Consider the following 116,145-nt stretch of genomic DNA (forward strand, 5'->3'; position numbering starts at 1 on the left):
TGTCCGACTCAAGAAGGTAACAACAACCTGGGATGGCCCGCTGATCCGCACCGCAGGTGGCAACCTGATTACGCCGTCAGGACGCTGCACCACGAGAGTTACTGTAAATGGGAGAACCTACGCGACAACCTTCCTGATCCTACAGCAATGCTCGCGAGACGTGATTTTGGGAATGGACTTCCTGAACGAACATCGGGCGATCATCGACCTTCGATCTAAGTCAATCAAGCTTTCCACGGACAAAGCCATACATGTTGCGACGAGCGCGACTCATCATGTTGCCTTAAACGTCCTCGACGAAGCATAGAGCGTTGCAACCCGGTCAAGTGTTCTCGCCTGCTTAGGTACTGGAGACATCGAAAATGCCGTAGGCGTCATCGAGGGGAACACCCAGTTACTCCTGGATCGAGGATTGGGTGTCGCAAGGGGAGTCGCCGAAATCCGGAATGGCCAAGCCCAGGTGCTGCTAACCAACTTCACCGAAGAATACCGGCAACTAAACAAAGGTACGACGATTGCCTTTCTCGACGAGCTGCCAGACAACAGAGACATATTTGCCCTCCCCGACCAACCCGCAGAACCACCTGACCAAGGCCATCAACCCACGTTCAGCATCAACCTGGCATTACCCCAGAGCAGACAAGACCGAATACGCAGTCTTCTAAAAGGTACAGCGATTTCTTCTCATCATCATCGAATGTGCGACGAACCCAGCTTGCCAAGCACCGCATTGTCACAGACGAACACGCCCGACCACTGCGGCAGAGCCCTTACCGCGTATCGCCGATAGAACGCCAAGCTATCCGCAAGCACGTAGAGGAAATGCTACGTGACGACGTCATCCAGCCATCAAGGAGCCCCTGGATAGCACCAGTTGTCCTAGCTAAAAAGAAAGACGGCACCCTTCGCTTCTGCGTCGATTACCGCCGCCTGAACAGCATTACGAAGAAGGATGTCTACCCCCTCCCCCGCATCGACGACACATTGGATCGGCTATGCAACGCTAAGTACTTCTCATCGATGGACCTGAAGAGCGGCGACTGTCGTGACGCGAGTTCTCAGTTGCCGTCGGGACGCGGGTCCGCTGTCGCCGACCGGCCGGAGCAATGAAGAGATGGGGGGTTGATAAGGAGCAGCGTGAAAAAAATGGTAAATATATTTACATATTTACAAGCAGAGAGAAGCACGATACATGGCACGACGTATCCCAACAGGAAAAGACACAGACAAAGGAGACGGGAGCCCTTAAATAGACTCCGCACAGACTCCAGCCCCTTTTCGTCCAATCAGGAGTGTCCTGGTGGCTGATTGGCCTGCAAGGCTTGAACGCCAACCCCGGTAGCGTTCCGGTAGCTGTCCGGCCCGAACGCACAACGCGCTCCACGACGACGACGACGTGCGGGCTCGGAGAGACGCAGGCTTGGGCGCCGTCCTTGGGGAGCGTCTCTGTAGCTCACCGGCCGAACGCGCACCACTCTCCACAAAGACGACGCGCAGGCTCGGTGAGACGCAGGCCTGGACGCCATCCTTGGGAGCGTTCCGGTGTTAGAAATTCACGTTCACAACACTACTGGCAAATTGAAGTCGACGAAAGAGATCGCGAGAAGACTGCGTTCATCACGCCAGACGGACTCTTCGAGTTCAAGGTGATGCCATTCGGCCTCTGCTCTGCCCCAGCGACGTTCCAGCGAGTAATGGATACGGTGCTCGCAGGCTTGAAGTGGCAGATTTGCCTAGTCTACTTAGATAATGTTGTTGTCTTCTCCTCAAGCACCTGAAACCTGAAGGTGGCTCTTTACTCTCGTTCAAAGACATAACATCTTATTATAAGGATAGGCACCGCGTGTACCCAGCCCCTGCAAAGGGACTGGGGAAAGCAAACGAACGCGTTCTACTTAGACTATTCACTAATACAATGCTGTGCCCGGCAGTATTAAAACATTTCGATCCCGCGTTCACTGGCAGGTGCAAACACTGTGGCGAGGTGGCTGACACCTACCACATGGTTTGGGCTTGCCAGCGCAACTCAGCTCTCTCCCCCCACCCCAACCCTACCAGAGAGGAATGGGAGGCGGCCCTGCTTGGCTGCTCGGACCTTCAGGCCCAAAAGGCTTTGGTCAAGAGGGCTAAGCTGGCGGCTTCGACCAATGGGGTCCCGGAATAGGGACTCCACCCATTGCGGGGCTCTTTAAGAAAGCCTCACCTCTTTTATTAAATAAAGGCTTTTCATCATCATCATCATCCTCAAGCTTTGAAGACCACCTCAGAAGGCTTCGGATAGTACTGGAAACGATCAAGTCTTCAGGCCTGACACTGAAATCAGAGAAGTGCCACTTCGCCTACGAGGAGCTGCTGTTCCTTGGTCACGTCGTAAGCGAGGATGGAGTTCGCCCAGACCCCCAGAAGACGGCTGCGATCGCAGAGTTTCCACAGCCTAATGACAAGAAAGCTATACGCAGATTCCTTTGTGCGCTTATTACCGGCGATTCGTCAAGAACTTTTCGCGCATCGCCGAACCTTTGACCCAACTTACCAAGGCCGACGTGCCTTTTAAATGGGAAAGGCCGCAAGAGGAAGCTTTCAACGAGCTGAAGCGCCGCTTACAGTCCCCTCCTGTGCTCGGGCACTTTGATCAAAACGCCGAAACCGAAGTCCATACCGATGCAAGCAGTGTGGGCTTAGGAGCGGTTCTCGTTCAGAAAAATGGCAGACAGCAGAAAGTTATCGTGTACGCTAGCCGTTCACTGTCGAAAGCCGAAGCCAACTATTCGACGACCGAGACATTATTTGGGCCACGTCCAAATTTCGACCCTACCTGTACGGACGACCATTCAAGGTTGTGAGCGACCACCATGCTCTGTGCTGGCTTGCAAATTTGAAGGATCCCTCTGGCCGCCTTGCTCGTTGGAGCTTGCGTCTTCAAGAATTTGACATAGCTGTAGTCTACAAATCTGGCCGCAAGCATTCCGACGCAGACTGCTTGTCCCGAGCCCCCCGTCGACGCAGCACCGGAAGAGGAAGACGACGACGCTTTCTTAGGACCGGTAAGCGCCAGAGGTCTTAAGAAGAAGAAGATAGGCGCGCGGCAGCCAGCAGTTCGAGGCAATGTGAGGTGTCCATGACCCTTTTACGCTGCAGGATACCGCGGCTAAATCTTTATTTATGCCGATCGGGGCTTTCGATATCCAACCTTTGTGAGTCTTGTGGCGAAATTGAGTTTATAGAACATTTTTTCCTCTCCTGCCGGCGGCTCGCTGCTCTCCGTAGAATTTGCTTGGAGATCCCCCTCGCTCGGCTTGGGCTTCCTCTATCTATTCCGATTCTCTTATCCTTCGGGGCAAGCGCCAAGGGATATGCCCTGAAACCAGTGTTCGAGTCTATTCACGATTATATAATTTCATCTGGTAGATTCCTCTGCTAGAATGTGAATTCACAACTTTTCTTTCTCCGTATTTTTGTATTGTACAAATTCTAGCTCTGCGTCCCAAATTTTAGATTTAATTATACTCCATTCCCTGTACATGAGTGCGTTTGTATCCGCTATGCACCCTGGCAATCCCCCGCCGTGGGTATGTGCCATTCAGCCCGAGGACATCATCATCATCATCTTCTACGTACCTCACTGAACCTTGGCCAATCCCCCGTCGTGGGTATGTGCCATGCCACCAAGGCAACAACAACAACAACAACAACGTACCTCAGCGCTGCCCTCCCAGCCTCGTTGTAAGCAGCAGTTGTCGACAGAGAATGTCACGCTTTTCAGTTGGTCGAAACGGTCGTGACGTCACAGTGCGCCAATTTCAAACGGGGCCAAATGTACTTTGGCTAGTAACCATGCAACCAATTGAAGGGACCATATAGTGATGCTCCAAGTAAGTGGGACTGAGCTTAGTTAACTGCTTAATTACCCAATTAGCCTAATTAACTTCTCTAGTCAGGCCATATAAATAAATAAAACCTAGTAAGAAATTGGTCGAGCTCGGGAATCGAACCCCGGTCTTCGGAGTGCGAGACGAGCATGCTATCCACTCCGCCATGCCAGCTCGATGGTTTGGAATGAACAAAGGCACGTCTAGTGAATACGGTGTCTTCGCTCACTGCCATCCTCCTCCCTTCCCTTCCGGCGAGGTTTAGGTGTCCACCGAGATATGAGAGAGAAATACATTTACTTTCCTCAAAAACCAATTTACCGACGAGCGAGGCGCAGAACCGAATGGGCGATGGCGTTCTATGGACTCCCTGGCAGCGTTGCAAGACGCTCTCGCGTTCCACACTCAGAGGCGAAGCTTAACATCTTAACCACACATCAGTAACCACACTTTAGGTAAAAAAGTGCACCCCCCCCCCCCTGAATTTTGACGGGTGTCCACCGAGATATGTGAGACAGTTACTGCGTAATTTTCTTCCTCAAATACAATTTTCATTTTCTTCATTACGGGCCATCTTCGTCATTCTTCTTTCACTCCCACTTCCTCCGTTCCTCTACGGTGCGGTTCAGGTGTCCACCGAGATGACAGAGATTTACTGCGCCATTTCCTTTCCTCAAAAACCGTTGCGTTGAAACGGCAAGGCATCGCGCCGAACGGGTGGTGGCGTTCCGTGGACTCCCTGGCAGCGCTACAACACGCTGTCGCGTTCCACTCCTAAAGGCGAAGCTTAAGCTTAATTAGCAGTTAATTAGTATTCAGGCATTAATCAGTAAGTAACCATTAATTAGTGATTTGTCATCACTTAGTAATTAGTACTCAATTACATGTGACGCCACCAGTGCCACAGAAGCACTGAAAGCGGTGCAGAAAACGCTTTCGCCTCTACGCACTTTAGACAGTCAAAGTGCCCCCTGAATTTTTTGTTTTTCTCTCTGAGCCTTTGCCCTTATCGTTTTGTGGGCATCAAGCACACGGTGAGGCCGTAAGCCCGGGGTATGTCTACCCAGTCTCCCGGCCAGGGGAGCTCCTCCTGGTCGGCATCCCTTTCCCCTGAAGTCTTGCCCTTGGAGGCTTTTTTGCGCAGTGGCGTCGGCTGCATACCGGTTGCGCTGGTGCCTAAGGATGGTGGCGCCATCAAGATGACCAATCCTGGAATTGTTCGGGCTGCGCTCCAGTCAGCCACTTCTCATTATGAAGCCATCAGTGAGGTCCGCCAGTTTGGACGCGGCGGTATTCTCTGCACGTCCTCAGACCTCGCCTGCGTCAGAGATCTCCTAGCTACCTCGTCTTTCGCATCTCTCCGGGTAAGCTCTTTTATTCCGCCACATCTGGCTTGCACGAAGGGCATTGTCCGAGTCGTCGACTCTTCGCTGTCTCCAGTTGAGACCCTTGATCTGCTGTCCGCCGCAGGTGTTGTTGCTGTGCACCGCTGTAACCGAGATGTTGGCAACATGCGGGGGGGCGCTGCAAGCGTTCGTCACGAGCGGACGTGCGATTTATGGGCTCCGTTGACAATCTTCGATTGCGGCGGATTAGAATATTGGATCACCGTATATTTACCATCCACGGGTTGCCTTCAACGCCTGACATCGCCTGGTACGACCAGTGAGCCTGTGAGTGCCACATTTTCGGTGCTAAAGCCTGTCTGACTTCTCGTCACCCCGAGAAGAGCGCTAACCCTAACGGCCAAGGGGTTGGGGTGCCTTACCGCCGCGGAGACGCCGGTGCGCCCGTGGATGCGCGGCATAGCGTTCGCGCAACGCGGGTCTAACGACGCTCGCCAGTGAGTGCTCCCGCTTCATTCATCACTACCACGACCACGATGAATTCTCTAAGAGGCTACGACCCGACGGAGATGGACTTCAGTCATGTACCAACATCCCAGCAGCAGCTGATGCCCCCGCAGGATCTCCCGAAGGAAGACAACAGCCATGGCTGGAACATATGGTCCCGGCGCAACAACGACAGAGCGGCGCAAGCTAAATCCACGCCTCCCAAGGAAGAGCCGGAGAAGAAAGAACGCCGAGAGCCTCCTGCACCAAGACCTCCGCGTCTACCGAGTCTCAGGAATTTTCCATACAAAGTCATCATTCGACCTAAAACCACGGTGGATCTGCAATCTGTGGCTCCACGCTCCTACGATCTCGAATTAGGGATCCAAGCTGCCCTCAACACCCCTCTACAGGAAAAGCCAACGCTGCGCGTTGTTAGCCAGCAGAACATTATAATGGTGTGTACTCACTGTGAGGAAGACGCGTTCCGCCTCGCCAAGCTTAATTGTCTCCACCTCGACGGCAAGAGTATAACGGTCACCGCCTATGTTGCCTTGCCAGAGGATGTTTGCAGGGGTGTCATACATAATATCAAGCCTGAAGTGAGTGATGACTCTATCTTCCAAGACGTCTCCTCACCCAGCCATACTATCCTGGGAGCGCGCCGACTGGGCAAGACTACGTCGGCAGTCATCGTCTTCGCCGGCCAGAAGGTTCCCTTCACGGTCAACTACGGGTGGTCAGAGCGCCGCTGCTACATCTACCGTAAAACGAGGGCTGCTTGTATCAACTGTGGAACGCCAGGTCACCGAGCAGACGTCTGCCCGAAACCCAAGGGGGCTGCTTGCCAAACCTGTGGAACGCCGAGTCCAGATGAGACGCACGAGTGCACACCCGTTTGCGCGCTGTGCAAGGGCCCGCACAAGACTTATGCAAGAGACTGCAAGGAGAAATTCCAGAGACCGCTGAACAAGAACGCTAGTACCGCGTCATCAGACGCGGCATCAACAACGCAACTTGAAGATGACGAAGGTAGGAGCAGGTCAAGGCAGAAGAGGCAGCCTGCACAGCGACACAGAGGAGCGTCGTCATCAGTCTCCCGCTCTCGTTCCGCCTCCCGCGGCCGTTCCAGCTCAAGACGCCAGGCAACAGGCTCCACCCAGAACGCCAGTCACGTGGAGGCGGGTAAAGAACAAGGGAAGGAGAACCTCATCAAGACCACCGGGGCGCTGAAGAAGACGTCCTCGGGCCAGCCTTCAGATTCGAAGGTGAGCTTTGCAGAGTGGCCTCCCCTCCCCTCGTCCTCCCCTCAAAATAACACGGAGTTGGCAGCACTCAAAAAAGAGATAGAAAGTCTGAAAAAACAAGTCAGTGCTTTAACCATCCAAAACCAAGAGCTTAAGCGAGCAACTACTAACGCAATAACGCCGGTAACTCAGCCGACTCCTCAAAACCAAAAACAGCAGGTAATACCTAGCTCCCAGCCCGCCTTAGGCGAGGTCTATCAACAAATTATCCAAGAACTGAGGTCCTTCAAGGAGGAGTTCCAAGCTTTTCCAATTTACGTGAACGCCCAATTCCAAGAAATTCGGGAGCAGCTTGCAAACAACCGACGATACACGGAGACTGCAATTTCTGCACTTCGGAAGGAACATGCGTATAAAAGACATAAGTCGAAATTCGCTCGTACAATGCAAGTGGACGAGCCATCCGATACGGATTCAACATGCCAGCCAAACCTAGAGTAAAGATCTGGCAGTGGAACTGCCGGGGATACAGGAGAAAGCAGGCTGCTCTAAATCTCCTTATATCTCAGGAATCTGACCCACCGGCAGCTATCCTAATTCAAGAACCCCACCTAATACCTATTAAACTCCAAGACTATGTGACTTACCAGCACGACCAGTTAACTGCCACGTTAGTGCACAAATTATACACTGCCATATTGCACGACCCTTTCGAGCCGGATATTGCGCACTGCTATATAACTATTCTTCCTCTCCAAAGAGGAGCGGCAAGCACGCACGTATTGAACGTATACAGCCCTCCTAAAGACAGGCACGCAAAATTGGGTTCCCTCATAAAGAAATTTCTGACCTTAGCGGGCCATTCCCCCTGCGTGATTGGGGGCGACTTCAACGCACCACACCCTTCATGGGGCTACCCGGCAGCGACACCAAAAGGCAGAAAACTGGAAGAAGTAGTGACGCAAGAAGGGTTATCGACCCTCACCGATCCCACTTACCCTACGAGGCTGGGAAACAGTGTCAGTAGAGATACGTGTCCTGACCTGACGTTCACCAAGAACATACAAAGCGCCATTTGGAAGAATACCGAACAGCACCTGGGAAGCGATCACTTCATACTCTCTCTGGAGATAAGCACAAATGCGTGCAAGCGCAAAATAGGCATCGCAAGAGTTACGAACTGGGACAGGTGGAGAAAGGCCCACACATCTACTGCAAACCCTATTACCGACCTAGAGGAATGGGTTAAAGATGAGGTGCACACTTTGAAAGCCTTTACAAAAGAGGTCTGCACGACAGAGGACTGCCCAGCGGTCGATCCGCACCTTCTACATTTATGGGAAGCGAGGCACTCATTGACAAAGAGATGGCGCAGACAACGGCTTAACCGCAAACTCAAGAAAAAAATAGAGGAGATAAACAAAAAGGCAGAAGCCTATGCCATATCCTTAACCAGACAGAACTGGAATTCGCTCTGTGATGGTATTCAGGGGAAGTTAGGGGTGTCAAAGACTTGGAAGCTCCTACGTGTCCTAATCGACCCCAGCAGCAGCAAGTCGGCCACTAAAGACAGGCTCACGAAGATCGTACACGCCACCCCTGGTACGGACACAGAGTTGATGGAAAAGCTCAAGACCAGGTATCTGTGCACGGACCAAGTCGTGGAACAGCCGGAGTATTCTGGGCTGCCGAATCCCGAGCTGGACATCCCACTCACGAAAGAAGAAATCAAAGCAGAAATCGCGGCCATGAGAAAAAATGCAGCTCCAGGTCCAGATCAGATAACAGCGAAGCTCTTATTTAACCTCAGCGATGACACCATCACCTCGCTGGTGGAATGCTTCAACGAGCAGCATTGGGCTACTGGAACGTTACCAATATCCTGGAAGACAGCCGAGGTTCGGTTCATTCCGAAGCCGAACAAACCCCTTAAACTGGATAATCTAAGGCCGATATCGCTGACCTCGTGTTTGGGGAAACTCATAGAGAGGGTCATCAACACGAGACTGAGTAGATACTTAGAAGATAACAACCTCCTACCTAACACTCAATTCGGCTTTCGCCCTCACCTATCAACACAGGACGCCCTATTGTATTTGTACAAAGACCTCCTTGAGACACCTCCCAAGTCACAGACAAGGGCCATCCTGGCACTAGATTTGAAAGGAGCGTTCGATAACGTTCTACATAAAAATATCCTGCAAAGCCTCGCCGATACCAACTGTGGCGCAAGAACCTACAACTATATCAAAAACTTCTTATCAGCCAGGCAAGCCACTATAAACTTCGGTGGAATAAAATCAGATCCCATCACTCTAGGCCCGAGGGGAACTCCGCAAGGGGCGGTACTGTCACCCCTCTTGTTCAACTTGGCTATGAAAGATCTACCAGGCCTTCTTTCCGAAATTCCCGGCATCAAACACACATTGTATGCGGATGATATCACTGTCTGGTGCAACTCGGGGAGTGACGCCGAGATCGAGGAGCGTCTTCAAGCAGCAGCGGACACGGTGGCCCGGTACGCCAGAGCGAGAGGCCTCCAGTGTGCGCCGGAAAAGTCCGAGTTGCTAATTCTGAAGAACCCGAGGACACCCCTAGCGCAGAACATCTCGGTGTATATAGAGGGCCACCCAGTACAGAAACCCACGGAGATCAAGATCCTAGGGCAGTATATCCCGCAGGGGCGACATAACACCACCACAATGAAGAAGCTTACAACATCCACCGAGCAAATCCTCCGGATGATACATCGTATCAGAAATAAACACCATGGCATGAAGGAAAGGGACACCATCCGCTTAGTGCAAGCTTTCGTGATCTCGCGGATAATGTACGGGACGGCATTCCTTAACCTCTCCAGGTCGGAAATTGAAAAGTTGGAGACACTCATCAGGAAAGCCTACAAGACGGCACTGGGGCTACCGAACTCCACGCCAACGGCCAAGCTCATGGCTCTAGTAATACATAATACCCTCAAAGAGATGTGGGAAGCACAATGGCTCTCACAACTCAATAGGCTCGCACTCACAACACCCGGCAGAGAACTGCTCGAGAAGATCCATGTTAATCAGCCGTATACAATTGACCAAAGGGAAGAGGTCCCACGCGATGTAAGAACACGCATCAACGTGCACCCCATTCCGCGGAATATGCATCCCGCATATAACATCGAGAGGAGGAAGGCAAGAGGGGAAGCCCTGCAGAAGAAATGGGACAAGCAGACTAACACCCTTTACGTGGACGCAGCAGGACCACAGAATGGAGTCATGACTATTGTAGTCTCAACGCCTTCAGGGTCGATGGTGAACTGCGCCTCGGTGAAAACATCTAACCCCACTCACGCAGAGGAGGCAGCTATTGCATTAGCTGTAGCATATAACCCCAACGCCGTTGTGCTCACTGATTCCCAGAACGCCTGTCGCAACTACAATTCCGGATTAATTCATAAGTCAGGGTTGTCATTGCTGACTAAGCATCCACCCAACCAAGCCTCATCTGGTTTCCCGGTCACCTGGAACTACCAGGAGGAAACGAAGCCGCTCACAGGCATGCCCGAGCTCTTCTATACCGGGCGTCTCCCCCTGATGACCATGAAGGGTGCCGTGACCTGATAGGTTTAGCAGTGTATACTGACAATCTCGCGCCGTACAGAACAGCCAGAAAGGAGTACCCAACACCACACAAATCCCTCAATAAGTTAGAAGAGAACACCCTTAGGAGACTACAAACCAACACATACCCAACACCAGCTAAATTACACCTGTGGTACCCTACACTATACTCTCCGCAGTGCCCACACTGTGGAGAGGTAGCTAACCTCTACCATATGGTGTGGGCATGCCAATTTAATCCCTTACTTGACCCCATTCCCAACCCCTCGGAGGAGCAGTGGGAGGCTATTCTGCTCAGCGATGATCCTGACCGTCAGCACTGGCTGGTGGGGAGGGCCACCGCAGCAGCAGCAGCCAATGGACTACCGGACTAGGCGGCCCACCCACATGTTCTGAAAATACTGAATAAATAAAGATGTTTTCAATCAATCAATCAATGGCAACATGCGGGTGCCCACTGAGTCGGTAATTGCCACCTTTGCCGGCACGTCTTGCCTCAGTGAAATAAAGGCCTGGCCTCTAATTTTTCGGGTTGACCAGTTGTCGTCTAGGCCTCTGCAGTGCACTAACTGCTGGCGCTATGGCCATAGCGCCGGCGGTTGCAAATCCACCTTGCGCTGTTGTAGCTGTGGAGAAGATCATGCTACGGGCACTTGCTCTGAGCAGAACGAGAAGCGCTGCCTTTGCGGTGGCGCCCACGCTGCTAATTCTTCCAACTGCCCCTCTCGTGCGCAGGAGATTCAGATCTTGGAGGTTATAGACCGGAAACGATGTTCGCGCCGAGAAGCTATACTGGAAATTAAGGAACGGGCTGATGTGATCGGGGTGGTCGGGACCAGGGTCTTCACCGCATTAGGGCGAAGCAGACAGACTACGGAGGTAAGCCTTCGGGAGGAATAGCAAGCTTGAAGGTTTATTTTACATTTTGTACAGTAGCAAGGAGACCAAAGTCAGAAAATGGGGGAGGATCTTCTGGCACCCCACTGATTGCTCCTTAAATGCAGTTCACATTCCCCAGGCACCCAGCTAGGGAATATGATCTCTGGTTGAGCGTCCAATGGGCTGCCAGCGTCTTCTTAGGCTCCGCCCTCCCCACGTGGCCGCGCACACCGCACAGACACACACACACACACGGGCAAGGAGGAACTTGGCGTCTCTCAGTCGCGAACTGTTTGACCAGGCCCAAAAGGTCGTTCGCTGCTGAGTGACGATCCTGATCGATGGGGACGCGAGCGCTGACCGCTCACACCGGTGACCTCTTCAGTTCGGTGGAAGGGATAAATCAGCCGTGTCGCCCATCCGCGGCGCCGTGCCCCGCCGTCGTCGCCACTGGGTCTCGTCGGTCAGTCCACGGGCAGTCCGGGAGAAACACCGCGCTCAGCCTTCCCGGCGAAGGGGATTAGACGCCTTTGTGTACGCCGTCGCCAGTAGCTGCCCCACGCAGTCTCTCTTTTGTCTCCCCCGAACAGCAGCGCAGTAGCCTGATGACGCCGGACTGGCTCGCCTGTTTCCGCTGCCAGTCACCAGAGCCGCATTCAGCATCGCCGGCGAAGGGGATTAGAGCTTTTGTCCACGCCAACGCCGCCGCCAGAAGCCGCCCCCAGGCCAGCGTTTCCTTGCGTCTTCTCCGAGAAACAGCAGCGCTTTTGGCCGCATACCTGATGGCGCCTGACGGTCTCGCCGTTCTCCGCTGTCTGAGCCTCCGATCATTACAGGGCCTACGGGTATGCAGGGGTGACCGCTCGTCAGGGAATGATATTAGATTCATCGCTGACTCAGGCAATTGCGTCTGCTGTGGAAGCGTCCATGACAAAAATGGTAGAGAAAATTGCTGCAAGTGTTTCGGAATGCCTCACCAATGTCCTCGCTTCCCAGCTCACTAATGCTGTGCAGGCCAGTTTGGCTTCTCTATCGAATGTAATTACCCCTGCTCTTGTCCGTTCTTCTCTATCTGCAACATCTCAGCCCCAGGAACAAACTTCTGCACCCGACACTGTTCTTACTTCGGGTACTTCCAGTGACGCTGGAGTTATCTCCAATTCCGAGATGATGGAGCCTGATGTGCGGGTCCTAAAGCGTAGCGGGTCCCCGATATCTCCTTCATCTACTTCTCCTCGTTCACAATCCAAATCAACGAAGAAGCAGCTTGGCAATATGCCGAAGGATACCATTTTAGAGCAGGCAGTTTGCTGCTGCTCTGCTTTCGAAACCATAGCGTCGTTGCGAGTTTTGCAGTGGAACTGTCGCTCTATTCTTACAGCTTCAACAGATTTACACTGTATTTCTTCCCAGCTTAATCCGGATGTCATTATTCTTCAAGAAACGTGGCTTTCAGCCGACAAACATTTTCACTTTAAAAATTATCGTTGATTTCGTCTAGATCGCCAGTCACGAGGAGGGGGTTTGCTAACGTTAGTTTCTTCAAAACTTTGCCACAAGGCTAAGGTATCTTTTCAGCTAATGTCCCCTGACTGTGAGATTTTGGCATTAGACTCTTCTTCCTGGGTGCTCCCCATTTTCCTTAGTAAATTTTTATTTCCCCTATGGAGTCCAGGATACTAGACCGCCAGATTCGCTTCTCGCTAGCTGTGGAAACGCAGTTCTCATGGCTGACGATTTCAATTCACACCTTGGGGCTACCGCACAAATCTATGTGGGAAGCGCCTTTGGGACTGGGTTTCTGATAACAGCCTTACGTGTTCAAATTCTTTATCAGCCACTTACCTTTGCGCTCAGTCTAAATCTGTTTTAGATCTTACATTCACCAGTCCTGGAATTGGCATAATGAATTGGTCGACTGTTGATTGCGGCTCCTCAAGTGACCATATACCTGCTCGTTTCGATATCATATGTCGTGTAACACCTGCGGCTCGTCCGTTGCGGACGCATGTAAATTATGACAAATTTGAGACGATGTTGCGCTCTGCCCTCGCGTCAGTTTCTAACATCGCCGAAGATCACCAGTCAACAAGCATATGCCTGGCTTTAGAGGATTGCCGGAAAAAGTCGGAGTTCCTGGTGCGGCCCTCAAATGGGAATTCCTCTAATCATTGGTGGAACGCGGACTGTACGAGGGATTACAGGCGGAGGAAGGCAGCATGGAAAAAGCTTCTTTATAACCAATGCCCAAATAACTGGAAAGATTATAAATTCATAGCAGCCACCTTTAAACGCACAGTTTCTCGTGCGAAAGAGAGGTAACAACCGAGGTAGCAAGCCCCTTCTTCCCTATGGTTCTTGCCATTACAAGCTCATTGAGAGGGGTACGTATCATAGGGTCCTGTTTGAACAGCTCATTAACAAAATCCTGCCACCACAGGCTGCACTCCAGCGTTTCACACCAGGTAAAAAGGTTGCTCTCGGCAGGGTACCCCCTAGAACTTATCACGTCAGTAGCTGAGTCGGCCCTAAAGAAGAGCAAGTCAGAACCAGCTACACGAGACGGCCAGGAATAGGACAACAACCGCAAACGTGTCGCTGTGATTCCATATCTACATGGAATTTCACACTCCCTGAAAAAAGTGGGGAAAAAAGCAGGTGTCGACGTTGTGTTTTCCGCGCCTGATCGTCTGGCTGGTTTGTGCCGATCTGTTAATGAGATCAAAGGAAAAGTGGCGAAGTGCACAACTAAGCACCAGTCACGCTTCGTCCCTTGTGATAAGGGGGTTGTTTACAACATCCCTCTGCCCTGTGGAGGGCAGTACGTTGGACAGACGGGACGATGTATCAATAAAAGGCTGAGCGAACACAGCTACAAAGTCTCAAAAGTAGTTTCCGGTCACCTCGGCATTCATTGCCGGGATTGTGAATGGGCAAAGACAGAGAAAAAACAGTGCGTACCGCTATATCATGAAACCAAGGTCATTGCCAAAAATCGGGAAAAAACTGCGAGGGAAATTATCGAGGCCTACAACATATTCAAGCAGGGAAATGCATGTATAAGCACTCCTTCGCTAACACTACTGCAAAAAGAGCTGTCACTCCTGGGGGCTGATAATCTCCGCTGATTTCTAGCGAGCTTCTGTTGCTGTTGTCACATGTATGTTTTGTCTTTTTTTGTTTTTTTGCACTTGTAAACCTTTCCCTCTCTGCCGACATCTATGTATTTATACTTGTGTGATCAGCAATAAACCCTCAGTTGTTAGTCAGCGCAGTGTCGTCCGTTTTCTTGTCTTTTGTGCTCGTCTTCGTTCGCGCTGTTTATTCAAGACGAAAGAGAAATATGACTCTAAACATTTTGATTTTCTTTCAAAGTCAGGCAACCGACGGGCATTATTTGGCTTTTTACGGTCCAGAAAACAGGTCCTACCTTCTCGTGATTTACAGTCATTAGTTATGTCACCAAAGGAAGCTATCGAGGTGGTTGAATCAATTGCCGCGGGCTTGCATAAGCGGTTCTCGTCTCTATTTTCTATACGTCTCATGTTGTTTGCGCAAAGGACGGCAGATAATTATTTCACTAAAGTCACTCTTTCGGAGCTTTCTCAAGTTGTTCAAAGATTACCAGCTTCTGCTCCCGGTCCTGATGGTGTTACTTCAAAGATGCTCAAGATTCTATTTGAGGCGTCTCCGGACTCTTTGTTACACCTGGTCAACTATTCTATCAAACACGCTTGGATCCCTTCTGAGTGGCAGCTGGCCAAGGTGATCCCTTCACTTAAAAACCAGGGTGGAGGCTATGAATTAGAAAATATTAGGCCTATTTCTCTAACGTCAAACGTGGTAAAATTAATAGAAAGGGTGTTACTTATGCGGGTTTCTGCCTTTGTGGACCGCAGAACTATTCTCAGCCCGTGTCAACTCGGCTTCCGGCCGCGATGTTCGATATGGAATGCACATGTAGATCTTGAGAGTCGTATTCTTCTAGCTCGTCGTCAACGCCTGTATGCTGCTTTGGTTACGCTCGACGTCTCTGAAGCTTATGACAGTGTAGAGCATTCCATCCTATTACACAGGTTACAGTCCCTCCAGTTTCCAGAATATTTAGTTGCTTGGATATCTGCGTTTCTCTATAACAGGGAATTCTTCTGCGTCCATAATGGGGTAAAATCCGAGAGGTACAAACAGACGAGAGGTGTCCCGCAGGGAGCTGTCCTTTCGCCTGTGCTTTCAATATTCTTCTGAACTCCATTCCTGTCTCCACCACCATGTTCGCACTTACGTCTATGCGGACGACGGCATTTTTTGCGGCTGCGATTGATATACATTCCCTCGATGATCAGTTGCAATCATATTTGAGTTCTCTTGAGCACTGGTTGAGCAGTGTGCACCTCACATTAAATGTTAACAAGTGTGCCGTCCTTGTTTTTCCTGTACAGGATCCTGTCGTGCTCTCTCTTTCATGCAAATTTCAACCAATACCTCGAACTCAATCCCTAAAATACCTGGGCGTCATTTATGACGACAAACTCATCTGGCGGCCTCACATTGACCATGTTGCTGTAAAAGGGACTCGTGCCGCAGGCATGTTACGGAGGTTATGCAGTCACAGGTACGGCATGCGCAGGGATACGCTCCTAATGATTTACGTATTGTATGAGAGACGCCAACAGCCACAGAAACCAAGGGGCAGAGGGGATTTTTTTTTAATTTATTTATTTATTTATTTATTTATTTATTTTGTGGTGTTGATCAAGTAAGAATATTGCTGAATATGTTGTCGCTTAAAGTTAATTGATTAGAAAAGCTGAAGAAACAACCACATGCCGCCGGTGGGATCCGAACCTACGACCTCCGAATTACGCGTCCGGTGCTCTACCTCTGAGCTACGGCGACGGCTGTCAAATCTTCTGCTTTCGGGGGTATTTATGTTTTACAAATAACCTAACCTTGAGAGTGTTCATCAGCGCCACCCACGTTCGTAAGCGGCGGACGTGGAACGTCCTTAGTTACCGCTGGTGTGACGTAGAACGCCATCGAACGGCGAGGGTGGAAACTGTGTGAGAACCCTCTTATGCTTCCTATGGCTTCAAGGCTGCCAGAACCGAGGCCCTCACTAAGTAATTAAGCAAACAAGGGAAGGGGAATGAGGGGCTCGTTATAATATGAGAGACGCCAACAGCCACAGAAACCAAGGGGCAGAGGGGATTTTTCTTTAATTTATTTATTTTGTGGTGTTGATCAAGTAAGAATGTTGCTGAATATGTTGTCGCTTAAAGTTAATTGATTAGAAAAGCAGAAGAAAAACCACGTGCCGCAGGAGGGATCCGAATTACGCGTCCGGTGCTCTACCTCTGAGCTACGGCGACGGCTGTCAAATCTTCTGCTTTCGGGGGTATTTATGCTTTACAAATAACCTAACCTTGAGCAAATAACCTAACCTTGAGTGAGCAAAGGGCGTGCGACTCGCAGTCGCTTGCGACCAAGTAGCAGCTCGACAACACCGTTGTTTACATTTGCAAGCGCGACCAGCGGGTCGCCTTCTCGTTAGATTCTCGTTTGAAGCGAAAACTCTCGGGAATGACGTTGTTCGCGCGGTTTCGAGAGTTTCGTCTGTTTTGGCCGCGCCTCCTGTACTCGCGCTCGATAGTCTACACTGCTATTCGCAATGTAATACAACTACCCGAGCGAAGATTAGGTTGTCGTGACGGTTTTGATGTGCACCGAGGTCGTACAAGCGTCACGAAGGCAGAGGCGCGCTTCTCTGTAGGGCCGGCCTACCAGCTTGCAGGCACGAGACTAAAATCCGCCGGCAATAGGAATGTGAGGTTGTCCCTAGGTTTCCCTGTTGCATTGAACTGCATGTGTTTTGAAAGTACCTAAAAGAAGACACAGATGTCCCTAGTTGGGCCTAACCTGTCCCCAGGATTTTTCGTTTGCCCTTTTTCCGCTTTTGCCTTTGTCGTCAGCGCAGCGGGACGCTCAACATGACGGGCAGCGTGCGCGGAGTTGTCGTTGGCGACAGCCAGGTGAAGTTTCTCGAAAGAGTCCGGATCCCGCTGCAAAATACGGTGAACGTCGTCAGCTTTAGCTTTGGTGGAGCCACGACGGAGACGCTGCCGGATCTGGTTCGGGGACTTCACCTTCGGCCTAAATTAGATTTTATTTCTGTGTACGTGGGCGGAAACGATTTGTTCGGTCGAAATAGCGATGCAGTGTCAACGATCGTTGCACGCCTCGAGGTAAGCCACTTTTACTGATGTTCGTCATGGTGCGCCGCGTTTTGTAGTCTGGAAGTGAAGCACTGGGTAGTGTGTGGGATCTCTTTTGTGGTTAGGGGCATGCTGCCTTGCTGTTCGAAATCGACGACAGGGGATACAATTCCTAAAGCCAAGTACACATTTTGTCCGCGATTGTACTTGGTTTACTAGTTGCTACAGTGTGCAGATGGGGCTAACCTTTCTCCTTCTGGAGCAGCTCATTTTTCACGTATGCTTGTGTTGTTTGGTGACCCGCAATTCGGGAGCTTGTTTTCGCAATGCCGTGGAAATGCAGCTTAGTGTCATACATGTCTTTGAAACTGTAGGCCCCGCTCTATATAGAACTTTCAAATAAAGCTGGGTGCTGTTAGTCTGTGCATGTCATTGATGATGGAAAGTGCTGAAGAGGCAGATGTGGGAAACTCGTGCTTGCACTTTGCATTCTTCTGCATTCCCGATGTAAAAATAGTCTTGCAAAAACAAAGCATTGTTGTTCACTGCTCATGATCCAATATTTTCTATGCAGGAGATTGTGGCTGAAGTAAAACAGTATGCTAGCCACATTTTCATCTTCAAAATAGTGCCCCGAGGAGACGAACTGGGGCGTCAGAAGGAAGCTGACCGCCTTCACCTCAACAAGCTTCTGGTGCGGCGCCTTTCCAGGCTAGGTGCCACAATTCTGAATGTTGACGTAAGCGTGTTTTACATTCCAGAATTGTCCTGTACTACTTATGCATAGCTTGCACTGACGTCAGTGAAAAGAATTCTAGGATATGCTTCCACCATGTTTAGGAACCACTAGCTCCTGCAGTATGCATTCCGCATCATTTCAGCACAGCAGCACGCAATATTTCGGCAGTCGAAGCGCAGCAGTAGCTGCGGTAGGAAACACCCGACGAACAGAAATTTTCTCGCTGTGTGACCAAGCGAAGGCGCACTGAACAGGGCGACAGAGCTTGCGTGTGGCGCGCATTTAACGTGCCAACTTTGACCACGAGAACCACTACCATCAAGTATGGGGTGCATTCTTCATAACAGGTAAATTCGCAATTAAGACTGTCGAGTATGTGACAGTGGTGAAGCAAGGAAAGTGCCAGTGGTTAACCGGATGTTTTCTGTTGATATGTTGACCACCTAAGTAGCTTGAGGAGACAAAGCTTGACTGGACCCCATTGCTTCATGCTTGGTGCCAAGCATGAAGATTTCGCACAACGCGAGCACACAGTGAGACAATACACAGTGAGAAGAGGCAAGCTGAGGCCCATGCAGAAACAGCATGCGAAGGCCAATGTAGCAGGGACGCCGATTAAGCCATGCGTAAGGTGCCTTGATGCATTGTTCTATATTGAAGCAGGCAGACAATGACAATGAGCGATGGAATGAGTGGGAGGAGGCGAAGACGACAACGAAGTTCTGGCTGTGTTCTCTGTGCTCCTCGCAGCTGTTCCCTTTGCTTGTGCAAGTAACTGTAAATATATCCTTTCCCGCAACAATATCAAGGCACCCTAGCCATGCGCTGATATTTTTTCATCCCGCCCACAGCTGACGGCAAAAATACATGTTTGTGTGAACTGTCTGTTTTTTTTTGCGCCAAAAAAAGGAACTGACATTTACTGGCAGTGCAACATTGACACCTCGAGATGAGCTAACCCAGCTGAAAGAGCCTAAAAGTAAAGAAAGTTTTCCACTGACCTCTAAAGTAGAACTTCGCCTTCCTTACGCTTGCATTACTGACAAGCTCTCACCTACGTACTAACATAGGAATTGTGCGATTACGGTGATTTGTGTACTTTCAATCGACAGTCGCAAAGTAGCTGACAATGTGTGTATTTAATGTCTGCAAACAGGCTAGCGCCTGCGCACTTCTTTGCTTCCAGTCCTGAGGGACCGATTTTCTTGCACTGTCGAACCTTTTCCTCGCATTGAACGTGCACTGACACGATCAGTCGCAATTTTTAGCCCTTGTGAAAGGGCTGTGCATTCAGAAAAGAAGGAATTTCCACGCACAGAGAGCAAAGGAGCTGGTTGCAGCACAAAATGCATCTGTTTATCCATGTCTTGAAGCATGCGTAGCAGCCAAGTAATTCGTAAACACGGCCGCCGTAGCAGTGATCTCAATGACTTGACGTCATGTCCAAGCTATGTATAGCCTAGGATAGTTCACGTTAATCTTGAGGCAGTGTTGCAGATCTACCAATGCAGTGTACTGCCAGCAGACAGCAATGAAGCTGAACAGCTTGCATGACTTTTTCAGAGTTGTTCTTGTCGTTTTTGTTTTATGTTGCTTGTCCTAGAAATCATCTGATAGCCACTCGATTCTAGTCGCCATACATGTCATTATTTTTACATACCTCTGCTTCTTCGCGGCAGTATTGCGCACCTAACCTTCATTTCCAGGAGCACTTCTGACACTTTCGCTTCCTTTCTGCACGCAGATATGGGGTGCATTCAGTGGTAATCTGGAGCTGGATGTTTAAATTTCTTTTACAGAAGGTTTAATCAAGGTACTAAAATAATTACAATGCTGTGGGGAATATTGTGGGGAAAAATGATTATTTCAAATCAGTTAGCAGCCGTTCATGCACTCCTTAGTGAACTTTGTTGTTGTGGGACCTCATTACGCTTTACATATTTTGAAGCAGGACAAACACAAGCAAATTCGGTGTTGTGAGGCTGATCAAAAACAAAGGATGTGGGATGCCCCAAAACTGCACTTCCTCAATAGTTGACACAGTCTGCGAAGCAGTTTGTGGCATAGAATAGTCGCGGCGGAGACTGTTGTTGGCAGCCAGTGCCATTTCTAGCGAACAGCAGGCTTGAGCTGACCCTGAGCTGAGTGTGAATAGTCGCGCTGCCTCCTCTAGGCACGTGTTGTTCTGATATCAGGCCCTTGTGTACCGAGAATAAAGTCAACATCAGTTTGCCTGCAGATCACTCCATGTGCAACCTGTTTGGTTTTGTGAATGTGCTGTGGCACCACTCCATGCTTGCTTGCTTTCACATATACTAGAAGTAAACGTAGCTCTGATTATGTAAACAAATCGATGCATTTAAAGCATGTTATAGCATTTATGCTTGCAAAACCAGCAAACGAAAATTGCCACCCGCCAGAAAAGCCGCAGGGCTACTGTAACCAGAGGCATCCATTAAGAAAATAAATGAATCCGGCATTTGTTTCGTATACATGTCGAGGTATCTCTCTACTCAAATGACTTTAGCGCATTTAATTACATCCTCCATGTTTGTGGAAATTTTTGCTTGTATAGGCGAGATTTGATAGTGTTGCGGTCACGTTTGCATATGTGCACACAGTGCCTGAAGAAGATATAAAATGCAAGGATTGATATCATTGTAGTTGGCAGGTGGAAATGGCCTGTGGCAGTGACAGCTGTATTTAGTTTCTTGGCCATTTCCACCTTATGAAAGGTCTATTCAGTCAAAGTTGCTGTTTTGCTATTACTAGAACACAGTAATCAGTCGATATAGGCATACTTCACTTTGACCTTGGTGTTCATTTCAACTCTGTTCACATTCTTATGTCTGCAGCTGCATGCATGAGCAGTCTTTATAAGCCATTGTACGGGTGAAAGATTGCGCCCTCTAGTTTTGCACCCACACAGTTACTATTTGGAATAATTCTTTCAATGAACTTCCTCTTTTCATTTGCACGTGATGAAACTGCACCTGCTTTGTCTCTGGCTACTGATGCATGACAGGTGTGTGCCAGTGGCCTGAAAAACCTTGCCATTTTTCTGTATGCCTCTTGCCTTAAAAAATTGCACAGCTCGTACAAAATATATGTACAGGTGAATAGTGTTGAATGGTAATGGCCTGTACACCCCACGTGATCAAAGTTATGCCTGTTTTTCTAGCACCTCTTCCTGACTGCTCAACGAGAGCCAAACCTGGAAATGCTTGCCGTGGACCGGTACCATGTGTGCCGTGTTCGCGGCATACAAGCTCTGGCTTTTGTTTTGAGCCGAGGAGTGGCCGCCCTCTTTGGCTCTGAGCATCGTGGCAGGACTGAGGAAGCTGCAGCCCGGTTCCAAGCACCGTTTTGTGTTTCATGTCGGGCCAAGGGACACCACCGTGGAGAATGTGAAGGATTCAGGTTTGGGTTCTAACAGTTCTTTGAACTGTTTCAGTGAACTGTTAGAACAGCTCTTTGAACTGCTAACAGTTCATTGAACTGTTCTATCAGTTCATTGAATCCTAACCTGAATCCTAACCTAAACCTTGTAAGTGAATTTGGCCTCCCTGATGACATTGTCTGGCATGCAGTAGTCATTGTCGCGTCTCCTTCGTCTTTTGAGATGGAGAACTCACCATCTCATCGTCATTTCAGAAAGTACGAGCTGTAACTCGTCTGTTGTGCAGTGGCTTTTCAGTGACACTGAAGAATTGTTTCCTGTTGCAGTGCTCTTGGCTATACTCTCCAGTAATCCAGCACCTTCTGATGAATGTTAGGATTGCATGGACATCTGAGAGTGCAACAGAGAGTACAACGACGAGAAACAGTTCTTAGATAGAACAAGAAGCCACTGCATAAGAAGCGAGCAGCATCTCACCTCACTGGCCGTGTGCACAGCAGTTTTACAGTAGACGATGGCGCTGTCAGTTTATGACATCACTCAGGCTGCTTAAATATGGCTGTTTTATCTGAAATGCGTACGCAGGGCCCTACTTCTTTTTTAAGTATGCATAATAACGTCATGGCTAGTAGCTGCAATGTAAAAGCACGACTTGTTAGTAGACCATATTGCCGCGTCTCTACAGGCAGCCGCTGGGCGGCTGCTCTTCGCAAGTCTCGTGCCCCAGCGAGCGAAAGAAGCAGAAGCTCGGTCCCGGCCTCCTCTGGGTGCTGTGCTCCTGGCTTGCTCTCCGGTGCCGTCCAGGTCAACCCCCATTAAAGCCTTTCGGTTATGAGCCCCAACGGCAATGTAACAATATCATGACTGCTTTAAGAGTCTTGAGTTGATGCCTTCTGCACGACTGGTCTCAGTAATGGTGAAAAGTCAAGTTCTGTCAAGTTTATTGGTCAAGAGTTCTGTCAAGTTAATTTATGCAGGGAAGAAATATGAAAGCAGTAGATGCCATGCTGCTAAAGGCACTTGTTCATGGGAGTTGCAAGGGTGTTGACCTTGATTCTGTGTGGTTATTGCTTCTCAAGTTAAAGAGGATTGCCAGTTGGCTACAGGCCCGTTGACACGTAACCGGCAGTCTCTGATATGTCAGCCCATTCTGTTGGTATGGAAGGCATGGACATGGAAGGCAGTAAACTCCTGGCTGTCAGAACTTAGCTTTATCTGGTAGAAACCAAAGTTGGCATCAAGCTTGGAGAGATAGTTCGCTACTTGGCAACTTGAATGAAGGACGTGTAATTCTCTTTGAATTAACTGGTTTAGTTCGGTCAGGTTTATGCAGAGCCATATGTCTTCTGGTGGTTTTTGCATGGGAACAATTGGTGCGCACCAGTATGTATGACTGTCTGCTTTTATAATAAGCCCCGAGCTCTGAGGCAGCGGAGCTCCTTATCATTTGCAACAAAACTCTGCATGAGGTCACCTTCTTTTCAGACCAACCTGTATACTTTCCACACATAGTTCCTAAGCAGTCCTGGGAACATTTTTGCATTGTTGTGTTTGTGTCTGATGACCAAAAAGTGCGTGATGGCCAGCTCTTTAACTACCAGAACTCCTGTCCCAATAGGAGAGTCCTTGGAGCTTTCATGACATGATCATCTGGAACAACCAATTTTCTTTGCACGTAATAGTGGCATAGAATTTGCTCTACGCATGTAGAGCGAATTTCCTCTGTTCCCTCTGTTCACCCCTTGAGTCCTTCGGCTGTCTTGAGGCCTTCCGGTTTCAAAACAACATCCCCCTACGACATCAGTGATGTCGGCACCCGAGTCAGAATTGGCATACAGTTAGTACGCATTTACAGTGCCATTGGCAGGTATGCCTTTTGAAAGTAGCTGAATCGACGACATCGAGAAACTGGTCACTTTTTCAGGGTCTCGACCTCTGCCACATAGGGATTACACCCATGCACATCTTGCATACATATGCTTCCATGTCTGTAACTGCACTACTAGTGCTGAATTTCCATAGTTATGATTCTTTTATTGTACTGCAGCAGTGGCCTAGTGGTTCAGCATCTGCCTTCCATGCGGGAGGTGCAGGGTTCGATGCGCTGTGCTGCCGGGTACCCACCGATAATACAATGGGTTCAAGCTTCCCCTGGCCTGGTGCTTGGCTTAATCAGGGTGAAATTCTTGGGGAATGACTCTGACGCCACCTTGAGCAAACGGAAAATACCTTGTGCCATGGCACTCTTTGGCCGCAGATGCCCTTGCTTTATAAAGAGTAGAAAACTGAGCGAGTTGATACGTCTACGTCCTGTGTGTTCCTTTCTGTGTCCGCGTTTTGTTATTTCTGCTGTTCCCACCAAGATGCCCTTGCGCCATGAAAATTTACTATCATCATCATCTGTTATTGTGTGTGATAATTCAGCATCAGATGGCAGGTTCATTGTGCCCAAAGGCCCTAGATTTTTATGCTTTAATGAATTTGAAAGGTACAGATGTGGAAAATGTCAGTGGTGTGTAGTGGTCAAGAAATCATGACTATGTTTTGTGTTGTGAAGCCGTGGTCCTTGCTGCCTTTTCCATCACTACACATCTCCCAGTACTTTTTCCAGGTACCTTTCATTTTAGTTTACTGCTAGTTACATGTTTTGTTGCAAGGGAAGGGGAATGAGGGGCTCGTTATAAATATGAGAGAAGCCAACAGCCACAGAAACCAAGGGACACAGAGGAATTTTTAAATTTATTTATTTTTTTGTGGTGTTGATCAAGTAAGAATATTACTGAATATGTTGTCGCTTAAAGCTAATTGATTAGAAAAGCAGAAGAAAAAACAACCACATGCCGCCGGTGGGATCCAAACCCACGACCTCCGAATTACGCGTCCGGTGCTCTACCTCTCAGCTACGGCGGCGGCTGTCAAACCTTCTGCTTTCGGGGGTATTTATGTTTACAAATAACCTAACCTTGAGATAGTATTGTTCATCAGCGTTCTACGTCACACCAGTGGTAACTCAGGACGTTCCACGTCCTCCGCTTACGAACGTGGGTGGCGCTGATGAACAATCTCAAGGTTAGGTTATTTGTAAACATAAATACCCCTGAAAGCAGAAGGTTTGACAGCCGCCGCCGTAGCTGAGAGGTAGAGCTCCGGACGCGTAATTCGGAGGTCGTGGGTTTGGATCCCACCGGCGGCATGTGGTTGTTTTTTCTTCTGCTTTTCTAATCAATTAGCTTTAAGCGACAACATATTCAGTAATATTCTTACTTGATCAACACCACAAATAAATAAATAAATTTAAAAAATCCCCTGTGCTCCTTGGTTTCTGTGGCTGTTGGCTTCTCTCATGTTTTGTTGCAGTTTGTTTTACTTTTCTGCTCTGTGCTCTGGTCTTACCATTTGTAATGATATTCATTCACCACATGTGCAAGGTCCTGGCAGTGTTTTGTGCTGATTTTCATGCAATCCTCCTAGTGCCCCTGAACTACTGACTGCTGTCAGCTGCTGGGGAACCGGGCTACATGGAGTTGGAAAATAAACAGTTGTGATTTTGAGATACTTTGTAGACTCCACAGTGATCAGCCACTGCAGAGGTGTGCTAGCTGTGAGCAACTACAGACAAAGTCTGCTTTGTGCTTCTGAAAGGTCTTGTGTAAAAGTACTCTGCTTTACTTACTTGTAGGAATGTGAAAATTTAACATGGGCACTGCTGTTAAATACATTACCAAAGGCCCATTGCTGTGCAGCTTGTGACTGAAAGTAGTGCATACATTGAAAAATGTGTTAAAAGTGACAGCAGTGCAATGCTTCTTTCGTTGCTAATGGTTACCATTATTTTTACTCGTCTGCGCATTGCACTTCAGCCTGGAGCTGCAATGCACAATGAATGGCGAGGAACTGCTGCACTGAGTGGCAGGAACTTTATGAAGAGAGCAATTTCACACTGCTCAGTGCTGTGGGATCTTAATTTTGCAATACATGGCTGCGTCATTCAGTAAAACATTTTTATTAAACCTGGTGGACGGTCATGCGGACGAGACAGGACCTGGTGTAGTCCAGGTACTAGCGTAATTTTACCAATTATACCTTGTGGGAAGCCAGAAATGATGCATATGATGCTGAAAATCAATTTATGTTGACATGTATTTTTATCCTATTTACGACATGGAATGCACTTCTTACAACCTTGCATACCCGTTCAGGCGCGGAGGGCACGTATGGGGAGTTTACGCATTTAAACGTTCCGAGAAAATTCCGCGCTTTGTTGTGAACAAATTAAAACAGTTGGCACATCATAGTAATACTGCAAGCACGAGTATAATGCCCTGTGGCGCCACCTGTCGGTTTTATAACAAAATGCGTTTGCACTGTGGCGCCATCTGTTGACTTTATGAGAAACCGCTTTCATAAACAACGTTACCAAGATGGACGTCTCACTCTTTGGAGCGTAAGTAGCTGTTCGCATTCTTTCTCAATTTATTCGAACTCGCTTCTTACCTGAGACGAGTATCGACTGTTGTTACTGCAAGACAAGGTTCCCTGCACGCCTGTGAACGTATTTCCTTTTGCGGCCGGAAAGATAAATACGTTTGGGTCGGAACAGCGATCGCGCCTCGCTGTTGCTTTTTTTTGCAGCAGCAGCAGTCAGTTTTTTTTTTCCCCGTGAAAACTTTAGATTACCTTATCGCTACCTCCAGAGCAAGAGTGACAGGAGGAGGATAGCGATGCAGTTTACAAGAGCAGCGCCAGCTTCTGCCGAAAATAGCTGACGGATTTGTCTGCGTGGAGACTTTCCTGACGCTGAATCGGAATTTGGCAGCCACTTTTCTTTCACAGGATAGCATGGTCGCCTGAAATGCATGTAGCTGTTTTCTTTCTCAGTAAATCATTGTAAGGCGAGTGCGTCGGTGGCGAATGCTCGTCTCATGCCACGGTCCTTGTGCCGTAGGCGGCTTCGATGGGGCATAAGTTGGCACCCAAGTGGAAAGAAAAGTACATGTGCCCAAAAAAGTTTTCGGAACGCCGAAATCACAAAAAGCCTCAATTTTCCCGCTACGTAGAGGCACAGCCTGGCATTAAGAAGTGCCTCGTTGTTCGCGAAGGAAAGCACGGAGTTCATCCGTCAGTTCGTGGATGCCGTTTTGTTGATATTCGCGTGTTCCGAAAACTTGTGTCGGCACCTGTAGTTTGCTCCCTGTGACATTGATTGCCACTGTGAGTTGGAAGGAGTGTCCTGCGTCGGCGACTTGTGCACTTTTGTCGCCTTTGTTTCGTCGTACGGAGTATTTTGTTTTTTGCTATTCGTTGGTTTTTGTTTTGTTTTTTAATATCTGTGCACGGAAATGTGTAAAGTGCTGCCAGAATCCCTGCAATACCTGGTTAAGCATAAGTTGTTTCTTAAAAAGTGGGGCTTTTCGCTGTATAGATTCAAATGCAGAAAGGGGCCCAGAGAACAGGAACTAGTTCATCAAAAGTCAAACCTTTGCTGACACCAGTACTTGCTGCTTGTGCGTTTGGAACTAAGCATTAATAACTGAATAATACAGCTGACAAAGTGCATTGCTTGATAGCAGTTTCCGAAAGGAAAGCCAAAGAAGCCAAAGGAAAACAGTTATCTGTCTGCTCCAGCTGCAATGGCCTTGCTCATGATGTTGAAGTCATTGGAAGGAAACAAGCATGAATAATATGTCTGCACTGTGGACTTGGCAAATCAGTCGTAGTGCAGCACACAGTTCCCGTGTGCTGCACTACGACTACCAATCTACTACGACTCCAATCTACTCCACCTTGGCGTTTCCCTGAACATTTAACCAACAGTTACTTTTCCTAATGCGGATAGCATCTCTGCAAGGACATGTGCAATAAGATGCATTGGACATTTAGCATCCAACACAGTGCGCTTTTTGGTCAATGCCTAACTTGACATGAATAATACTCATTTTGAGAACTTTGGGACAGACAAAGAAGTGACCATCGTCATTGGCATCATTGCACGAAAGCAGGACATCAAAAAAGAGTGATTATTCGATAATTCACGGGGCAGTTCACTGCTTTTTGAGGCTAGGACAGGGACTCTGAGAACAAAAACGTATAGGTCCAAATTTGAAGAAGTGGATATTTCGTGCTCTGCTTGTAAAACGGAAACGGAGACCATAGAGCACTTGGTTCTGCCCTCCCAGAGGGGGCAACAACATCCATAGAGATAGCGCTGGGATTTACTGGGGAGGACGGGCGAGTGGATGGGAAAAGCGTGACATTGACGAAGGGGAGGTTGCAGGATTGGTGGCGGAAATCAAGGGAGGGGTGAATTTCGAGGGGAAAAGGATAGACAGACTAGACATTGTAAGAGCGAAAGGGAAAAGGAAAATAAATTAACAATGGGGGAAGTATAGGCTAGGTGGCGAAAGCTACCGCCTGGTACAAAGGGTAAGGCCATTATGATCCATCCATCCTGTGACACTCGTGTTGTAGTTGCTTCTTGTGTTCACTTAAAAAGATGATTTCCTGTCACAGCTGTATTGGCCGCACTGTCTCATATGTCCATGGAGGAGCAGGACGATGGTCAGGGATTGGCCCGTCCATACAGGCCAATTTGCTTTATCATCAGTGTCATTTTATGCGTGTGCCAAGATGTAATCCCAGGGTAAAACACATTGGTTTTGTGCAGCACACTTCACACTGGCCTGCTGGCTCAAATGAACATTGTAAATGGTTTGCAGAGATGCTATCGAGTGCCAGTGCGAAAACGTGGTCTTGTTTCCTGCCGTCATTAGGAATTAGGCGCCCAGCCGATTGAACAGGCTGCAAGCATTAATACAAATTCCTCACCAGCTGCCGCGGTGGCTCAGTGGTTATGGTGTTCAGCTGCTGACCCGAAAGACGCGGGTTCAATTCCGGCCGCAGTGATCGCATTTTGATGGAGGCGAAATTCCAGAGGCCCGTGTGCTGTGCGATGTCACTGCACGTTAAAGAACCCCAGGTGGTCGAAATTTCCGGAGCCCTCCACTATGGCGTCCCTCATAGCCCGAGTTGCTTTGGGACGTTAAACCCCATAAACCAAACCAAACCAAACAAATTCCTCACCACGAGGCAAGCCAAGAAACCTGAATCTTTGCTTTCAACAGGACAACTTGCTCATGAAGGTTGTGCAAGCTATCTGGATTTTGGCCCGGACAAGAATTGCGTCCTTGTGCAGAGTTTTGTGGGCAAGCCGGACTTAAGGTGTGCTTTTCAAGTTCTGCAGGCAAGCAAAGCCTGAAGTTTTTGCCCAGAGGCACAACAGTTTCTTTGCACACACAGCTTCGTGAGCAGGCTAAACTTTAGTTTTGGAATTATACATGAATTCGGGCTTTGTGGGTTGTCTGCATGCAACGGCAAGGCAAAGTAATTTTGTCAAGGTGGTATTTTGCTTAACACGATGGTTTCCCATCTGTGTATAAAATATACCAGGTGTTTCAGAAAACACTTTCAAAAATAGGCTTTTTGGAGTGAAAATATAGCTTTTGCAGCATAGTATTATTAGTGTTGGCAGACACCAAAAACCCTTTGAATCGTCTTAATTGGTAAGCTCGTTAACTAATTTTTAATACTTTTTAACTAGTAGAGCTAGGCGGTTAGTTGCAGTTCGAGATTTGAAGCCTGTCGCTAGTAATAGTCATATAACTTTTAAGAGTTTCAAAAATGCGATTACCCTCGCCGCTCTGGCTCTACAAATTTTGGCTTCATCGTGGAAAAATACATGTGCTTTCGAAAGCATGCAGCCAAACCAACCCCTCCAGTGTACCAACTGGTTGAAAAAGCCAAATTTTGTCAAGGCACAGCGCCAAGGGTAATCACGTTTTCAATATTCTACAAAGGTTATTACTAACAACTGGCTACAAAAATCCTATTGAAAATATTCGCTGAAACACCCAGGGCTGGGCTTTGGCCACATGTACAATTTTTGTCAAAAATATACAGCCCAAAGGGTTCGCTACCAAGTCGTGTAGCGGGACTCTTTAGCACATTTGACAGTCCTAAGCTTTGGAGGGCCGACTCAATTTCCGCCTGTCTTCGCAGGTTAGGGTCCATGACTATGAAAGAGGCGCGCTGCAGGGCTTAGAAGCAGACCCCTAGGGCTGTATACTTTTGACAAAGGCTGTACTTTGCCTGACTAAATTTAACTGCAAGCCTCCTTGATCCCAAAAGTGCACAAAAGCTAAAAGAACCTGCATTGTGGAACTGTGTGGTTAGATTGCATGCCGTGCAGATATCTGATTGACTTCCACAACACACAGGCACTTCTGCGTTGCAGCTCCATTGAAATTGCATATGCTAGCGTTCACTTCCTTCTCATTCCTTGTGAAAGCAAACAGCCAGCATCTCATTCTCTGAGCAATATGTCGACCACGCTTTCATTGAAATAAAGTTTGTGACAAAGAATTTCTCGTCTTGTTCGAAAGGTGATGAGGTGCCGAGCCCTAGGTCACATAACTTCCTCTCTGCACCCACAAAAGCAATAACGACCTCGATGCGAGACAAACACTGAACCCTCAAGTGCGTGCTCTGCATGGCGCCTTCTTTGGAAACATTGTGTTCAAGGTGCTCTCGCAATCAGTGCTGTGCATGTGAGGAATCACATGTTGGAGCTCTTTCAACAAGACGTACAAAATATCTAAAAATTTTTTATTCAACAGCATGTGCACATGCTCAAATGAGCTACAGCAAAGTTGCAAGCAAGGCCTGCATCGATGTTAAAAAACCAACACGAGCAATAAAGGCGCTCTAAAAAACATTCTTGCAAAACTTTGCCCTCACTTTTTTTTTTTTTTTGAGGGGGGGGGGGGGGTGTATTTCCTTTGAATGAATACTTTCAATTGCAGACAACATAGCCACAAATCAGGCCTATGGAAGTAAAGTAAAATACACATGGACTATTTGGTTTTGCTAGACTCGACCTCATCAATCTGCGATGGCCACTGAAATACTACATCCGTTAAGATACCCAATGTAATTTCCACTACTGTTTGCGGGCATTTTGTGAGTAGTAATCTGATAAAACTGGTACATATTTGTTGTTCCAATGTAATTTCCACTACTGTTTGTGGGCATTTTGTGAGTAGTAATCTGATAAAACTGGGACATATTTGTTGTTCAGAGAATACATCACTGAAGTAAGTCTGAAGCAAGCTGACAATGTTTTCTCATCTGCAGCTGCAGCGGTGATGTGCCCGACCATCTGTTGCAGCTGTACATAGTCCGAGCAGCAGCCCACACATTTTCCAAGATCACTCTGCATGCATATTACTCTGCCAACGGCACAGCAAAGCTGAAACAATTGGCTGAGAGCCACTGCACACGTTTTTTACCATAGCAACCATGTTGGCTGACTCCTGCTCTCCGTGGTGACGCAAGGTAAAATGTAGGAGCTGGGGTGTTGGTAAGAGTGTTCGCAACATGCACACTGAGACTGCAAGAAATCCTGTTTAGTTCACCTTTAAGGCATCGCAAGCAAGAAGCATAGTCCTAAACTGTCAGCTGGATGTGTCTGCACTGAAATGTTTTTATATTAGAAGCCTCAGCCCAGTGCCGTGGTAACAAGAGACATGGCATAGGGGTCATCATTGGCATTGTGCAAAGCTGCACTCATAGAGCTAGTAATTAATTTTAAATATTTTCAAAACAACCATCTCCAACGTTCTGACAACTGGACCCTCAGCCATACTGCTGTGGTATGGCACGCAGGGTTTCATGCCCGAAAGTTGGATATTGGCAACAAAGAGCGCCCTAGTGGAGGGCTGATGATTAATTTAGACTGAATGTACATGTTCCTTAACGTGCACTGACATCTCACAGCACACAGGAGTTGGCACACCTTCATCGAACTGTGGCCAGGGTTTGATTGCACCACATTGCAGTCAGCAGCCAGAGCCGCTACAGCAAGCCCTTTAACTGTATTTCAGTTAGCATCATGGACCAGTGCTGACCAGCAACCTCCTCAGAGTCTGCATAAAAAATCACAAACATTCAGAAGGTCACATTTTAGATCATGGTATGTCTGCAAAACTGACATCAAAGGAAGGAGCACGCTGGATGGGGGAAAAAAAAAACACTGCTCCTCAAGCGGTGCATATGCCATCGCAAGGCAGATTAGGAACATGCACAATTTTAAAAAATAAATATGTGCTGCTGCACACACTTTAAAAACTAGCGGTACTTCACGATAGGACACTAGCATAAACATGAGCAAAGAATTGTAGTGCTACAATGCAGGCAGCTTGCAGGTTTCCCCCAAGAGCAACCGTGCAATATCCAAGCATTGTGATAGCACTGCGGGCAGGCAAAATGTAGGTGAACCAGAAGTGTGATGAAGTTCACGCTGAAACCTGTGAACAGACAATATAAAACGTGAGAATGCATACATGCCCCAGAATGCACGTGCCCCATTTGAGGTCTTCGCATGCCAACATTTCAAGATGTGGTTTACTTCAGGCAACCACAGACACTGCATTAAGAAACGCAAACCATAGATGCACACAAAAAAAAAATTTGCAGGGACACGCAATTGCCACGTGTTATCAATGCAATAGCATTAGAAGGCACTGGTGCCTTTACCACAAGTGACCTCGCTTCCCTCCAGCTAATTGGCGAATTGTATGACTGATACATTTTTTTTCCCAATGAGGCTTTTAATACTCTAGCATTAAAAAATAAAACCTCAGAAACGAGTGAAGAAATGCCGCATACACTCGACTAGGGTCCGCACTTTCATTTCGCAATTTTGGCAGGGTGTGGCCCTTACACGTCACTCAATTTCTCAACCATATTGCGGGAAAATTACTTTACTGTACCATTAAAGCCTGATGCTATATCTGCTGTCCAGTTGCAGGCACCTTTACGCATTCATTGCAATTGAAATTCCTGAAGTTTTAAAACAATGTCTGGAGACACCACACACCAGGAATTGAAAATCCACAAGCAGGCAGTCAGCATCATTTCAAGGTCGGCCGTTTCCACCGGCTCTGAATTTCGGCGTTAAATGGCACACAGCTGCAGAGCAGTGCACGCTGGAAGATGACAACAATGATGGCAGCAGACAGCTGTCATCACCTGGTAGCTCCCTGGGTAGCATACCACACAAGGAAGTCTACACATGCGTGAAGTGCAGTTGCTTTTTGCAAATTATTTTCCCCCCGAAATTAGTGGCTCCCAAGGTGGGTACAGTGGCCCATACACGAGTGCAGGGCCCTTAGTCAAGTGTATATGGTACATGCATAGAAGAAGCAAGTGGCATGTTATAACACTCATATTCTTCTGCAACTTGAAGCACAGAAGGCACCTTACCACAAAAATATTTGTACGCACACACACACTCACACAAAAAGAAAAGGATGCAACAAATGCATGCACAAGCTGGAAGGATGACATTTCCTTTATACGCAGTGTAGCGTGCAACAATCGTGCTGTTTCTCTGGGCTGCCAGCTGAAACGAGTTTGATATCCAAGTGCTGCTATTTGCAGCGTTCTGCCTACTAGGATTAGTTTATGCCTGCATCTGGACTTTTAATAACAGAACTCAAAATATTCTTTGCTTGTCTGATATGAAACGTAAGAGTAACCATGTTTATATAACATGTTGCTAATGCAGCACTTTAATTCCAATGAGTAGCACCTCCCACTAATGATAAAAATGTTCCATTTAAAGCACCGATGCATGACAGGAACTTAGCATGCTTGCCCTAGCTCATCCCTCACCCACATGTCAGCTGACAGTCCCTATGACCACTTCTTAGAAAACCAAGCGCCTCGATACATGTAAGGTGTGCAGGCAATGTTTGTCACCAGGTAACTTAGATTCAAGATAGTAGTCACAGCTATTACACTTCAACATCTGAGAGAAGTGAAAATACCAAAGACAAAGCCTTTAACTTCAGGTGGTTCATGACAAAGGACACACCTCTTGCCTGTAAGCACGTGCCATCCCATGAACATGAACCAACCTTTGGCAAAATGAATTAAAACAGTGACAGTCATCACTGCAAATCAGGCTGCAAGCCTTAAATTTCAAGTTGCTCATGACAAAGGACACACCTCTTGCCTGTAAGCACGTGCCATCCCATGAACATGAGCTAACTTTTGGCGAATTTAATTCAAACGGTGACAGACATTACCAGCAAATTAGGCTGAAAGCCTTAAACTCCCAAGCTGTTCATGACAAAGGACACACCTCTTGCCTGTAAGCACGTGCCATCCCATGAACATGAACCAACCTTTGGCAAAATGAATTAAAACAGTGACAGTCATCACTGCAAATCAGGCTGCAAGCCTTAAATTTCAAGTTGCTCATGACAAAGGACACACCTCTTGCCTGTAAGCACGTGCCATTCCATGAACATGAGCTAACTTTTGGCGAATTTAATTCAAACGGTGACAGACATTACCAGCAAATTAGGCTGAAAGCCTTAAACTCCCAAGCTGTTCATGACAAAGGACACACCTCTTGCCTGTAAGCACGTGCCATCCCATGAACATGAGCCAACTTTTGGCAAAATGAATTAAAACAGCGACAGTCAGGACCTAAAAAAACAGGCTGTTCTGCCTTTTACCTTGCAGCAAGACAATGCAGATCTTATATTTCATGGAGGCATTACCTGCCGTGACGAAATAAGAAAAATATTCATGCAATTACCACCCACTGCAAAAGCTTGCATACCATCATTTGTCCCATATGGAGGATACCAGTTCATCACACCAGACAATGCCACCATATCAGTGTAACACCAGCTATGACTTCATCGATTAATGAATGGGTGGAAGTGGTTACAGTACAGACCACTTATTGCAAAAAGCATTGAACAAAAGTCCATGCATAAAGTTCCTGTTGTTAATGCAGAACATTTCTGTGCAACTCCAGTAATTGTATTCAGGGATCAAATTCCTGTGATATTTTTACACAGCGATAAAAGATTAGCTCATAATGCCAAATGGTGTTGGCACCAAACTGCACTGTGATGCTTTTTCAGACTTCTGAAATTTCACACAGCAATTGCATTACATATAAAGGCAATAAGTTGTGCTTTTATGCAATGTACACCAAACATTGCACTAGAAGCTTGACGGCTCTCCAACATCCAATTATTATGTAAATGTTCGCAGTTTACAGCTCAAAAATAGCTCAATAAGTGGCCTGTGCTGTAAGTGGACTACTCAATATAGTCATGACCACTTCCAGTGAGGATCACTGGCACTTCACCACCCTCCATCAGCTGCTGTTTAACATAATGCTGCTGCAAAGGCGTCAGGCCTTTTTGGGGGAGAGAAGTACAGCTAGAGGTACGCTTGCTTTTGTGCCAATATCTCGGCTGCTTTTCTAGATTTTTATTGGCAGGAGTGACAGAGGGAACTGCCACATCCTGGACTGGAGTGGCAGAAGAAACTGACACATCCTTGACAGGAGCTCCTTGTACAACCCGCATGACCCCTGCAAGGGTTTTGCGAACTGATTGTGCTGTTGCCATATCAATAATTCTGTTAGCCACAATTTGGTCAATAACAGCTATGTCAGCACGGATATCTGCAGCCCAATCACAATTCAGCGCCTCAAGGCTCATGCTGCTTTGGATGTTGTTAAGCAGAGCTTGAGGATTGTGCAGCAGAGCAGAATGGTCATCGGCAGTTGACAGAGGAACCTCTGAATCTTCATTGGCCTGATCGTGACAGTCACCTTTCTGCAACAACTCCCAATGAGCTACAGCATGGATGTGCTTGCACACTCTGAAATGTACAAAAAAATCCATGCATTCACACCAGAATCTATGGACACAGGCACTGCAGTCCCGACAGGCATATGTGCACTGCTCACATTCAGTGTTCAAGCCAACTTTGTAGTTTACACACATCTGGGATTGAGATGCCACAGTCCACTCCCCTTCGGACGATTTTGAAACACCTCCCGAGTTAGCAATTTCTACACCAGCACAGTGTTTCCTGAATTGACCAGCTGTGCGGTGGTCATTTTGGCCCTTAACCTGGGAGATGAGCAGTTTGATGAATCGGTCACGTGTGAGCTCAAATAATACAAGCAACAGCTTGTCCAACCTCTGGTTGTACTTCCCTTCAAAGTAATTACGCTTGAGGTCATTGTGCATTGACTCGATATGGTTATTTGTTGTCAGGCCAGTGCACTCTCTGTAGCACAGCGCCCACTGTTCTGGGTGGTTAGAGTACGTCCTTTCAAAGTACTCAACAAAGGTCGTCAGTCCAGACTCAGATTTTGCTGCAAGGAATTTTGACAACAGTGTCTGGAACTCTGTCTTATCGGGGCAATGCATCAATGCATGCAGTGCATTTCTTACTGATTTTCTGTTTTCGGAGCCAATGACCTTGTTGATGTTCCCCATCCAGCTACGGAACACATGGAAGATGCAGAGCAAACGTTTGCCAGGAGCTCCCATGACTGTAGTCCAAGCATTGGCATATGCTTGTGCGCCATCCGACATGAAAGATTTGGGATTTAGTGCCATATCAATCCTTTCCTTGATGGCTTCAAAAAACCTAATCATTGTTTTCTCTGATGTGCTTTTGGAGAGGAGGTATGCACATGGAATGCCTGAACCGTTGGCTCCTATCACCATTAGTGTCGTCAGCTGGAGGTTGTACCCATTAGTGCCATGTGTCGAGTCAATGCACACTGCCTGCGGACCAGACTCCAGTAACAGCTCTTGCTGGGCAGTGTTCATTAATGCCATCTCAAAATTAGCCATTTGTTGCTGGCACAGATAGCCTTCATCTGCGTACAGGAGAACTGGCTCTGAGCACCTTTTCAACTGTTCAATCCACATTCTAAGACTAACGAGATCATTTTTGTTTTTCTGTTCTTTAAAGCCAATCCCGTACTTCACACGGAGGTTCCGAACCTCCTTTGAAGTAACCAGGTGCTTTCGATCCAGTTGACCAGGTGATGAACGGGCATCTGCAACAACAACTTTAGATGGCACACCCAACAGGAGTTTTTCTTTCATGCAACCCTTATCAGTCGCTGACAAGCGCTGATGCTTCAGCTCTTTCAGGTGACCGTAATGCTCAGCCTGATACACCACGGTTACCTCACTGTCAGTTGTGGTCACTGTCATAGTAGCGAAACAGTGTTTGTTGCACTTTACACTGCCCTGTGACTTTGCCTGTCGTTTACCTAGCCCCTTTTTCTCATGGAAGCCAGAGCGATGGCAAACAAGGATATTCCTTGTCACTCCTTGGGTCGACTGTTTTGGCCCACCAGAAGCGACAAAATGGGCCATCTCTCGGGCTTCCTCGCCATCCTTCCAGGCTTTGAATGCTGCAGAACGGAAAAGGAAGATTTTTCAAACCATTAATAAGCAAGTCCGAAGTCAAAAAAAAGATATCACATCAAATTAGAGCACCCCACCGGGGCCATCTTTATAGGACACTTAAGGAGAATACTCAGTCCTGCTAGATGGCGGCTAATGTCCCAAGGTAGCAAATGTATTTTTACTCAGATGTACAACCAATACATTAACTGAATGTGCCCTCTTCATCTCATTTCTGCATATGATGAGTTCCGACTTGAACATAATATACATAACACTCTAAAATATCTTAGATTTCATTAACAGTCAGATTTTGTATAAGTACTGCATTTGCGTAAGTACATTGAAACACAGTGCTTCCAACTGTTCAGTCCCAGCACTGCCTCACCATTGCAATGAAAAAATTTGATCAACCATGTGGCGAAGGCAATAAAACGGGATCATAAACGTCACGACATTTATGCTTTGCCCACTTGAGATATCCTACCATGTTATTTTCTGCACATGGATGAAATCTGTTTGTGGCCAGATAAAAAAATATTGCCTCATACAGGCATTTGTAAACTGTCAACTGCATGCACAAATTCTGCATTTTAAATGTGTTCTTCTGTCTCACTCAAACAATTAGGCCAACTTCCCACACTAGAACAACGCTGTCACACAGCTGACATCCCGACCATATTTTGCTTGACATTATACACTGACCAGATAAAACTGATCTTTTATCCCTCTGATTTAACCACTGCTGGATTTAAAGAAGTGGGGGCCCCTCGGCAGTGATAAATTTGCAACAAAAAGCCGTGAAAAACCCATTTTCCATCGAAAGAAGAAATGCAGTGCACATACAGGTCCATCCTCTCCAAGAGTAGCAGACAAATCCACTTCTGGATCGAACATTAACCTTTCACTGCTAAAGCAAGTCATGCAAACCAACTATATATAGACTATATAGACAACGAAATATGGGTGCCACTACCACAGTTGAACCTGCATTCTTGAGACCAGCAGCCGAATGCCACTGAGCCTTTGTGGCAGGTCTAATTCTTCTAATGTACAGCCCACGGAGTAAGATAGAGAGGAGCGTCAACTCTGCCGCACCGAAATGCATTTGGCAGCGCGATTTTGCTACACGATCGCCAACATGGCTTTGAGCACGCTTTCTCATCCCCGTCCTCCTTGTGGAAATAGCCTCATTGATGATCGTGCCTCATATCACCTCATATTGTCGTGCCTCAAGAACGTGTCTCATATTGTAAGAATTGACCACTGCAATGTCAAAGAAACGAGGGTTTCTAATTTTAACTTAGCACTGAAAATCCCATAAAACAAACTGATTTGCCACCTAGCAATGAAACCCTGTCATTATTAGTGTACAGCATATCACAGATCTGTTTAAAATACACAGTGCTTTTTCTTCTGGAGTGTACCATATATCGCATTAAAGTTCATGCTCTCTCCAGTGTTGCGGCCTTCAATGAAAAGCAACGAACCCTGCGTACCGCTGAAGATATGCTTTTAGGTTTTGTTACAAGATGGCAGGCACCACTGCATCTTGCATTTCTTGTATGAAGAGGCAACCAAAATCCACTAAAACTCTCATCAAAGAAGTGTATGTCACTGTGCCATATCATCTTTGAGTGTGGAAACGATGGATGTTACCGTAAATTAAAAACGTCTAATTATTGTCCGATAGATGAGATTTATATCAGTTTTTGGTATGTCACTTTTGCTGATGTGCAATAGCCAGCGCACTCGCTGATTACGGTTTCCAGCATTGGGATACATGAAGGTGCGCACATGCACTGATAGAAAAATTCTCAATCAAAGTCTTCTACAGTGTTTCTAACAAAACTGTTGTGGAATCGAGCACCTTAGACAGTAAGCTTTGCATTGTGCAAGAAAAACTAGGAGCTTAAAACTGAGTGTTCAGTCCCTTTAAGATATGTTCATGCCAGCTTCTTGCAAGCACTCCCCTCATTAAAATTACTGCTTAACATAATGTCAATTTACTTCAAGTTACAATATGCTGCCTCAGTATGAGAGCCACAGGTCACCACAAAGAACAACTCCCTTCAATCATGACCTTAATTATAACTGAACTTCAGCTGTCATTAAAGTAAGCGCTAGCACTAACCTGCCATCCGTTCCATATCATTATAAACTACTTCACCAACAATTTGTTTGTCTGTAGCAGCAGCATGTCAAGCATGACTGAAATTTCAATGAGCATGATGTTCAGTGGGCGCTGAAATCACCATTGTGGCAGGCATACAACACTGCAAACAGCCCATAGCGGCAGTAACCCAATCTAGTACGCCGTTTAAAGGAATGGCAAGGTATGCTTGTACACTTCACCATTTCACCACTTTTAATATTTTGTTTACGAACACTTAGCGTACTGAACGCACTTCTTGCAGGCAAGGCACTGATAGTTTGATTTATTATTTCATTTCGCCAGGTGTAACAAATGTGCACACATAATGTTACATTTTTATCACTATGAATTCATTTCTGTGTTATACCTGCTCACACACTTCAGTTCTTAGGAAACTAAGGATGACAGCTGCAGCAGAAATGCACGGCATGCAAGAAAAGCTGCTGTATATTGTACTTGGAGGATGCGATGGTCACCCAAACCTTTTCGGCAACCCTATTATGACCTGGATAGCACTACAACCTCAATCTGTCTGCCTGTCTGAAAAACGACTAATGTGACAACAGAAATGAAAAATACACCATTGCAAGATATTTCTTACTCGGAATGTTTCATTCTTTGTTTCAATCGTAGGCTAGCTATTGGACTGCGCACTTGCATGCTATAACTACATAATGAATACTTCATAGCCTCTTTTTTTTGTGCATTTTGAAGGGCACGGACCCGGAAATAGTTTCTTTTCATCAAATTTCAGCACTGAACACATTCCTGTTAAAAACAGTCAAGGGGACAGTGGATATAGTAGTTCAAAGGTGGGAAGCACAAGCGTGCATGCATCCTGTGCCTATTTGTCACAAACAATGCAGTGTTCTGTTTCCATAATTCGTTTCGTTTGTAACCGCTTATTCCACTTTGCTCAAGTAAACACATGGCTAGCAATCAGTAAGTGCTTAACACGCACGCTACTGTTTGACAGGTGCGTGGGGTCACGGGAATGGCAGTGCAAGATAGCGGTTAGACCAGTTAAAAAAGTGAGAGGTCGAGTGAGAAGTAAGAATGCAAACATGCCACGTGGCTGATGTGGGGCACTGTCACATGCTTTCAAAGCCAACATGCGAGATTTAACAACGTCCTGCAAGCATGGGGAAAAAGGCACAAAGGACTGGATGCAATTAACATAATACGCGCTGCAAAAGAGGACAATAATCTTTCATGCACAGCTTATTATGCTGAATAACTGCAGACTGGGCGAGCTGGTGTTCACAATTTTCCAACAGCGCTTCAAGACGGAGAACGACTGCGCTGACATGCGTCGTGTAGTGCTCACCTTCAGTCGTATTGAACTTGTGCGTGCTGCACCTCGGCACAAAACCGTGCAGGCACTGGCAGTGCTGCATCAAAAGGGACCGATTAGTAAAACTTACATTTGCACACACGTCACACGAAAACGGCGTCGCAGCATTTTTCACAAAGGGTCCACATTCGTTAGGATGCTTTTGTTTCAAATGAAAGTTCTTAGCAGTATTAGAAGCATACCGCGATGGACAGAGCGGACAATCATACGTATCTTTATGCGGTGAACCTGAAGCAGAAGTTCCGGGAATGGTGCCCTCCATGATGCCTCGTGGTCGCACGGATAAGCGGAGCACGTGAGCACCGTGAATGCGGGAACAGGACTGTGGCCGCCGTCCTCCCGTTCCGCTGCCCCGCGGCACCGGCACATAGGGACGATCCGAACTAGGGAAGTCTAGGGATGCAGCTCGGCTGAAGTGCAAAAATCCAAGCAACACTGTGCTCTCTGGGGGTTACTCGAGGTTATTGCGGGCGGTTGTTAGAGAGTTTTAGCTGAGCGGGTTTGTGCGCTCGCTCCGCTCAGCGAGCTAGCGGGAGCGCTACTGCGCATGCGCGAAGCGCTCAGGCGGGAGCGCGCGAGCGGAACGGCTCCTCCGCCCCGCTCCCGCGCGAGCCAAGCGGAGTCCGGAGCGGGCCGACGAGCGGGCCTCGCGCAAAGCCTTCTGGGCTCGCGCTAGCCGAACCAAACGTAAACATTCAACATGGCGGCCGCCAGCGCGGGTCTTGCCGGATACTTTTTGGCATGGCGAACAGATTGCAGGCGGTGTCGGATAACTTGCGAACGTAACTCGATCACGATCGACGCTCGCACGCGTAGAGGATGAATACACACGCTAGACAACGCTACAAATGCGTACACGCGCACGCTGCGAGGGGTGACTTGCGTGGTCTTGGCTTGGCTCTCGCAGTGGCAGACATTTAAATTTGTTTTGTAATACGAAAGCTTCACTGCTAAAACCAACTCTCTGTTGTTACCGGAAAGCATACAGCAAACGTAAACAGCTATTATTTATTTATTCACGCATATATCAGAGAGGCTTACTTATAACCATTTTCTGGCAAGTCCAGTTACCACCACTAGGAGGCGCAACGAGTCGCCTCGCTTGAGCGGACGGGGAAGACGCTGCGCTAAAACTCTACTCTTGCGCGACGCTCCGCTGTGGCTCCGCTGGGAACTGCGAGCGGAGCGGACAGTAAACCCGCTCAGCTAAAACTCTCTGTTAGCCGCTACCGCTTGCAGTATGTCGGCCGCCGCGGCGTCACAAAAATGCGCAAAGATTGCTTGTTCGCGTTCATACCAAGCCCTTGGGTACAGGAATGTAAAAAATGACTCATTTTTGAAGATCGCTGGCCAGTACCGAGTTGCTGGTAGAAGGGATAACAGCGACAAAAGCAAATTTCTTCCCAGAGCCGCTTTGCTGCTGCCGCTCCATGCGGCTCGACTGTTGTCTGCTAGCCCCGCTGCTGAAGGCGTCGCGGAAGTCGAGCATGTCTTGATATTATTATGATACAAGGTCCACAATAAAGCGGTGACGAAAGCAGCATCTTAATTACTAGCGCTGGCCAGGATCCGAAGCGCCCTCAGTTGCGACATCGATATGAAACCGGCTAGGCTTAGCGACGACTACGGCAGCCCGCTGGGAGCAGCGCAGGTCGTCGCCCGGCGCGCCCGCGAGCGGTGTCGTTGCCGGAAGCTTGGCTCGCTCGATGATTGGTTCAGCGGTTTGCGACTCGCAGTCGCGAGGCTGAAAAATCGAGCAGCGAGCGACTGGCCCGCGACTGTCGCTTTTCGACTAGGGCGACCGTTTGCGACTGTCGCTTTTCGACCAAAACAGTCGCGCGACCTCTGCGACTCGCAAGTGTGAACGGGCCTTTATAGCTCGAGTCATGGAGGCTATCCCCTCTATGATCGCTCAACACGTCGCGAGTAATCCCCGCCTTTCTCGCAGAGCCGGTCCCCTTAAGGACGTATCTGGTCGGCCCTCTAGATTATCCCGGCGAGTCAATGACCTCGACGATGACGAAGACAGCTGCCCCCTTCCAGGTGCTGAGCTTCAGCCCCTGGTATCTGGCTCGGGGGCAGCCTCACTACCACCTATCACGTCAAAATCTGAGCATGGCGGGACACCCTCGGTGTAGGCGCTCCCCCCTTTCCAAATCGGCTTCCCCCATTACGATTACTCAATGGAACTGTCGGGGGCTCCGGTCCCGTTCCAAGCGCGCCGACCTCCGGCTTTTCCTATCAACCTTTGAGCATTTGCCAGCGGTGGTTGCCCTCCAAGAGCCAGGGAAAGGCGCCACACTAACAAATTATACGACGTTCCAGCAGGACCCCTCGTCTTGTCTCTGCGTTCATAGAAATTATACAGCCAACCAGGTCGACTTAGACATACAACTTGAATACTCCTATGTAATGGTGACCCTCCTCCCACTCCGCAAGCAGGACCCACCGTTACACATACTCAATATATACTGCAATCCGAAATTGCCGAATGTATTATTCGCGGACCTCTTTAGCCGCGCGCTGAGAGTTGCGGGTCGGGACCCCCTCCTGATTGTGGGCGATTTCAACGCTCCCTCTCGGATGTGGGGTTACTGCCGTGAAGAGAAGCGGGGACGCAAGTTGGCGGAGCTTGCGTCAACGCTGGGCCTCACTCTTCACACTGACCCAGTCCACCCAACTCGTATAGGCAACTCCGTGACTAGGAATACATGTCCGGACTTGACCTTCACCCGCAACATTCAATATGCAGACTGGGTCAACTCCGAGGAAACCATCGACAGCGACCACTGCCTCCTGAATACTACGATTAGGACCTATCCATTCGCGCGACCAACAACACAAGCCCGACTCCCAGATTGGACCAAGTTCAGGCAAAATTATAACACTGCATGCCACACCAATACATGAACAAGGCTACCAGTCTTGGTCAGAACAATTGGTCTCTAGCGTTCGCTCCTCCGAAACTCAAATTCAGCTCTCAGAGGCGGTTTCTGATGTGGACAACCACCTGCTCCACCTCTGGGAGGCCCGGCATTGCCTCGTCCGTCGGTGGCGCCGGCAGAAGCACAACCGGAAACTTAAAAGCTCGCATCGCCGAGCTCACTCAACGAGCGGCTGAGTATGCGGCCCAACTCGCCGACAACAACTGGGTGGCACGATGCAACACGGCCGCGCGGCAAATGTCCAGCCGGAACACGTGGCGACTTTTTCGCGCACTAATTGACCCCACGCAAACACGCACGGAAACTCAAAAACACCTCCAAAGAGCCATACACAGCTTTCAGGGCAACACAACTCAGTTGGCGCACAAGCTCCGGGACCAGTACTTGTGCACCACCCAGGACCCCCGCGGGCCGGCGTACTCTTATGCAGGTTCTGAGAACGTTGAGCTGGATCAACCGTTCCAGCTCCATGACCTGAGGGCGGCCCTGGCAAAAATGAAACGTGGCACCGCTCCGGGTCGGGACAAAATTACAGTCAAATTGTTAGCCAACCTCCCCGACCCGACATACTTGTCTTTACTGAATTACATTAACTCAATCTGGCTTGGGGAAGTACCACTCCCCATCGACTGGAAGACCGCCCTGGTCACCTTCATTCCTAAACCTGGAAAGGCCATCAACACGGACAACCTCCGCCCCATCTCTCTGACTTCTTGTGTGGGCAAACTCATGGAGACGATGGTACGCGACAGGCTGTCCGAGTTCATGGAATCCAAACATCTTTTCGCAGACACCATGTTCGGGTTTCGCCCACAGAGATCTGCACAGGATGTCCTGCTACAACTCAATCGGGCTGTCCTTGACCCCGTCGAATGCGCTCACAATGACAAGGTCGTACTCGCCTTGGATTTGAAGGGAGCATTCGACAACTTTACCCACGAGATCACTCTCACCCACCTCTCTCAAACTAACTGCGGCAGAAACGCCTTTCAATACATTCGGCAATTTTTGACAGACAGACAATCTTACATTCGAATCCAGGATAAGGAACATGGCCCTTTTCATTTAGGAACCAGGGGTACACCACAGGGCGCGGTGCTCTCTCCCCTTTTATTCAATCTGGCTATGATGCGCCTACCGGCCCAGCTGGGCGCTGTCACCGGTGTACAGCATGCACTGTACGCCGATGACATCACCCTGTGGGCCACACAGGGTTGCCTTGGAGACATTGAGGCCAACCTGCAGGAGGCGGCGACCATAGTGGACCATTATGCTCGCCGCTGCGGCCTCCAATGCTCCACCCAAAAGTCTGAATTTGTGCACATACGCCCCTCACCAAAGTGCACAGCCAAAATTTCATTGTCTCTTGAGACAGGTCCAATCCCTGAAAAAATCGAAGTCCGGGTACTGGGGCTCTTTATACATCAAGACAGACGGTCAGAAACAACATTGGCCAAACTCCGTCAGGTGGGGGACCAGGTGGGCCGCTTAGTCCGCCGGGTTTCTAACAAGCGCGGGGGGTTACGATGTAAGGACGCCTTGCGGCTGGCGCATGCATTTGTAACCAGTCGAATTCTATATTCGACTCCATACCTCCACCTGCGGAAGCAAGACGAGGATTCACTCGAAGTCATCCTCCGCAAAATTATTAAGCGGGCTCTGGACCTCCCCGTGACCACCTCCAACAAACGCCTCCTGGGGCTGGGCATGGTGAACACATTTCGGGAGCTCCGGGAAGCTCACTTGACCAACCAATACACACGTCTCTCGAAGACATCGTCGGGTCGCCGCCTTCTTGCCCGACTACACATCCAACACACCACTCTCATGGAAGAGCGCGTACGTATTCCATCCCAGTGGAGATGCGCCCTCCACGTGCGCCCTCTTCCCGCGAACATGAACCGTGAGGACCATAATGGCCGGCGCCTGGCGCAGGCGGAAGCCCTGGCCCGCCACTATGGATCGAAACCCGGCGTATTCTACGTGGATGCCTCCGGCCCCCACCATGGGGGATGGTTCACGGCCGCAGTCGTCCACGAATCCAAAACAGTGAACGGCCTTACTTTCCGAGCCCGTGACATAACACACGCGGAGGAGGTCGCCATTGCTTTGGCTGCATCTCATTCCAATTCAAAAACAATTATTTCCGACTCGCGAGGGGCATGTCGGAACGTCGAGCAGGGCTGGGTACCGTATCTAGCCTACCGCATTCTCCAAAACAGCGTCTATACCGGGGACCCCGCTCACCGGCGTATCGTTTGGGCTCTCACATGGGCCTTGAGGGAAATGAGGCAGCTGACGCCGCCGCCCGCGCGCTCTCACCGGACATTCCCCTCCGACCCCGACGATCAGGAACTCGAATTCACTCCAGCTTACTCGTTTAAAGACATTTCTTTACTTTATCAATCTGGCCATAGTCTTTATCCCCGCCCGTGTAAAGGTCTCTCAAAGGCGGAGGAGCGGCTTCTGCTTCGCCTATATACAAATACTTTGCTGTGCCCGGCAGCTCTAAAACACTTTGACCCTTCTTTCTCTGGCAGCTGTCCGCACTGTGCGGAGAAGTCTTCGGACATCTACCACATGGTGTGGGCCTGCCCCTCCAACCCTGCTATCCCCCCTCACCCCAACCCAACCCGGGAGGACTGGGAGGCGACCCTGCTCGGCTGCTCTGACCTGCAGGCCCAACGGGCCTTGGTCGCGCGAGCCCGGGCAGCGGCCGACGCCACTGGGGTCCCGAACTAGGGACCTCCACCTAGCACTTGTGAGGGCTGACCCCCTTTGGGTCAGCTCATACCTCACCTCCCGAAGTTTATCTGTAAATAAATGTTTTCCACCACCATCCGACTAGAACAGCCGGACTCCTGAACCCCATACCACCGCCAATTAAGCCCTTTCAGCAAATGGGGATGGACCTCCTCGGCCCCTTCCTTTCTGACTTATCATCAGGTAACAAGTGGATCATCGTGGCCACCGACTCGCTACGCCGAAGCAAAAGCGTTACCTAATGGTACCGCAACAGAAGTTGCAAAATTTTGTGTCGAACAAATTCTCCTGCGGCACGGCGCCCCCGAAGTGCTCATCACAGACAGAGGAACTGCATTTACAGCGGAGCTGACGCAAGCCATTTTTAACTACAGCCAGACAAGCCATCGGAGGACAACTGCCTATCATCCACAAACCAACGGACTCACAGAGGGTCTGAACAAGACCATCGCAGACATGCGCTCCATGTACATCGACGCCGAACACAAGACGTGGGACTCCATTCTGCCCTACGTGATCTACGCTTATAATACTGCCATCCAGGAGGCAACCAGGTTTACCCCATTCCAGCTGGTATACGGCCGGAAGCCCACAACACTCGACGCAATGCTCCCGCACGTTTCTGACGAAGACAACCTCGACGTCGCCGCCTACCTGCATCGCGCAGAGGAAGCCCGAAGACTCGCGCGGCTTCGCATTCAAGACCAGCAGCACATCGACGCCCGACGCTACACTCTGCGCCGACGAGAAACGCATTACAAGCCAGGTGATCGTGTTTGGATATGGACGCCAGTTCGCCGCCGTGGATTGAGTGAAAAGTTGCTGCGACGCTGCTTTGGCCCGTACAGGGTTCTCCGCCGCATCGGTGACCTCGACTATGAAGTCATCACCGACGGCACGACAGCATCTCAGCGACGCCGCACACGCCCGGAAGTCGTACATGTCGTACGCCTGAAGCCATATTATGAATGCTAAAGGACTCAAAGATTGCATTCTCCGTGTTTATTTTATTTTAAAGCATCGAGACGATGCTTCCAAGGGTGTCCGCAGAACTTTTTCCAGGGGGGTGCACCCGATGTCTGGGGATGAGGGAGGCGGTAGGTTTGTAGTTGTTTTCTGGTAGGGCATAAATAATATCCGTAATTCCAAGGGGGGGCAACCGCCCCCCCTTCCGGACGCCCATGGATGCTTCTTTGGGAGGGGGGTAATGCCACGTATCATTGTAGTGTCCGTTCGTTCGCGCAAGCAAGGCCGCCGCGGTGGCTCAGTGGCTATGGTGCTCGGCTGCTGGCCCGAAAGACGCGGGTTCGATCCCGGCCGCGGCGGCTGAATTTCTTAGGAGGAGAAATTCGAGGCCCGTGTACTGTGCGATGTCAGTGCACGTTAAAGAACCCCAGGCGGTCGAAATTTCTGGAGCCCTCCACTACGGCGTCTCTCATAGCCTTAGTCGCTTTGGGACGTTAAACCCCATAAACCAAACCAAACCAAACCGTTCGCGCAAGGTCGCAGGAAAGGGGTGTTATCATTTGTGTTCCTGACGCGAGAAGCGACCGGACTAATCTCGATTGATCACAGCCATGCCGAGCTGCATCCACGTGTTTCCACATTACTCTAGATCAGGGGTTCTCAAACTGGGTTCCGCGGAACACAGGGGTTCCGCGGGCTGTCTTCTTGTGTTCCGCCAGATCCCTCACCGGCCCTGACCCGGCAGCTGATATGAGACTGGCTCTGAGTGATACTGAGCCACGCTTTGACTTGCTCTTAAAAGGGAAGCAGTACCACCCATCACATTAGTATTTGTATTAATCTAAGCAATAAACGTTTAACTTTTGCAACTCTCTCTTTGCAAAAATGCACTCGACCACATTGCTGGTAAGTGAAAGCGGGGCGGGGGGCAGGGGGGGTGGGGGTGTTCCCTGGAACTTATTGAAGGCTTTTGGGGTTCCTCCAAGCAATAAAGTTTGAGAACCCCTGCTCTAGATGATCTCGACCTGTTATCTCGAAGTTTCCTTGCCGGCTTTAGATTGAACGATGCCATTGCAGCTTGTCTAGTTCCGGTAGATCATTGAGCGGTGTGAACTGTTTTGGCTTTCCGTCATCCAAAGTAAAAACATTTGCAAAATAAGAGTTAAAAGCCTCCGCAATTTCAGCCTCATCTCCAGTTACGCCTGCACTGTGTTTATTCTTTTTATTGTTGAATTTGTTGACAACAGGTGTCTCCAAAACTTGTAGGGAGATTCACGAAGATATTGATTGTGATGTTATAAAACCGATCTTTTGAGATCTTTATCATTGATTTCAGCCTTTTACTTAATGTCAGTATGTCAATGGGTAACATGGGTTCACTGAGCACTGTTACCTAGCTTTACGTCTTGACACTTTTCTGTTTCACTGCAGAATTTCTCTCATAATCAAAGGATTGCGAACACGTTTTGACTCGCATTTTATTGGTACATATTTTGTTATACACATGCGCACTCTTTCTTTGAAAGTCAGCCATAGCTCATTGACATGTGCCGACTTCTCGCAGCTTCTTTTCTCGAAAAAATCATAATGTAAATTAATTCGTCTAGTATGGTCGTGTCACCTGCTCTATTAAAATCCCTTTAGTACGTCCGATGCTTTTGCTCACCAGCCAATACACCCAGCTACAACGTTACACTAATCAATGATCAGAAATTCCAGGCAGAACGCCAACTTTGTACAGCCGCGATGTGACACTGCCGGATAAAAAGATGAGATCCAGAACTGATCTACTGTCGCCTTCCTTTGAACACGGGCATGCTCGCAGACTGTGCAGCAGTTAGTATTGTATGCGACCTGGTTTGACTCATTACAGCCAGTGCGTGCTACACGGTATGATTAACACAAAAATTTGCAGCTGAAATTTGCAGAAACAAAGCACAGCAAATGCCCTTTGACATATACTTGCACGGAAACCACATTCATCAATAATAAGATTGGCTTGTTGGTGCACAGTTGATAAACACACTGAAGATGCAGCTCCAGCTTGTGCTCTTCATCTGCTGTGCCACAGTTTGCTTATGCAATGACACAGCCAATCTTCAAGGGCTTACGAAGGGCAAACAACTTTTATTCAATCCCTGCTGTTCTGGCAACGGTCTTCACAAAACAGGACATGCCCCCTTTTCCTTCACATGGCTCAGTTTTTCATGAGGAAAATTCATGGTAAGGCAAGATTTAAGAATATACAGACACATATTAGATGGGCCCAACTTCAGCCATGTTGTTGACCACAGTAAGCCAGTGTTTTTATATTTTGTTCAGTAGAATAATTGAATACATTTAGGTTATTGTACTTTGAACGAAACTTGCACTTGGCAAATTGTAAAGCATTCTAAAGAACTTCTAACTCATCAGTCTTTATCTGGATTTGTGCTATAGATTAGTGTTTTTCATGCTGAAGGAAAAGCCCGAGAAAAAAAAAAAGCCCACATGACCATGTGCTAAGCAGCATTCCCAGTCACCAGATGGCGTATTGCATCTGGTGCCTTTGTGTTCCGATGCATTGCTCCACTTCTGAAATAGGCAATTTTTTCCAGGCCAGTAGAAGAAATGCCAGACTGTTGACTAGGAACACTACTTAGCGTTTACGCCTGCATATCGCGAACCAACCGGTTCGCTATTTTCTGCATTACACGCAGCTAGGATGGTGTCACTTTCAATCTTACACCGGAGCCAACGTTACATTCACGAATTCCCCGTTTGAGATCACTGCTGACACAATGCACGAGCGCATGATCACGCAGGCTTTCTTTCGCATTTCACAGTCTTTCTTTTCACCGTGGAAAAAGTAATCTATACAACACCAAAGTAAGAATTGATCAATCACCTGTGTTTTAGAACACTCTACAATTTGGTGCCATAATTCTCGCCCAACACACGACACCTGAAAAGATTTTTTTATGATTTTATTTTATTACTGAATTGAACAAAATATAAAAAGATCTCTTACTTACTAAATGCAGCGGTCCATCACATGGTTGAAGCTGCCTCCATATATTGTGCCTCGATACATTTTTGATACTGGCATACTAACGCACACTTACATCGTCGTCAGCCTGACTGGACCCACTGCAGGACAAAGGCCTCTCGCACATCTCTCCAATGAATCCTGTCCTGTGCCGGCTGCGGCCACCGTATCCTCTTTAAGCATCTTAATCCCATCCACCCACCTAACCACTCACTGCTAACGCTTGCCTTCTCCTAAATTTCAGACCCTCACACTTAACAGTTATCTTGCTTTCATGCCCTGCCCAAGCCCATTACTTCCTCTTGATTTTGACTAGGAAGTCATTACCGTATTTTCCGGTGTATAAGACGCGGCTTTTTTTTTTAAATCTTGCTGGTGTGTCTTATACAAGGGTGCGTCTTATACGCGAATTTTTCGGTTTTTTTTTGCGAGTTCAGAAATTACTTAGGTTCATGTTCAAGCTTTTCTCACCGAAAAAAATTGGCAGAGGCTTAGCTTGGTTAAGCCCGGAAGGTTCCAAAAGCAAATTATGAGCAAGTTTAGCGACTACAGTTGTGAAAGGCAAAAGCCTGAGTTCTGCACCGAACATTCAGAATTAGCTTAAAGTGCTATTGAGGAGTTCATTAAACCACACAGTTGGTAAGGCGCCTTTCCTTTCCTCCAAATCAATGCAGTCTACAACACTGTCTATGATCAATGAACCCAGGAATTAGCTTAAAGTGCTGTTGAGGTGTCCACTAACCAACAGAGTTGGTAAGGCGCCTTTCCTTTCCTCCAAACCCAGTCTACAACACTGGCCGGCCTCACGGATCCAGACGCTCTTGCCGAGGCTCCCCAGACCTTTGCCGAAATTACCAACCTCTACAGAGAGATGAGACGCCAGTTCCCGCCTCCACACCCCGACTTGAATCGAGCGCAAGCCACCTTGCTCCGCAGGTTGCAGACACACTCCATCCTTAGCCATTCTAGACTTTCACTCATCACAGACGGGGAATACGACCCCGTCTGCCAAAATTGTTACCAGGGAGAAATCACCACCCAGGCTCACATCCTCTGGGGTTGCGCGGGAAATCCGCCCCCTCGAACCTTACTGCCAGCTCCCTCCGAAGACGGATGGAACCAACTCCTCAGAAGGCCAGACAAGAGCATCCAACTGGCACTCATTTCGTGGGCCCAGGAAGTCGCCCCCACCTGGGGGCCACACCAAGCCCACCTGCCCTAAATCCCGCCAATCTATGGCAATAAAGTTGTTTCTCTCTCTCTCTCTCAGAGCACAGCATCAATGAAGGCCGGAATTAGCTTAAAGTGTTATTGAGGTGTCCACTAAACCACAGAGTTGGTAAGGCGCCTTTCCTTTCCTCCAAATCAATGCAGTCTACAACACTGTCTATGATCAATGAATGCGGGAATTAGCTTAAAAAGCTGTTGAGGTGTCCACTAAACCACAGAGTTGGTAAGGCGCCTTTCCTTTCCTCCAAATCAATGCAGTCTACAACACTGTCTATGATCAATGAATGCAGGAATTAGCTTAAAGTGCTGTTGAGGTGTCCACTAAACCACAGAGTTGGTAAGGCACCTTTCCTTTCCTCCAAATCAATGCAGTCTACAACACTGTCTACGATGAATGCGGGAATTAGCTTAAAGTGCTGTTGAGGTGTCCACTAAACCACAGAGTTGGTAAGGCGCCTTTCCTTTCCTCCAAATCAATGCAGTCTACAACACTGTCTATGATCAATGAACCCAGGAATTAGCTTAAAGTGCTGTTGAGGTGTCCACTAACCAACAGAGTTGGTAAGGCGCCTTTCCTTTCCTCCAAACCCAGTCTACAACACTGTCTATGTCAGAGCACAGCATCAATGAAGGCCGGAATTAGCTTAAAGTGTTATTGAGGTGTCCACTAAACCACAGAGTTGGTAAGGCGCCTTTCCTTTCCTCCAAATCAATGCAGTCTACAGCACTGTCTATGTCAGAGTGCATCAATGAACCCCACAACAGAGGTCAAGCTAAAGGTCAAACGTGGATTCGCAGGGACGACGCTGAACGCTCAAAACCTAGTGCAGTATTGCTTTCGCAATAAAAATATTACTACCAATGACGGGGTTGTAACACGGTTAATACTTCAATACAGGGACCGCCATTCGCAACTTTTTTTAGGTGAACTTTATAATGAAACGGCGGGGATGACGACTTCCGGGATCACAAACCAGCGACCGTTTCAGAGGCCCCAAGCAAAAGTAATGTGAAATGCCAAAAGATGGCGACAAGCGCGCTTCTAGCCACTGTCAAGACAAGCCAAGACAAGCCAGCATTCTTTTTTAGCCACCGTTTGCAACTTTGTTTGTTCCGTGTACGTACGTAGTGCGAAGAGAATGTTTTAGCCGCGTTGCCTCCACAAATGGGTGAACTTTTTGATAGCGAATCCGAAGATGAAAACTTCGAAGGTTTTAAGTAGAAATAAAATGTTGTCATGGACATATGGGAGAGTTCTTTCATTTTTTTCTTCCTTTTTTCTAAGACATGGGCGGGCATGGCGTGAGTGTTGCCTTTTTTGATCGCTTAGCATTGCTCAAGAATTTCTCACAGGTACAGTGAATTTGGCGATGGTCACGCAAGCGTGCATAATTAAGCCTCACTAGCCTAACTGGGTAAATTGGGGTGCATCTTATACACGGGTGTATCTTATATACCAACTTTTTCAATAACAGCCTGCATATATGGCGGGTTCGTCTCATACAAGGGCGTGTCTTATACACCGGAAAATACGGTAACTTGCTCCTTGACGCAATCTACTCTCCTCTTGTCACTGACATCAAATTTAAATCCAAATAACATAAAATAGGAGCACACGGAACACTGGTTGACAGACAGTTAAGTACTGAAAGCTTCTCCAAAGATTCCAGCAAGCACCTATATCACACTCGATATAGTATGCCAGGCAGGAGCTGCCTTCATGCACAGGTGTTAAAGGGGCTTACACCAAAGTGCCTCTTTGATGTGCGCAAATTCTGAGCAACAAAGCCCGCAGCTTGAGGAAAATAAATCCTGCGGTCAGCTGAGAGACAAGTGTGGTGTCATAGCTTGGCCATCTGGGCGACGTCCCGGACAGCGGCACGTGGGTCGTCCTTGTGGAAGAGGAAGTATCCCTGCACGAGCGCCATGCTGAGCGGCGCCTGGCCGAACTGCTGGCGCACAGCCTGCACGAAGGCGCCTGCTTCGGCCTCCCCTTCGGCAGGATAGAAGCGGCGGAACAGTGCTGCCAGCTGGTGGTCACTCGCTGGGCCCACAAACTCACGAACATCCACGCGGCCCGGCCGGATGAGCGCCGGGTCTAGCCTGCAAGGAGGTCACCAAGGGAAAGATGCTGAAGCCCTGAAGACACTGCCCAGACTGGATGTGATGCGCATTCCTCTAGTCTGGCTGTCCACAGATGCCTACCTATAGGCACACATTTTTTAAAGCACATGGCCGAAACCTTGATGCCGCCAAACGGTTAACTCTCTCTGTACAGTAATTAAAAGAATAAAATTGCGCAAAGGGACTGAAGAAGGAAACAAAAGAGACGTGAGGACAGGACAGAGCGTAAACTTCTAACTAGTTTCTATTTCTGAGACACCAGCTGCTTATATACCAAATGTGAAATCGATTATCACAGGCATGAAAGGTAAGACACATGCGCACTCAACCAGCAAAAAAAAACACTGCCAAGCAAGGAGGAACACCACCCATACCTCATCTTATCGAGCAAACCAAACCAAAGGAAAAACCAAAGGAAAAAACCGCTGTGCCAGGACGGCTGCAGAAAAGAAGAAGGCGAGGCCAAGCCTATGAACACATACTCGAACACAAACACAATCCCTTTGCACATTTTTATTCTTTTAATTGCTGTCATGAACCAACTCGCCCAGACAAAAGTGCTTATTTCTCTGTACAGTGTAACAACGGACAATTTCCGGAGTCACTGAAGTGACCGTGCAGAGCCAGCATTTCAAGCCGGAGAAAAATATGTGTGCCATAGCCAAGAGGGATAGCCATCAGGTGATAAGCAAGGCATCTTGCTTTGATAAATTCTAAGGTGCCTTCGCTGCTGAGGCATGCTACCAATTCAAAATGCAGCACAGAGTGCACAACCCATAAAAATTCTGAGTAGCTAAGAACCTTGTTATCGGAACCACAGCACAGTGGCTTCTGCTCACAACATTCTCGATGTTGTTGTGCCGTGCGTGTACACTGGAGTCTCGTTATCCTCAAGAAGCTCTATAGCCCGTGGCACCAGATCAATGCGAGCCCTTTGGCCGTGAGACGAAAGATTGTCACCAGCATCTCCTCACCCGAGCGACGTTTCGGTGTGACCACTGCGGCTCTCCAACTCAGGCCAATTTCATCAATCAAGCTCTGCACCGCCTAAGACCAGGGCTACACTAAATTCCATACTTGCGTGGCTACCCTGGTGCTGAATTTCATTGTTTCACTGGCCCCAGTACTGACCACTTGTTTCTTTTCATCTTGTCCTGTTTCGCGCGCTGCAGATATGGAACATCGTCACCAACTCGCCCAACAACTTAGCCTCTCAACGAACAACATGGTTGCCATGACGAAAAGGCATGAGGAGCTGTTGTGGCTTCTTTTGTGCTTGTACTAGTTAATAAATATGCCGAGCATCATGCATATGACAGCAGATGGGTGCATTCCACAGGCAACAGTCAATTTGTTTCCCGACTAAAACGAAGGTCACTGAAAGGTAATCACAACATACTCCCCGCTTGTGGTGCCAACCACTGCCACACAAGGATGCAGCAGAGTTTAATTTATTAAAGAATTACGCCTGCACAGGGGAATGACGCAGGCTGTCTGTGACACAAAAGAAAAGACAGCTGCACACATGCAAGCATGTGATATGAATGCATGCAACCAATCTTCCCTGCAGCACTGAACGACGCCTGCAGGCAACCTGTTCCAGTCATCAGCAGGAAAATTGAGTTTTAAGTACATCGCTCCGAACATAGCCACAGATTCTGTTAAGATTCTGTTAAGACACAGCTTTGTCTGTTGGCACAATGCCAAGCTCTCTTCGCAGACCGAGACTCATCTGCTGAACTTTTGTTAGAGCGAACTCGTTTAAACTTCATCGATATCGCGAAACTCCATTGAACCTGTCAACTCTCAACTGAACCATGAACCACCTTTGCAGGCTGATGGTGTTCGAAACTGGGTTTGCCCCCTAAGAACACAGCGGAGTTTGCAGAGCCTCTTCCAAGTGTACACCCCTGAGGAAGCTGGGCACCAGACCGGCGGACGCTTGTACCCATTTTTGCCGGTGGGTGTCCGGCAGTGGGTTTCAAACCAACCGCCTCTCGCAGCCGAAGCGGACGACCAAGCCTCTAGGCCACAGCCGCAGTCGTGGCCTAGTGGTCTGGGCGTCCGCTCGGTGTTGCGGTCTGTCATAATTCAGTTCAATTCAATTCTTTATTTCCTTTTGAGAGGAGGAGACTGGACTAAAAGCCGCGACAACAGCTTGACGTGGTGCAGGCTCCTTAGATATTGGCATTCACAGAAGTGCGGCCATCGGAATCATTACTTCGCAGGTTACAAGAGTACAAGAATGGCAAACACGTGCGACAATAATAGAGCATACAGTAATTATTAAATACATTACATTATTAAATAAATTATTAAATAAATTACAGTAAAATAAATGAACGAAAGAACAAAAATTCCAAACATTGAACAAAAACATGCACATCAAGGCATAATACGCACATGACGTGTGGAAATGTGATAAAAACAATTTAACTTCAGAATTAGATTTACATAATGGATTAAAGGATGCTTTGTCAAACCGATTTAGTAAAGAAGGGAGGCTGTAGGATAATGATTGCTTACAACAGTTCGCCCGTGCGGTGGGCACGTTCCATGTTTCATCGTGTCAGGTATGACGAATGGACTCATTCTTTTTCAGCTTGGCGAGTTGCACAAGGTAGTTATTACTAGATTTCACAAAAGACTTGTAGCACTGGAATAATCTTTGATCATAGATTGCAAAAAGGGAGAAATGTTATAGCGCAAAAATAATATACATCGTAAGGCTCTTTTCTGGAGCAAGAGTAGATTTGTCAAACATGTGACATTTGGTGCGCCCCAAACGAGGGTGCGGTATTGCAGTAACGAAGACACCAATGAATTATGCAGCATTATTTTAAGTTTTTCCAGTAAAATGCATTTTAATCTAGATGTGACACCAACAGCTGATGCTACTTTACAAAAAAGATACTCTATGTGTTTATTCCATGTTAAGTGCATTGAAAAGATAACACCAAAGATTTTTACCGAGCCAACTATTTCCAAGATGTCTGGCCCAGGCATATATTCAGTAGCTGAGAAATGCTTTTTCCCTTTGGCAAATATAACAATATCTTTGTTTTATTTGCGTTTATCTTGAGGCGGTTAGCGTTAACCCATGCGTTATACTTCGGCAAATATAACACTATCTTTGTTTTATTTGCGTTTATCTCGAGGCAGTTAGCGTTAACCCATGCATTAATATCAGCCAAAGCTTTGTTAGCTTTAGATTCAAAATCAGTTTCGGAATTACTGGTGATGAAGACAGACGTATCATCCGCATATGATACAAACTGTACGCTGGTGGTGCAGTGTACTCTATCATTTATATATATAGAAAATAAAAGTGGCCCTAGCATGCTTCCTTGTGGGACCCCAGAGCTAAGGGTTAGTATAGATGATTTAGATCGATTTACTTGTGTGTACTGTGTCCTATACTGCAGATACAATTCAAGAACAGCATACGCTTTTCTGCGAAAACCATATTTATGAAGTTTGCAAAGGAGAATATTATGATTTACGGAGTCAAATGCCTTGGAAAAGTCAATATATACACCCACTGCCAGTGTTTTGTCAGTAAAAGACTGAATGATTTTTTCTTTTTGCGATAAGAGAGCTGTTTCTGTAGGCCGATGTCGTCTGCATCTGTGTTGAAAGTCACGTAATAATTTATGTTGATGTAGATAGGATGTCATCCTAAAGCCTGTTTCGCATGCAGGCGAAAATGCTAGCGAATCCTGTCGCCGCGGCGGAAAAACCTGTTTTGAGTCGTCGCTGCGACGAGCGGCGAGGTTTCAACAAGTTGGAAATTTTCGCTGCGACGCGCCGCTCAATCGCTCAGTCACTTGCATGTGAACCGGCCCTAAGGTGTAATAACTTCTCTATGCCTTTCGAGAATACAGAATACCCATTGCCAGTGTTTGGTCAGTAAAAGACTGAATGATTTTTTTATTTTTTCAATAAGAGAGCTGTTTCTGTAGACTGATGTCATCTGCATCCGTGTCGAAAGTCATGTAATAATTTATGTTGATGTAGATAGGATGTCATCCTAAGGTGTAATAACCTCTCTATGCCTTTCGAGAATACAGGTAGGAATGAAATTGGTCAGTAGTTATGTAGGACATTTCTTTCGCCATGTTTGAATACTGGTATCACTCAGGCTTCTTGCATTGTTTTTGGAAAAACACCAGTAGAGAGTAAATTAGATTGTAGAGATGTGCAAGAACAGGGCAAATTAGGTAGAGCACATGCTTCACAGGGACAATTCGTATTCCATTGGTGTCTTTAGATTTCCCGTTTTTAAAGGCATTGACGCATGAGGAAACTTCTGCGTAGACAGTTGAGGCAAGAAAAATTGAATCAGGAGTGCTGTTATTGAACATATATGTTTCTGTGTGCGAACTCATGCTGCTAGCGTGCACGCAGCTGTTACAACCCTGCTGAACAAAATATCTGTTGAATGCATCCGCTAAGGCGCAGAGGTGTTCACCAGCATGCTCTACAACATCAGGAATTGATCCATTCACATTGGGGTGTAAAAGCAAGTTTAGCTTCCTCCAGACAACATCTGGTCTGCGCATATTTTCATTGCAGAAAATGTTTAGGTAGTACACATCTTTTGACCTTTTTAGCACTGACGTAAGTTAGTTCGATATGATTTGAATTTGGTAAATATTGCTGAATCTTTAGTTTTTATGAACTGGGCGTATAGGACATTTTTGTGTTGAATCATTTTAAGCTCATAAGTCAACCATGGTTTGCGTGCCTTACGTGGCTTCTTCACTAACTTTGAAAGAAAATTTATGTGATATATGTGAATGAAAACTTTAATAAAGTTGTTGTAGGCTGCATCCGTGTGGCTAGACTGATGAACCCTAGCCCACGTTTGTTGCCTGATGGCACCGCGGAACGTTTCAAGATGTGGCGGTGTTATCACTTGAATATAATTTTCATGGCGAACCTTCTCAGAGATATTTCATGCTTTCTCGACTGACAAGAATATGGCCAAGTGATCGCTAATGTCGGTGTAAATTGTATCCACTGTAGTACAGTCCACATTTATGTTTGTTATAAATATGTCTAATAAAGAAGTACTTTTCTGTGTAATTTGTGTCCGCTAGGTAATGACATTGGTAAGACCTCTAGATGTAATCAATGATTGTATTTCTTTTTGAATGGACGTAGATGCTAGCATGTTCACGTTTATGTCACCACCAAGAATTAAGTCTACTGCTTGACTGCCACAAGATCGAAAAACGTATCAAAGAAAGAAAGACAATTCTTCGCATCACCTGATAGTGGTCTGTATTCTACAAAAAAAATGATAGTAAGTACCTTGTAATCAGGTGTTATGGCGCAAAACTCGTTATTGCTTTCACATTGTATACTGTCTTTCACTAGAAGTGCAATGTCGCCTCCACGCTTATCTTGATGACTGTGAAGAAATAACTGATACCCCGGAAGTTCAAAACCGCTTGATCGCTCTGTATACCAAGTCTTTGTCAACATGATGATGTCAAAAGAGATACCGATGGTTTCTAAAAGTATTATTAGATCATCTTCTTTGTTAGCTAGCGAGTGTACAGTAAGATGAAAAAAGGACGAGTGCATATTTTTTGTTAGAAATTTTTTCACAAATTTTTTCAAATGGGTCAAGACCCATTCTTGATTTTTTTTTTCTTTTGCTAAAAAGCAAAGATGACATGTTTACATGATCAGAGACAAGTCATCAAGATGTGTTATTGGTACAACATTTGCCATTTCTGATTTGCGCACAAAGATCTTTCCATTCCTTGTCAAAATGTATTTCCACCTGCATTCCTTCTTCTTAGCATTTGCTTCACCAAACAAGCGCTTACATAGATGCTCATTTATGTATAAGGTAGCTCTGCCCTCAAGCTCTAGTTCATCAAGTCATGTTATGCTTCTTTGCTTTGTCAAGGAATGAGTCACGTTTCGCCCTTCGTGCAAACTGTATGACAATGTTCGGTGGCCTATCTTTATCTCTGGTCGAAACACGATGGCGTGTTTTGATGTCATCGTCCCCAAGAGGGATGCCAATGACATTGCCGAGTTTTTTGGTTATGTCCAAAAACATTTTCACTCGGTGTTTCCGGGACACCTTGTACTTCAACACTGAAGCACCTCGAGTATTGTTCGCTCTGAACAAGCCTACTTTCACGGCCCTTCAAGTTCACACGGAAGGCTTCACGCTCTTCTTGCAAAACTTTAACGGTTTGCTTGAGTTCCACATTTTCTTCTTCCACTCGACTCACTGAGTTCTTCACATCTTCGTAAATCTTGTTTATATAGTCCAGGCTAGCATTCATTTCTCTTATATCTTTTCTGAGATCTCGCTCGAGGGTGTCGCGTAAGTCATGAAACTCCCGCTTGAGCTCCTCGAACAGCTTTGTCCATTCTTTAGTCATTTCGGAAGAACAAAATTCTGTCCACACAGCACAGAATTTTGCTAATTCTAATGCTATCACATTCCCCACATGTAATGTAATGAAGTATGTCCATAGTTTTTTCATAGCAAACTTCATGAGGAAGGATGAATAAGATGGGTGCAGTTTGTTAACCCTGGAGTGGTAATATGTGGGTTAAGAAGAATAGTTGGCGAGCTTCCTCTGCGCGCTGTGCGAATTCCACGGCATCTGGATCAACATCGCTGGCATCGGCATTCGGAAGCAACATGGCTGGGTCGCCCACCAAAGGCCATGCGAGTGGTGTCTTGTCGTGCCGTATTGTAGGCGAATGTTACATAGGAAAGAATTTTGGCCCGAATTCTTGTGTTCCACGTCGACGTACATACAAAGCATGTCTGTGATGGTCTCCAGCCTGGCTGCTTTAACACCGGACCACACCAGACGCTGCCACTTCGCTTCTGGCAGCACACCCTCCTACCACGGACACGCTAGCAGTACTGTGCGACAACTCCACGGCATGAAGTCCGCAGTCATTCCCTCAGCAGCTCGGTGAAGTGCCCGGCCCACCGCGGTTTGCCATGTCAGCGAATGCAGTGACAGACGCGCCTTGCGCCACCCTGTTTAGTGCCTCCGGCCATACCGCCTCCAATAATGACGTTACAGCATCTTCGGCACAGCCCAACGAGCAACTTCTCTCATCTGGAATAGTGCCGCCGTCAGTCGAGCTCTTCGTCGACGAGTCCCCCATTCCGCCAACTTCTGTAACCTACTGCGTAGCATCGCTGCCAGCCGAAAGCTCACCTGCCGCCTCATCGCTCATTCCGCCAAAGCTGAGCGAGCGTGCTAAGGGCGAAGTGAGATTGCTGCACTGCAGAATCTGTAGGATACCAGCCCCACTACCCCAATCAGAGTTTCATTCCATGCTAAAATCAGAAAAACAAAGGCAAAAATAAAGCGGATTGAGAAAGAGCCTGCACCTGTGGAGCATCAATGGGCTTAGACCAATCAAAACTAAAAGAACAGGGCCCATGTGGCTGCAATTCGAATTTAGTGGAAAAACCCAATCGGGAAAATAAAGATGGGCACGGTAACATTAGTGGGCTAAGGGCTCAGCGAGCACCAACGATGACGATGCCTCGGCGAGCTCTTTCATTATGAAACATAGAGATAATGAAGCGATGAAGATACCAGAAAGGGGAAAAAAATCATAATAAAATAAACAGGGTGAAAAGGACACCAAAAGAAGAGAATGATGGATATGATGTAATGAAGGAAACGTATAACGGAAGAAAAAGAACGAAGCCAGGCATCCCAGGGTGTGCAGAGCAGATGATGGTCGAGGTTGATTCTGAAAAGAGGATGAAAAAAGGAAGAGAAAGGAAACGGAAATGAGAGAACATAGGAGAAAATAGACATACAAAAACGATGCACACCCTGAAGAAATGGTGAAGTACGTGAAAAAGGTAAGTGCGCAGGAGGGTTGAACAGTGAATGTGTGAAGATGTTTAGAAAAGGAAATAATGTAATGGTAATATGATAATGATAAGAGTGAAGCATGCAAAATACTCAACCTGGGGTGAGGTGGACACATTGCATCCACCTCGCTGGCCAGAGTGGCCCCACCCACTGATTGAATATTATGAATGATGTGATGACCGTGAATAATTTGGAAGGAGTGAAGTGACAGTTGATGCAATCTGTAAAAGTTATGCGCAATGGCAGGGATTGTCGAGCCAGCGCTGCCACTGCGCCGTGGGATGCTGGCCAGGTGTAGGTTGCAGGAGGTGTGATGTGAAGTGTGTGTAAGTGGACATGTTGGTATGTAATGTGGGACGTCTCCTTCTGGGTGACCCCACGGACATGCAGGGCAGTTGGTGTGTCCAAATCTGTGGAAGTATGTGGGGAATTGTCTGTGTGCTGTGAGCAGCGTAATGAGTGGTTTCGGGGGAGGGAAATTGCTTGGTAGATGAACTGTGTCGGGGACCCAGGAAAAAATCCCTGTGCCCTCATTGTGTTGGTGCCACCATGTGGCCCAGTGCGCCCAAGCCACGCGATGAAACGTTGTGCAGACTGTGTATTTCGATATGTATGACCTCCTGATCCTGGCGGAATCGTGTGCCCTAGAGGCAACAATATCCGCTAGTTCATTTCCCAAGGGGCCAGCGTGGGCTGGCACGTGGAATAACTTGACGGGTCGGTCTGCAGCGAGTGAATGTAAAAGTTGTCGGCCATGGAGATTCGGCCAGGGGGAGGGGGGGGGTGTCGGGTTATTTTGCAAAAAGGTTTGAAGAAGATTTTTCAACTGCTTCATCAATGACCGTAATAAACGTAGTTTTGTCGAAACTTCACTAAATTTCAAGTCTTTGTGAAGGAGATTTTTTAAACATCCCGCAAAACGCCCCCCCCCCCCCCCCCCTGCTTAGCGGAATCTCCACAGTCGACAAACAAGATGGCGTCATCGTTGCGATCACTGACAGAACGGCTCGATTTCCTTCGTCATCGCCGCAGACGATGCAAATATGCGACTTTTTTTTTAAATTCAGGCATGTAACCCAAACAAATGTAGCATGAAATGATTCTGCCGACCAACTGCCATTCCTGTGCTAAATTTGAGCTCGAACAATACTCCCGTTTAATATTTCCGCAACAGTCGGTATATAAGGTATTAATCGAGGTGCTACGCGCCCACTGTTGCTACATGATATAGTGCGGTCACGTGGTTACTGTTTCAGTCAATTTGACCTTCATTGCAGACAGACGCGTCCTTGGCAAATGTAAGCAGTAAGAGCTAACACCATCAAAGGTCCCAGACCCAAATCAAATTAGCTTTTCGTTTCATTCACCATCTCGGAGCGTGGCAGACCATTAGAATCCTAACCAACGTTCTTAGACGGTTTCAGTCTCGCAGCTCCCTATACTCGCTGCTTGCCTATCGTAGACATCGCTGGAACGGCACTACAGTTGCGCTTTTGTACACATCTCGCGTGCCGTCCACTATGCCCTTGTAAAGACGGCCGGTGCCGCGCCCATACCTGCAGGTAAATTAATTTTTTCCGGTGAGAGCAAACATGAATATGGCATAACTGCCGTTGGTACATGGCGAAAAGCTGTTCCGCTTGGAGGGGCACAAGGGTACAACCACTGGGGTTGTGGCGAACGATATCTGCACGAGGCACTACACAATCGGCGCACTTCGCCTTTTAGGTGTCTATCCTTCAGTTCAGTTCAGTTCAGTTTATTTACCTTAAAGGCCCCTTGTATCGAGGGTATTACATAAGGGGTGGGATTTTAATGAAATGAGCAAACAAAACAGCGAACATTATTCAGCCCTGAAGGTGATCGGTTACATGTTCTTGAAAAGTAGAGGATGAAGCGATGTTGACGATGTCACGGGGTAGGCCGTTCCAGTCCGTTGCTGCTCGAAGGAAAAATGAAGCAGTAAAGGTGGCAGTATGCAATGGCGGCCGGGCAACTTGTAGGGGATGACTGGTGCGGTGAGATATGCGTGCGGCAGCTGTGATATACGGTGACCGATTGAGGGAAGAATGAAATAATTTGTGATAAAGGGTGAGACTTGAAATGCGACGTAACGAAAGGGGCAGTAGTCCTGATAATGCTTTCAATGAAGAAATGCTGACGTCATACGAGTATGAAGAGTGGATGTATCGCATGGCACGATTTTGGACAGCTTCTAATGCATTAATTAAATAAGTTTGGTGCGGGCTCCATATGGCAGAGGCATATTCTAATTTTGGTCTGATGAGCGATTTATATGCGAGTAATTTTACGTGTTGAGGGGCAAGGCGGAGATGGCGCTTGAGAAAACCAAGTGTTTTATTCGATGCTGAAATGATGTTGCCAATATAGGTGCGCCAAGACAAATCACAAGACAAGGTGACTCCTAGATACTTATAAGATGACACTGATTCAATCGAGGTGTTAGAAATGGAATATTGGAAGCGATGCGGGCTATGGTGACGAGAGAAGGATAAGAGTTTGCATTTGTTAGGATTGAGGGACATGAGCCAGTTGTTACACCAATTAAGTACGCTGTTAAGATCAGTTTGAAGACTAAGTTTATCACAAGTGTTATTAATAGTGCGGTAAATAACACAGTCATCAGCGAACATTTGAATACGGCAAGAAACGTGATCAGGTAAATCATTAATATATATTAAGAGTAATGAACCGAGTACAGATCCTCCCGATGTAACCGGGAGGCTGTTAGACAGGTGGCCGTTAGCAAAGACTGATTGAGAACGATTAGTGAGAAACTGCTCAATCCACTGTAGTATGTTAGGATGCAAGTTCAGCTGTGCAAGTTTTACTAATAAACGGCGGTGGGGAATTTTATCAAAAGCTTTCACAAAATCTAGAAATATGGCATCAGTCTGTATGTTACGGTCAAGATTAGTGTGCAAGTCGTGAAGGAACAACGCTAATTGGGTTTCACAAGAGAGGCCCATCATTTGAGTCTAAGAAATTTATAATTTGAGAGTAGATGACATGTTCCATGATTTTGCAGGGTACGCTAGTAAATGAAATGGGGCGATAATTTATGGGGGAGTCTCTGTTACCTGATTTGTAGATTGGATCGACCTTCCCCGTTTTCCAGTCATCTGGAATGATCCCTGAAGAGAGCGATTGCGAAAAAATCAAAGATAAGTAGGCTGCACATGTTGGTTTCACATTTTTCAGCAGTTTTGTATTAATCATGTTCACACCAGCTGATGACGAGAGTTTCATATTATCAATTATGGAAGCGATACCATCTGCGAAGAATGTGATAGCTGGCATGATGGCTTCTGTGTTGAGCGATGGTAACTGTGAAGGCATGTCAAATTCACCAGTGAAAACAGATGCAAATGCGTTAATAAATATTTCTGCGCATTCATGGTCAGTAACCGCTTCATGCAAGTCGTTAGTCAGTGTAATATCATGACTGTGCTTAGTATTTAAAACCTGCCAGAATTGTCTAGGATTGCTGATTAGTAGCTTCGGTAAGTCAGTGTGATAAAATGAGCGCCTGGCACTACGGACTGCAAGTATGATTTTTCAGATGCAAGGTATTTTTCCCAAGCGGCTTGATTATCAGTGTGTTTGGCTGTACGAAACAGGCGTTTCTTCTTGTTACCTAGACGTTTTAGATGCTTAGTAAACCACGGCTTATTGCGATTATTTTGGAAAGATACCCTGGGGATAAACATATTAGAGAGCATATTTAGGTAACTTATTTTTGAATATCAACCAGTTTTCGTGAAAAGAGTGATTGTCAAATGTGGATTGGTACTCTGAAAAAAACATGTTAAGGTCTTCAGTTATTGCATCGTAATTCCCTTTATTGTAAAAATTTATTGTTTTTCTGGATGGGTGCTTCTGAGCTGGGGTAAATGAAAATAGAGCATGCAAGATTTTAAGGTCGCTGATTTCTGGAAGATAACTAATGGATGATAGGTACTCAGGGCTATTAGTTAGTATTAGGTCAAGGGCGTTTGCGGTTACATGCGTGACGCGAGTAGGTTCAGAGACTAACTATGTGAGGTTAAAATTTAAACAGACATCAGTGAAGTTCTTGGCCTCTGTATTGCATGTTAGTGAGGAAGTGCCTAAACTCTGCCACTCAATGTCCGGATAATTGAAGTCCCCGAAAAGGAGAATGCGCGCATTTGGATATTTAACAACAAGATGACTTATAGTATCGTTCAGATGTCGACAAAAGTTTGGATTTGACTGCGGGGGCCTATAACAAACGCCAAGAAGCACTGTTGCAGGGGGAGTGCGACAAATTAGCCACAATGATTCCATATCAATGTGACGTGTGCAATAGAGCATGATATACCTCGGTGAATTGCAACAAGAACACCGCCCCCCCGCGAGTCTTTTCGATCGTTTCGGTAGACGTAGAATTCGGGTAATAATAATAATGTTTATTTCCATCATAACAGAAATGATGGAGGTGGTGAGAAAAAAAGTGAGGACGCTTGACAGAGTTCTCACCACCTCTCAGGCAGCCGCATACAGCAAGAAACAATGCGCTCTGTACGTACTGCACACATGCAGCCGAAACAAAAAGGAAAGTACAACAAACGAATTAACAACACGTAATACAACATTAACACACATAGTAAAGCAAAATAACACATAATGCAAGGCTTCATTCCAAATGTGTCAGTTAAAACTTGAGCGTCGGACACGTTGCTGTTCAACCAAGTTTCAGTGAGTATAAGTATATTGCTGCTGGATGACAAAATTAAGTTGGATATGAGTTCACGCTTTGGGAGGAAGCTGCGGATGTTAGTGATTATCACGGAAAACGAGAGAACATTTGAGGGTGTCGCGCGCTGGCGTTTTATTGGTGCAGAGTGAAGGGTCGATTGCTAAGCGAGCTGCTTTACGGTGTTAGATGAAGTGTGAAAAATGTAACGGTTCGAGCCGATGTGAAGTGTTTTAAATCGCAAAGAAAACTTGGCAGACCTGGCTTTAGCAAATGACACAAGTTGTTTTCGCGCATGACGAACGGCATGCGAGAAGTCCTCTCCAACACTATAAACCGTGTCTTTCAGATTTCGCCCATTTGATAGGAGGGATTCTTTAGTTTTGCTACTTGTGAATTTCACGATTATGGGACGATTTTTATCTTGTGAGTGACGACCGAGGCGATGAGCTCTTTCTATCTCATGAGGTTCCACAGTTATTTGAAGGTTATTACGGCAAACATCAGTGATTAGTTTTTCAGATTCTGCCCATGTTTCGCTATCAGCAGAGTCAGGGATACCATAGAAGATGAGGTTGTTACGACGTGACCTATTTTCAGCGTCATCTATGCAGGTTTCTAGTTCCTGGATTATACGCGCCATGTTGCTTGTGTCAGCCTGCATCTTTTCAATGTCGTTTCGAAGGGGAAGTAGTGCTTGGTAGTGTGTTTCGAGGTCGGCCATACGATTGTTTAAGTCGGTTATGGTTTTATCCGTAGTAGTGAGCTGGGATTTCAGTCCTTGTACTTCGGCTATTAGTTGGGTTTGGCCTGCGGTTAGTTTCTGGAGTTCCGCGAGTACTGCACTGTTGTCGTTAGGACCAGGGTTAGTTTCGATATCTCCTGATAACAATAGCAAAGAATGAACAACAGTGGCACACTCGGCGGCAATGGCAACACAGCACTGTGGGCTCGGGAACTGCGCCAGTACACTGTTCCGCTTGGAGGGGCACAACGGTACAACCACTGGGGTTGTGGCGAACGATATCTGAACGAGGCACTACACGATCGGCGCACTTCGCCTTTTAGGTGTGCTGTCTAATAGCATCCTCAATCACCTCACATCGGGTACACCCCAAAACCAGCGCGGTTCCCTGCGCACTACAGCGGTGGCGCCCCGGTGAGGGTCAACATCATGGAGGAAGGAAAATTTAGAGAGGTCATCACGTGATATTTTTTGAAGCCGGAAACAAGCTCGGCGCCATACTCTCCGGGCACGCTCTTGTTTACAAATATTTCTCTGCGCACGCATTTCAAACCCAGTGAAGGAGCTGCCCCAAAGAGAGTTCAGTGCGAGTGGCGCTTGGTTTCTGACCGTTGTTCATGTACTGGAGACATCAGAAATATTCGTAAGAGACATTCGGCTGCTTCCAGGTATTGCTCTTTGCCGCGTCATTTCCACGTCATTCCTGCTTTCTTGTTTGAACAAAACAGTCCAGCCTCGCGCGATCATAATCAAGTAGCATTCGGCGAATGCACTTATCCAATTGTGGTGGCCCATCCTGGTACGCAATGTCTTTTGCCGCTTTTGCCTGCATCATTTTGCCACGGCAGAGATACGTGCCCCTGAGTTCCTTGCAGGCTGTACTTGGCAAAATATACTGGCATGCTTACATCGTAGTCTCGTGTTAATCGCATGGCTAGAAGGTTCATTCCACTAGATGAGGTGAAGGGCATAAAATTTTAGTTGAGTGGAACTGCGTATCAGTAAACAGTAGCTTTCAAAATATAGCAGAAGAGAAAAACAAATCTTTGGACACATGCTCACACTCCAACAACACTTTGGACAGCATGCTTGTTTGTGTTCTTTTTTTTTTCTTATATAAACTGTTACACATGGTGCCATTGAAACAGAACTTGTTACTCTATGCTGTGCATGATTTTAAATTTTTTTTATGCTGCGTGTCTTGGATCGCACAGTGTACTTCACGAAGTTTTCAAACAAACTATCCCACCTTAATGCAGTGTAAAGTACTGCCTTTAAACTTAAGCTTCCTGAAATGTTTTAGTATATGGCTACCCTGGAAGCCTTACATGTCCAGCTTGCTGGCACGACACTTATGTTTGAGTGGCAGTATGCAACACTTTCTATGTGAGAGCGTAATGATTTTTGAGTGGACAGCTGTCAAATGTGCTCATGAGGTTGTAAAAAAAATCCTTCTTTGCTAGAATGAGTTTAGAGGTCCATGCATGAGATCCATGATCAAGGTTATTGATATTGGGTTGTTTGCATGCTATGCTCGCATAAAAGTGTCCCACATATTGGCCACACTTTAATCACGCTCTCTGGTGGATAGCACAAACCTCTCAGTTTTATGCTGAGTGTGCACGTGTCTGCTTCTGGTTGAGTCGTGAACAATGCTGCCATGCATGGTAACACCCCACCTTAGTGTTCAACCTGCCTTTTAATGCTGCTCTTGTTGCTGAATGTTGCAATCTGCTTCCATTGCGTATGTTTGGGAAGCTGGCTGTGTCAACAGTGCCTTCTGCTGCAGCAGTGAGGGTAAGAAAAATTCTGCAGTATTTTGTTGTTGGTCTTAAATACTGTGCTTATCTTCATAGCATGTTTTCGTGTGGCTCTCCATGCAAGGAATGCTTTCTCATACAGCAGTGAGGATGGGCAAATATACTAAATATTTTGAGTTCTTGACCCTGAATGCAAAATGTAATATCATAAGTGTTGTAATGGTGGCTGTGCCAACAATGACTTTTGATTCACAGAATAACCATTCTGAAAACCTTTTTCTCCATGAAAAAAGTCCAAGAAATACATGTTTAAATTGTGACTGGCCCCTTCCATAAATCCACCCTTTGGAGCATGGTAACATACCATGTTTCACATCCACAGCTCTGGTATTGTGCACAATATATATGACTGTAGCTTTTCAGAGTTCTAGAAGTTTAGGAGTACCCAGTGGCTGCAGTATAAGTTTCACAGTGTTGTGCATCATTTCAATGCTGTGTTTCATGTTTAATGTGCAGAGCTGCAGCTGTATGCACCGCTTTTCTCTACTTGGTGAAATACTAGCTTGTAGCTTGTAATGTCACTGCATAGTAGCATACTTTACTTGTGATCGACAATACAAACAATGAAAGTCGATCTATTGTACGTAATGAATGCATCAAATTATTTTTCTTCTACATAACCACAGCCATGAATGAAATTCAGCGCACATGTGGATCCTCATTTCGCTAATTACTTTTTACCACAACTAACACTATCACAGGACATGGGCACAATAAACACATGTGAGAAAAGGCCTCCAAATTAAGTTAGACCTTCGCGTTTTTTGCACTTCTTGACCGTGACATCAGCTAGAAAAGCAATTGCAAAACCTGCTACAGGAAACCGGTCTAGACATAGCGCGCAACCAAAAACACAGACTTGGCCACGATATGAACGAATACACTTGAGCCCGGCACGTCCCAGAGGCAAATAGCTCCTAGACGCTTCAAACGTTACACGCTTCAAACGGGCATGTAACAAAGTTTCTGTATACTAAGAGCAAAGCGAGCGCAGCTGCTTCCTTTACAGTATCGCTCTCCGCCCATGTCATGGCCCCCGGCGCTCACACAAGCGCAATCGCCGAAAAACGAAAATGACAGTTATACCAACACCAGTGACAATCGCAGGAGCGTTGCAAGAACACGCATAAGTAGCAACGAGGTTTCACTGCCGATGTAAACGGGAGCGCGAGTGGCACACGCACACTGCACGCACAGGACGCGAAATGTCCGCAAAATGCGCCGACGACCTCTCTAGCGCACGCCGACTGGTGAACGAACAGCGCGAGTGCTCCTCGGTGAGCAGCGGCGGTCTCCCGACGGCTCCGATCAGTGACGCACGTGACGCAGGAGACGAAATGCCCGTGCGATCGCGGTCGCCGGGCACGTGCACGTTGAACCGTGCACCGCACGCAACAACGAGAGTTTTGCAGCGAATTCCGCCTGAGATATGAGTGAACGGCGCCAACGTCAGCCTGTGAGCCCGATCAAAAACAAACTCGAGCAGTTGAGGAAAGTACGCCTACGCCGCACCGCGAATGCTATGCCGCGGCCGTCTGCTACCGCACAGTTCGTAAACAGCAACTACAACGCCGTTGCTAAGCCGCCCGGACAAGATGGCCTCCCGATCAAGAAAAACCACGTGACTTCCTCCACACTTTTCTCCCAGGTTGTTGTGTGGAAAGGGCAGTTCTCTCCTTCCTCCATGGAAAAGAGCATGGAGGCCTCCATGGAAAAGGTCTCCCTTGGAGGAAGGAATGGTGCGCACCAAGCAACGCAGTTTCGGTTCGGCACGCGGCAGCAGCATCGCCATCGGGCGCGCGGTCCGTCGTGGAAGCAGCCGAGGTAGCAGCAGCAGCACACAACGACGCGATGGGAGGGCTGACGGCACAGCAGTTCTGCCTCAAGTGGAACCAGCACCACGGCAGCCTGGTGTCGGTGTTCGAGGAGCTGCGCTGCCGCGAGGCGTTCGTCGACGTGACGCTCGTGTGCGGCGAGGGCGCCAGCCTCAAGGCGCACAAGCTGGTGCTGTCCGCGTGCAGCCCCTTCTTCGAGACGCTGTTCGCGCAGAACCCGTGCCCGCACCCCGTGGTGATCATGAGCCAGACGCGCGAGGCCGACCTGCGCACGCTGCTCGAGTTCATGTACCGCGGCGAGGTGAACGTGGCGCAGGACCAGCTGCCGACGCTGCTGCGCACCGCCGAGCTGCTCCAGGTGCGCGGGCTGGCCGAAGTGGCCGGCGCCGAGGACGCGGCGCAGCAGCCGCAGGAGGCGGCAATGCAGCCACCGCGGGAAGAAGAGGAGGCAGTGCAGCCGGCCAGGGCCACCCGGCGAAAGCAGCGCACGCCGCGACCCGAGGAGCCGAGCAGCCCCGAGCGGCCGGAGAGCCCGGCGGCGCCCAGGGCGCGACCCGCGGCCCGGCCGCCGGCGCCCGCGAGCCGCCGCACCTTCGACCACTCGTACTCGGACGACAAAAGCAACTGGGTGCCCGCGGCGCCGCCTCCCCCGGCGGACGAACCCGTGTGCGGCGTGTGTGCGCGAGTGTTCTCCACCAAGGGCAACCTGAAGCGGCACATGCTCATGCATCGGCCCTACCGGCACAAACACCAGTGCACGCTGTGCTTCAAGACGTTCAGCTGGCCCGGCGACCTGCGCACCCACATGCGCGTCGCCCACGGACCCTTCCTCTTCACCTAGGCCCCATCGTGGTGGTGTTTGGCTGTTTTTGACAAAGCCCTTCAGTCTAATTACCCGTGCCACACGGACAGAGTTAATGTCATTAAATGCTTACTGCCTTAAGTTTTACTGGCATTCGTGCGGTGCCACACGCATAAATTTAATGGCATTAGCCTTACTGCCATTTGCGACCTACTGAATTCGCCACAACCTGTGCAATGTGTACTCTCGTTCCCATTCCACACGCAGAGTAACAACTTCCTAACCAGTAGCAAATAGTTAATTCGTAACTTTCAGTCGGATGAGGCATGCGAAGAGCGCCATTTTAACCAGCCTTATTGACAGGTACTCTCGACTTGGGTTCTGACATGCGAACTTAAGGCTACTTTTTCAACTTGTAAAGCAAGAACAGCCGTATTTTCCGGAAAATTGTTTTTACATTACATTTGAACAACATTCCTGATATATTGTGCTCATTAGGAATGTTTATATTCAGATGAAACTTTTGACTACCTTGCAAGCGTTATCGCCATCGTCACTTTCGATAATGGCATGAAATGTGGACGTGTAGCACCAACTCCGAAAATAATGGCACTAACAAACTTGAGGCCTTAAGCATTTACTGCCATTTCTTGAGCGCGTGTGGCACGGGTATAGTGCAAATTTAATGCCATTATGTGCTTAGTGCCTTCAGTTTCAATCCCATTCGCATGGTGCCACACACTCGGATTTAATGGCCTTACTGCTATGCATGACCAACCAATGCTCCCCATTCCACATGCAGAAAAGCCTGCAAACAACTCCCTCCCACGGTTTGTCACTCATCTGAGGCACCTCTGCCGGATTTTAACTGGCACTCTTGGCTTGTGTGCTCACACGCACTGTTTATGGCGACAACTGAGTCCCTTTCTGCAAAATAATTCCAGAGATACTGAGCTCATTATGGCTGTTCATATTCAGGTAAAATTTTTGACTGTCTTGCAGTCGTTATCGTAATGTGACATTAAATCTGGATGTGTAGCACCAACCCCAGAAATAAATGGCATCATCAAACTTAAGGCCATAAGCATTTACTACCATTTCTTGTGCACGTGTGGGACGGGTACAATCTGTACTGTTCAAGTGTTTTGATCTCGTGGATACACAAGCAAGCTTTATGTACAGATTTATCGCATGTAAGCACCCAGCGATGACCTAGCATGTATGATGTTTGAGTGACTTTCCAGGTATGCGCACCAAAAGCTATGCTGAAAGCCCTGTCACATCCTCCAGTGGCCCACAACTAGACATGCCAGGAGTCACTGCAAAGCATTTCTTCCACTGTTTACACAAGTTACACTGTTTACACATCCAAACTTTGTCTGGACTTGACAAACACCATACCCGAGTCCAGGGCAGTGATGTTCCATGTCACGATCAAACCTTCCCTTGCTTTTTGAAAACCAAAAAATCCATATGTTAGACACTTTTTCCTTCCTGAAGATTATGTTTAGGGCCCTTTGTTTTCGGGTTTTATTTTTCCCAGAATTGGGGGGGGGGGCGTAAAAATTAGGTGACATTTTTTTAGCTCAAGTTCAGGTACATATGGGGTTATTCAGCAAAAATTTCCACATTATGGGTTTTCCTGCCCCCCCCCCCCCCTTTTTTTTTTGCAGCAACAGCCAGTTTAGAAGAAACTCTCATTTTTATGCAGGTCACAAAATGCCCTATCAATATTTCAAAAACAACATGGAAATGACGTAATTACATTTTTTCTCATCTATTACAATTATTTCATCGCGTGAACTGTCGATCTCCTACGCAGCACTTTGCGTACATGCAAGACCTCCCCGCCTTGTGAAGCAGTTGTTAAAAATCACAGAGGCCATTCCAAACAGGCAACAGCCATGGATAGCACTTGATGCATGGTGCCGAATAAATGCCTGCTCGGTGCACATTTTCGAGTCTCGCTTCTCAAACATATCCTCAAATTAAGTCGCGTCACGAATAACGAGTGTTAAAACGCTTCTCCAGGAAAAGCACGCAGTATCCGTTAATTTTTATGCAGTGTCTTCAGCTTTGCTCAGGAAAACATACTCTCTATGCCCTTTCATATACAGTATGTTTCAGTAAGATTTACACTATTTTAAATATATAGTGCCGCCGCGGTGGCTCTGTGGCTATGGTGCTCGGCTGCTGGCCCGAAAGACGCGGGTTCGATCCCGGCCGCGGCGACTGAATTTCTTTGGAGGAGAAATTCGAGGCCCGTGTACTGTGCGATGTCAGTGCACGTTAAAGAACCCCAGGTGGTCGAAATTTCCGGAGCTCTCCACTACGGCGTCTCTCATAGCCTTAGTCGCTTTGGGACGTTAAACCCCATAAACCAACCAACCAATTTTAAATATAGGCTTTTTGCGTTGGAAGAGCGCTTTTTTGGCATAGTGTAAGATGTCAGAATACAACTGAGACTCACTAACTAGCAGAATGGTTAATTAATATTGAATAGTTAATCTAACTATTACGTGGTTGCCCTCAGCGCTGTGGCTCAACAAATTTTGGCGACATCGCCCCAAAAATACATGGACTTTCCAGAAGCTTGCAGTCAAAGCAACGTCTCCAGTGCACGTAACTTGTCGAAATAGCCAAAATTTGTAGGGCCACAGAGCTGAAGGCAACCACATTTTATAAATTCTAAAAACTGATATGCATATTACTTACAGTGGCACACAATACACAATTACACAATAATTGGGAGCCTAACAGTAATAGTTAACTATTCAGTATTAATTAAGCATCCTGCTAGTTAGTGCGTCTTAGCTGCATTCTGATGTACTACACCACTGACAATACCATACCGAAACAAGCGCTCTTCTAACTTAAAAAGCCTGCTTTTAAAAAAATTTTGTCAAAGTCTTAGGTGAAACACCCTGTATACCTAAAAGTCACACTTGATGCCTTAGAGGAACTTTGAAGCCAGCTACCAGAACCATATCTGATGGGAGATTTGTGGGGCAGCCAACAGACAGACAGTAGAGGCCAAGTGATGGCAGATTTATTTATTTATTTACTTATTTATTTATTTATAGATACTGCGATCTTGTACAGATCATAGCAGGGTGGGACAAAACAAAATACAAGCATATAAACACACACAAATTCACAACATTTACAGGCACTTTTCAAACAGAAGTAAAGAATTTTGATTAATAGTCTCGCTATTAAGTTTGTTCCAATCAGTAATTGTCCTCGGAAAAAAAGAATATTTAAAGCAGTTATTTCGCGCGTACAAAGGGGTGATTGTTAGTGCATGCCTTTGTCTCGTGTTATAACCTGAGGAGTAAGAAAAATAATTAGAGGTATCAACTTTATAATGTCCTTTTATAAGCTGGAAAAAAAAAAAAAAAAACTTTAATCGACAAACACGATTGCGCTCAGTGACGGGGGGTAACCCACTTCGCCTCACGAGCTCACTTACAGATGCACGGCCATATGAGTTAAAAACAAATCTAGCTACTTTATGCTGTATTCGCTCTAATTTCTGAATATTTGTTAACGTGAAAGGGTCCCAAATGATTACGGCATATTCTAGTAACGGACGGATGAGGGAATTGTACGCCAATAGACGAACACTAGATGGGGATGACTTTAGGGAGCGCCTCAAGAAAAATAGTTTCCGCATTGAGTTTGCTACTACAGCGTCTATGTGTTTTGACCACGAAAGGTTGTTAGTAATCCATAGGCCCAAATATTTATACTCTGTCACTTCTAATAATGATATGCTGTTAGTACCGTACACAAAATGAAGAGGCATTTTCTTGTTTGTAATTTTCATGAACACTGTTTTTTCAAAATTAATGCACATCTGCCATTTGTTGCACCACGCAACCACCTTCGCTAGGTCATTATTTAGACGCACCTGGTCGTCAACTGAAGACACCATTTGATACAGGACACAGTCATCCGCGTACAGCCTCACGCGAACTGAAAGATCTGCCACAATGTCATTAATAAACAACAGAAATAAGAGTGGTCCCAAAACAGATCCCTGGGGGACGCCAGACATAACCCGGACACTGCTAGAAGAAATATTGTTCAGAGTGACGAACTGACATCTGTTCGAGAGATAAGCTTTAATCCATGCAAGTATCCTGTCGTTTTTAATGTAATAACTTAATTTATGAATTAGTTTGTTATGTGACACCTTATCGAATGCTTTACGGAAATCCATGAATATTGCGTCTGTTTGTTTTCCCTGGTTAATCGACTGAGCAAAGTCATGCACAGTTTCAACTAACTGTGTACTTGTGGAAAACCCACGCCTGAAGCCATGCTGAAAATCGGTAAGTACTTTGTGCTGTTCCAAGAAACCTAATATATGTTTATGAATTATATGTTCTAAAATTTTACATGACGTGGAAGTTAGAGATATGGGTCGGTAATTCTCGATGTGTGCTTTTTTTCCGGTTTTGTGCAGAGGTTTAATCGCGGCTGTCCTCCAGTCATCCGGTAAAGATCCGATATCCGATAACATCCAAGTTGAGATTTACAGGGACAGCTGTCAAGAGGAGCCCACTGCCAGCTAGGAATAGTCGGTGTAAATAGTGGGTGGTTGCCATGTGGAGCATGGTGAGAGCGTAGGTCACCATGGTGGACTGGAAAGGAGAGCTAGTTGAGTTACAGATGCGAAGTCACTCTTATATTCTCAACATGCTGTATGAATAGCTGTTGCTGAACCACACGGTGGGGCGCCCTTGCCTACAGAAATAAAATAAAAGATTCAGGGGGCACTTTGACTGTCTAAAGTGCGTAGAGGCGAAATCGTTTTTCACACCACTTTGACTCCCTGTGTGGCACTGATGATGTAACACGTAATGACTAATTAACTGCCAATTAATGACGCTTAATCTCCGCCTTTAGGAGTGGAACGCGACAGCGTGTTGTAGCGCTGCCAGGAAGTCCATGGGATGTTGCCCTCTGAACACAACGCTTTTTGAGAAAAGGAAATGGGGCTGTAATTCTCTGTCATCTTGGTGGGCACCTTAACCGCACCATACAGGAAGGGAGGAAGTGGAGTGAAAGAAGAAAGGGGCCGTAATGAAGAAAATGGAAATTGTATTTGAGGAAAGGAAGTTACGCACTAACTGTCTCACATATCTGGGTGGACGCCCGTCAAAACACATACACATCTGCCAACACAGCTGCTAACAACAGTATAAGGCATTAAAGGCTTTCGCCTTAATATGGCCACACCTGGGTTTTCAACTCAATGGCACAAACACATAAGCTTCGCTGGCCACTGCCTCATGCCCACTCTTGCGCTTTGCGTCTTCATTGACTTCCATGGAACACACTGCTATTGCAGTGCCCTCTTAAGGTGCGTTAAGCGGTCCCAAAACTTCGTGGCGCGCTACCACTAAGGTCCTTTGTCGATCATTGTCTCAACTTGAAACTTTAGCTTCGAAATGAAATGTGCACATACTTCGCATTTCGGCAAAGCGAGCTATAATTTTTTTGTTCAAGTATCTTCACTGATCTTAAATTGAATGTATTAGATAACCCTTGTGGAAGCGATTGTCTCCAAACTATTATCAGGCTGTCGTCACCAACAACTCCAATTCACTCCCCCCCCCCACCCCTTGGACTCCACTTGGCTGATAGGCCTTAATACAGGGAAAACACTACCCTTGATGAACACTTCTTGGAATGTCCTGGCACAAATGAATGAAAAGCTGACGGCATGCATCCTCCATGCAGCAACATTAGCTATATCTCAGTCTTCAGGTTTTGTTAAACAGAAGCATAATATGTGGGGGGACAAAACAATGTAGAGATGCAAAAAAAAACAAAGCCTGAGATGTTTTTCCCAGATGCCGGATGTATGAAGACTTCACTAACTTTAAAAGAGGTATTGGCTAATATGTACTACATCCGCTGAAACTCTGATTTACTGCAAAAAATAAGTATTGTCAAGAAATAGCCCAATTGCATCTAAGAAAATGTAAGAAGAAATTTGCAAATTCTATGGTAACCACAGACTTCGCACAATCTGTTTTCTATAAACGCTTGGTCTCCAAACAACACTTGAAGAGCAAGCAAACATACTTGGTGAACATTTCTGCTCAGTCTCTCGTTCCTCGGACTACAAAAGCACATTCCTGAAATACCAGAGCGTCACCGAGAAACAAAAACTGCCACCTGGTGAAAACAATAATGAAGGATATAATCAAAGAAATTAATGGAGTGATTTCCGCAGGTAAACAGAATGCCTTGGCAGAATTCACTATGCTATGCTTGCACACCTTGCTCAGCCTTTGAAGTACTTTTATAAAATACGACAAACAGAGGCATTGAAAAAAAGCTGCTTTTGTTCGTTTTTTAAAGCCTGCAAAAACAGTGACCTCCCTTTGCAGTTACAGAACGACTGAACCCGCAAGCTGCCTTGCTAAAACGTTGCAGTGTTCTCTGACCTAGAGGAAGCCCACGACACCATTTGGAGATTTCGTATCCTATGCAACCTGGCCAGCCTAGGTTTTCAAGCGTGGTTAGGGACTACACAATAAAAAAATTTCATTCAAGAGAACTGTGGTCCCCAGGGCTGTATTCTAAGCACTACGTTGTTTATATTCAAAACAAACTCGGTAATCACAATAATACCCAAGTCCAACATGCAATCAATCTATGTCGATGCCTATAAATCGTACGTCTGCGAGTACCATCATCAGCCTGACTACGCCCACTGCAGGGCAAAGGCCTCTCCCATGTCTCCCCAGTTAGCCCTGTCCTTTTCCAGTTGTGGCCACCGTATTCCCGCAAACTTCTTAATCTCACCCGCCCACCTAACTTTCTGCCGCCCCCTGCTATGCTTGCCTTCCCTTGGTATCCACTCCGTTACCCTTAAGGACCAGCGGTTATCTTGCCTCTGCATTACATGCCCTGTCCAAGCCCACTTCTTCCTCTTGATTTCCACTAGGATATCATCAACCTGCGTTCATTCTCTCACCCATTCCACCCGCATCCGACCTCTTAACGCTGCACCTATCATTTTTATTTCCATAGCTCTTTGCGTTGTCCTTAACTTGAGCTGAACCCTCTTTGTTAGCCTCCACGTTTCTGCCCCATAGGTGAGTACCGGTGAGATACAGCTGTTGCATCAGATTGTGAAAGACAAATACAGATTTGAATAGGCATTCCCTTAAACCAACAGTCTGTCAGCCTAGGGGAGTGCTGCTACACGGGCGGTTTTCAATGGCCATCCAGTCAACAGAGCAGTGTGGAACTCTACTGAGATTTCGAGGATCTTCCAGCGGCATGCACCCTCAGATGCAGAGCGCTCCCAGCAACGCGCTCGGGAATAAAATCAAGGCAGTATCGTTTTTGCAAAATATGCAACTTCAAAATATCTTCAAAACCGCCGATCCTTGCGGACTTTGATGAGAACGTCGAGACTAAAATCCGTACCAACACAAGCAGCATGGGCCTAGACGCTGTCCTCGTTCAAAAAACTGACAGACTGGAGAAAGTAATCGCATACGCTAGCCGTTCCCTATCCAAGGCCGAGGCTAATTATTCGACAACTGAGAAGGAGTGCCCTGCCATCATCTGGGCTACATCGAAATTCCGCCCCTACCTGTATGGACGACCGTTCAAGGTGGTCAGCAATCGCCACACATTGTGCTGGCTTGCCAGATTGAAGGACCCCCTCTGGCCACCTCGCTCGATGGAGCCTGCGCCTCCAGGAGTTCGACGCAACCGTGGTTTACGAGTCCGGATGCAAACACTGCGACGCTGACTGCCACGGGCCCCTGTAGACGCACCGCCGCCGGACGACAATGAGGACAGCTCCAGTTCCTTTGCACAGCAGCACCTAAAACACCTCATCGAGTACTTGGCAGGCAAGGTTTCTTCACCCCTGCCTTGTTCAAGCGAGGACTGTCTTCGTTCTGTGTACGGGATCATGTCCTCATGGAGAAAAACTTTGCAGTGAACAAAACAGGGTACCTCCTTGTTGTGCCTGCAAGTCTGCGCGAAGAAGCTCTCCAGGCTTCACACGACGAGCCAACAGCTGGACTTCTCAGATTTGCTCGCACCGTGCGCCGCATTCAAGACAAGTATTACTGGCCCCGACTGTCTGCCGATGCCGCACATGATGTGAAAACCTGCCGAGATTGTCAACAACAAAAGACCCCTCCCACCCGACCAGCCGGATTTCTGAATCCCATTGAACCCCCCTCAAGGCCCTTTCAGCAGATCGGCATGGACTCGCTTGGCCCTTTCCCGAAGTCAACGTCCGAAAATAAGTGGATCATCATAGCGACCGCCTACCTGACCTACTACACCGAGGCAAAAGCCGTACCGTATGGAACAGCAGCAGAAGTCACCAAATTTTTCGTGCAGTGCATTCTTCTGCGACACGGCGCCCCCGATGTGCTCACCACAGACAGAGGAACAGCATTCATGGCAGAACTGACGCAAGCCATTCTCCATTACAGCCAAACCAGCCACCGGAGGACAACTGCAGACCATCTGCAGACGAATGAACTGACCGAGCGCCTGAACAAAACCATCGCCGATATGCTCGTCATGTATGTCGATGCCGAACACCAGACCTGGGATGTCGTCTTGCCTTACATCGTCATCGCCTACAACACCGCAGTGCAGGAGACCACCCAGATGATGCCTTTTAGGCTCGTCCATGGCAGAGAGGCCACATTCCACGCTAGACGCCATGCTGCCCAATGTTACCGAAGAAGATAATGTAAACGTCGCCGCCTACCTTCAACGCGTAGAAGTCCGAAGACTTGCCTGATTACAGATCGAAGACCAGCAGCAGACCGACGCCAGACGCTACAACCTACGAAGACGCAAAGCGGAATACAAGCCAGGAGACAGAGTCTAGGTTTGAACGCCCATTCATCGCCGCGGACTGAGTGAAAAACTTTAACACCGCTATTTCGGCCCATATAAGGTTCTTCGTCACCTAGGTAACTAGACTACGAAGTCGTCCTCGATGAAATGACTGCATCCCAATGACGCCACGTATGACCAGAAGTTGTTGATGTCGTCCGTCTAAAGCCCTATTATGTGCGCTAAAGGACACTGTGTTTTCACACTCAGTGTCTATTTTTGCACAATTCGTTTTATTTGTTCCTAGTCACCTTATGTTTTAAAGCATCATGTCGATGCTTCTTTGAGAGCTGAGGAATGCCGTGAATCTTTGCGGTGTTTGTTCAATCTTCAAAGCTGCCAGCACGCCGCTTTATCACTTTGTGATGCAAGAAGCGACCGGATTTATTTCGGTTGATCGCATCCAGGCGGAGTCGCTTCTACGTTGTTCCAGAATGTTCAAGTAACTTTTCAAGCTTTAACTAGAAGGTTCGCTATCAGCTTTAAATTCAGCATGGCCGAGAGCAGCGGGCATTCTGTTCGAACGACCACCGAGCTCGCCTGTTGCTGCACCGCCGCCAACTCAGTCAGTTCTTTGTGGGCGCAAGTCATCCGATATAAAGAGTTTTGTTTAGAAACCATTCTCGCTGTTTTCCTGCAAGCCGAACTAGTCACCACTACGTGACAATATACTTTTTATTGCGTTAGCAATACTACTGTAGGTTTCGCCTCGTCGCGTAGCCCCAGTCGGTAGGGATGAATGACCTTGAACAGCGTTGCTTCAGCCGCGCTCCGTCAGATGACAGCGCCGCGCGGCAGCGGCGCCAACCAGTTTGCTCTGTCTACGACAGATGGCGCCACTAGAAGGTCCGCCACTTCTGGCCTTCGAAGCCGGCGCTAGCAGCATTGGCGCGCAGTGCGTTGATGGCATTCGAATGATATCAGTGAAGCAATTAGCCTAATTTCTAATCAGACCACATAAATAAATAACACCGAGTAGGAAAATGGTCGAGTTGGAGAATCGAACCAGTGTGTCCGGAGTGCGAGACGACCGCCATGCCAGCTTGATGGTTTGGAATGCACAAAGCCAAGCCTAGTGAATACCGTGTCTTTGTTCACTCCCATCTTCCTCCCTTTCCGTTACCCCGAGGTTCAGGTGTCCACCGAGACATGCAAGACAGATACATTTCCTTTCCTCAAAAACCAATTTACCGACGAGCAAGGCGTACAGCTGAACGGGCGATGGTGTTCTGTGGACTCCCTGGAAGCGTGGCGGAATGGTCACGTGACCGAATATGGAGGCGCCCATGCTCCTGCGCTGTGAAGCATCTATATATGCACGCTTGCCTTGGTGTGAATGCTTTGCTATGCAGTCCTCTAAGGAGAAGTGGCAGCGACAGGAAGAAGCGAGAAAGCGACAACATGCACAAGAGACACCAGAACAGCGTGAAGAATGACTTGCAAAGCGTCGTGCTAAGGATGCAGCTCGGCGACAACGTTCTACCTTGCAGAGTGGTTCCACGTCATCGGTCACCGATGAATCTCAACACCTGACTGCTCAGGAACGCCGCAATGCTACCAGGCGAAGGCAACGCCCTGAAGAATCTCCCTTGCTAACGCAATTTACCCGGTTTGACCAGAGCTAAACCACTGCCAATTTTTTCTTTTATTTTGCATAAAAATGCGCACCTGACCTTCAGGGCCAGTGTTCACATGTTAAGCTTATCTCACCACGACTGACCAGTATCGTCGACCATCATAAAATCGTCAGATTGTGCCATGATGCAGCAAACATCTTTTGAAGCGAATGGTGGTGAACATTGCCGACAGGAATACGGGTGACACAGGGATGCAACTTGCCCCCTACACGTTTTGTTGACGACAGACGGATATGTAGGCGGGCGGCGGACATATGATATGAAATTTCAGCTCTTACAAAAAATTCGGCAGGAGTCTTCTCCTTGTATAACGAACCCTTTCCCCACAGTGGACAGATCTTAACTGTTCTGCAAAAAGCACGGGTTCATTACTTGAGTAACTGTGAAGTAAAAGGAAAAAACTACAGTAAATGCTGTGGCAGAGCCCCCCTTCCATTGTTAATACAAGCAGAAATGGGAACAGCTGAAGGCTGCATACAAGGACCACCATGGATACCGTATGCCCATGTTGCCCTTGATTTTGTGCAAAAGGCCATCGCAACGTCACAGCAGACTAGCAAATTGTATGCTACACGTTGACAGCACCGGCCCACAGGTGCTCAGAAATGGTCCCACAGAGAAGTTTGTTTCATTCCAGAACACAATTGGCCACAACAAATGCAGAGATGCACTTTGCAGCCATGCCACATACAGACACTGAAGAACCTCTTACAACAAATGGCTTTCGTCAGCCCCGCCCACTTGGCTCTAAATACAGCGAGTCTACTAGAGACTGCAAATGCACATAGATGAAAAGGATTAAAAACCTCAGTGACTCTCATGACAGTGGTCTCACAGTGTTGCTGCATAGTGCCTACTCGAAGTGGAGCAGCAGCAGACCACACTACAAGAAGGAGGAGGACACTGCTTGGACAACAGCTTCATTCAATCATTTGGTGCAGTGCAGCCGAGCCCACTTGTAACGGCTGCTTGCTTACTATGAACGAGGGTGGTGTTACCGTCGAAATATGCACTATGGCTATGCCTCAGATAAAACAAACAAGCATAGGCACACCACTCGGTTATACCAAACGAGGAGGCAGTGTGCCCCCCAAGTCTAAGAATGCAAGCTTCCTGCCAGAGCGCACACCAAAAAGCATCACCTAGCTCCCGTGATCTGCCCTCCAAGTAAGTGTCGACCCCCCGAAAAAACAATAAAAAAGGCGGCGCTGAAATTGCAGTTAACTGGCTCACTGCCGGTCAAACGCGCCCAGAAGACAGTCTACAAGGTCGATCGGTGTGTGCGTGTGCCAGCTGGGGAGCATGGTAAAGCGAGACAGGGGCAGTGTTGAAAGGCATGCATCACTGCTGCTGCGTGCAGGAAGCGCACAGACCAGCCTGCGTTACCTTTGTCCATAAAATAACATTACTAGCGACAAACATAACGAGTTGCCTTGGTATTTGCATAGTTCAAGGGGCCGGAAGAAATGCCCGAGTTATTCGATTTAAGAAATGCCCGAGTTATCCCCCCCAAAAACTGCCAATAATGCGTAAAGACTTATGAGGTGGCTACATCGCGCAACACTTGTAAGCCTGTGGCGAGCACCCACTTTCGGCGTGCTGGAAGAACAACGTAACCGAAGAGGGGGAATGCACAACGACGTCAGAACGGCAAGACTGCTTCTAAAAAGGAAAAAGAAATGTAGAGCAATGCGCTAGTCAGCGTCCGAAAGCGGCGCAGAGCTAGGACTGGGCTACCAGCGAATGCACGGGTAATGCACGGGCCCACAGCTGCAGCTGGTTGGTTGGTTGGTTTATGGGGTTTAACGTCCCAAAGCGCCTGAGGCTATGAGAGACGCCGTAGTGGAGGGCTCCGGAAATTCCGACCACCTGGGGTTCCTTAACGTGCACTGACATCGCACAGTACACGGGCCTCTAGAATTTCTCCTCCAAAGAAATTCTAGCCGCCGCGGCCGGGATCGAACCCGCGTCTTTCGGGTCAGCAGCCGAGCACCATGACCACTGAGCCACCGCAGCGGCTGCAGCCGCCGCGGGCGAGCGGCGAAGCTCGGAAACCGAAACTACGCAGCCAGGCTATTTTTTAGCCTAGCAACAGGGACCCTTCAAATACTGCCACGCCTGCCATTACAGCCGCTTAAGAGGTGCACGGGTTACAACGCACCATGCAATATGCGGGATTTCTTCAGGGTCGCTTGCCATGTTGCGACACCTAGATCGTCCCTTTGGGAGCTTCACGCAAAATTCCACAAGAAAGCTTTCCCGCGTATCGTAGCTGACCGAAACGATGCCGGAGGTCACGATCGGAGAGTTCTAAAGGCGACAGGACGAACGCCATGGGTGTGGGAATCAAGTATGTAATATATATTACAGATGAATAAAAAAAAAAGCAAAAGTAGCACACTTCACTTTGTGACTGTTCGAAGCGGGCCATCAGCCATCTTGTTCGCAGCAAGTGTGATATGTGGAATAGCCCACTTGCAGAATTTGGCACGAGGTCAAGCCTAGCGGCGTCGCAATGCGATCGGTCCATGCAATAAATGACAGAGAAGGAAGGGAACAGAACTTTTGTATTTTTTCCTGCATAGAACTTTAAACTCGATCATCAGATAATTTTCTCAGATACTGCGGCTTTGCCACGGTCGAAGTTATTAAAGTCGGCACGGTATTTGATCACTGGCAAGTATTTGGGAATTTTCAAATGTTCAGAAATTCTTGAATTCAAATCAAATATCAACCATATTCGATTCGTATTCGAAATATTAAATATTTGCACACCTCTCATAAAAACTGACACCAGAGAGTAGGCAACAGTTTTTAGGTAAAGCGCTAGTTCTCACCGTGCAAAGGTTGCTTCAAGAACCTAGTAACTGTGGGAAGGTGTTGCTTTATATTTGGAACCCAATGTGCTCCACACAAGGGTGGCGCATACTGTACATTCTGCATGTATAAGCGCTGCGGTCATTTCGCCGCTGCATCTGTCAAGCACTGAAGACAAGGCTGCCAACCTATCACCAGTTCCCATGAACGCCTCAATCGCTGTAGGTATTAACGTGTCCCTAAAGCAGCCAGGAGCACATGACCGTGCAGGAGAGCTATCAAAGCTTTGAAGAAACAGACGTGCACAACCAACTTTTTAAAGAAATAAAGGCCACTCCTGCCTGTCTGCATGTTTTGGCTACAACAGGGCAAGTCCACTTACCAAGGACTTGGAACGCAAGGAACGGAATTCGCCAGGTTCGCTATAAGTGAGCTCGACTGTATTTATTCACTGGCATCCACTTTTGCACAGCCATACAGAAACAGCTTTCTCAGAAGCTTTGCAGTCCAAAAAAAGCTGCCCTGGTGCAGGGATTGCACCCAGCAAGACGGGCACCGGAAAGAACTGAACATGCTTACGCTAGTGTCTGCACACAAGGATGATTGTTTCCTGCACTGCAGCTGGACACAGGGAGAGAGCCTTGAGCTTCAAAGCCACCGATGCCCTGAAGGACGATCCCACGTGACCGCAAACAGAACATGCAATGCCCAATGGAGGCAGCTCTGGATTTCGACTTGGCCAGCACGCACAGTGATCCACCACCGCTGAGCCTCTCCTCATAGCAGCCAAGGCCATCAGTACCCTCCTCCTCTGCTTTCCTCCTTGCTATTGTCAAACTCTCTGCTCTGCTGTGCTCTTTGTTTGCTCGTTTTTTCTCTTGCTCTGCCGGTTATACTGATGCTCAACACAGGAATGGGTGCCTAACAGCTGCAATCTAAAAGGATGCTGCATCCCAAATCAAAAGTCCGGTTGGCAGTGGCTCCTCTCTGCCTGCCTGAACCTGCTCCTGAATGTAGACAGAGCAGTGTTTGCTGCCCAGCTAAAATCCCTCTTTTCTTACTATACATGGGGACATAAGGTCGACCTATATGCGAGGTCAGAGAACGTATTTACACACGTAATGAATTCATTCCCATAATGAATCCACTCCTCACTTTTGTCGCTGACAGTCTACTTTTTTTTTTAACTGTCAGCTTTTCTTAGCGCACTCCTCCTTTTCGCACTATTCGAAGCGCAGACCTCGGCAGTGCGCCAAGATGCTGTGCGCCCACTGTGCGCAGGAATGACTATTTCCTTGCCGTCAACTTATGACCACAACAAGGAAGCAAACACGTGGCCATCGCAACCGGAGCAGTGTAGTTCACTTTCATTCTCAGGCGAGGAAACAGTCGCTGCTCCTTGACAGTCTGTACGAGCACAGCATGCACACTCACCGGTCCAGGTGGTTGGTGGTCATGAAGACTATGCGTGCCTCCGCAGAGGCCACTCCGTCCAGCATGTTCAGCAGGCCACTGAAGGTCACCCGGCTGAGACCCTCATAGGCTGCTTTCACTGCACGCAAGAGACAGCAGCGACTGTGTGGAGCCCAGCACTGACTGGTGAGGACTGCTTGCTGTCCCTACCCTGTAGAGTCAACTCTCTGGGTGGAGAGATGAGGCCCAGCAATGGCTTCACTTCTTCAGCGAAAGCTTTCTAAGTCCTGTCATGTTTCCCAGGCATTCTTAAATTCTCTGCAGCTGCTTTGCAATGGTTAGCAATTCTCAACTTGCAGAATGACTGGAACAAAGCTGAATCGGACGACGGACGGCCATAAACAGTTCAGTATTTGATGCACAACTTTCTATGGTGCTCAGTGAGCCTTAGATGGAAATCAATGAGTTTAAAGCAAACCACGGTTGGAGCATTAAAGACAGAACTGACAGAAAAAAACAGAACCTTGGAAGCTGGTGACATTAATCTTGACAAGGGAACTCAGTGACAAAGAGTGTAGCAACCAATGGGCGTCCCATGCTCCATGACTGCTTGTCGACTGTCAACCGCCACAGCCGGGATCGAACCCACGTATCAGCAGCCGAGCACCTTAACCACTCCTCCAATCAACAGGACACAAAGCTGGGCTGATTGGAGGCCGTTCATGACAAAATTTGTAGGCACAAACAACTTTCTGCTACCAAAAGCTCCAAATATGAAACTCAGCCAGTTGAGTGCTCTCTAATTTTGCCTTATAGTATGAAAAACGTACTAACAGTGTTCTCTTTTTACCCCTCATTTATTACGATAATGTTCTAATCCACACTATACCTAGTATTTGGTTCTTGCTCTGCATTCTATTGCATTCTCGTTAAATACAGCTGACCAATATTTTTGTATGAAGCAGAAATGTAGAGGCTAACAAAAAGTGTCCAACTTCCATTGAGAAGAGCGCAGCAAGCTGTGGAAAGGAAAATGATTTAAGAGACAGGAACAGGGGCAGAGTGGGTCAGAGAACAAACGCAGGTTAACGACACCTCAGATGAAATAAAGAGAACAAATGGGCTCGGGCAAGGCATGTAATGCAAAGGCAAGACAACCAACAGTCGTTAAGGGTAACAGACTGGAATACGAGGCAAGGCAAGAGGGGGCGGCAGACAATTAGGTGGGTGGAAGAGATTACGAAGTTTGCGGGGATAGAAAGTGGTCACGGCTGGCATACGACAGGGTTAATCGTATCATGCTGATGATGATCACCTTTTTTGCTTGGTTACATAAGCTGCTCTTTTTACTGTCTTTTTCTTTCTTATTTATATAAAATACCCAAAGGCCCTCATGAATGAGGGTATTACATAGGGGAGTACAGGCAATAAACGAAAATGTAAACAATGAAACTGCAAAAAAGAAATACATTGTGTGACACTGGATAAAAAAACCTGTTATAATTCACCGTTTGAAGTGCAAATGTAAAACAAAAGAAACAAAAGCATGATCAGAGCACCACACAGTCAAAAAATTAACACCAGCTAATACAAATTAACACGAACAATATCATTCTAATGAAACAACAAGAAATATTAACAATGCAAAATGAACACAGTGCATTGATATAGAACAAAGTGCGCAAGTTAAACAGTAGTAGTGCCCAGAAAGTTACGCAGTAGTAGTTCTGCAGTAGTAAGCTGTGGACCACCTGGGTATCTTTAACTCACATTGACATCGCACAGCACACGGGTGCCTTTTGCATTTCGTCTCCATCGAAACGCAGCCGCCGAGGTATAAGAACTCTTTTTTGGTCAGCATGACCGAAATTTTGCAGATGCACAAGCCAAATTCTTTCTTTATACAGTAAGCTTCATTAATTTTTCTGCTAAGTTGGGACGCGAGCTTTTTGAAACTTGTGGTTTCATGGAACTGAGGCGTCCAATTACAGCAGTGGCGATGTTGGTCAACCAGTTGCCCTTATGCCTAATCCTGCATGGTGCTCCTGTAGCCTAATGCTGATGTAACGTCCGGTCCGTGCTAAGCAGTAAGCAACCCCACTCTTACATGGGACGAACCTGTCTCTGTGCTCGATGCTGCATTCCATCTTTTGTCTACCCTGCACCATATAGCACATGCCAGCAAGGGTGCCGTAAAAGGCCACCGAGACGTCACCGTTTTGACACAACGGGAAATCTGGTGTTAGCAGGGAACGGGCACAGTGGTGCTCTGATGTATCCCTAGCTTGCTTGGCTTCTCTCACTGAGGGAAATCCTGGAGTGTTGAGTCCTTGCAGCTGGAAACGCATGTTATGATGCATTTCATGTTGGCAGGACTTATCAAGAGTGGCATGCAGGCGGTCCTCCCTTTTAACAAGCTAGGACTGGCGGTTTTAAATACCTTTTTCTCTGAGCGATGCTGGTACCTTCTTGGGTTTCACGAACAACAATGCAAATATTCAAGAACTACAAGCATCAGTGCAGTGGTAACTCATAGGTGAAGCTCAGCCTGAAGACTCACTCAGTACACACCTCGTGCAAGACCCCTTTCAAGAGACCCAAGACAGTGAAAAAACGGAGCTGTCCTGCTCATGCGATGTAACCAGCCACTGCGTATCCATGCTCGCTAAAGCGGTCCTTTGTGGGATACTCAAAAACGCACAGATGCGGCAGAGAGCATCCCTCCGAAGGGGGGGGGGGGGGGGGGGTGCGAGCAACTGAACATCCCTCGTCCCCACCTGTGCTGCTCTCCTCGCGGCTGACGAAGGCGGCATCGATGTCCTCGAGCAGGATGATGCTCTGCTGGGGTGCCACAGACATGAGGTGCTGCAGCCGGTCGTCCGAGAGGCCCCGCTCACTCAGGTTCAGCACACCGATGCCATACTCCAGGGCACCTGCCAGCGCCGTGCTGCAAATGTTCAGCCAGTGACAATCTTTCCCCAGTTGCTGGCATACCTGGTTCTGCACACAGGCGAGCTGTGTACTGTTGTAACCGGACGCCGAGTAACCAGACACCGGCCAGGGAACAGGACGCTGTATTACGAGGTGCTCACTAGCAGCCTCGAACCAATGACTGCTGTGCGTGGCGTCCGCATGGGTTTAAATACATTTGAGACAGAAATGGTAATAGCGCTACAGCAAGACGGGAGATAAAGATTCTGGGAAGGAGTGGTGATATGAAGGCACGGGAGCTTTTGGAAGCATTCCACATTAAAAAGAAGGGATTACATTGTGTTAGTGATACTTTGGTCCACCTTTTCAAGACTGAGACATCATATCTTGAACGGTTTTGTTGATGCCTTGTTATACCGGTTTTTGTACATGCCTCAAATTTTCTATATATTTGCTAGCTTTGCAGTAAATAAACTGAGATGAAGTTAGCGCATGTCCTGTGTCAGTCTTTCTCATGTACGTCTCGCTGTAGAGCTATTGCCATTTCAGTCTCAAATAATGCACCATCTAGCCCAAATAGACGTTCTTTTAAATACATTTGGTGAGACGCTAGCGCATGCACAGCAAGGCATGGCGAACGCGACAAGCGGCGAGCAGACGCCGCGATACGATACAACATGTACTACCCGCACTCACTGCCAGCTGTAGTGCAGCTCCCCACCTGTATGGTGGACGCTGCCTTGGTCAGCCTAACTACGTCCTGTGCCCCCACCACCTGCTTCATTTTGGGACCCACTCTGCTACTGTTAAAGGGCTCCACTGCACGGCAACAGAAACATTTTTAAGCTAAGTCAACACATCGGCAATTAAGGAAACATGCTCCTTTAAGCTAAGTCAAGATATCAGCAGAATGGCCTGAGGGATGAAATGGTGCGCAACAAGGACACTAAAAAGAAAGGGACACCACATGCGCACACTACCAACTGTTTATTACACGAAAAGGTGGCATATTTAAACATGCAGCTCATGCATACGACACTTATCGCATTATCGCTCCGAACCCAATATGTGGAAAAAAAAAAAAACAGCAGGATCAGGATAACAGAGAAGAAACCTTTAACCCCTGCAGAGAAAAAACTAAGAGATTCTGGTAACAGAAATTAGAGGAGGCCATCTCATAGCAAAAGCAGTGTTGAACAATCGTAGCAAAAGCAGAGTCATACATGAGAAGCAAAGGCAGTCAGAAACCAAACACCGAAAATAAAAAGTAAAAACAAAAAACAAATGACAATCGTAGCAAAGGCAGAGTCAAACACATGAAGCAAAAGCAGTCAGAACCCGAAAAACAGCAAGAAGGAAGAAAAAACCTATAACAAAATTAACAACCCGCCTAAACAAACAACAGACTGCCACTAGAAATGCAGGGCTGGATTGTGGTGTCCCCTTCCTTGTTGCATCGCCGTTCATTTCATCAAGATATCAGCAATTAAGGAAACATGCTCCAGAGCAAAAATTTGTTTGAACATTTGTGCCAGCCACCTCTGTCACTTCTTTTTAAATCTGTTGTCAATTTTCGCATTTGAAATATAGGGATGCTTTTGTGCAGCTACCTGCATAATTTGCACCCATGCGTAATTTCTATGCACCTAATTTGACACCTTTTAAACTTTCACTCTCACACTATGCACTCTCTGCTGCATCAGACCACCAGCGTGCACGCAGGGCAAACACTGGCACAGTCACGTGTGAAGCAGATGTGAGTGGCATGCTTGGCTCGCTTTGCTGGACAAACTGTTGAGAGAGCAAGTGCCCAGTAACCGGAATCCGAAACTACCGAATTATTTGCCGCTAGTCAGCTGGGCTGCATGCGAGGGCACCTGCTGCTGTCTCCACATGCCTCTGACTGCTGGCTCTGCACTTGTACCGCTGTGTGCTATGAGCTGCGCTCGCATCGTCATGCTGTGGGCCAGGGCACAGGGTCCCACATTATGCGCCATCTTTCTCCTGGCCCGTGAGGGGAGCAAGTTGGGTGGTCAGTGTACACTGGACCACTGGAATGACAACGCATGGCACTACGGGTGACGAAGAGGCTGATAACGAGAGTGCCGGGCCGTTCCCATCCTACAGTATAAGGGGGCTTCATCGGACTGCCATGGACCAGCAAAATTACTGGCTAAAAGCAGCGCTATCATCTATTGTTCCCGCGAGTTCTTTTTGACAAACCATTGCAGACATAAAAAAAAACAGTATTAAAAAGAAGTCATCTTTGCTCAAAATAACCGAGCCAAAATAAATGCCGCATGCGCAGTCACGTAGGGCCGGCACTTCAACGCTCGGGTGGTGCACGCTTGATAAAGCTTACTTCATGCCGTCCCCCCCTGTGCTGCAAACATGGAAACGGCCCGATAGGCAGGTCTGCGAACCACAGCACCACGTGGTGAGGTATCACAGTTCTGATTGCCAGTGATATGTGCTAATATTTTTTGCTCGCGACTGTACACACAGTGTGTACTGCATGTCATGACCTGGTAGAGTTTTTTTTTTTAGGACGTGTTAGCAAAACCTCCCCGTAACTTGCACACACCCTTTTTGAAGCCCTAATTTAAAGAAAGAAAGCGTGCAAATTATGCGAGTAAATACAGTACTTTTTGCCAGTATATGCACATGACGGTACTGAGAAACATCTCATTTTGCTCACTATGATTCCTTTTATGCAATGGTAAAAAAGATTGCTACATATATAATTTCTGAATTTTTCAAAAATGAGTACTCTTACAATGTCTCTTTACAATTATTGGTTGCAGTAAATTTGATTTTCATTTCATGCTATAAATTGCAATAAAAATAATGTAGCTTCATTCTGCACATAGTAAACATATCAGTACCAAATTCATAGTGATGCAATAAGGACAGCTGCAATAATGTCATGCACAAATACCAAGGTTGCATGAAAACGATAAATGCAGAAAAATGCATCCCAAGTAATTTAAAAACAGAGTGGAAATGCACCTTCTCTGGCTAAGACTCTCTCAAAATGGCGCCACACTTCTGGAGCAGACAAGCCTAACCCATGGTATGTGAGGTAGCACAAAACGGGACAAGGGACAGAGAAAGACGCACACAACACAGGCGCTAATTTCTGATTGACAGAAACCTAGGCGGCCAAGATGACCGTGAACCGTGAGGGCAAACAGGGGCATCATGTTTTGCGCTCCCTCACATACCATGGATCACAGTTACCGACTCGCCCAAGTTTCTACTCTCGTGCATTGTTGCGCTTACGAAGGAACTGGGACACAATCAGGGACGACACAGAACAGATGTGCGCAAACTATCAACTGCAAGTTTATTTCTGAGTGCATGTATATATAGGCATTGTCGAGACAAAAACAAAAACAAAAACAAATCCGTGATCACATCGTCATGGCAAGATATCTTTTAACGTCCTGTCCAGCAGTAAAAAACATGCATTATCTTTCTGACTTAGCTGTTTGTTTTTATTTTTCCAAAAATTCTTTTTCCTGATTTGAGAGCTCGATAGAAGGCACGCTTACACATGGCCCTTCTTTTCCTGATTGTATGCAGTATGCTTCCCAAAGTTCCCTGATTAGCTTCTCTCTTGAACCGAGCAGTATTGCTGTCTGCTTAAAGTGAGGTGTGCAATTTTTGCATCTGGCGCAATGCGCTGCCAGATTTCCCGGTGAGTTGACAAGACTGCAGTTGCGCCTATGTTCTCTGAGCCTCTCATTGAGGCACCTACTGGTCTGGCCAACGTACGTTTGCCCGCATGATAGCGGTATCTTATACACAACACCTTCGCGGCATTCCACGAACTTTGTCTCATGTTTGACGCCACATGACACCTCTTTCTCGGCATTGTCTTCGTCGTTTACTTTCGCGCACATTGCTTTCAATTTTTTGGGTGCAGAAAAAACAACTTTTACGTCGTGTCTTTGTGCAACCTTTTTCAGGTTGTGGGAAAGTGCATGGACGTATGGGATAACCACAGGCCTCTTCTTTTCTTTGGCATTGCCTTGGTCCTTTGTTCGGACTGTCCTTCTTAGCACTTTCTCTGCCACGGAAACGAGCAAAGGTGTCGGATAGCCTGCTTTTCTCAGGCGTGTTGCCTGCAGATGGAAGCTTTCTTGCATCTTGTGGCTGCATGATTTCTTTATGGCCTGCTCAAAAGATGACATGGCCATATTTCGTTTGATCAGCTTGGAATGGGCAGAGTCATACGGTAGTAGGCCTTTCTCATTGCGCGTTTTGTACTGCCAGCATATATGTGGTTCAAGAGTGAGAGCTAGATCAAGGAACTGTAGGTTGTTGTTTGCAGGTAGCTCGTGGGTAAATGTGAGCCCCTTGTGGGCTCTTTTGAACTGCTCCAAAGTTTCTTCCAACACGTTGGGCGTGGCAAAGGTTTTATCTGCACAAACCAAAAAGTCGTCTACATAACGGAAGCACTTTGTAACACCAAGCGGTACCAATGTTTTTTCCAACTCTCTGTCCCCTCTGGCAAGGAAGATGTCACAGAGAACGGGGGCTATAGCAGATCCTATGCAAATTCCGTCATTTTGAGAGAAAACAGCACCATTGAACTCGACACACAATGATGAAAGGTATGCTTTCAGCAGAGCAAGGAAATCTGTGGTACTAATGGCGCTCTCATTCATAAACTTCACGCAGCCATATTCTCCAATGCACTCTTCTACGCACTCAAGCACCTGCTCCCGCGGTACACAGTAGAAAAGGTCTGTCACGTCGATGGAGAAACAAGTCACACTGGACAACCTGAAAAAGGTTGCACAAAGACACGACGTAAAAGTTGTTTTTTCTGCACCCAAAAAATTGAAAGCAATGTGCGCGAAAGTAAACGACGAAGACAATGCCGAGAAAGAGGTGTCATGTGGCGTCAAACATGAGACAAAGTTCGTGGAATGCCGCGAAGGTGTTGTGTATAAGATACCGCTATCATGCGGGCAAACGTACGTTGGCCAGACCAGTAGGTGCCTCAATGAGAGGCTCAGAGAACATAGGCGCAACTGCAGTCTTGTCAACTCACCGGGAAATCTGGCAGCGCATTGCGCCAGATGCAAAAATTGCACACCTCACTTTAAGCAGACAGCAATACTGCTCGGTTCAAGAGAGAAGCTAATCAGGGAACTTTGGGAAGCATACTGCATACAATCAGGAAAAGAAGGGCCATGTGTAAGCGTGCCTTCTATCGAGCTCTCAAATCAGGAAAAAGAATTTTTGGAAAAATAAAAACAAACAGCTAAGTCAGAAAGATAATGCATGTTTTTTACTGCTGGACAGGACGTTAAAAGATATCTTGCCATGACGATGTGATCACGGATTTGTTTTTGTTTTTGTTTTTGTCTCGACAATGCCTATATATACATGCACTCAGAAATAAACTTGCAGTTGATAGTTTGCGCACATCTGTTCTGTGTCGTCCCTGATTGTGTCCCAGTTCCTTCGTAAGCGCAACAATGCACGAGAATAACAACCACCAACTAGCCCAATTTGAAACTCTCCAAGTTTCTACCCTTGTGAAGCCTAACCCGAGGCCTAACCAATCACAGAGCGCCATTTTGATCACATGGCTTTTCTAACCAATGAAAATGCGGCGCGCATGTTCTCTTTGTGGCATTTTATCTTCAAATGGAAGAATCACCATGTTACTTACTGATATTTAAAAAAATGCTTGAGGCGCGAGCTTTCGAACGAGACCAAAACAGTGTCTCTGGAGCTCGTAGGTGCCAAGCAACGGCGAGGCATGATTTGACATCAATTTAAAGGGCAACTCGTGAGACTTCGGAAATGTAAAGGGCTATTACGAAGCATATATCGGTTATTTCTGTCTAAAAATTCGATGTCAGGTGCAAAATGACCTCATTAATCCCGATAGCACGAAATTGAAAAACCCCTTTTTTTTCGCAAATTTTCGGCCTGAAAGAGCCGTGCCACCCTTAAGCTGATCCCTCTTTGTTAGCCCCCAAGTTTCTGCCCCATAGGTGGGTACCGGTAGGATACAGCTGTTGTATACTTTTCTCTTCAAGGATACTGGCAAACTGCCATTCATGATCTGAGAGAACCTGCTCTCCACCCCATTCTCATTCTTCTAGTTATTTCCCTCTCATGACCCGGATCAGCTGTCACTGCCTGCCCCAAGTAGACATATTCCCTTTGCAGCCACCTCGCTACCAACTGCTGTTCCCTTGCAAGACTTCCCCCGTTCCCTAGCGAGACGTCACTGCATCAACAGTGAAAACTGTGTTCCAGCTTTTAACAGCATTTCAGTCATTGGAAAAGGAAAGAACAGCGAGGAGAAGGAAATTCTGGGTGCCTACCATATTAAGCTGCAAGGCAGTGACACGTGCATCAGTGCACTGTCTTTGCTACTCAAGAACAAGGAACTGAATTTCCTGAGCAGAGGTGTGCATGTGTAAGGTTGATAAGCAAAATAGTTGTCTTTTCTTCCTTGCCAGAACTTGAACAGGTATCCATTCTTCACTGACTTGCCACAACTGTGTTGTTTTTTTCTTTAGTGCATGCATCTGAAAAGCATATGTGTTTTGGTGACCGAGGTCAGCCATCTGGGTCGATTAAACCTTAGTTGTTAGTACAGTGCTGTCCTGTGTTCTTCTTTCTTGGTGTTCTGATACTTTCGCTGGTGAAGTTATGTCTCTTGTGAGACTGCTGAACATTACTTTGGTTTTCTGCATGTTAACTTTTAGCCCCATCGTTCTGCTCTGCCTGTCTAACTCACTGATCATGCTTTGCAGTTCGTGTCGTGAGTGACTTAGCGAGGCAATGTCATCAGCAAATTGCAGATTACTCAGGCATTCTCCATTAACTCTTATTCCCAACTGTTCCCTATCCAGGCCTCGGAATACCTCCCGTAAACAAGTGGTGAATAGCACTGGCAAAGTCGTGTCTCCCTGCCTGACACCTTTTCTTATTGGAATTTTATTGCCGACTTTATGGAGGACTATGGTAGCTGCGCAGTCATTATAGATGTCTTCTAGTTTTTTTCACACAAGACTCTTCCACACCTCAATTCTGCAATGCCTGCATGACTGCTGAGGTTTCCACTGAGTCAAATGCCTTTTCATAATCAATGAAGGCGATATATAGGGGTTGGTTACATTCTGCACATTTCTCTATCGCCTTATTGATAGCGTGAATATGGTCTATTGTCAAGTATCCTTTACAAAAGCCTGCCTGATCTGTAAATACCTCCTATAAATAAGCGGTATCGTGTTTCCTTGCCTAGTACCCTTCCTGATTGGTATTCTATCACAGAGGCCTCAGTTTTAGGACTAGAGATGCACATTTTAAGAGCCAAAAATAGCCAATTAAAACTAAATTTCCAGCACTGAAAGGAAAAAAAAACAGGTGCTATAAATTTTAGCAGAAGTGCAAATGAGATCAGATGTAAACATTGGTGCACATTGTCTGCTGCAAAATAATAAAAAGCAGTGATGATTTGGGACCATCAAAAAAATGTGCGAACCTTAAGAGCAATTTTTTTTAAACCTGTTCCAGGACATATGCTACAATTTAGATGCCTCAGCAAAAGAAAGGTCCTTTCCTGCCACCAGAAGTCTCGTGGTGTTGCAAAGCCTTACCTTTACACATCTCAGCTCAGATCTAAAGCTGAAGGCACCAACCAATAGCATGTTAGAAACAGGACCATGTTTCTGTTCACTCAGCACAAGCACAAAGGCATTCTCTATGCGGTGACAAATGTACCACGACAGTGGACCTGCATGTTGTAGGAAACACACACACTAGGGCCCTTTAGGTTGCGCTCTCTCGGGAACAAAGTGGTCTCATGAAAGAGCTCAGCCTCAAGAATGAATCCCAGCTGATCGAGAGCAACCCAGTAAAGTAGCAAGCAACTCACATGAAGCTGGTCTTGCCACAGCCTGGAGGCCCATACAGCAGGTAGCCTCTGCGGTATGGGATGCCTGCAGCAGGGAACAGCGTAAAGGAATGTCAAATGGTGGGGTTTAACGTTCGAGATGGGCTAATGACCACAATTCAATATGCGCTGACAGCGCACTGGTTTCTTTGCCTCCACTGAAACACGGCGGGCTCGACCTGCCAGCTAAGCAATGCTGGCCACCCAGAAGAGTGAACAGCTCATTCACCAGCAAAGGCTTGGAAGATTAGGCGCCTCTCGTGAAGACACGTGCTTGAGATTTAATGGTGTAGATGCTTAGAAAAGCACATAAAATATCAAATGCTCATGTTGGCAGTCCAAGTGTGGAACAAGCTATATGCAAATAAGAAGCAATGTCCTACCTGCGTGCGCACAGTAGCAATGAAAGGCATCTCACACTGTGCCATCCTTACGGTAGTCAAAAAAAGCATGCAGATTGTGTCCTCTGTGGAGGCAGCTGGGGCAGCAAAGGCCATAACCATGAATGGTGCTAACGGGTGCGTCCATGAGAGTTCAATGTTCTCCTTTGTTAGCTAGCTGTGCCTCATGCTGAACACATGACAGCAATAGTCATGCCTGCAATACAGAGTTCTTCAACTACACCAGCAAATGGCTCAACATCTTTGGAAGGAAGCTTTGAAGAAAATTGGCTGAGGTTCAAACCAGCTGAACCTAGTTTGCAGAGCGGAAGCTCGATTAGGCATGACACAGACACGGTTTGCTGTGATTTGTTTCCTCACTCTGTCCTTAGACAACGCGCCCTGTCGAGGTTCTTGATCATAAGAATCATCAGATTCAATCAGCTGTTGCCGATGCCCAGCCGAAGCACTGGTTCCAACGTGCAACTCCTCCATAGTTGTCTGTGAACATTGAGCAATCCCTCCAAGCAATTCATCTTGTTGGTAGGAAATAACTGGAGGTATGTGAATACTCCAAATTTAAAATAAAAATTGAATGCACTTCCAGTTTTTGAAATTAGAGGAAGTACCAGATGATTGGAACATTTTGTTCAATTTCGGTTCTAAAGCCTTTCCACTCTTCTGAAAAAAAAAAAAAAATTGAAGGTTCGCAACATTTGCCCATTTAGTATCTTTTCTGAAATTTCATACGAAATAGATATTGCACATGCATGTTCGATTCAATGTGTGCATAACACTAAAAGTAGAGGCATCTAATATGAGAAGCCGAGAGGAAGTGTGCCTGCAGCACCTCTACCCACTTGTGCAGAGAGTGACGTTAGGGAAGAGCGCACCTCGGTCAGCGTACCACTGGGGGTTGGCGATGAACTCCCGGATGTCGGCCAGCAGGCGCTCGGCAATGCCTGCGTCCAGAATGACCGAGTCCAGGGGCCTCCGCTGCCGTGGTGCCCCGAAGGGCCGCCACTCGGACCCCATGGCACAGTAGACCACCGTGCGACCAGCCTCTTTCTCCAGGGCCAGGGAGCGCGCTGCGCGACACAAGGGGCACTCCTGAGGGCACACCAAGAACCACAGCCACCAGATGTGCAGAATCAGTCCTCTACAGTCTGCCATTTCTTGAGGAAAGACTGTGTAGGTCAGAGTGGGAAGGCTGTAAATGATTGCCTCCGTCAACAACGCAGAAATGTGAGGGACAGGTGCGGGGGGTTCCCCTCCACGTGCACTGAAGGAAATGTTTGGTTTGGTTTATTAGGGTTTAACGTCCCAATCCGGATCACGAGAGGGAAATAACTAGAAGAATAAGAATTGGGGTGGAGCGCATACGGCAGGTTCTCTCAGACCATGAATGGAAGTTTGCCAATATCCCTCGAGAGGAAAGTCTACAACAGCTGAATCTTACCAGCGCTCACCTATGGGGCAGAAATGTGGAGGCTAACAAAGAGGGTTCAGCTTAAGTTAAGAACAACGCAGCGAGCTATGAAAAGGAAAATGATAGGTGTAACATTAAGAGATCGGAAGAGGGCGGAGTGGGTGAGGGAACAAACGCGCATTAATGACATCTTAGTTGAAATCCAGAGGAAGAAATGGGCTTGGGCAGGGCATGTAATGCGAAGGCAAGATAACCACTGGTCCTTAAGGGTAACGGAGTGGATTCCAAGAGAAAGCAAACGTAGCAGGGGACGGCAGAAAGTTAGGTGGGTGGATGAGATTAAGAAGTTTGCGGGGATACAGTGGCGGCAACTGACAAAGGACAGGGTTAATTGGAGAGACATGGGAGAGGCCTTTGCCCTGCAGTGGGTGTAGTCAGGCTGATGATGATAATGATGAATGTCCCAAAGCGACTCAGGCTATGAGGGGCGCCGTAGTGGAGGGCTCCGAAAATTTCGACCACCTGGGGTCGAAATGACTTCATACTGACTTCACACAGTACACGGGCCTCTAGAATTTCGCCTCCATCGAAATTCGGCCACCGCGGCCGGGATCGAACTCGCGTCCTTCGGGTCAGCAGCCAAGCGCCGTAACCACTCAGCCACTGCCGCGGGTGTGTAGGAAATGTGAACCAAGTAACGATCCTAGTGCAGTAGGCACATCTGAAACAAAGGAAGACCCCAGTGCTAAATCGAACTGTTCACCAGTCAGTCAGGACTGCATCATCATCAAAAAAAGCAGCTACCAACTCATGTAAAAAATCATTGAGGCAGAGCTGATCAACCGTTATGGGGATATCTGTGTGTCCAAGCAGTCTATCGCACTGTCTTCAAAGGAAAAACAACATGCGGTCATCATCATCATCACTGGCCCGACTACACCCACTGCAGGGCAAAGGCCTCTCCCATGTCTCTCCAATTAACCCTATCCTTTATCAGCTGTGGCCACCATATTCCCGCAGACTTCTTAATCTCATCTGCCCACCTAACTTTCTGCCGCCCCCTGCTACGCTTGCCTTCTCTTGGAATGCACTCCGTTACCTTTAAGGACCAGCGATTATCTTGCCTTCGCATTACATGGCCTGGCCAAGCCCATTTCTTCCTCTCAATTTTGACTAGGAGGAAAAAATAGTCGAAATCAAATGCTTGTGCAAAACTGGGAATTTTAGCATCTTTTTGTAGAAAGATGAATTAACAGTCTTACATTCTTTATTTCTTTTTCATGTTGGTGTTTTGGATGTGAGTAGCACTGATAGGAATGTGATTAATTTATTCTTCTCGTTGCAGATCCAGGCAAGAAAAGAGGAGCCTTGAATGCCCTACTGCTAAGCAGTGCAGAGTAGCAGGCCGAACTTTTATCAGGTTGTGTCCCACTTCACGGCAACGCCCAGGAGGAGTGGACCACTCGAGAGGTCGTTCAGTCAGTCACTGTGGGACGGCAAACAAGTGCATTCTTCAAGCAAGGAGAATGCCTGCTAGCCACCTTTGACTGCAGTGAAGATACATTACAAAATAAACTTGCACATGTGCACCATACTCTTAGGAATTCCTAGAATTTAAAATATTTGACTGGAGACTGCAGAAAATTAGCAGCCTTACCTATCACAATACGAAACCAGTACTTCCAATATTTGGGCACAGCAATGAGCATTTGTGCAACGGATCTCTTTGACCAGTCGGAAGGGACGTACAGCACAGTGTCACAACAAAAGAGGCAGCAGACCTTCCTCAAGCAGGCGGAAGAAGAGCTGCCGATTACGCCCGAGCGCAGTCAGGGTGACGGTCTCCCAGGGGACGCCCATGTGCAGGTCCAGGGTGTGCTGCTCCCGGGTCCGCTCCACCCGGATCCATGAGCCACCGTAGCTGCACGACACACCACTTAGCAAGCCACTCAGCTAGGCTGTTCACATATATGTTTTCATTATGATGAGCACTGGCATCCAGCCATCCTACTAAATACTTGCATTGCACAGATCCACTTTGGGAATTGGGAAAGTTAGAGAACAGGCCGTAAAACACCCTGTAAGTACAATTTTGTTTAAAATTTGGCAAGCACTATCACTGTCGTATACAAACAGCAGGAGCCCTCCATGGGTGTTTGGCACTCATCGACCCGGCTCACTTGACCAACATTCCAGGGACATGACTGAGAGGTGCTGGGGCAGGGCTCCATGCTCACCTTCACAACCACATTAACAGACGTGTAGAATATTCTTGCGGGCTAGTTAGTTCATTGCAGAAAAGAGTAGTACTGCGCGAATGAGACAGGACAGGAGAACGAGGAAACACAGACGACAACACAGGCGCAGAGTCGTACTTGTTCTGGCACTATCTTGCGTTTCAAGCAGTACGCCAGGACATGGGATTGACAAGTGGTCACAGCGATGAGGTTCACACAGGTCAACACAGCATCACGCTTTGTTTGCGCACACAAAACAGAGCCCAGGGTAGAAGAACATTCTTGCGGGCTAGTTGGTTCATTGCAGAAAAGAGTAGTACTGCGCGAGTGGGACAGGACAGGAGAACGAGGAACACAGACAACAACACAGGCGCAGTGTTGTGCCTGCGTTGTCGTCTGTGTTTCCTCGTCCTCCAGTTTTGTCCCACTCGCGCAGTACTAATTTTTTCTAACAGAGATGCCCTGTGCTTGGAAATAGCATCGCCATCCAGAATGTGGTTATCCTGGTTGACCCGGCACCAAATTCATTCAGCAGCAAAGGGAGCCAAGAAGCATACTTAACAACGAAAGGGCTCGAAACCTTTGCGAGCCCACACTGAGAGCAAGTGCCAAAATTGTGAAGGCGGCAGGAAGCCACAGCTTTCTGCAGTAGCATCACTCACGTGGTTCTCTTCCTTATTTCTGAGTTATAACTAGAGGTTGGACACGTCAGATTAAACAGAAAAAACAAAAAACGTAAAAGTACGCCAAAGTCTGTTCCAACCCTCATGCTCAACCCCACGTGACAACCCAACGATAACATGTCAACCTAGTTCCTAGAAATAAACTTCCACTTACATGATTGTCTGCCGGCTTTAACTTGAGTACTAATTCTTTTAATGATGGTACCAATTTCTTCTACAAGGACAGCTCCAAGTACTACCATCAGCATGTTAATTACCGGTAAATAAATTGTCCAGGATGACAAGGACACTGAGATAGAATTTAAATCATGTTTTTCCCCACAGAATTGCCACAGAATCGCACAGTTTCCGCACAGAATCGCCGAAAAAAGTCAGTATTTCATTCACTGAAAAAAACTATGCCTGGCATTTTGAAAAAAAAAAAAAAAATGATGGTTGATTTGTGCATTAGGCCCATTGTGCATTAGGTGCACTAACAATTCAGTTTCCCCTTCAGATCTGGTATTCAGATCCAGCGTTCAAGGATGGCAGTTAATGTCCATATATGCGGAATTGGCTATCTCTCCCTCACAACAGGGTGGCTTTTTGGGCTTGTTGGTGCCACATAGCTTCAAAGCACTGTAGCGCAGACAAAGAAGAGGGCATAAGGGAACAGAACGAATACCATGAGCGCTAACTTCCAACAAACATTATTGTTCTCAAGCAGCACATTTATACGCCAGAAAAACACGTCGTCAGTTTTGCACAACATTATCGCGTTCGCAAAAAAAGGAGCTCTTTATCACTGAGAAAGATGGAAGGTGTGCTAACACATGTGTGACCTGAACTATTTTATCCTCTCAGTTTCAAAGATTTCTCGTGTTAACCTATCTCTGCTTTTTGCTATGACAAGACTTGCTATATCAAGAAAAACTTTGCATGTTTTTGTCCGGCACGAAAGAATATGTTCAACAAGCTTCCCTCCTTTCCTGTTCTCGATTTTGCGAGCAAGATTTATTAGGCGTTCATTGAGACACCTTCCTCTCTGCCCTATATATTTGTTACCGCAAGATAGGGGAATCTGATACACGACTCCTTCATCGCACACTACATTCGGTTTCTGGTGCTTGACTGTGCATCCACGTGGCTTGCTGTTAGTTTTTTTAAGTTTACACGAATTCTCCTGTGACACGGTGCCCCTGAAGTGCTCATCACATTCAGAGCAACGGCGTTTACAGCGGAGCTGACGAAACCCACCTTAAATTACAGTTAGACAAGCCATCGGACAAGCTATCATCCACAAACCAACGGACTCACAGAGTGTCTGAACAAGACCATCGCAGACATGCTCTCCTTGTACATCGGCGCCGAACACAAGATGTGGGACTCCATTCTGCCCTACGTGATCTTCGCCTATAATACTGCCGTCCAGGAGACAACCAGGTTTACCCCATTCCAGCTTGTATACAGCAGGAAGCCCACAACACTCGACACAATGCTCCCGCACGTTTCAGACGAAGACAACCTCGACTTCACCGCCAAGCCCGAAGACTTGCGCGGCTTCGCATTAAAGACAAGCAGAACACCAACGCCCGACGCTACAATCTGCGCCGACGAGACACGCATTACAAGCCAGATGATCGTGTTTGGATATGGACGCCAATTTGCCGCCGTGGATTGAGTGAAAAGTTGCTGCGACGCTACTTTGGCCCGTGTAGGTCTCTCCGCCGCATCGGTGACCTCGACTAAGAAGTCATCCTCGACGGCAGGACAGCATCTCAGTGGCGACGCACACACCCGGAAGTCGTACATGTCGTACGCCTTAAACCTTATTATGAACGCTAAAGGACTCAAAGTTTGCATTCTCCGTGTTTATTTTCATTTTAAAGCATCGAGGCGATGCTTCTTTGGAGGGGGGTAATGCTACGTATCATTGTAGTGTACATTCATTCGTGCTAAACGCCGCAGGAATGGAGCGTTATCATTTTTGTTGTGACGTGAGGAGCGACCGGACTAATCTCGATTGATCACAGCCATGAAGAGCTGCATCTACATTTTTCCAGATTACTGTAGATGATCTTGACCTATTGTCTTGAAGTTTCCTTGCTGGCTTGAAATTGAGTGATGCCGCGAGCGGCGGCCATTGGTAGTTCGACGACTGACGAGCCCGTTTGTTGCTTACACCGCTGCCGTGCTGTTTAGTTCTCTTGCGGGCGCAAGTCAGCCCAAATAAAGAGCTTCGTTTGCAAGTGTTCTTGCTGTCTTCCTGACTGCTGGACTGCCGTCACTACAACGTGACAGTATGAAGTCTATTTCATTTTTAGTCTCACCATTGAGGCTCTTCCACGTCCACTTCCTGCTCGTTTCCAGAAGGTATTCATGATTTGTAAATTATTTCTATCTGCGAACTCTACTAATAACTCTCCCCTGCTATTCCAGGATCGTATGCCATAGTTGGCTACCACCTGGTCTCCGGCCTGCTTCTTGCCTACCTTCGCACTAAAGTCTCCCATTAGCAGTGTACTGTGATTTTATTTTGTTCACTGCCGATTCCACGTCTGCATAGAAACTTTCAACTATCTGTTCATCATGGCTTGATGTGGGTGCATAGGCCTGCACCACCTTCAGCTTGAACCGCTTATTAAGCCTAATTACAATAGCTGCCACCCTCTCATTAATAGTATAGAACTGCTCTATGTTGCCAGCTATATCCAGATTGATGAGGAGTCCCACACCTAGTTCTCATCTGTCCACTAATCCACGATAGCACAGTACATGCCTGCCGCCCCTTAGTACTGTATAGGCCTCATTTGTCCTTCTAACCTCACTAAGCCCTGTAAAATCACATTCAATATCCGACAGTTCCTCGAACAGCACTGCTAGGCTAGCCTCACTGGATAAGGTTTTAGCATTAAACGTTGCCAGGTTCAGCTTCCAATGGCGGCCTGTCCAGAGCCAGAGACTCTTAGCACCCTCCGCTGCATCACAGGTCTGACCGCCGCCTTGGTCAGTTGCTCCGCAGCCGCTTGGGACTGGGGGCCGAGGGTTAATTGGTTTGTTCATAGAAGGTTGAGGCCATGTACTAAACCAGGGTGGCCAAATCCTGCACTGGTGAGGAAGTGCATTGTCGGTTCTGGTCACCGAGATGAGGCTGCACTCCAGGCCTGGTTGTACAATTCCATCGACACGTGGAGTTTTTTTCCTCAATTTTTAAACCCGGTGGAGAATTGTGCAGCACCGGGATTTGAACACCGGTCCTCTTGCACGCAAGGCAGATGCTCTACCTCTGTGCCATCGGTGCACATCCTAGCTTAACCCTTTCGCTGTCGGGTGTTTCTGCCCGTGACGCACCCCCAGTGTCGTACGCATCCGGGATGATGGTCCCGCTGTTTCAACATCAGAATCTGACGATGCGGAACTCGCCTCTTCCTCGCATGAGACGCTGTCCGAATCTGAGCTCGGCTCGTATTCAGAATCGGAAGAGCCACCGCTCCAATGCGCAGAGGAAGGTCCCGCGCAGTCAGCCATATCCGAAAGTAACCGCGCGCAGCGGGGGTGTGCTTTCAGTGGCCCGCAAAATGGAGAGAAATGGGACGCTGTGTAATAAAGATGAGAGAGGGAGATGGAAAAAGGCTAAAACAAAGTTAGAGGAGCTTTACGTTTGCTGCTGCCAGCCGCAAGTGAGGGTGCGACGAGAGAGCGAAAGCAGCGATCAAGTCATGTGTCGGTTTCTTTGACTCTCGGAGTGGCAACGGTGCGCGCCCTTGAACTTGAAGCGCCGTAGCTCACACGCCGACAGAAGAAAAATAAAAACCTGCAAAACAGCGGCAGATGGCAGAACAACCCTTGGACCCATAACCACACGCGCGCGCGTCATGATCTGGCGAACGCGGAGCGACCGCGCCACTCAGCAAAGAGAGAGGGGTGGGATGGCAGTCGCTCCGTACTACACGTACCAAAACAGTAAGGGGCGAAAATACGAACATGTAGAAAGATTCAACAGATGGCGCGGCTAGTCCAAGAGTGTCAGCTTTGCGCTCAAGTGCGAAATTTTGAACGCACGATAGAGAACGTACCGGTACGTCAGTGACACTGCGGGGGGGGAAGCGCGAAAACGTACCGGTACGTCCGTGACAGCGAAAGGGTTAAATCAAGAGGAAGAAATCGGCTTGTGCAGGGCATGTAATGTGAAGGCAAGATAACCGCTGGTCCCTAAGGGTAACGGAGTGGATTCCAAGAGAAGGCAAGCGTAGCAGGGGGCGGCAGAAAGTTAGGTGGTCGGTTGAGATTAAGAAGTTTGTGGGGATACAATGGCTGCAGCTGGCACAGGACAGGGTCAAGTGGAGAGACATGGGAGAAGCCTTTTCTCTGCAGTGGGCATAGTCAGGCTCATGATGATGAAAGTAACATTAATTGTTGCCAGGTTCAGTTTTCTATAGGTCGACCTATCATCACCGTCCTCCTCCTCCTCGGCCTGACTATGCCTACTGCAGAGCAAAGGCCTCTCCTATGTCTCTCATATTAACCCTGTCGTGTGCCAGCTGCAGCGACCGTATCCTCGCAAACTTCTTAATCGCATCCACCACCCAACTTCATGCTACGCTTGCAGTCTCTTGCAATCCACTCCTTCTTATTGACTTCAACTAGGAAGTGTGTTCCCTCACCCCATGAAAACCAACCAAACCAGAAGTGTGGCCCTGCGGAAGCTCACTCACGCAAAGAAGTGGGTGCCCACACTGGGGATGAAGTCGAAGGAGGTGCGTGCGCTGCCCCCCGCCTCTGGCTGCAGGAAAGTGGTCTCGACACTCAGGTGCTGCGTGTGGCGTGCATGCCGAGTGATCCACTGCAGCAGCCACTGGTAGCTTTTGTCGCGACACGGCACCTCCAGCGTGATCATGTAATGACGCCGGAACAGCACCATGCCCACCTGCAAGGAGGAGAGACTCCCTTGAAAATCCTGTCTAAAAGCATAGGAAGGCATCTAGGGGTTGACCTTTTCGGCTTCGACGTCTTGAAAATGTGGCTGATTTTTTTCGGCACTTATTTCAGAACACAGCTTTTTTTCAGCCAACAATACTTTCTACGGATAAATTACAGATTACCGATTATTTTTGCGGGAATATAACCTGGTAATGTCAGTGCACGTTAAAGAACCCCAGGTGGTCGAAATTTCCCGAGCCCTTCACTAAGGCGTCTCTCATAGCCTGAGTCGCTTTTGGGACGTTAAACCCCATAAACCAAACCAAACCATAACCTGGTAATATTGTGCAGCCAAAGCCACCTAGAACTTCTCTTGACCTGTTTGTCAGCTTGATCCTTTTTTATAGAACCAAAAGAATTTTTGCAGAAACAAAAGTTTACTAAACCTGAAAAGAAAACTATGCCTAGGGATTAACAAGGTGAGATGGGCACATCAAAGCGGGGCACTCAGTTTGCTTAGAAAGGGGTCTCTTCTGGTAAAGAAAGCATTTTCATCCAGTTAGATTAGAATGCATTCTCACCATGCTATGCTCGTGTGTGCGGTGCACATCAATATACGAGGGAGCTACTGCCCCCCCCCCCCCCAGCCTGTGACAGTCACATACCCGATTGATGCGTGCACTGTGTGTGCTGAGAAAAGATGCTCCCCAACCCTGATGACTGGAGGGACGCCCTTGTTCTATTACCAAAACACAACACTTCTGGAGAGCTGCGCATGTGAATGGGTGAATAACCAACCTGCATGCCTTTGCGCAGTACAGCTGCAGCTGCCCCAACTCCAAAGAGGCCAAAGCCAGCCCCGAAGTACGGGTTGGTGCCAAGCTGCGACAGGTACTCGGTCACCGTCATCCTCACCTGCACATCACCCCAAACAATATTATACGCACTGCTGGCTTTCACACATCACAAGACATGTCTTAACCAGTTTGTCTATTTCATGCTAGGCACTGCTTTGTTTGGGCTCTCTGTGCTCGCAGTACACAACGTGCAAATCATAAAATCATGACCTACCCCGTTTGAGACAGGGATCGAAGCATAGTGGCCAAAAACTCTGATGGAACCACTGTGCTGGAGACCGAGCCACAAGGCTCCTACTTGAGTAATCGCATATGTGTGATTGGGCAGATTCGTGGCTTGTCAAGTCTTGGCTAGGACTTCTGGTTTGAATCTGACTGCCCCGTGCCAGAGCTTGCAGCTTTGTACACACCTAATTAGTTTCGAACCCAGGTGATCGAAATTTCCGCAGCCCTTCACTACGGCGTTTGTCATAGTCTGAGTCACTTTGGGACGTTAAACCCCATAAACCAACCAACCAACCAGTTTTCCAGCTTTTAACTGCGGAATGGGACACGCAAATGGAACAACAACATCGGCAATGTCAAAATGGGTAACTAGGCTAATATTCACAGGAGAGATTACCTGGAAGGCATGTTGCAACTGCTTATCCAGCACACAGTGGTGTTTGATTTTCAAAAATGCCAATGAATTCACATAACGGCATGCATACGGGCTACCACAGACACACCATTAACGATTATTAATCAGAGTTATATGTAACTGATTACTTCTAATTACTTATTTTTGTGTAATTTTGTAATCAATTGATTACTTTTTCAAACGGTAACATTTAGAGTAATTCAGTTACTTGTTCTTCTGTAATCGATTATCGGTAATCAATTATTTCTCTGCAAAAAATGCTACCAGAATGGAGTGTCCATGACAATGTGATAGCATCAAATAGTCCGGCCGTGCACGAAGGCGCACATGCTGCCTGAAATGTTGCGCCTTCCACGGTATTCGTTCCTGGTGTAGCTGGCGCCATCTATGGATGCTTCTTTCAATATTATTGCCTAGTATTGCCAGGTGGCGCATACGAAGTAGGGCGACGACGACGAAGTAGGGCTCGCGCCGTGTGGAAGCTGTCGCTTCTGTTGGCCCAGCTTGCCTGACCTTCCCTTTCGTGCCTGCTAATAAAGCCCCCTTCGTCAGCAAGTACGCTACAATATGTAGCGTCTAGCTAATTCACTGTAATAAAAAGAACTGCTTTTTCCTTGAGCTGTTAGAAATAGCATAAAGATGGTGCGGACAGTCAGAAGCAATACTTACAAGGTGAGTGCTGACTGATTCCTTTAGCTTCAAAGGGACATATTTTATAGGTACAACCATCGCCCATGCACTACTTCTTTAACATGATCAAGCAATAAACCTACACCTCACCGTGTGTCACTGCTTACTAACAGCAAACACCACAATTCTACACAGCAAGAAGCTAGAAATCAATATAAAACCAGTTTATAGCCTGGAATAAACCACAAATAACCGTGGTTATCAACGCAGAGAAAGGAAAAAGGCAGAAACAAGGAACCAGCGCAGACAGTTAAAACCATTCGTAGCAAAGCAGTGTCAAAAAAGCAATCTGGGGTCAAACAGTAATCAAGACATGAAAACTGCAGAAAAGACGGCAGGGATCACCTTCCACAAAGAAGAAACAGCCTAAATAGCAGCTCTTTATCAAAAAGTGAAACCGACGGAGTGCTGACAAACTTCTCTCCCACTTCAGAAATAAGGAAAGCTTGAATAATACCTCACTCCAGTTTGTCTTTAGCGCACGCAAGAAACATGGTTTTGCTGAAGAGCTGTTTACAACCACAGCAGTTACAATGGCATGCCAAGAAACCACTAGCTTTATTTTTTACGTTCAAGCTGCGTTCTTAGACCCTACCTTTATATCATCTTCCCGTTAGTCCATTGTAAGCACGGTTGCAGGTGGAGGGGATCTTATAGATAAGTTTGCTCCTGCATTTTGTGCATTTGGTGACATGCTTCTCAGAGCACGATTCGCGTTTTCGATCCCCAAGCATTACACAGACCTTGCCAAGCTTGTCCAAATGAAATTTTTCGAACTGGGACCACTTCGGTTTTCGGACACCAATTAGACACTTCCAATTGGTTCCAAATGATTTCAATGGCATCAGAAAACAATTAGTTCCAACTGGAGCCAATTAGATTGTCTCCCAGGACTGCTGGGGGACATTCCTTGGGCCAATATTTTACAGGGAAATTGAAATGATGACAATTGCACACTGTTAGGGAAGTGAAGACAAACAAACCATCACCCAAGGAGCATAAGCTCAATACATATCCATCCCATCATATGTTCAGCCAAACCTAAAAGCACAACTTTTCGCCAACGATTATGTTGTCTACACAACTTCTAGGTCCCTATATGATCAAATCAGACTAAACCTGTCACTAAACAACATAAAAAATTTGTATTAAAAATGGGGAACAAAGTTCAATATTGGTGAAACAATAACATGCATTAGCTTTACTCACGACCAGACAACAATCTAAGAAGCACTGCTGTAACACGTTCAGGCACTGTAAAATATTTGGGCGCGATGTTCTCATGCACACTCAAATGGGACACCCACACTGATAACACATGTGCAAAGGCATCGGGGCAGCTCAATTTCTAGTGGCGGAAACTGGCTACAAATCTGTCGTATGCAAAAATACCGCATGTAAATCCCTCGCTTGGCCAATAATTGAGAATGCCAATGTTGTATGGTCTGCCCACTAGTCTTATTTCATTGAAAAACCAGGAAGAATTCAGCGCATGGCACTCCGTTTTATTTGTTCCAGATACTCGCCATAAGATGGCGTCACTGCTTTACACAAACAGGCAGACATTTTGACCTAATATCTGGACGCCATGTCGCTACCATGAAGGTTCTTTATCAAGGTCGCATAAACATAGATAAGACAAAGTATATCAGTCCAAACTTGCAACATCCAAACAGAACTAATCATCTTTAGTGCATCAGACATCTCTCTCTGAGTTTTGATAGATTTAAATATTTAAACAAATGAATATTTAAACAAATATTCATTTGTTTTTCCTGCTATTAAAACATACAATCATCTGCCAGAATAGTGAATGTTGACTCAGTGGTTTACTTTAAACTACAATTAGTCAGTGCACATTAAAGAACCCCACGTGGTTGAAATTTCCGGAGCCCTTCACGACGGCGTCCCTCATAGCCTGAGTTGCTTCGGGACGTTAAACCCCAGTAAGCCAACCAACCAAACTACAATTAGTGCACAAGTAGGTCTGCCTGCACATAATTTCTTCTCGCTTACAACTTTGCATTGTGTATTTGTTTTTTATTCACCATTGAACTGTTCATGTCTGCACTGTTTGCTGTTGCCTTCCTTGTCACACTGCAGCTTTTCACTGCAAGAGAATACAGCGCAGAGTAGGACAGGATGCAAGACACAAACAACCCAAGCGCTCCGTGTTGTTCGTGTCTTCTTGCATCCTGTCCTACTCTGCGCTATATTCTCTCGCTATGATCATGCACCAACAAGCCCAAAAAGCTACGCTTTTGAGGTTTTCACTGTTGCCTCATTCACATAGCATTATCTGCTTTGTGCTGTCTTCTTTGCGCATTTGTTTTGCTTGCTTTTTGTTTCTTTGCTCCATAGAGTGAATTAACTAGATGAATAAGAACAGAATTAGAAGAACAAGAATGGTGTAGAGCACATATGGCAGGTTCTCTCAGATCATGAATGGCAGTTTACCAGTATCCCTCAAGAGAGAAGTATACAACTGCTGTAGCTACCCGGTGCTCACTAATGGGGCAGAAACGTGGAGGCTAATGAAAAGGGTTCAATCTAATAAAACTTGCGAGGCTAGTTGGTGCCGCATTTCCTTTTCTTGAAATTAAACAGCGCTGCATATTTAGACGAATACATAGAAAGGCATGGCATCAGGCGCCTGTACACCTCGATCCCCGTGGCAGTTAAGTGGTTGATCATTGCGACGGGTGCACTAGACGCGAAAAAATTTACAAGCGATTTTTTTTTTTTCATCATGCGATAGGCACGTATATATCGCACTTTCGATTTCAACAAATTTTGCCCCTTCAGCGCGCACTATACCTATATGAGTGACGGAGAGTTACTGCGCTAAAAAGACAACCACGTAAACGATAGCACATGTGTTTGCCTTTTTAGCGCAGTAACGCTCGTTCTGTCATGCAAACAGATGCAGAATTAAGCCAGCGATTTGCATACAGAACGTCCGACCAGCGCTGAAAGTGAACGCGTGCTTCTTGCCAAAGGAACAAATTTATGTAAAAACTGGAATTCGTGTGAGGCAGCGCCATGTCATTTTTGAATGCGGTAAAGAATTACTAGTCACTCGTGGGAAAAAATTAAGCGAAACGAAACCGCGCCAAGCATACAACCGGATTGCCGGACGGAGAAACCGGTCAGTTGAAACAATTACAACATCGCTGCAACTTGCCTTTCTGACGCGTTAACGTACGGTGGCCAGTTAAGGCGCTGAAACTAGACGACAAACTTTTTAGCAGGCCGCCTCACAAATGCATAATCTTCCCATGACGTGGGGACCGGCCGCGAACGCATGCATTTGTTTTAAACTTCGGAGCAGCGACCAACAGCGAGCTTTGATCGACCTCGTGTGAATCACATGCCGCCGAATTAGTTTCGTTTCTAAGCAAACGTATCAGGGTTGCCAGGTTAACCTGCCAAATTTCTGCGCAATATAGCCCAAAAGTAGGCAAATGGTTTTTGAGGAAAGGAAATGGAGCAGTATGTGTCTCACATACCTCGGCGGACACCTGAACCGCGCCTTAGGGAAGGGAGGAAGGTAGGAGTTAAAGAGAGAAAGAGGTGCCGTAGTGGAGGTCTGCGGAGCTCCGCAGTAATTTCGACCACCTGATCTTAACGTGCACTGACATCACACAGCACACGGGTGCCTCTTGCGCTTCGTCTCCATCGAAACGCACCGCGGTCGGGTTCGAACCCGCCCAAGCAACCACCGATATCCTTCGGACGGCCGACAGACGTCTGTTTCGGATGTTCTGTACGTCCGCTGAACATCCGCAAACAGCCGGTAGACGTCCGTCGGCCGTCCGAAAGGTGGCCAAAGGTATACGGTTCGCCCGACGACGGACGTCCAGTTGAGTACGTCCATTGGCGGATCTTTCTCGAATATTCGCATATATGGTGCATGCGTGCTTTATTCACTCCGCGCGATGCAATAAAACCAAAAACAATTTGATGCATAGCACGCATATTTTATTGTGGTTGATGATACATCAGCAGAGCAATGGGTTATATTAGGAAAATTTCTTAAATGTGACTCTTCAAATGTGGCAAGCTTGGGACACACATCCGTAATCTTCCCACCCACAGGATTTCTGAAATAAAAAAGAACGCGGCAAACATCAGTCATGTGAAACAAATGGCACAATGCAGCAGCCCAAGTTACATTGGAACCAATAGAAGTGCTGCACGTATAACAGACAATGCACTTTAACAAACACCTCAATAAGTATAAGGCAATAACAGCTCTCACTTTTCCACACCACATTTGACAATGTATCTGCTCTTTATTTATTCTCATGGGCCTCATGGGCCTTAGGGCACTAACCTGCGCAGCAGTGTACGCGACTGCGCACAGAAAGCCGCAAAGCTTCCGTTGCGAACCACTGCGAACTACACGTGCTTCCTATGGTCTGCCTTGCGCGCGTTGTCACTCTTTATACAGGCACAGTGAAACTAGCGATGCCTTAAAAATTAACAAGATGCGATAATACTCAGTCCCACAACTTTGAAGAGGAGTGGGAATTAGCCGCGCGAGTTGAGGGCTCCCGCAGCTGTGTGATGTAGGCTCCCGAAAGTGTGAGAACAGCACACACTTGTGGAAGCCATCTCCTCGCGCTTACTGCTCCCACTGTCCTGTGAACGAATGTTATATGAGCATGCTGCATTGTCCTAGAAGCAAGTTCCAAGAAGTGTACTGGATACATACCTTTGTAGGCAATCACACGTGCACTAAGCCTTCTTTAAACCAAGGTCGACGCAGTACAGGATTCCGGTGTTCCAGAAGACCTTCAGGCGCTCCTCGTATCTTTCGAATTGCTTAAGTTACATACTACTTTCGTCCACAGACCGAACAAAGCCACACATTATAATAACAGAGCTATAAAGCTCTGCGCGACAACACTACGCGACAAATAAACAGCGCTACGGAGCTAGCCGTACTGATGGATTGGATTGGACTGACCGCGAACTGACATCTATGATGATGGTGATAGCAGAATGCACGGGATTTTGATTCTTACGAATGGTTTCAATGGCAAGTTTAGCTGTCTCACAACTCCACTAATTTGGAGAAGTTTTACAAATATAAAACTAGTCATTGAGTTCTTGCAAAATTCTGCTACACCTCCTTCTCCTCTTAGATAAATTTAGCTCGTTGGCGGCTCTTGCACTGCAGGTAGGAGTGGAATCGCACCAATTTACAAACATCATCGCGTCAAACTCTCCAACTGATGCAAATAAAACAGTACGAAAGACGCGAATTTTCTGTGAAATAAAAAACGTCCATACTCATGGCCTGGGAAAATACTCGGCCTTATATCCTTCGGACGTACACCTCTCTCATGCGAATATACAAAAGTGGACACTGTCCGTACGTCCGGCGGATGTACGAATACGGATATCCGAAATCGGATTGTGTTCGTGCGTCCGATGGACGTCCGATCTCGGCAAAGGACGTTCGGATCTAGCTCGTACGTCCGACGGATATCTGTGGTTGCTTGGGCGGGTACTCTGGCTCGGTAGGCGAGCGCCTTACCACTGAGCCACCGCGGCGGGTCCAATAAAAATAGAAATTGGCCCAAAATAGCTAGAACAGAAAACTTCACGCAGTTTATTTCGAACGTTTATTCAGATGTGTGTTGTGAAGACTTCGTTTATTTACAAAAAATGAATGCAAACAAAGTAACCAAAGATACTCAGTGTACATAAAACCTCTGATTCAGTCTTGGTTTCCCACTTAGCATTTCGTCTTTTCGCCATTCTCTTCTTTTTTCACGACAATGCCTACGTGTTGCGCCGTCAACTCAGCGAGGAGACCAGCAAAGTCTTCGGGAAAGACGTTTCAATGGGACAACACTAGCAGACGACAGGACGTCGCTACACGCAGCAAGTATGGAGCTTCGTCTGCTCAGCTCTGTGTCGTACGTCCCATGGTCGTCTCGTTGCGCAAGCGTCGCCAACTCATCTCTTTACTCTGATGCTGTTCCCGCGCTGTAGCCCAAATTATGCTATCAATGGGAATAAATTTAAGAAAGAATAGGTGAAACCTTCACCAGGCAGCCGACTTTGCAGTGACCACACCGAATTATCTTTAGACCGAATCGGAACGAGGGCTAGGCTGCTATCTGCAGGGTGAGGTGTCGACAATGTTCGGTTGGTTCACATTACCGCCTCCAAAAGGTATGGTACTGCTTTTCCGTCGGAGTGTGCCATGTACTGTTTCATGCTTGGTGCAGTTGACTGCTAACAGCGCTTCTCACGCGCTGCAGCATATTCGTCTTCCTCGTCAGTCGTTTCTCTCGTGTGTTGGGCAGCTGAAACATGGCTGAGCTTTGGAGTTAAGTTAAAAGCATGCATGGAAGATAAATAACACCCTAAAGCGATAAACATCACCTGCCAATGCTGAAAAGAGTCAACATCCGCCGCTAACTCGAAACGGAAACTACGGCAGCTGTACTATATCGCGTGTTGCGTAAATCAGAGAAAATCGAAAAAAAATTCTCTCAGCCTAACCACACTTATGTTCGGGCTCAAATTTCGCACAGAGGTTGCATTTGGTGGTCAGTTTTGTTTTATACTACATTTAGATGGGGTACTCACCTGAATCGGTCAGAATTATTTGGAAATCCTCATCCTCTGTGGCGACGGCGAACCAAAACCGAAAGACTTCGCAGCAGTGGTACCCGTGGCGCCATCTCGCACCCACCGGAGAAACCTAGATGTGCTAAGTTGGTGAGGAAATTATCTTCGCTTGATGCTCTCTGCTGCGAAGCAGCGAAAGGCATCATCGAAAATACGGTCGTACAGCGATCAAGAGAAGGCCATGCCCGTTATTTGGCTATGCGAATCCAACCCCTCCCCCGCCGCCACTCTGGTGGAGGGCTCGTTTCACCGGTGGGTGCGAGATGGCGCCACGGGTACCACTGCTGCGAAGTCTTTCGGTTTTGGTTCCCCGTCGCCGCAGACGGTGGGGATTTCCAAATAATCCTGACCGATTCAGGCAAGCACCTTATCTAAATGTATTATAAAACAAAACTGACCACCAAATGGAACCTCTGTGCAAAATTTGAGCCCGAACAAACGTGCGGTTAGGCCGAGATAATTTTTTTTTTCGATTTTCTCTGATTTACGCAACAGTCGTTAGAGAGTAGCTCTTCGAGTGGAAGGATATCCGCGCCATCGTCCGCCTTTTCTTTACTACAAGAAAATC

General features: G+C 47.2%; 4 protein-coding genes and 3 long non-coding RNA genes across 9 annotated transcripts; 3 read left to right on the top strand and 4 right to left on the bottom strand.

Annotated features, from left to right (window-relative positions):
• The first annotated feature begins 4,520 nt into the window (after positions 1-4,520).
• On the top strand, positions 4,521-24,836 carry LOC149345262 (uncharacterized). Of its 3 annotated transcripts, none has more exons than XM_089546550.1 (3): positions 4,521-5,233; positions 18,225-18,389; positions 21,571-24,836. In XM_089546550.1, exons 1-3 carry the CDS (start codon positions 4,925-4,927, stop codon positions 21,820-21,822), a joined length of 726 nt encoding a protein of 241 aa, XP_089402676.1. In that variant the 5' UTR covers positions 4,521-4,924; the 3' UTR covers positions 21,823-24,836. The 3 variants fall into 3 exon arrangements, with proteins under 3 accessions (XP_089402676.1, XP_089402675.1, XP_089402677.1); XM_089546551.1 differs by lacking the exon at positions 4,521-5,233 and adding an exon at positions 17,010-17,680; XM_089546549.1 differs by lacking the exons at positions 18,225-18,389; positions 21,571-24,836 and adding an exon at positions 5,340-11,054 and having other exon boundaries at positions 5,143-5,233.
• Positions 24,837-26,217: 1,381 nt separating this feature from the next.
• LOC149345263 (uncharacterized) lies at positions 26,218-100,524 on the top strand. Its single transcript, XR_016283264.1, has 3 exons — positions 26,218-26,233; positions 98,360-98,682; positions 100,266-100,524. It is a non-coding gene; the product is annotated as an uncharacterized LOC149345263 (long non-coding RNA).
• LOC149345264 (uncharacterized) lies at positions 30,613-46,126 on the bottom strand. Its single transcript, XR_016283263.1, has 2 exons — positions 40,574-46,126; positions 30,613-37,099 (listed from the first exon to the last, which is right to left on the bottom strand). It is a non-coding gene; the product is annotated as an uncharacterized LOC149345264 (long non-coding RNA).
• Positions 48,735-112,330, bottom strand: Bcs1 (mitochondrial chaperone BCS1). Its single transcript, XM_089546552.1, has 9 exons — positions 112,111-112,330; positions 107,538-107,654; positions 106,535-106,746; positions 100,702-100,841; positions 98,385-98,579; positions 97,094-97,157; positions 89,028-89,197; positions 86,272-86,389; positions 48,735-53,635 (listed from the first exon to the last, which is right to left on the bottom strand). Exons 2-9 carry the CDS (start codon positions 107,646-107,648, stop codon positions 53,374-53,376), a joined length of 1,272 nt encoding a protein of 423 aa, XP_089402678.1. The 5' UTR covers positions 107,649-107,654; positions 112,111-112,330; the 3' UTR covers positions 48,735-53,373.
• Positions 66,074-67,927, bottom strand: LOC149345266 (uncharacterized). The gene is made up of 2 exons (XM_089542820.1): positions 67,880-67,927; positions 66,074-67,319 (listed from the first exon to the last, which is right to left on the bottom strand). The coding sequence occupies exons 1-2, from the start codon at positions 67,925-67,927 to the stop codon at positions 66,444-66,446; spliced, it is 924 nt and encodes a 307-aa protein (XP_089398946.1). The 3' UTR covers positions 66,074-66,443.
• On the top strand, positions 70,611-73,436 carry LOC149345267 (uncharacterized). Its single transcript, XM_089546553.1, has one exon. The coding sequence runs from the start codon at positions 70,697-70,699 to the stop codon at positions 71,519-71,521; it is 825 nt and encodes a 274-aa protein (XP_089402679.1). The 5' UTR covers positions 70,611-70,696; the 3' UTR covers positions 71,522-73,436.
• Positions 112,331-112,885: 555 nt separating the features above from the next.
• LOC149345268 (uncharacterized) lies at positions 112,886-113,871 on the bottom strand. Its single transcript, XR_016282824.1, has 2 exons — positions 113,644-113,871; positions 112,886-113,029 (listed from the first exon to the last, which is right to left on the bottom strand). It is a non-coding gene; the product is annotated as an uncharacterized LOC149345268 (long non-coding RNA).
• Between the last annotated feature and the right edge of the window lie 2,274 nt (positions 113,872-116,145).

Source organism: Amblyomma mixtum, chromosome 5 (assembly GCF_055824585.1).
Source record: "Amblyomma mixtum isolate Tamu chromosome 5, ASM5582458v1, whole genome shotgun sequence".
Classification (NCBI taxonomy): domain Eukaryota; kingdom Metazoa; phylum Arthropoda; class Arachnida; order Ixodida; family Ixodidae; genus Amblyomma; species Amblyomma mixtum.

What these genes read in the sequence shown, in the direction of transcription:
- LOC149345262 (XM_089546549.1), top strand. Translation starts at nt 5,752, where the DNA reads ATGAATTCTCTAAGAGGCTACGACCCGACGGAGATGGACTTCAGTCAT.
- LOC149345266 (XM_089542820.1), bottom strand. Translation starts at nt 67,927, where the DNA reads ATGCCAGTATATTTTGCCAAGTACAGCCTGCAAGGAACTCAGGGGCAC. An exon ending in TGCAAGGAACTCAGGGGCAC is followed by an intron (nt 67,320 to 67,879) that starts GTATCTCTGCCG and finishes CCGATCGTGTAG; the next exon opens with TGCCTCGTTCAGATATCGTT.
- LOC149345267 (XM_089546553.1), top strand. Translation starts at nt 70,697, where the DNA reads ATGGGAGGGCTGACGGCACAGCAGTTCTGCCTCAAGTGGAACCAGCAC.
- Bcs1 (XM_089546552.1), bottom strand. Translation starts at nt 107,648, where the DNA reads ATGACGGTGACCGAGTACCTGTCGCAGCTTGGCACCAACCCGTACTTC. An exon ending in TACTGCGCAAAGGCATGCAG is followed by an intron (nt 106,747 to 107,537) that starts GTTGGTTATTCA and finishes TCCTCCTTGCAG; the next exon opens with GTGGGCATGGTGCTGTTCCG. An exon ending in ACCACCAACCACCTGGACCG is followed by an intron (nt 53,636 to 86,271) that starts GTGAGTGTGCAT and finishes ACCTCCTTGCAG; the next exon opens with GCTAGACCCGGCGCTCATCC.